At 37.6% G+C, this 144179-nt stretch overlaps 9 protein-coding genes and 1 non-coding gene across 16 annotated transcripts in view; 4 read left to right on the plus strand and 6 right to left on the minus strand.

The window, feature by feature from the left end:
• Positions 1–2701, plus strand: part of LOC131784492 (uncharacterized) — a 5027-nt gene extending 2326 nt beyond the window's left edge. Inside the window, exons 3-6 of the mRNA XM_066167534.1 lie at positions 1–11; positions 382–639; positions 1279–1494; positions 2141–2701. The exon at positions 1–11 is cut by the window's left edge and continues 196 nt beyond it. Of these exons, the coding sequence (XP_066023631.1) occupies positions 1–11; positions 382–639; positions 1279–1494; positions 2141–2388 (733 nt within the window). The 3' untranslated portion in view covers positions 2389–2701. The remainder of the gene's footprint in view (positions 12–381; positions 640–1278; positions 1495–2140) is intronic.
• Positions 2702–15692: 12991 nt separating this feature from the next.
• On the minus strand, positions 15693–32635 carry LOC131784462 (interaptin). The gene is made up of 14 exons (XR_010717502.1): positions 31846–32635; positions 30420–30566; positions 30156–30252; positions 29920–29997; positions 27796–27907; positions 27578–27656; positions 27360–27436; positions 26836–26911; positions 24706–24859; positions 23976–24037; positions 20566–20625; positions 17140–19558; positions 16907–16987; positions 15693–16019 (listed from the first exon to the last, which is right to left on the minus strand). It is a non-coding gene; the product is annotated as an interaptin (transcript).
• A 2659-nt stretch (positions 32636–35294) lies between these two features.
• On the plus strand, positions 35295–43020 carry LOC131784473 (interaptin-like). 2 transcript variants are annotated; one of them, XR_009340203.2, is made up of 8 exons: positions 35295–35815; positions 36940–37308; positions 37661–37828; positions 38278–38415; positions 38570–38749; positions 39057–39137; positions 39406–40189; positions 42622–43020. XR_009340203.2 is itself a non-coding variant. In XM_059101285.2 (7 exons), the coding sequence occupies exons 1-7, from the start codon at positions 35423–35425 to the stop codon at positions 39613–39615; spliced, it is 1539 nt and encodes a 512-aa protein (XP_058957268.2). In that variant the 5' UTR covers positions 35295–35422; the 3' UTR covers positions 39616–40916. The 2 variants fall into 2 exon arrangements, 1 of the variants encoding a protein (XP_058957268.2); XM_059101285.2 differs by lacking the exon at positions 42622–43020 and having other exon boundaries at positions 39406–40916.
• An 85-nt stretch (positions 43021–43105) lies between these two features.
• LOC131784474 (stress-activated protein kinase JNK-like) lies at positions 43106–57722 on the plus strand. Of its 2 annotated transcripts, XM_059101286.2 has the most exons (14): positions 43106–44462; positions 47464–47593; positions 48014–48072; positions 48521–48629; positions 49832–49861; positions 50105–50152; positions 50572–50761; positions 51605–51681; positions 52275–52371; positions 53036–53160; positions 53502–53565; positions 54079–54189; positions 55090–55165; positions 56035–57722. In XM_059101286.2, exons 1-14 carry the CDS (start codon positions 44254–44256, stop codon positions 56066–56068), a joined length of 1359 nt encoding a protein of 452 aa, XP_058957269.2. In that variant the 5' UTR covers positions 43106–44253; the 3' UTR covers positions 56069–57722. The 2 variants fall into 2 exon arrangements, with proteins under 2 accessions (XP_058957269.2, XP_058957270.1); XM_059101287.2 differs by lacking the exon at positions 55090–55165 and having other exon boundaries at positions 43107–44462.
• Positions 57723–58261: 539 nt separating this feature from the next.
• On the minus strand, positions 58262–74758 carry LOC131784475 (anthrax toxin receptor 2-like). Its single transcript, XM_059101288.2, has 19 exons — positions 74381–74758; positions 72883–72960; positions 72681–72758; positions 71407–71488; positions 70697–70724; positions 70015–70091; positions 69611–69679; positions 68812–68895; positions 68514–68574; positions 67993–68097; positions 67342–67411; positions 66971–67133; positions 66150–66254; positions 64848–64946; positions 64506–64586; positions 64158–64214; positions 63131–63226; positions 62406–62486; positions 58262–59633 (listed from the first exon to the last, which is right to left on the minus strand). Exons 1-19 carry the CDS (start codon positions 74509–74511, stop codon positions 59604–59606), a joined length of 1575 nt encoding a protein of 524 aa, XP_058957271.2. The 5' UTR covers positions 74512–74758; the 3' UTR covers positions 58262–59603.
• On the plus strand, positions 60278–61790 carry LOC131784476 (F-box/LRR-repeat protein 20-like). Its single transcript, XM_059101289.2, has one exon. It carries the CDS (start codon positions 60278–60280, stop codon positions 61493–61495), a length of 1218 nt encoding a protein of 405 aa, XP_058957272.2. The 3' UTR covers positions 61496–61790.
• Positions 74759–76876: 2118 nt separating the features above from the next.
• Positions 76877–90106, minus strand: LOC131784463 (thioredoxin reductase 2, mitochondrial). Its single transcript, XM_059101269.2, has 18 exons — positions 89872–90106; positions 88499–88564; positions 88154–88210; positions 87930–88024; positions 86731–86780; positions 86555–86629; positions 85940–86018; positions 85236–85298; positions 84664–84734; positions 84082–84101; positions 83228–83319; positions 82131–82305; positions 81246–81382; positions 80513–80608; positions 79897–79989; positions 79737–79808; positions 79225–79322; positions 76877–77932 (listed from the first exon to the last, which is right to left on the minus strand). Exons 1-18 carry the CDS (start codon positions 89978–89980, stop codon positions 77809–77811), a joined length of 1572 nt encoding a protein of 523 aa, XP_058957252.2. The 5' UTR covers positions 89981–90106; the 3' UTR covers positions 76877–77808.
• Positions 90107–94811: 4705 nt separating this feature from the next.
• Positions 94812–106207, minus strand: LOC131784465 (protein Wnt-8b). Of its 5 annotated transcripts, none has more exons than XM_059101274.2 (7): positions 106072–106201; positions 104944–105016; positions 99125–99284; positions 98386–98422; positions 97847–98003; positions 96641–96909; positions 94812–96042 (listed from the first exon to the last, which is right to left on the minus strand). In XM_059101274.2, the coding sequence occupies exons 3-7, from the start codon at positions 99190–99192 to the stop codon at positions 95566–95568; spliced, it is 1008 nt and encodes a 335-aa protein (XP_058957257.1). In that variant the 5' UTR covers positions 99193–99284; positions 104944–105016; positions 106072–106201; the 3' UTR covers positions 94812–95565. The 5 variants fall into 5 exon arrangements, with proteins under 5 accessions (XP_058957257.1, XP_058957255.1, XP_058957256.1 ...); XM_059101272.2 differs by having other exon boundaries at positions 104876–105016; XM_059101273.2 differs by lacking the exon at positions 104944–105016 and having other exon boundaries at positions 106072–106207.
• A 5720-nt stretch (positions 106208–111927) lies between these two features.
• On the minus strand, positions 111928–116824 carry LOC131784502 (protein Wnt-8b-like). The gene is made up of 6 exons (XM_059101313.2): positions 116719–116824; positions 114871–115002; positions 114613–114649; positions 114292–114448; positions 113680–113924; positions 111928–112986 (listed from the first exon to the last, which is right to left on the minus strand). Exons 2-6 carry the CDS (start codon positions 114957–114959, stop codon positions 112579–112581), a joined length of 936 nt encoding a protein of 311 aa, XP_058957296.2. The 5' UTR covers positions 114960–115002; positions 116719–116824; the 3' UTR covers positions 111928–112578.
• Positions 116825–134767: 17943 nt separating this feature from the next.
• On the minus strand, positions 134768–138597 carry LOC131784504 (protein Wnt-4). The gene is made up of 6 exons (XM_059101314.2): positions 138513–138597; positions 137500–137617; positions 137268–137304; positions 136936–137092; positions 136420–136667; positions 134768–135779 (listed from the first exon to the last, which is right to left on the minus strand). The coding sequence occupies exons 2-6, from the start codon at positions 137586–137588 to the stop codon at positions 135612–135614; spliced, it is 699 nt and encodes a 232-aa protein (XP_058957297.1). The 5' UTR covers positions 137589–137617; positions 138513–138597; the 3' UTR covers positions 134768–135611.
• Between the last annotated feature and the right edge of the window lie 5582 nt (positions 138598–144179).

Below are 144179 nucleotides of genomic sequence, written 5' to 3' on the forward strand. Positions count from 1 at the left end.
GGTGAAGTACGGTAAGCGAAAGGGCGCGGCTTACGTACAACCGCTTAGCATTGATCTGTTATTCACACTTGTTATTTGGCAAAATTTTCAGTAGACTCCAATTATTTGAATTTCATAGCTAACGAGAATCTCCTACCACCTCCTTAATCAGAGTTCTGCTCCTTTTCTTCCATTTCTTCCCATTCTTCCGTTTGACTTTTTCCCTTTTTCTTTTGGTTCAAAAAATGTCATTAGTGGGAAAATAACATTTGATACGGAATGAAATTTCAGGAAAGAGAGATGAGTAATGTCCATACAGCATCGCCCATGGAAGTCGTCAAGACTGAGGGGATATCATATTTAATTCTACTTAACAACGATTTTTTTCTTCCTTGTTTGAAGTGTTTCAGTGCCCAACATGTATCGGCGAGGGAAAAGATGAAGCCACAGCCAAAGCTAATTGTGACATCAATATAAAAAAGAAAACCTGTAGCAGGAAGACGCCAGTGTGTGCGGTATATTACATTCCTGAGTTGAGAAAATTCGCTCGTCATTGCATGAACCAAATTCTTTACGACAAAACCGTGGAAAAATGCCAAAGCAAGGGGTGCAAGGCGGAAAAATGCACTCAGCCGGGATGCATGGGAGGAGAGATGCCAGGTATGAATGTGTTACCCTTTCGTACCAAAGGAATTCTAAAAACAAAATTTACACTTGAGTTAACATGGAATAAGAATGGTAAGCTGCGAGTACTTGTCCATACTCAAATCAACCCTTCGAATATCGGTGCGTGGGATAATTATTCGATGCACTGAGGGGATAACAAAAAAATTAATCACCGATTCATTTTCTCACAAACCATCTTCTTCGGAGTGGGACTGGTAAAGAGTGAATAAGGCCAAATAGAAGACCGATTTTTTTTTAAACAAATGTTATGAGCAGTTCATCCTCTTTGGATTTTATTTCGTAATATTCTTAGTTTGTAATATTACAGCACTTATTATTTGAATTTTAATGCCCATCATTGCTTAATCAGTTTTTCTTTCCTTTTTTCAATCTACGTTCGTTATAAACAGAACTGGATGGGGAATGAATGGACATTTTTAGGTGAAAAAGCGTATTTTGTAGAATAAATTAAATACGCTTGTTCACTAAACGTTCAGCTGAGAATCCACTTTCTCAACCTATAATTCGTCAAGGAAAGAACGGGAAAATCAATCGGTTTTTTTTTTTTATCACGGAGCCGATTACCAAAGTTGAATTCACGATAGGTTTCCCAGCATTTCTTCTTTTCCTCAGTATTTGAAGGAATTCAATGCCCTTCTTGTGAAGGCAAGGACGAAAATGACTGCGATAGCCAAATTAAGATGGAGACTTGTCCATTAGAGGCGCCAACTTGTGCAGTGTACACAAATGATGAGGATCATTTCAATCGTGGTTGCGTCAACCAAGCGGAATATGAAACTTTATTGAACAAGTGCGAGGAACACGGCGATTGTACCATAAGAAAGTACGGTAAGTCGTAGAGCGTGTCTCAAGTAGATAGTGATCAATTATCAACACTTATTGAAGCAAATTATTCCTTTTTACTGCATGGCTTTTAAAAGCTTGTTGCCGTGCGATATAACGAGCGCTCTGATTGACTAAGAACGAGATCAGAGCAGGGAATTATATGGCGGTAATGTCCACGGGTCGATTAAGGATTATGCATATTAGAAAGAGCAAAAAAAGTCAGTCTTAGTAAACGACAGGTTTTCGGTCAACAGTTTTGCCAAAACGAGCTCAAACCGAAAAGCAAATAAAACTAATTACTAACTAAAGTAGACGTGAGTCAAAATTTCCTACAATGTCTCGTTCTTCATTCTCATTATCTCCTGGGAGGCTTCAGTATCCGCTTTCAATCGCAACTTCCTGGGTAAAATTTTAAATCCTACCAAAATTGCTGAACTCAGCGCGCGCCTTATTTGTTAATAATAACGTGGTCTCACTGCGTGATTTTGGCAACCATCGCCAACCTATCATGAACCGTTTGAACGCAAACATGAGAGTCTATGATAGTGACTGAAAGTTTGAACTATCGTCAACTTTCATCAACCATCATGACCATTTTAACGGGGCTCTAGAGGGTGCCAAATGTTGCCTTTTTTTTTGCCTTTTACAGAGTTTCAGTGCCCTTCCTGTAGCGGCAAGGAAGGAAATGGCAAAACTGCTGAAGCCGATTGTAATGAAAGAATAAAGATGGAAACCTGCACCCAAAAGCACCCTATTTGTGAGGCAGTTTCGGATAACTTGGGTACATTCACTCGTAATTGCACCAACGAAATGGATCACAGTATCACGAGGAACGACTGTAACTTTTTCCAAGACTGCAAAGCGTCAAAGTGCACTGAGCCCCGTTGTATGGCTTAGCTGAGTTATTTTCTTGTGTGTCAGGTACCGAGTCGTCATTCTCTTTGGGATGCCACAACAGAAAATAATACTCCTCTGTGTTGTTGTCGTTGATATCTTTAATTTCTTCTGCTACTAATTCAATTTAGAGTCTCTAGTCGGTAGATAATATTTCTTAATTAACTTTCAAATCCTTTTATTTTCATGTATTGTAGACTTGCGTGTTATCCTCCCTTGAGCAATGTCAATGAATGTGTTTCTAATAAAGAAAGTAGAGTCATTACCAGTTTCGACAAATGTGATGTTTAACTGCCAACCGTTTACTTATCATTGTGACTACACTCACACGAGACATTCGATGTGAACATTTTGTTAAGGAATAGTCTGTCAGTCTAGTAGTATTCGCACCCTGATACAATATTTACATGTATACTATGAAATAAAGGGTTCTACGAAAAAAAACCTGTGCTACGCCAGATACAAATAGTCACTACGAGCCAATCTTAAGGTGTGGCCAAACATTGTGCGATGTGGAGACTTATTACTCATCTAATTAATTCGGCTGCGCAATACCCCGAGAAAGGGTAAACTAACCTGGTTACACCACCAATCAAAAAGAAAAAATCAATGATTCTAATGATATTTTACAGGGGTTAGAAGAGAAAATTTCAACAAACACAGAAAAAAATTGTCAATCATAAGACAGACCAACCTAGAATTATTTAATTTTTCCGCGAAACGCCTAAATAAGCCGAAACTTCCACGATGCCACGCAAACTTCTTTAACGTACCATCAGAATTGCTATTGCGAAACTTGTTGTCATACCGTTTCCTGTATGCATTGCGTTTTCGTGTTAATTACCTGTGAGTGTTGGTAAGTTTCGTTAGTTATCTTGTGTACTTGAGGTTGATGTTTGTGCCGTTGCGTAATGTTACGTAATTATGTGGAGTACATTGTAAGGTTTCTGAATAAATTTAGTCCTGCGGTCAGTGTTTGTATCCACTTGTTAAAGGCAGCGTCGTCGTTTTCGATTTTTTTCCTGTAAAGCTATGCACCATTATGGTAAAGAGTTTAGTTATCAGTTTCCTCTCTTTAATATGCATTTCCCGACTCATGTTTACGCGCGACTTCGGTTACCAGAAAATTGATTTTTGACCAATTCGTTCCCTGTCACTCAAACGTCAGAAGTTACATTTTTCTTTATCTTAGTATCTGGATAGTTTCTCTTTACGAGTTAATTCAAATTCAAAGTTAAAGAGAAAATGACAGGAGGAGTGTTGCATAAAAACCCAGCAATGGTGGTACTGTCAAGCGCAATCAGTTCCGAGCAATCATTTCCCATCAAGTATTGCTTCCACTGCAGACAAAGTAAAAAGAAAAGTTGCAGCTTCTATATTTTGTCATAAATAGACCGAAAGTATATTTTCCTCAAATCGCTTGCAATCTCCAAAAACTAAGAATTCTTGCTTTAAAAAAGAAAAAAAACTATTTGGCATGACACCTTTAAAAGATTTAATTCTACAAGTGTTTAACTACTCTCTATCAACAAACAGTTTGGGAAACCTAGTCGATACTTTCTAAAGTTCTTTCACTTTTACCGCGCTGTGAAAAATTAAGGCGTAGAAGAGCGCGAATATTAAGTTATACTGCGTTTTGAATGGAAAATATGATAAATGTTCGAAAAACAAAAAACTTTCTCGTTTTGTTTTCGGCGATCAAAGTGTCCTCTTTGTTTCCACCAAACCAAAGGCCTTCAATAACAATCTGGAAATTCGTTCCGTGGGGTGCCATTTCTCAAACCAGAATATTGTTTCAGTTTTCTATCGATTTACCGGGATAAAAGTCGAAAAAGTTTTAACCAATCAGAGCGCGTGGTTTCCCAGTTGTGTCAAAAAACTTCGTATCACAAAATCTTCAACTTTCCAACCCAACGCCTTAACCAATCCGAATCTAATAACTCATGAAGAGTTGCTTTCTCATCTTTGCACGCATAACTTATAAGGCGCTTCTTTATAATTTCCAGTTTCTTGGTATTTCTCCCCAAATTAACAATAATAAAAATGTGGTCGAATGACAGCGCAATCAGAGGGCTTCTTCCGATCTATAGGGTAAGATATTCTTTAGTCTTCTAAGAGCACAAACTGCCCTCCTTTCAGTGGCCATAGGTGCAATGTGGTAGTCAAACTTATCATCTGATTTATCCTTATCAAACTTATCATTTAAGTCACGCCTGACAATTTTATCGCTCTCAAAAAGGGAATCTGTACACTTAATCTGAGATCATGGTTCTTTCCACCCAAAACTTCACATTTATGAAAATTGATTAAGGCTATTACTCTTTATTAGAAATACACTCATTGACCAAGTTAATCACACAAAAAATAAATATGTATAAAAAAAATGAACTGAAATGGAAAGCATTGAGTTTCACATTTCTCTTCATGAAGTTTCCTCATCTCCAGAGCATTCAAGGGAGAATGACTAGTCTGAAACACATGAGAACAAAAGGATTTCATATCAATTAAGAAATATAAATAACTTTGAAAAGTAAGAGAAAAAAAATAGTATTTATGAGATTTAATCTAATCTAATATGGGTAAATATTAGATTAATCTCTGTGACGACAGGTTTTGGCGCACTCTAAACTGGAGTTTTCGGAAAACGTACAAACGGGGGGGAAATTAGCTCGGTAGAGACCACTTGGCAGCGAGAACGGAAACTCGTCACGATTCCCTGGTACACGGAGATCTACTTCGAGCGAGCTTATACAGACGTCAAGGATAAGAAAATCTTTGGTTCCACAGTAAGCTTTGTTCTAAGTCAGGCCAACAAGCGACATGACCTCTAGCATACACAAATTGCAATCAACTAAACTGTACAAGGTAGCTGCTTTTTCAACTAACTGGTGTGAAGTGCTATTGTTATCCAAATCGACCATATTTAAACGGCAGAATAAAGAAGCGGTTTAGATCTCTTTGAAACATAACGAAAACTACTTAAATATTCCCAACTGTTTCTAACAAGGAAGAATTATAGATTAAAAGGACGGATACGATTAACTCGAGGCCATTAAAATTAGGAAACTTAGGTAAGAATTCACAGCTCTGGTATGGAAAATGTACTTTTCTTAATTGCATTAGCGCAGCTTAGGAAATAAGAGCGGAAAAGTAATTAAAAGTTCCTGCTTATCTATGCAAGGTTGGTGTTAAGTCTGATCGTACGAAAGGAAATTGAAGTTTCGAGTATAAACTCAGCTGCAAACTACCATGAGAACTAATTTTTTGCCAAAAAGACCAATAACACTTATAATTACCTACGAACAACAAGAATACCGACATGCTGGTGCATGGTGGAAGCGAATAAATATATAGTGCAAATATATGAATTTTCATATATCTAAAATCATCATTCACTTGGATGTTTATTTGGACCCAATTCATTGTCCAGATCCCAGTTGGCTTGTTAGCTCAATTGGTAGAGCGCTGCACCGGTATCGCAGAGGTCATGGGTTCAAATCCATTTCAGGTCCTATTTACAACTACTCGTTTCAGTAATGTTCTTAGCTGCGAGAATCTCTTAATTTCATCTCCACCGCAGTGCAAATATATGAATTTTCATATATCTAAAATCATCAAGCAAGATCTATTCTAAAAGCCACTGTGGTTTTTATACATTTTATTTAACTACTAAAAAGAAAAACCCCGAATAACCGAATATTTCAAATGCGAAAGTATATGAATATATATTGAAGATGTTTGCCCAAAAACCCACGATAACCCTAAATATAGTATTTTGTGATATATATCAACAATTCACTTTTTCTGGTTATAACTTTTACAATAATAACAACAATTTGAATAGAACAACTCGTTCATCATTCCTTACCGCTCAAACGGTCGAGTCAAAGAACGAACAGAACACAGAAACTAGGTCGAAACCGGTAAAATAAATTTGAACTGCGCGGCCGTAAAATACCGAAAATTTGTCCAAAACTAAAACACATAATTTTCCCCCTAACATCTCAAATTAATAACGGGCCAGTACCTGACACACAAGAATATAGCTCAGCTAAGCCATACAGCTTGGCTTAGTACACTTCGACGTTTTGCAGTTTCCATAATTTTCACAGTTGTTCTCCAGCATACTATGATACGTCTCGTTAGTGCACTGACGAAGGAATGTACCATGCTCATACGAAACTGCCTCACACATTGGGTTCTCCATCTTGCAGGTTTTCATTTTGATTTTCCCATCACAATCGGCTTGGGCTGTTTTTTCCTTTCCTTTCCGGCCGTGACAGGAAGGGCACTGGAACTCTTAGAACAGGAAAAAGATAATTGACTACATCAGACACCCTTAACAGTTCGAGTTTCGTTGTCCACAAACGGTGGAGTGATTAATGATCATTTGGATAATAAATGATATATCGACCTTTCCAACCAATCAAAGCTTTTTTGGTGCTATTCGGTCCTTAAAAAAAAGTATTTGCAGATCAATTTCTCCGTAAAACTTTGTATTAAGTCAAATATGCCTGATTTATCATGTAAAAAACCACTCCCTCTTAGGAACACGACCGATACTTTACTACCGAGAACTGCAGGAGAAGGAAAGAAATTGGGAATAATAAAAAATAATAAATTGGCACCAAATATGTTGAGTATGTGCTAAGTTTCTCTTCTTTCTTTTCCTCGTTCAATGTCGATTTTTTTCCGCCGTACTTTACTCAGAAAAACGTACTTAAGCAATGATTAATAACCATGAAGAAGGCACAGTGACTCAAGGGCGCCTGCTTTTTCCATGTTACAATTGATACTTTGCCGAGTTTGAAACTGTATTACAGCTGAAAATATCAAAGAAGAGAGCATTACTACTCATTGAATTTTATTTAAAAATTGGCTCCGTGCCAAGGCCAATTTCTCAATTACTTCGCTTGCGTAACAGATGTATAACGTAATGCACTGCATTCTTTGTTTTGTTTATTAGCTGATGTCAGATGAGAAAGCAGAAAATTTTTCATTGCTTTCTGCTGAGATATCTTCTGAAAATAAAAGAAAATTTGGGGGAAATATTTTTACAAAACCAATTCTTTTGTATCATTATCAAGTGAAAAGAACACTACCTACACAAAATCATTTGGTGAAATTCAACTGTTTTCAAGTTAGCCTTACCCACCCTATGCTGGCCCTGCTCCGACCGCAAATTATTAGACGTAGATGAATCGGTAGTTGTTTCCTTTTTGATAGTCGGCCATTTCTGAGGCACCTTTGGGCTCTATTTCAAGATGAGGCCTGGTGCTCAACCATTCGTATGAAAATAAGTTTAATTTGTATGTGAATAAAAACTTGTAATCGTATGAAAGGATGAGGACCGGGACTCGCTTTAAAAATGAAGCCAAAGATAATTCGGAAATAGGCAGTCAACGTCGTGAACAAATCGACTTGTTATCCCACCGAGTTTTTCATGGATCAAGTTGAGCATAGTGAACTTGTCTTTTTACCCACCGAGTTCACGGGTGTGACGGAGGTACAGAAGGGCTGGAAAAAAATTCATACCTGGTCCTTCTCCAGCCACGCACCGCGGATGAGTGCAGTTTTTCAATCTACATCCAACCTGTTGGCACTTGCGCACGAACTCGTTGTAAAGTTTTGGGGTTGTGCATCCACGACGGAAATATCTCTTACTAGGTGAGAAGTAATCCACACATAGTGTTCTACCTACTGGACAGGTTGCTATCCTAGCATTCTTATCACAATTAGCTTTGGCTGTGGCTTCATCTCCTCCCCTGGCTCTACAAAGAGGGCACTGGATTTTTTCTAACAGCCAAAAAAGTCGATTGTAAGTCACGTTAGCAGTACACTATATCCGCTGTTGACGACACGGCAGTAAAACAAACAATTGTGTTTATTATTCATGGATAGCGAAATTAGGAAACTTCATTACTTCCCACCATTGGGAAAATGCTGATAAAGTAACAAAACAAATAAATTGATGGTTATATGCCCTCGGACAGGGAAAGTGGTGTCAAAAAACTGTTTAGCCCCTTGCCTTGCATTTCATTCTCTATTCGGCGTTGTTTTCACACTAATAATACACGTGCACAGCTTTCATGCAGAAAGTTGAAATTAAATTGATTGAGCGTTTGTATTCTGTTTGTATTCTTTCTGCTGCTGTCGACCGATGCCTCACAGAGAAAGAATACAAACGCTCAATTATTCTAGAGAGATTATTATTTTACAGAAAAAAGGCCCCACTTGTCCGGTAACAAGGCAAAGGCAAGCAATTAGCGTCCGAACTGGTGAGCCATGAAACAAAATAAGGACAACTGAAAAGGAAAACATAAACATATTTTGCTTGTAGATAGAAATAAGAGTGATGGTAAATCTTGAGCTCGGTAAAGAAATAAAGAAAGATGTTTTTTCGTCTTGTCACGAGCGTAGGACAAAGAAAAAATCTGAGTCCCCATGAGGAATCGAACCTCAGACCTTTAGATTTATCATCTCTCTTATTTCTATCTAAAAACATGACGCTATCGACATTGCTGATCCTTGCAGTATGCAGGACGTGTATCATCATATGAACTTCGTAATAGACCTCGCTCACCGTGGAGTCTATGTGGCTCAGTGGTAGAGCATCGGAGCGCGGAATCCGGAGGTCTGAGGTTCGATTCTTCATGGGGACTCAGATTTTTTTTTCTTTGTCCCACGCTCGTGACAAGACGAAAAACATCTCTCTTTGTATTTTTGCTTGTACATCGTTAACTGGTAATCACATTTTTTTATCTTGGACTAGACAAGAACACTGTTTAAGGAGGTAGCATGGACTTTTTGCTTTGTTCATGTTAGTTTTGGAATTTAAATGATACACCTTTATCACGTAGCGCCATCTTGGATTGTGTGGCGCACCAAATCGAGGCTGGACGAACATAGGTATAGGTTGCGGAACAATGCAGTGTTTTGAGTGAAGATTACAACCAAGCATGGCCCACGATCATCGCTGCGTTAATAATTTCTGTACCATGTGCCCGTCTAGCCTCGATTTGGTGCGTTACGGAATCCAAGGTGGCGGTGCGTGATAAAGGTGTATAGAAGCTAATGTTTGCCAAATTGTTAATTCCCATAAGGAGAATAAACGATTGATAGATCAGTGCTAGTTTTTACGTAAGCTGCACTCTTTGACGTACCGTACTTCGCCATCTTACAATAATCATCGTTCTTGCACTCGTTCAAGACCGTGTGAAATTCCGCGTGGTCGACACACTTGCAAATGAACTCAGGAGAGATACTTGTGTACACCGCACATATCGGCGCCTCTATGGGACAAGCTACCATCTCAGTTTTGTTATTACAATCATCTTCCGTCTCTCCTTCACATGTGGGGCATTGAATTCCTTCAAACAAAACAAGTTGACAAGTAGCATTAAAACTGATGATATTTACCAGTGTCGATGTAATAGTTGAATGTATGTAGTTAAAATAATGAAGGTAGCAAAACATTTTGCATCATGCGACTTTGTGCTGTACTATCTGGTGATAGTAAAAGAGCAATCACGTTGGTGGATTTGTTGGTGGAACCAGCTGATCAGGCATCTGTATTAGATTAAACCACATGGAAAGGGTTCACAGGACACAGGATCCATAGCTTATGAATTGAATGTTGTTTTTACATATCGGCTCGGTGCCAAAACTGACTTTCGGAAAACCTAGTTTCACCCCCCAATCAAGTTGCAAACAGATAAAGTTTGATTGGAAAGTATTCCCAAAACACAGCAATTAAAAGAAAACCCACAAGAAAAACCATTAAAAAAAACGGATTTATGAAGTTAGGGCGAAAGAGGCTTGAGAAAGAGTTTTTTTTGTTCATAATGTCGTGCATAAGATTGACTTCGAAGGAGTATTATATCTTTCAACTTCGTCAGACGAATTATTTTTTCGTTCTTTGAAGTAATAGACCGCAATTTTTATCGGTTTCCTAAGGCAATAATCCTTGGCACAGGATATTGAGAAAACAAGAGAAAACTTCGCAACACAGGAGCCAGAGGCGAGTTATTTACAAACTTTTCGATTCGGACAAGATGTTGGAAGAAGTACTTATTCGTTTTTAAAAAAACTATACGTGAATCAGTACTTACTCGCAGGAGGTTCTTCACCATCTTTTAGTAGGGAAGAGTGGGCAGCGAGAGCAAAAGTCACCAATTGTAATAACATCATCATCGTCATTATCTTCATCATTTTGCCACAATTCCTTTCAGTAAATGTAGAAAAGAGGTAGCAAGAAACTTGTAAAGGTTGGGATAAACCATAGTTAGTAGAGGAGACTCAAAATCATCGCCGAACAAGAATAAGTCGTCTCCTGCATCCGCCATCTTTGAAAGTGTGCACCGTCGCGATCACGTGACAGGTACGTTCAACATCAGAAGCGGCCCTATTGTTTCGCGCTTTGAAGATTGCCGACTTTCATAACCAGTCTCCTCTACTAACTATGGATAAACCGAAAACTTTACATTTTGTTTGTAACAAAACAAGTACGCATTCTCGGGTTTTCCATTGCTGGCCTCAATAAATGTATTCTACATGGAAAAAAACGACAAGCTGTACACGATCTTGCGCATTTTTGTTGTTCACTTCAGTAAAATTTTCATTAAATTTCCAGTGGGTGATTATTTTAGCTGAACTTTTACGGCATGTATGCTAGGTTAATAAAATCGTAAGAGAGAAAGAGAGAGAGAAGCTGAAATGCCACGCAACTGATGAAAGACCTGAGGTGTTGAGTTCGAGCAGCAGTTTGTTCGTATCAAGTCTACATGCACTTGAACCATGTTGCACGTTATTTAAATACCGATTCGAAAACATTTAGTATTCAGAGAAAATGGATTTTATGAGTAAGCAAACAAATTTATATACATGGCTCACCAAAGCGTCTCAATCTTACCTCAAGATCTCTTGCTGTAGTTACTTCAAGACTGATGTGGGGAATGGAACTTTCTCGGAGACCAATTATATTTAACTTATTCCTGGCACAGCGTCAGAGCAAACAATGAAACTATTTCCTTTATCAGTGAGAACAAAAAAATGCACGACAATAGCCAAGAAATGGATGGCGTCTTGCAATGGCAAAAACAAAAGCTTCAAAGGCAAAAGTTCCCGCTGGAATACTTTGCTCCGCGTCGGTGGGCAAAACGCAAATTGGGAAAGTTAACTATAGTGAATTACCACCTATTACGCAGGAGCGCTGGTGTTCAATGAAAAATAATTCAGCATCTCATCTTGTTAGAAGGAGGACGAAGATAAACATTCAAGAACTGTGATAAGTGCGAGCCGAGACTCCGAGTCGAAAGGAAGCGTGGCTTGTAACTTTTAATTAGCAATGAGAATTGATAGATTTCAAGTTTGATAAAATGGTTTAACAAACTTAAGGCAATGCCCTGGAGACGTTCAGATTTTGAAGTTTCAATAGCTTTTCAACAAGTTTGTTAGAGAAATTGCCTTAAGTCTTAAAGGATTACATGAAAAGATGACAAGAAAAAAGGCGGGCGAGGAATGGCTTGGTAACAGGGGGGTCCGCATTGAATAACTTGACGGGGCTATTCTAGAAGTTGAAATACGTGATTTGCTTTACATTTCTGGTGTATGGCTGTTTCAATCCTAGGGCGTAGCAGACGGCTTTTAAACCCCGACTGCAGAATTTTCAGCTCCTATGCAAAGACTGATGGCATGTTTAAAGCGAAGGAATGCGACTCAACTACGTTGGCTCTTTAAAATTCGCCAAGGTAGAGTATTAACCTTATTAAATTCCACGCGGTTGTCAACTGAACCAAAGCGGCAAAATATGTTTTACCGGAAACTTAGAACATTATTCCCCGGTGTATGTGGCTTAAGTAAACAATAGACCTTGTAATTTTTGTTAAATGTTTTCTTTAAAGGCTGTGTATGAGTTTAACTTTGTTTGTGTTTTGCTTTTGCAATGATATTTTCCCCGAAAGAAAAACCAAAAATCCATGTGTACACCAAAACCGAAAAAAATCGATCGAAAATTAGACAACATTGTTTTAGTCAAGATTTGGTAAAGCATTTGACAATAAAAATCTGCGATAAAATATTATAAAGCATGACACGACGTTTCGACGTTTCCAGAACGTCATTATCAAGTAAACTAAAATAATAAAATCGAGTATATATATAATGAAGCGGTGAATAAATTACAAAGCGTTAAAAGTTAAACAAAGAGTTTGGCCCCAATGGAATCGCTCTGGGTGTTTAAATTGGGCCTTATTGTTCTTATGTACAACATTTCATAAACAAGACAATCCCATTTCGTGCCACATTTTTTAAGCATTCTAAACTGGCTCTCATTGAGTAAGTCAATGTTCCCATGGGCATCTCTCAGGTGGCGACCAATGGCAGAGTATCGATGATCAGCAATGCGTTGAAACAAATGGCGCGTCGTATATCCGACGTAATTTGAATCACACAAATCACATTTAAAACGGTAAACAACGCTATGCTGATTTACGATGCGTAGCTTGATTTCTTTAAGCTTTAGGTCCTGCTCAAGTTTCTTGCTGGTGTAGACTGGTTGTACATCAATGCCAATTTTGAACTGAGATCGCGCATTTGTCTTTTGGCAATGTTCACTGAGACTTGATCTTTGAAAGGAATACTGACTCTTAAAGTTTCATCAGAGACAGAAGAAAGAAAACTGGCGCGAAATAAACACAACGAAATAGAATGAAACGCTTTAAGTTACTCGTTTCTCTTCGTGAAGTCTCCTCATCTCCAGTGCGTTCAAGGGAGGATAACAAGTCTGCAAAACATGAGAACAAAAGGGTATCAACTGATTAATAATGGTAATAGGACCGAGTGGAGTCTAATTCGGCCTGTTATCATACGAGTGATCAACAAAATCGGATGACCGCAAAGCGGGAGTCCGATTCGTCAATCACGAGTATGATTACAGACAGAATTGGACGACACAAAGTCCTGTTACCAATTAATTATAACTATTACAATTTCCGAAAACAACAAACACATTTAGGACAAATATGTGCAGTAAAGACAATTTTTAAGTAAAAAAATTCTTCAACTTTTTTAGAATAAGTGGTCGTTGCTATGGTTATTGTAATCAATTTTGAGATTGATGAATTTGACTGAAAGGATTCAGTATGATTGGCTGCTTCAACTGTCCGATTATAGGTGTCTGATTACAGCCAACTGTCCGATTACAACTCTACATAATGATTTGTGAAAAATAAAGCAGCTACTGCACCAATCACATTTGAGGAAATTGTAATGGTTATGATCAATTGAGAATATAAATAACCGCCAACAAACTTCAAATTGGACCAATATCAAAAGAAGTTAAAAACTACGACGATAACGACACAAAAGCGCTAAAAGAGGAAAACAAAAGCTAAAAAAAAGGGAAAAAACTAGTCATCCTTGATAGCTGCATTTCCTGGCTGATCAGGCACAAATCTTTTTCTCCTTTTACATTGATAAGCAATCAGTAAGAATCTTGAAAATCCAGGCTCCTTGAAAAAAAGAGACAGAGCATTTAAGCACTTTGCTTAATCTCGCTCATGGAGTAAGTTTCACTATATATAATTAAATACGCCTGAATCGGGCAAAGGTGAATTTCCATTGTTATTCTGAGACAATTCACATATCTAAAAAATGATTCCAAAAAAAGGAATGAAGACGGACGTCTATCCCTTTAACATTGTACGAAAACCCAAATAGATAAAAGCAAAAGAATAACGAGAAGGTACCCGAGGGACACGAATACAGCTCAACTAATAAACGCCTACACCTGACTCAGCGCACGTCGATGGTTTGCTGTGTTTGTCACGATCACAGATGCTCTTCAATTTAGGATGTCCCGTTTCGTTGGTGAACCGACGATCGTATGCATCAGAGCAATACGATACTTGCCTCACACACTGGGCTCTCCATCGAGCAGGTTTCCAATTTGATTTTTCATCATGGAATAGGCTTCGGGCTGTTTTTTCCATTTCCCCTCCTCGCCGCTACAGGTAGGGCACGAGACGTTTTTACACACATTTACCCATGATAGAAATGGTATGTAACCTACGGCTAAGTTTTATTAATAACCATGGTCCCTTTTCCCCTCTTATTATGCGCCAATTGATTCGAAACTATAAATTCCCCTCCATCCTCCTGGAAATCCACGGGCATTTAATCATAGGCCGTGCCCGGGGAGTGGGGAATTTGAACCTTGCGCTGGTCTGGAACCAGAAAAGTACAAGTCTTTCCAGCGCAATACAAGTGGTGTCTTTAAATACAAATCTGCTTGAGGTAAATAGTTCACTTTCGTGAGCCAATGGCCCAGAAAAAAAGGTCTACTAGGCCAATGTTTAGAAAGGCGAGGTCGTTGAGTTCGCCTTTTAACCAAAAAAAAAAAAAATGGGTGGGGCATTTGAACACAATTTTGCTCCGTGGGGCAGGTACTTTGAACAAACCAATTCTCAAACGTTAAACTGCCCCGGAAGGAGGTGGGCATGTTGAACGCTCGATAACATTATTGGCCACTTTAAACTGAGAGCACATTTGAACTGTTTTTTTAACCTTTAAAATTGGTTTTAATTACTCATTTTACCATTTGCTATCATTAAAAGAAACAAACTTTATTAAATTGAATCAAATCCAAAGATGCAAATGTAAATTCATCAGTATAACCAAGGTTGTAAAATGGCAACGCTATAATACAAATGATTGTACAAAACTATTTTACAGAATCACTAAGATACCTTTGATTACCAGAAACAAATTTAGAACCAACCTAAACCGCATATACCAAAACAGGGAAGCCTTTCCTTCCCCTACCTCCTCCCCCCAAGGTTCTCTATCGGTGGGCTGTGTTGTTCCAATCTCGAGCTCAAAGTCCATTTCCGGCTGCCTTGGAAATAGGCCTACAAACCTGAACCTTGACAAATGGAATCTTCTCAAATTCATCTATTCTTTTCTTTTGCTTTCTGTACATGGACATGGTTTTCCTATACACATGATGGATGACCAAGACGGCTCTTTCATCGACAGAATAAATATAAGAAAGTATTTAGCTTTTTCTGTGATTTTTTTCTATCCCCCTCCCGCTCTGCCCCCCGGAGACGTGATATCGAAGTTTCATTAACATAATAGATTTAAACATACGCCATTGTAATCTTCGACGATGTTATTAAAACACTTGCCGTAAAACTACGATTCTAATTGGAAGATTATCCATGAAACCTCAGAGAAAACACCGGAAGAACGGGCTTTTATGACTGGAGAAATTGCGCTCGACCTATCAGAGATTTTGTTTTTTATTGTAACAACTGCTAGATCAAATTGATCAGATGGGTAGTACCACACTTATAAGCCAATCATTGAGCGATCGTGTAAAATCCATTAAAAGACTGGATCACTGTCAACACACCAATGCAAATTAAGGAAAGGACTGGTTTCAAAAAAGTATCGGTCACAAGTTCACGAAAACACTGTTGTCCAGAGCTGCAACAGGAATATTTTCTCAGAAGGCAATCTGGTATTCCTCCTTGTGATCTGGTGATTCTGCTGAAACGAAGCGAGCTGAGTTCTTTCACAATAGCAGCCTTCTCGGCCTCTAGGCTTCCCACGTGATGACGAAGTTCTTCGAGCTGAAAAAAAAATTGTTTTTTTCCATTAATTCTGTTTCGTTGGATTTACGTGCCTACTCTACTCGGGGGATGACTTTGTTGCCAGTCACTTTTTCGCTTTATTATTTAGATTCATGAGCCAGCAAGTAAACCATTTTAACCCTCTAAACGCCGAGAGTGACCAGCATATCCTTACAGTAATACTCCCGAATCATTCATTAAGAAGAATAAAGGAAATGATTACCAGTTAAGAAGCTTTGATTGTGTAATGAATTCTCCTTGTCAGTATCAAAAGAAATGTAAAGAGGAGAGGTTTGAGAATGTGGATACTAAAGGTTGGGTGTAAAGGTTAAGAAATCGATCTACACCAAGAATGTTTTTTGTAAATTACTTAATGAACCCTAGCGAGATTCAGAGGACAGATTGACTATGGCACCACTATGATCAAGGGCTAAAATATGTTTTTACACGCTTCTTGGTATGATTACATATTTAAAATGTTCCAAATCTACGAAACAGAGGGATTTCTTGTTTGCTTCTGGTCACCATTCGTTGGCCAGTTTCTATGACTCTGTTAACTTATTTTAGAACGAAATTCGCACGTATGTAAGTAAAATACCGCTTCCCTCCCAACTTAACATTGACGTCAACAAATGTCAGGAACCTTTAATGCAAGGAAAGCTTGTGAAGCTGTTGTAGCAAGGATTGGGGGAGGGGAAGTACGTTTTTGCATAAAAGTCCCGATCGTCCGGCTTTCTCAGGCTTTGCTGGGATTAAAAAAATTACAGTGTTTGGTTTATTCTGTGCGCATCGTGAAAATAATTACTTCTGATCATACCCTGTCTCTTAAAAATATAGCGATAACATAACAAACAATAAAGAAACATAAGAGGTAAATCATTTCTTACCTCATTAACAAGTCCATTTTCCTCTTTCTTCGGGCTCCCAATGTCGCAGCTGATCTGCTCATCGGCCCATTGCTTTGAGATCTGAAAGAAGGGGCAAATTAGGGAACTAAATTATAATAAAACTTTTAAACGTTTTTCTTCTTGTTTTCCCTTTTTTTTCACTTTTCTAAGACAATGTTTGACAAACAGGTGCTCATAGATCAATACAGAAAAGGAATTTACGTTTATCGTACCTGTAGGAGTGAGGTGGTGTCCCTTCTTTTGAATTCAGTATGGGTTGGCCATCATCCTTTGTCCCAGTCTTCGTACTATCAATACCTTCCAACCAGCTTTTGACTTTGCGAGGCGGAGAGGAAAAGCTATCATCATCACCAGAATAATCAGTGACAGCAGCTCTATTTTTTTCCATTTCAGTTCTACTGTGCCACGATTTACTTCTCAGTTTCACCGCAGTTTCATTCACTCGCTCCTTGTCCGGCGTATTTTCGGTCGATGAAAAGCTGTGTAGAGACATTGAGCTCGTGAGTTGATCACTTTCCTGCTTAAAGCTGACGTATTTCTTTTCTAGGGTCCTTTTTTCACGGTGACGTCTTTTAGTATCTTCTCTAACTCACGAATTTCTCTCCATAGCATTCTCTTGTTACTCTTCCACGGCTCGCTTCTCTCTCCTTGCTTCTCGAGATTATACTCTATCTCATTCTGGGCAATCTCCAAAACGGGACTTCAACAGTTTGTTTTCGCGACTTAAGGCATCGGTCTCTTCCTGGTAGCTAGACAGCTTAACTTTATCCGACGAGATTTGTCGTTGTGCTTCGTGGAGCTCTAGCAAAATATTGCTATGGTCGTCCTGTGCTTTAATGAGTGCTTTCTCGAGGTCATTTCTTTTGTCTTCCATGCATCGAATCATCGCTTGGTCGGCCTGTGCCGCTGCTCTCAAGGCTTTATTTTGTCTCTCCGATTCCTCGAGGCGTAACTGTATTATTTCATATTCTTGATCGGCAACGAATCTCTCTGTTTTGTTTCCTCTATCGTTGTTCTTCGCTCGACGTACAATCGATGTCTCGTCGCCAGCAGTTATTTCTTCCTCTAAAATCTTATTCCTGTTTTCCAGCTCCAAACATGTCTTCTGCAACTGAAGATTCTCATTTTGCAAATCCGTGATTTCGTTGTTATATTCCACCCGCAAGTTAACAATGTTTTTCTCGAGCGACTCAACTCTTTCTGCGAGAAATTCACTCTCACCGTTTTTTCTCTCGTACTCATTTCTGATCGAAGACATTCCATCGTCTAGACTATCAAACTTCTCCTTTAGATCAAAATATTTCCTCTCATAGTCTTTCAACAATTCAAGTTGTTGATGAAGCTCAAAGTTTTCGCACGCGACTGAGTCGAGTTCACTTCGCATGCATTCTAAAATCTGATTTTCCTCATCGCTCATTTCTTCATCTTGGGTAACAAGTGCCTCGTATTTCTTCAACACTTCGTCAGAAGCGATCTGAGCAATTGTTTCTTGGAGTTTTTCCCTAAATTTCAGCGGGATATCTTCCAAAGGCGTTCCTTCGTACGCTTTCTCCAGCTTGACTTTTAAAGCTTCCAAAGTATCTACCTCGCCTGTTCAACCTGTAACTTGAACTTGAGAGCTGTCTGCTCTATGGAGTTCAGGTACATCATGAAAGGATCGTCCGAATCTCCCTCTGCCGTATTACCAGTGCCTTTGCCATATAGTGCTCTCTCATACCTGTGGAGGTCCTCCCATGGACTGGACATAGCGTAAGTCTGAGATTTGTCAATTCCAGTTCCATTCGCCGGTGAATCTAATGTTGCCCACGTGACTGTGGTTTTCGGAGAAGAATCAAAAGTATAATCAGAGTCCTTCAACTGGATATCAGGCTGTTTGAGTTGAACGTGAGCTGGGGAAATTGACTTATTCGGGGACTCATCCGCAGAGCTTGAGTTGTGGCCAAAAATGGTGTCGAGTCCGAGAAATTGCACTTTTTTACCCGGTGTGGAGGCTTCTGACTCCCCTGTGTCGGGCACAGAGTGGTTATCTTCAAACTGCATCGTCTCATCGCTTGCCATCGTTGGCCCTTCGCTTGGGTGTGGAGGTCCATCCACAACCTGCATTGGTTCAACGCTTGCCAATGTTGATTCAACAATATCTGATGCTGTTCCGTTCGATAGATGCGATGGTTCAACACTCGTCGCTGTTAGCGACGCTTCATTATCTATTCCATTCATCTCTTCTTCATTCATACTACTGTTTTCATCGATTATCAGATGCTCCTCTTCACTAACCCCATTTGTAGTTCGTGAATCTACGTCTGCTCCATCAGTGTTCAGCCACGTCTTCGCTGCTGCCAATTCAGGAGGCATAAATCCCTTTTGAACAGCATCCAACATCAGCTCAAGAAATTGTTTATCCACACTTGTGTAAAGAGGTTCTGAAGTGGACCCGTCAGACTCCGGCAAAAGAGAGCCAAAAGGCTCCTCGCCATTCACTTCCAGAACATTGTCATTTTGATCCGCTGGAATAACTTGTATAGGGAAACTGTCTTTTTCTTTGGTGGTAACATCCTCTGAGGAGGACGTCAACGATATCCCCTCGATGGGAGTTGGTGACATGCTTTTAATAAACCGGGACTCGGGTAGTTTCTGAAATTAAACCAACATATTTCTGTTAAGAGCTGGTTTTCACAAAGCTTGTTATGTTCTGAAGTGAACTTCACCACAAAAAAAAAGAAAGAAACACGCACACGTTCTGGCTGAAAAAAATCGCTCAATTTTCCAGATAAAAGAGACTAAGCTGTTTACGTAGACTGAGAGCTTAAGAACAATATCACGTTAAAACAGTGGTAATTAATTTCTGATAAGTTAGTTAAAAGAATGTACGAAACAGTGAGCTACAACAATGAAGTTAGCAAGAGTTCTACAGTAGACTTGCGTACGATAAAGGTTTAAAAGCCTCGCATGTAAGCAAAATGCAATTACGCCCTTTCAATTTCAAACGGATAGTGAATTAAGTATATAGGACTACAGCTCTGATTATAATGGACTTTTCAATACGTTTTAATCTCCTCTCGGTAGCCGTAAGAGGTTTACACCCCAAATCTAATAAATCTTCTTCGACGGCTGTGTGGAACATTAAAGACTTTTCCAGCACACACAAAGAAGGAAATTAAGAAATTAAAACAATGATTTTGTCAAAATATTCTTATAATTATAAATGGTTTGAATGGACGACATTAATTTAATAAAGTTAAAAAATAACTTTATCAGTCTTTTAAAAAAGTGTTACAGTCGTCATGCCGTTTTATATTAAGAAAATACACTTCTGGAATCGGGATCCTAAATCAAAATGTCATAAAAATGGCTTCAAGCGAAAACGCCTCAGTTCACGACAATTAACGATTAAAACACGCGACTAGAACAGAAATTTTGCTACGGTGAAGCAAAATTTGGACAAGAAAAGTTACTTTGAAAGACAGAAAGAAAAATTAGGACATTACAATTTAGGTTAAGAAATAGGACCATAAAAGCAGTTGGTGCCTGTCTCAGAAGCACTGAGACAATTTTGGCGAATTATTTTTTTCGTATCCTTAAGCACTCGAAGAATTTTTAAAGAAATTTCTGAAAAAAAAAAGAGTTTAAAAACGCCCTACCTTCTGTAGTTTTGGAGTAGAAGCCAGATGGGTGACTGATTGAATACGCTCCTGTAAAGCCTTAATGAAATGGAAAGAGAAGATAAATCAAGAGTCACATCCGCATCGGATCAACTAAATTGAGCAAAACAATGAACATATACGCATTGAACTCACTGTTATATTGATTTGAAAATTACTTCTGTTGTCAAGTAACATATAGTTCCCGCTGATATAGGGTTACGACTGCTCTGTGTCATGAAATTTTTCACGGTGCGTTCATTGTTGAAGTAACGAGAATTGAGTAGATATTTACTGAAGTCATACAAAGTTTACCGTAAAGCTCCTGGGGGACCAAGAAGCTCATGTTCCAAAGTTTTCTAGAAGAAGCAGGAATTTTACGATCTTCAGCCCGAAATTTTTTTTTTCCAATCGCGTGCTTTTCATAAGCGATGTGAAATGTGAAGGCGAATATCTCGACAAAATTGAAAATCTTAATATAGGTAGTGAACCGAATAAAGCCCCAACACTGTCGGTGAACAAATATGTTCAAAACTGATATCTATGCACGTGAAAGTAATCTCATTTTCTCAATATAGACAATAAGTTTGTCTCTAGTGTAACTCTCACACTGAGATCGTGCTAAATCACGAGAGCTACTAGTATATTCTGGAAAACTAATTCCACGAAGTGATTTTTGCATAAAAATGCAGCTAAATACGTTTCGTATTATGCTTGTTTAAGACAAGAAGGCTTCGTATAGGCCCTATCCATCCATGCAAGTATCCCTCACCTGATTTAAGACAAATTACAAGTTGGTAGATGAATAGAATCGCTTCACTGTGATTGACATTTCTTTCTAGAAAGAACGAAACACTCCAGAAGTGCATCAGAGCAACGACACAAACATCACAGGTAGTGAAGAATGGACGGCTTAAAATTCAATGGAAACGACTTTAATAATCAAGCGTCACGGATGCTGAACAGAGAAACGCATTTGTTTCGAGAGCTCCATTACCATTATGACTACACTGCACACTGACGGCAAAAAACGTGACTTACTAAGCGAAACAATTCTTCTAACAATTTTTAAAGAAATTACTGGACGGATTTTCTTCCAAACATCCTTCAAAAAGCTACGTGCAAACATTTCGTCCACTAATGAATTAAAACAGCTTGAAGTATTCATAAAAAAAGGTACAGAATTGCAACGCTGTTTTGCATATGACTTCTTGAAAGACCTGTGCCCTGAGGGAGTGGTCTATTTTGAGAAGCAATGATAGCGGACACAACGTGACCAAAGAAATACTCACACATGACAATACCTCAAAACCACAGAGTGGGTAAGTACTCTTGTTCATATACTCAAATATCCTTTAGAGCAGAATCTTTTCAAAGCATTTTTACATGGAAACTATTTGAGAACATAACTGGTTTTTAGTCCTAGATCTTCATCACTAAAGATTTTAGTGCAAAAGAGCCCAAATATTTAGCTGGCCTAAAAGTTTGCCGCTCATTTGTGTTAATAATTCGTAGCCTCTGACCACAGTCTAACGACAGAGGCCTACTGGAGCTTAACAAGGCGTAAGTTATTGTTTCGGCGCCTAAAATAAACTGTTATCATCTTCAACAAAAGCTTATACCTAAACTTGTATCTACAGAAGAGATTTAGCAACAACGAAATGTTTCCTTCTTAATCTTAGCGGCCAATTTTAAATAAAACGTCTCTTATCGGAAAGTATTTCAATAACCGAACACTCTTACACAAGTAATTATCTTATTCTACTCAGCCGGCCCACATTTCCGTAATTGTTTCTCTCCTCAAAAATGCCAAGAATTGGCCACAATATATAAGTATCATTACAAAGCATGACCAGAGGCTCTCAGGACAAACGACGAAACTAGCGGTTTCAACAAAAGCCAGTTACTGTCGGTCTGTCGCTGACCGTAAGACCTCTTACCGCCGTATGTTTCGCCAGCAAGCTGGCTCTCGTGTTTAATTTGGGTTTCGCCTTACGGCCCCCTAACCCTTTACACCTTACATCAGCATGCATATTCTCCATACTGTTTCTTATACATTTCCAGAGGTGCTGACAAAGAGAACTTGTGTTACAATCAACAGCTTTTTTCAGTTGATGATCATTTCCTTTATTCTAATGACCTTGATGTGTGATTTAGGGGTGACATTGTGAGGAGAAATTAGATGCTAGTGACTCTTAGGGGTTGAAGGGTTATCCGGGCACAGTTGTCTATTGTACCAAAATTTAACTAAGGCGCTACCTAAAGCAAGAAGACATTTGACACACTTCAACGGTCACTACCAACTGCAATCGTGACCAACTAATTACAAATTAAGCCCACAAACAAAAAAACAGATTAACAGCTTGAAATGTAAATGGTAAAGGATTCAAACATAATACGGGAACCAGCAGGCACTCAGCTTAGCCAAGCCCATTTACTTCAGACTTTGCTCTCTACGCACGTGTATCTAACTGTTATTATATCTTCCAGTTAGTGCGTGCGCTATGATTGGTCAATTTGGCAGGCCTTATTTCATTGTACTCAGTGCTAACTTTAAAACTTTGTTTGAATTGAAATCTCCCCCTTCTATTTGAACCCAGTTCTCTCGGTCTGTACTGCTACGGAACCTTGTTTTTCGACTCAGATTTATAGCTCGCGCAAACTCTGAGCGGAAAAAACTCGGTCCTCAACTTATAGAGGGGAACTCGAACTTCGTTAGTAAGAGTTATTTCATAGAGTGTCTTGGACGCAGACAACAGCGGAAACCAAAAAGCTACACAATGAAATAAATAAAAATTTACTTAACCCGATTAAGTTTGAGAAAACTTGAAAAAAGTCCGTCCACTTTTTTCGACGCAACCTCAGTGAATTCTGTATATCAATCACAAGTAACCCTGAGAAAACATTTTCCCTTAAGTCACATCAAACTATCTTGAACTATATACCCTTAAAATTGTTAATCATTATTCCCTGCAGCACTTAACAATGCACCAACGTTTGGAAGCCTTCGAGGGTTGACTGGCTGAACTTCTCGATTCAGTTTGTTAAAAAGACTGAGACATTAGGAGCACCTTGATTAGTCAAAAACCTATCGTTTGTTGCAGCGCATAACCAATTGAAATACTGAAACAAGCTTATTTTATAACAATAAAACGCACTTTTTATCGATTTACCGGCACATTAACCCACTTGGAATGTTGTGAGGACACGAAAAGTTTGCAAACCACTTACCTCGCTCGTGACTTACAAACTTTCTCTCGAGTTCTCCAAACATCCCGCGTGGGTTATTACGCCAGTACCCTGAGAGAAAGTGCGGTCTACTGCATATTATATATAATAAATATTCTTTCCGGCTTTGAAGACATGCCAAGTTTCCAGATGTAAAATACATTTATTATGAAACAACTCACATGAATTGCTGCATGAGACTTTGTATGCTGATCAACAAGATTCCTCAGTGATGTGGGAGACACTAAACATGAAAGACGCAAAATAAACAATAACTATGTACACCACTTGAAGAGCTACATTATAAAATGGGACTTTCGTCAATGTCCAAATTTCAGTGCGAAATTCTTTCAACGACTGGCTCTGCAAAGCTGGTTTACTGGCTTAGAAGATACTGCACTCAACTACCATCAACTTAGAGCGCTTTTCGATTGAGAGCCGTAAAACCAAAACCAAAGTAACCACAATGTCCAATCAGAAGGAAGCAAAATAAGAAAAACTGCCTAAAGCGCGGGAAAACGCAGGCGACCAGGTCGTGATTGGTTTTAGTTTTGCATCTGATTGGTTGGGAGAGTGGCGCGAGTTTTCTGAACCAATCACAGAGCGAAATACGGAAAAATTTATCTAATCCCGGATTACTTTAACACTCAATCGAAAATTTCTCTAACACAACAAATGACCAAGCTAGAATTAAAGCACTCGACTGACCCACAACTCCTCTAGGATGACCTCCTCAAAGGTTTTCAAAACGACAGTAAGAGTCACCGACTGACAGTCCATCTCAGAATTTCTCTCAACCTCACAATCAGACGATGCAATCAATTTTTACTCTAGTAAGTTAAAAATAGAGTAGTATAATATAGTTATTATATCGTATTATACATATATATAAACAATAAAAGTTACACTTACAAGAAGAGTCCATCGGCGAGGTCTTGTTATGTGGAAATTTGCTCGGGGAATAGTTGAACGAACCGTCTCCATTTAGGTGATTCCTCTGTTTGGATGGAGAAGGTTCTGTTTTTACTCCTCCCTTAATTGGTTCTTCGCCTTTCAGGGCACAAATCTACATAAGAATTTAAGATGATCAAAACATTTCAGTCGGTAACAGGTATGTGAGGACACTCTCTTTCCATGCGAAGAAGAAAAATACAACAGTGATGCAAGACATTTTCGAAAATGACGCCAGATGGTACTCGAGGGGCAAACCTCTCTCAGTAGTTTAGAATAGAAATCTCTTCATCATTTAAAAATTGCAAACGATTTTAGGTTGTTTCATCAAGACTTGAGAATTTTTAAGCCTCTTTTAAGTAGTATTAACGAGATCGGCATAGAGCGCACGTATTGTTACCTTTGTGGGGGAGGGGAAGGTGTGCATGAACAGGAAATAACGTAACTGGAGAGTAATAGCCTGCCGATGCGTGGGACGAATCCGTTAGGGGGGAGCTTACGATTACGCAATCGGTTACTAGAAAAGACAAACAACGATAGCTATTACAGACAGCTCGTCGTTGCTTAACCATTTTCTAAATTGATATGTGATAAGCGTCCTGCGGTCTGCTAGGATCGCTTCAAAACTGTGCTGTGTGGAGATAAAATGAAGTCTACGGAGGGTAAATTTTGAAGCCGTTTGAGCAGTAGCGTGGAACATAGAAACAATACTAAGTATTTCCTTATTGTGTATGGCTGCTTTTTCCTTTCTGCCTCCCATATCCTGTAATTTGCGGTTTTCCCGCGATATGGAAGCAAATTTATGGCATGAATTGTCCCACGCATATTGTCTATTAAAATTGGTCAAATAACTGCATGAACTTGATGTTATCGATAGTGCCAGTACAGTGACAGCCAATGACAGCTCAAAGAAAGCCGCTTTCATTTAAATCGGGTCAGTCATTCGGATTAAGAGAAGTGTCATTCAATATCTAATTTCCTTATAGCACACCTAGAAAGCATAAGTTTCTTTCAGTTTAGTCTCACGTCAGGCCTCAATATCAACTGAGTAGCCCGTTGACTGGTTGATACGCCGTTGATTAAAATAAAGAAGCAGGGTTTTAATTATAGCTTTTTCCATAAGCAGCCGCCGATGGTGTTAAAGGCAGCTGTGCCTTACAAAAGAGGTCGTAAGGCGGAATCCCAACACAAAGCCTGCTCGCAAGCTAAACTGACAGTGGTGAGAGATCTCATAGGCGGCGGTACACGGACGCTTACCAGTTTTTGATGAAACACCTAATTAGAAGTACAGTCAACTCTCTCGTTAGCGAAACCCCTCAGGAATTGGAAAAAGTGTCCTTTAGTAGAGCCGTCTGCGTACGGGTATTATTCCCATTAGCGGACACCAAAGAAAATTAAGGTGGTGTCCGCTTACGGGAGAGTGTTATGTCAGACTCTTGCAAATGCCAAACGGAGAGCTTGCTTCCCCACAGACAAAGAAAGATGCCACAAAACCGATCCCCACTATTCTGTTACCCTGTCAAAGGTAGATCTGTCCGCTTACGTAAGTGTCAGTTAGCGTAGAGATGACTGTAGAAGTCTTCAGGCCTTTTAGCGTTGAATCGCAGTGTTCAGTATTTCCCATTTATAAAAAACGACTTGTGAAAGGATAACCATTGAAAAATAAAGCAAAAACGGCAACAAATATTACGTATATCAAGCGCCCCAAAGTTGGCGTAGAAAAATCGAAATCAAATTCGAATATATAGAACAGTTGCGGTGAATTTACCGTTAAAAGGTGAGTTACATAGGAAAGTAGGATTTAAGTATCTAACACAACAAACCGTACGCTAGTCATTGACCCACTCACATCAGCCAACAAGATGCGTGAATTTCCTACCGTGCGAAAAACTTTAAATGTTCATAAACGATCTATTCAGTTGCCTGTATTTCCACAGCGTACTATTCAACTCCCTCTCAAAATCAACGATATAATGTATTCAGGAGTTTTTTTTTTCTTTTTTTTTTCGGGGGGGAGGGGTGTAAAGGGCTTACTCGCGGTTGTGCGCTTAATCGAATCAATACCTAACAGTGATTTTACTTCTAACTAACCTTTCGTCTTAGTACAGCCATGTAAATGATAACTGCATATTCATCAAACGTGTTTGCATCCAAAATTCCTGATGAGCTATCAAATTGAATGCAAAGAAAAGTACTATTTATTATACTGCTGCCAGCAGTAACTGACTTCCCTAACAAAAGGAACATTAACTACAGACAAAGATAGAAACAGACAAACAAGCAGACAGGTAGAGAGCCACACAAACAGATTGAAAAGCACAGACAGTGTAAATACGGACAGAAAAAAAGACAGACAAACACACAGACAAGCAGACAGGCAAACATAAAGAGAAAAAGACAGACAGAAGGACAGAACATCAAGCAGACAAGTGAGAGAAAGATAGACAAACAGGCAGATAGACAGACAGATAGATAGACAGAAAAACAGGCAGACAGACAGACAGACATACAGATGGACAGAAAGGCAGACACACAGACAGAAAGGTAAAGAAAAAAACAAAAACTATCATAAAATAACAAGTAAATCAACCTTTATGTCTGAAAACTCCTGTTACCTGAGGATTTTGCAAGGAATTCCAAGGCAGTCCTCAGCAGTTTCCAAAACAGTAACAAACGCATCTTTGTTTATCACCTTTAGAATCAAACAATGATTAAATTTTGGTCAAATACAAAAATCAACAAAAAAACAGCGACTAAACAGAAAGTACATTTCATCCATTATGACACCAACCACATGAAATCAATAAATAATTATTCAATACATATTGCTGACCTGTAAATCACTTATATTGATTCCATCAACTGGACAGTACTTGGTAATTAGCTTGGTGAGCAGAAAACCATCCTGAAGACTGTAAACAAGGAAAAAATCAAATTAAATTATAGCCACCATATTTTAAAATGATACAGTGGAACCTCTCTTCAGAGACATCTCCATCACATGAACACAAATTTTGGTCCTCACAACAAAATAGGCAGTTGATTACTTACAAATCTAAAAATGGTCCTCTGGGGTCAATTGCACTGTTTGGTATTTCAGTGCAACACCATTCCAGAAGAAACCTCTTTCCTAGATTCACTGTTCGCTGATAAGCAGCACGATCTATTAAGTAAAGAAACAACAATTCCATATGGAGACAGATATTACATCAGTCTAAAACACTACAAAATACAATAATTACTGGCTATATTTACAACACAATATGTTTTCCTTTTCAATGAGAGTATAAACACAGAAGGATTAAAGTACAGTCACAGTTAGCCTACAAACAAGGCCTCATTTTGATCTACTTGGCACAAGCCTTTGACTGGCTGGGTCAAGCAGTGACCCCTGGCAAACCTCTCTCCTTCTCATCTCAAATCTTAACTCTTTAACTCCTATGAGACAAGACAGAATTTCTCCTCACAATATCAACCAGATAACTGATGAGAATAAAGAAAAATATCAATTTGGGGCTAATTGGTTGATCCAATTCTAAATTCTCTGAACTAACAATATAAGAATTGTAGAGTTGACAGTTAGGAGAATTACAATTTTTATCTCAGAGTTAAAGAGTTAAAGCAGGGGAGGAGGGAAGGAAACACACAGTGAGTATAGACTAATTAGGGGTATCTTGGTACAAACTTATTTTCAAGGACACTCAACAATTTAATTCCGACTAGTGGATAACTATTCAGCTGTGGTTAGCACACCCTTTCACTGCCAAGAGTGACCAGAGAGGAATTCCTCTTCACATCATTTTTCTGGCAGAAAGGCGACAAGAACAAAGAAACAATAATATCAACTGAGGGATATTGTTTGATTTGACACCAAATTCTTGGAGCAACAATCATAATAAGTACAAGAAGACAAAACAGGGAATTTGAATCAATTTCCAAGTATACTCCATGTTGCATCTTTCAGTAGCTGTACATTGTCCTGCTATGCAAACTTTTAATTTTTGACAATCAAACAGAGGTCTTCCCCAAAAGAAGACATAAGTCCAATGTTAATAAATTTCATAATTATGCAGAAGCCTGTGGGCATGCCCTCATTACTAGGGCTTTGGCACAAGCATTACTTTGCCCTAAGGAAAGCATGAGGCCTTTAAAGCAACTTGCAAGGTCTTCCAGGAGTCTAGAAGACTTAAGTTGCAGAACCCTAGCAAACCTCTCCTGACTTGTCTCAAATTCTTACTTCAACAGAGAAATGCATGTCCAAGGGCCATCTCCTAGGCTCATTTTACAGCTCAAATGACCATGCACAGGGTAATTGAACCACCCCTTGATTGAGTGATATCCAGATGAGTTGATTTGTGACGAAGGCACTAGCAGAATGTGCCAAATGTCATGTCAGCGACGACCATTTTGAATTTTGGCAATTGCGTGGAACCTGCTTGGGAACTGGGTTGACGGAATCAACTAAATACTTTGCGTGGGATCTGGGGTTACCAGAAATAACTGTATACACTGAACTTGTGATAAAGAGAACCACACGGTTTATCTAACGAACATGAAATGTGTTGATCATAACAACCAGACTTGAGAAGACAGCATTGCTTAAGTTGTTAGACTTGTACCTTTTTAGCTTTATTTATGAAATTAAGACTGAAGAATTTACTCATCAACTTACAAATCAACTCATCTGGATATCACTCAACCAAGGGGTGGACTCGACTTGATGGGGTCGAACTCAAAAAGTGTGGGGGTGAACATGGTATGAGGTAGGGGCAAACTTGATAGGGGGGGAAAGCGGTGGATACTGCACAGGGCTCCAAGTTCATTTTTTCAAAAAGTTGCCTTTCAGTGACTTTCAATTGAAAAAATATTTGCCATAAAAAATTTTTACTCACCCCAAAAACCCTCCCCCCCCCCCCCCCCCCACTTTTACTCCCAAATATTTTTTTAAATCTCACTTTTTTTAATGGATCTGTTGGTCACCAACTGGCAACTTTTTTCAAAATTTTAGTGGCCAAATATAATTTTCACTTGCCATTGCAACCAAAATGGTCACAGCTTGGAGCCCTGCTGCATGTCTCCATAGAAGGGCTGGGTTAGAAAAATTTAATTAATATTATTATAAGATAATAATTGTTATTTATAATTTTATCTCTGTACACAATGTATGTTACTCACTGGCACTGTGTATTTCAAAATGCAAGATAATAAGCCACAAAATGTCCAAGATAGATTTGAGTTTCCCACTTGCAATATCTGAATTCAAAATGATGGAGGAAAATATGATGAGCTACAACAACCATAATTTAACCTCAGCTGACTACAACAAAACAGCCTATTACAATCAGAAAAAAGGACATTCATCAAAGGTGATACCATTTTGAATTGTTTTAGTGAAAAATTAACTTCATCACCTTCCACTTGACAGCAGATGACAATTCCTTTGACCTTCATGTAATCTATCACAAGCTGCACTGTTTGGTGTGACTGTGGCAATTCCCTGGCCTGTATCTGTGTTTTAGAGAATGTGTGATATCAGTGGTGTAAATATGGTTAAAAAAAGATCTTCAATGAAAGTAATAAACTGCAAATGAAAATTAAGATCTCAAAAAGGTTACTTTGCAAGAGGAGGTTATCACTCTCTTTGATCAAAGATGAGTTGAAAATTATAGTGTAACCTGTTGGCCTTGATTAAGTTCATATCCTGTGGTTGACTTGATCAACTGACTCAGTATGACACCATCCTTTAAGTCATCTGCTAGGTCAGTAACTCTTCTGTTATCACCAACATCAGCTAAACAGCAATTCACCCAGGCCTTATATACCTACAAGAGAGTCATAAATTATGATATTTTAATGTCACTGTTAGTACATATAAATCCACACAGAAGCTCAGCTAAGTGTCTTTAAAGTGAAATTGTTTAACCCTTTGACTTCCTAGACTGACCAGCATCTACCTACAGTAATTTCTCCCTACAATATCATCCCTGAAAAAAACATTTGTGTACTGAGAATAAAGAAAATATGACACAAACTGATGAAGCTCTTGATTGTTAAACAACTTCTCCTTGTGAGCACCCGAGGAAATGCATAGAGGACAGTATAGAGAATATGGATATTGATGTTAAGGGTGTAAAGGATCAAAATGGTTGTATTGAGGGTGGGAGGTCATAATAGAGATTAAGGATGAAAGAACAAGCTCAGAGTCTAAGTTGCTAGACTCTAATAAGGGTTTGAGGTTAATGCTCTCCTAAATTACTAAAAACAATGCAGTCGGTATTTCTACACCTTCCCTCCCCTTCCCTCACCTTAACGAGAGTCTTTACGACACCTGAAAATTTTTGTGAGTTGTTTTAATTAATAGAAATTTGAGTATTTATAGACACGTTGAATGTTTTTACTTAGCTCTGCAAGAAATCAGTGGAAGTGTTTTGACAACACCAGATTGTAAGAAAATAAAATTTATAACTTCAATATTGTTCATTTTACAGAGTTCATAAATAGGCGCCAATAAAAGTAGTGCGGATACTACTTGTAATCCTAAATATAAATAGGGTGTATGTTAATACGTTAATTCTGCATTGCTTCTTCTGTAATTTATTTAATTTTAAGCTTAACGTCCGTATCTGATGAATTGTTTTTATCTGAGGCCGGGGGTGTAATTGTAATAGTTGCCTTGCTATTCATATTTTTCATACATTCAGCAATGTTAATCCTTTCTCGGATCAGAACAGCATGTTTCCTTAAAAGGCAGAACGATTTTGAAAATGTCACTATTTCGCCTGAGTTTCACATGACGCCAGCTTATCAATTTCAACCGGATTAATCGAACCTTCTTGAAGGGGTTATATAGCTATATGATGCCAAATAATTAAATTCTTCTCTTCGTAAGATGTGTTTCACCACGGAAACTAATACTTAATTGTTAACTCTTAATGCTAGATCGCTAGATCGCTCCCGGCAATATGGAAATAATTTTTTCGCATTATGCTGTCTTGTATACAACCATTGCGCGCAAGAAGACAATGTAGCGTTCTTACTTATCTAGAAATAATTCGAATGTTTTTATAGCTCAATAATATCACGATAACCATTTTGACATACCTCAACTGGCGATCCAGATAACTTCCGATGTAATGCCATTACATCTCGTAATTGAAAAGGCGCGATGTTCTCAACGGTTTGATTCTCAAGTCATCAACACCAAAATGCGACCAGCGAAATTTACGATCGGACGCCAAATACAGCCAGTTGTTGTGGTGCAGCTATCACAATTATCAAACGTCAGCCCTTGGACGTAATACGATCTATGCTCAGTCGAGTGGAAGAAATTCTGGCATAACTTTCAAACGAAAGTTTTGAAAAATTCAAATGAGTTTGTTCAAGGTCCGTAAGAGCTCCCGCCTCGCTCGATTGAACAAAGCTGTCAATAAATACCGCATAAAACAAAGGATCATGTAACCGAAGAACAAAAACAGGAAATTAGGAAAATAATCACCAGCTGCTGGTAGTTGAGTAAGAGTTCAAAAGGTGTTCAACCCACACAACTGGCAGCTTTCATGAAGTCTTTAAAGATGTGGAGCGAATAAAATCCTGAATGGCGCGTTGTATTATATTGCGTGACAATTAGTCACGCAATCATACTATGGAAGATTTCTTAGTTGTTTGTTGTTTGAATTCTTTCAACTTTCAAAAACGATAGACATGAAGCAAAGTAGTTGCACAAACTAGGCAAAGATTTTTGAAAAAGAAAAAAATACTCACAACAGCAAAGATATTAAAACAACCACAGGAGTATAACGCATAAAGCGCAGCAGCGGAGCTTACTCATACGTAAGGAAATAAGTTTGAACCAACACCAACTTGTGCGACCGATGGATGGGACGCAAGACAAAAAGCTGGTGAACTATGGCCACTTTTAGAGCGTTATCTGTATGCTCTTGTAATCATGGAAATGGTGGACTAGTCCAGTTTGTCGCATAAACAAACGCTACAGGTTATTCAGCTTAAAATTTGATAAAGTCAAGCGTGGCATTTGAAAAGAGACCGCAAGAATCTGCTTCTGATGCCTAGTTTACAGGAAACTCTTTTCAGAACTGTGGTGCTGCTTGAATTGAAGTAACTACCACGCACGCTGTGAACGAGAAGAAAAGATTGTAAATCACGAGCCGAAGGCGTAGGATTTACAACTGATTTTTCTTGTGTTCTCCAAACACCCAAGCGGGTTTTTATGCTTGTAAACCGATAGAAAATGCTTAATGATCTATCAGAATACAGATTCACAGCTAATATCAGATACTTTTTTTTTTCTTCGGTCTGTCCTTGTTGTTTGTCATGATACAGATGCACAAAATGTTTGCAAGACTACTCCGGACTAAATGAATGAAGGGCTAGACGTCAAACGCAGGTTGTGCCCTGCTGACGAACAAGAGAACTGAGGAAGAAGAAGAAAAAGAGCACATGAGGAAAAAACTAAAACGATATGATAACTAAGAGGGCCTTTGAATGACCTAAACTAAGTTTTTTCTACTGGAACTTTTATACACGTTTTTTCAAACATCCTATGGAAATATCCGTTCCATACCCCAACGCATGAAATCTCTACTGATTAGGATAATCCACTAACCAGTGCCCCTTTCGGCCGAAAGGAACGAAGCTCCTCGGTCATCGTCTCACTTTTTGACATTTTTGGGTATTCTGTTGATTTTTTCAGAGTCTGGTACAATTACAGTGACATCATAGTTATTGTGTGACTGGTGGAGTTGCGCTGAGTCTACTTTTCAAATTTAGAAAAATTGAAGAAGTCCCTTATAAATTATAAAACCTCGAGGACAAAATTACTAAATGCAGATTGGCTGAGACAAAGGACATTTTTCATATGTATATATTTTGGTAAATCCCCTGGAACAATTACTTGGAATGGAAAACTTAAAAAAAGGCTTAAGTTTGCCTAAAAGTATTATAATTTCATCGATGGCGAATGTTTCTTAGCAGTGATGGTGATGGTGATGTCATAGCCTGATCCACGATACTCAAGTGGAGTTCGACCACTCGTTTCACGAGTTTCGACCTTCAGTATCTAGTCTTTTGCATGTGAATAAGATGCAGATGGGTGGAATAACCCGTTTATTGTTTTCCTAGGGGGAACACACGGGTTTTAAACTACAGTGGCAAGTGACAAAATCGTGATCTGATCACGTGCATAAAGCGTGTAACGGACGTGTAGCGCTATTTTGTGCAAACTGCGTCACCAAACGTTTTCGCTTTCGCCATGTGAACTCGCTTGTGCAAGCCTTTCATTGTAAGGAGTTGCGTTTTCAAATGACATATGTGCTTCAAGCATGCCAAAGTCATATTATTATAGTCGAAGCTTTTGAGTTTCGGTTTCCTTTCTTTTGGAAAGCACGCAAACGATCGAACCCGTTTATCTAAATCACCGATTCTATTTGTTGTGAAATAATAACAACTTATTTTAAAATCTTTTTTTACTTCTCCGGATGATGAACGAGCTACCCTTCCTTTTCTCCAACTGGCAATCTCCCACTATAAGTTGATTACATCGACAGCTTCGAAACAGAAGTAATAAGATCTTTTTGCCGGGTCATTTTTGCCAGTCGTAGAAGCGCAGGGCAGGAAACGGATGCAAAGGACGTTTTTCTCAGAAACACTAATGTATAGAGGGACCATTACCTCTGAGACTTCTACATGAATCTGAATCCTTAACATTTATTTTTAGACTACGCGTTACAATAATTTATGAAGGGGGTTTGCCGCAATGGCGCAATAACTTGTGAAATATATCAGATTATTGCCCAGACTACAAATATTTCTGCTATTATTTAGCGATTTCTATTTTCCTCATTTTCTATCTTTTAAGTTCTTTAGTTTTCTTCTCTTTTTGGCTTTCTATTCATTTAATCACTTTCCACTAAAATAAGATCTTACAGATAGCATTTCTTATGCCAGATCACCGTGATTCAATGCCATTTATAATATTATCAGTGTCCCGGTATAAAGGCCAGTATAGGGGTCGTTGTCTCGAATCATAATTCTTTCATGCCTTATGGCTTAGATTGATATGTACGGGTACGTTAGCATCAATTAGTCAGCGGGAGGAACGTGTCGTTTCAAAGGGGCATGTAGCTATAATCTTCATCCTCTGTAATGTTTTTTTCCCGCGTATACACTTTAGCCCGATTATTGATTTGGGGAACTCATCGAAATTTATGGTAAGATGATAGGACTCTTTGAGCGGTGTTTTTTTTCTGTATTGCGTTCACAACGTCCGAGGCGCATATTGTAATCACTTTTTCCCTCCGCTTCCAAAGATAAAATTTCAATATTTTCGATCTTAAGCTGTTGCTACAAAAATTTTGTCTCTGGAACTAAAACGAAAAGAGTGTAGGTGATAGAATGAATGAAATAGGCGCGCGCATGCACTGATGTAACAATGCACTTACATAACAATAATCCCCGGTACGGGTTATTCCAGTTTGATATCGTAAGGGGTTTCTCGGGAAATTTCCCTATATTGCGAAACGCTGACATTTAAGAGGAGTTGTTTCAACGCATGACAGTAATCTTGATAACTTTCGGTTGAACAACCGACCCTTCTAGACTACACTGAAATCTCTGGGAACATCAGGAGCTAAATTTACTATCATTTTGGATTCATTTTGAAATGGCCGGAGAAGTGGATTGCGACGCTCTGAAAGCCGAAAACGGCCGACTACGGCACACGTTGTTTGTGATGGTCACCGATAGACAGAAGATGGCGTCCAAATTAACGGGTGTTCAGAACCTTGGACAACAACTGCAGAAGAAAGAAATGGAGAATAGTAATCTTAGAGAAAAAATTGAACGGATAGAAGGCTCTCTGGCGAGAGCAGAGAACAGAATAACTCAGTTAAGTCTTCAAGCGGGCAACGGCCAACATTTGAGCGGCCAAACCGCCATTGTTACGCCAGGAGTTTCAAAGAAGGTTTTAGAAGCATTAACTCGCGATAATACAAGGCTAAAACAAGCTCTGGACCACTTAACCAACAGAGGACCAGCCGGAGTTGATTTAGCAGTGGTAAGTGAAAGTATTTCTTTCTTTTACAAAGGGAGGAGTCAGTGAATCACAAATTTTAATCGCTAGGTAATAAAATGTTGTTTGTGCCGTGTGTACTTGTGTTTTTCTTATTCGGTTCGACTCTTAAAATTTCACGGAAAATCCCAAGTTAGGAGTACGAGAATGGATAAATATTCCTTCAGCGAATATTCAGCAAAATACTGAGCTTGAAATATCAGTTTCCTTTAAGTGTAAGATCTCTATTACTGGTTGGGAATTTTCCCAAACCTGAAACAAACAACGGGAAGGGCGCCACGCAGTCTCGAAAGAATCTGCTTTGCTAAGCGCCTTTCTATCTGCACGTATTCGTTCGTCTTCGCTGATGACGAGGTTAGATCGTTCTCTTGTAATATTTCAGTAATAATAGCAAATGCTTTAACGAGGGAAGAGTTTTGAAATTTTGCTTTTCGTTGTGGTTTCCTTATGATGTTATATACATTTTTTTTTCCAGTAGAAACCGAAAGTAGGTAATTTGAATAAGGAAGGGTTGTTCTTGAGTAGGGGATTCCCCGTTGGTTTTATCGCGTCCCCCAGTTGGTCGTTTTCAAGTTCCGGCGTGACTAAGGCTAGCTAGATGATCCAATAATTACGTGATATAGTTCTCGAACAGGTTTATGCTTGTTTCAGTTTTGCACGTTCATCATTACTTTTCAAAAAGTTTTATTTATTTTTTTAATTAATGCTTGAGAGGCAAAACTAAATGAAGCAAGTAAATTTTTTAATGAGGCTCTTCAATAACAGTGGGTTAAAAATTGCTTATGCATCAGTTCAATAGTTCTTGATATAACCTTCTCAGAATCTTTCATATTTCCATTTTGTATTTGGAAGAGTTCAACCAATATTTTATTATAGACCAATAATGAAGTTAATTATATCCAAGTCAAATGAAAGTCTCAAGACAAAAATAAATCATGTCTGAGACATAACCCTGTTTTGAAAAGACAAGTGCTTGGTCTTTACACGGTCTAAAGTAAGATCTCTTTTTCATCTTGTTTACACCATTTGTTTACTTTTTTTAGCAAAAAGGCTTTTGAATTGTATATCATTTTGTTAATCAAACTCTCAATAATTTTTTGTTTCTCCAGGAAAATAAGGAACTACATGAAATAATCATGAACCTTAGAGATGAAAAGAACATGAAAAGCAACGAAGTAAAAGAATTAAAAACAGCTCTAAGTGCTGCCCATGAAGGCAACATTGAATTATTGAAAGGTCAAGTGCTGCGCCTCACTGCAATGGTCACAAAGCTTGAGAGAAACCTCAATGCCAAACAAGTGTTTTGTGAAACTGTGGTGACAGAGAATGATTCATTGAAGAATGAATTACAGTCTCTTAGGGATGATAGGGTAACTAGAGTGAGAGATCTAAAGAGAGGACTGGGCCAACTGTCAACACAGCCAGATGTCCGTAGAATTTTGAACCAGGTGTATGATACTCCAGATGGAGACTCAGAGGTAAATAACCAAACCCAAGTAGTCTTTATCATCCTTTCTTTGTTTTGTACTATTTTCTAGTTCCTTTGTGTTTGTCTGAAGATGAAAATTGATTACTTTTTAATTGATTTACTTGTAACAAACAAGTATTTCTTTAGGAGCTCTATATTTTTTTCAAACAAAGATACATTATAGTGGAATAATGAACATGAGAACACATTAGTAAACACAAAAATGTTAGGGACTGGTGGCCATGGTTTCTGTAATTTGTTGCTTGGAGACTCTTATGAATTTAGAATTTAATGACACAAATGATATAAAAGTTAACTAGATCATATTTTTGGTTAACTTTCTTTTCATATCTACATTACAGGAATATGCTTCTTCAGAAGAGCTTACCACGCTCAAAGAGGAGGTTTCAAAATTAACCAGGGAGTTAGAGGCTAAGGCTGCTGAGAGGGAAGAACTTATTCTAGAATTGAACAGAAGGGAGGAAGAACAGACCAAATCAAATGATCTCCACACTGCTCAGCTTAAATCTGTAAGTTAAGTTTATAAAAGTTATCTATGGTGAAGTTAATATGAGTTTGAAGCCTTGAAAAAGTTTTTCAAGCACTGAATTTACTTAGCATCAACTACTTTCATGTGATATGTTATATTCACACTTAAATCAGGTTTGACATCCAAGACACTAACAGAGTTACATAGTGTATTTGTTATGTGCACACAACTTAATGGCAAGCAAAATAACCTGACAAAGTTGTTTGTAAAGGAATGAAATTTGACAAAATAGAAAAAGACTTAAAATTTATGGTTGATCACCATGGTCCTTGTAAATAACATGTATGCACACAATTGAACTATAGAGACAAATTAGATGATTATACAATGTGTTTCTCAGCGACCACTTTGACCTAAAAAATAAATTGTATCTCTACATCTATTGAGACTGTTACTGAAACCTATCTTTCTTTCATCTTTATTTTTAAGTTTGAAGAAGGGCAAGCACAGATGTTACGACAGCTACATGCATTGAGTGATGAACTAACAGAAGTGAAGAGAGATCGTGCAGAAAAAGATATACAACTTAAAGATAATGAGATGGAACAAGAACTCATGCGAAATGCAGTAAGTGAATGGTTGATATACTTTTGGCAAACAATTAGTCCAGGGGTTTATGCTCAGAAGTCAATTCTAAGATGTCTGATATGTTACTCGTACTTGTAAATTTTCAAGAAAGTTATGTGAAAGTGATGTTAATAAAATATTATTTCCTTTACAGCTTGAAGGCTATGAAAATGATTTTAAGATGGAAAGACAAGAGAAGGTCAAGGCCTTGTCAGATCGTGAGCAGGTGTCACGTGAAAGGGATCAATTCAAGCAACGTTTCGAACAACTAAAGCAGGAACACATTGGTTTGAGACAAAACATTGAACGAATGTACTCAGAAGCTCAGAGACAGGTGAGAGCCATAAACTTGTTTAAAGAGAAATGAGCTATTTCAGTATGGCAGTTGTGTTTCAGTAACTGTTCAACAAGGACAATTTGTTTAACAAGCAAGAGCTTCTCTATTTGATGATCCTTTCCTTTATTCTCATGACCTTAATGTTTGATTCAGAAGTGATATGGTAAGGAGAAATTAGATGCTTATCACTCTTAGGGGTTTAAGAGTTGAACAAGATTTTAGGGAATGAAAATGAGCTGGACATAGTTACAGGTATGTTGCCATAACTCTGTACTAATAAAATCATTCTTTGCATTGTTTGCAGCATGCCCAAGGTCAAAACAGACTTCCAACTCCAAGCCGCCCATGTGCAGCTCAAGTTCAGGAACCATGGCAACAAGTACATGTAAGAATAATAAAATTTGTTCTAATCAACTTGATGTAAACAATACAAAGCTCACAGATTTCCTTGAAAAAAGAGTTTTTATTCATGGCATAAGTGTATAGATCTTTTTTTTTTTGGCTGTAATAGAGATTCTAATGAAAATTGAGAGGCCTCCCATGAAACAGCCCCATATGCAGATTGTGTTTTTCGGTTATATCAGTTTGCTTATTTTCTTGTTTTGCTTTGTTTTTAATTATTGATTAACATGACTTTGTTTGTTAATTCATAGCAAAGTCCAATGAGAGCTAGAGCTTTTGGAATGGAAGTGAAGGCTGATGGACCTGGGCCGGATGTGACAGACTGCCCAACTTCTCCGCCGAAGGATGCAATGCGACGTTTTACCAGCCAAGGAAGTCAGTTGCAGTGTCCCAACTGTAGAAAACTTTTCCCTCATGATCTGCTTGAAAATCACATGAGAGACTGTACAGGAGATGATTAGCAATGAGTTTAGCTTACACAAGGAAGATGAGTGTACGATCTGAAATGTCTTTGACAGGAATGGAATGATAGCAAGATTAAAGAATGTGCTATGAGCATGTGGCTGACCTACTGGATGTCTGAAACCACACACTGACTGTTGTGGATTTGGCGAGATACTTGTTTTCATTTTGCTTGTGTGATGTAATTCAAATACGAAAACGGTGCAGCCACACAAGGAAAGGGTGAAGAGAGAGACTGGTGTCCTGTGGTACCCGATGCTTACTGAGGGGATACAAAACAATGCCAAGTGTAAGGAAACAATGCTATGAAAGTCAAGTTATGAAAGGGTTTGCTGTTTGATGCTAGCATTATTGCTATTGCTAGCAAATAGCTCCCCTTGTTTTCAAGCCAGATTGAAGAGAGGAAGACACTTTTGGCTTGAAGGAGTTCTGTGAGGTGCAGTTCTTTGTTCAATGATAGGAACTGTGGAAGCAATTTTTGCATCTGATTCACAATGCATGGAGTTATGATATCTGCACAAATGCTTTTGATCAGTAGAAGATGCAAAATGTTTGGAGAAGAAATGTTCAAAGGTTTGTAAAGACTACATTTAGTTTTACTCAAAAACATCATAAGGGAGTTATGAATGAATCTCTGTTTTTAATCAATAGAGAGGATGAAATTTACTCCTAAGTAAGATGATGTCAACTGTTAAGACTGCCAAAAATAAGAGCGAGCAAGAAAAGCACTAAAACATAATTAGTTAGAAGTTTTCAATTAAAAGAAAAGAATCGGAGACCTGCTCCTTTCAAATATATATATTTCTGCAAAATACCGCTAGAGAAACTAGTTTCTCTACGTTCGCTTCAACGTTGTACATTCACTATAAAGAACAATACATTTGTTAATGACACTAAAACTACCAAATCTAAGCAATTTTTTTGAGAACAATGATCAAGAGAAAGCAAGATCAATAAACATATTTAATCTTGTTCCGGGAAAGGAACTAGTGATTTGGTAGAAGCTAGGAGAAGATACACTTAAGGCGGTGAAAGCTGTTGGGATTTTCCATGTAAATCATTGAGACCTAGACCTTGTTCAATTTATTCAACTTTGTCCTTTGACATTGGAACATTTGACGTTCCCTCTCTAAGAGAGGCATAGTTTGCTTGTTATTTGAATAGTTTGCTGTAGCAGAACTAGCTTTACATTTTTGCAAATGAATTTTTGTGTGTAGATATTAAATTATGATGGTACATGTTTTTGTAAATGCTCTGCTAAAGTTTTTCTCTATCAATAAAAAATATCGTCTAAGGTAAATTTTATTTGAAACAGTGTTTTGTACTTTCTCGTGACACCAAATGACGAACTCGGATGAGATTATAATGTTGCGAGAGGAAACAAGAAATATGTTTAGCAAAGTGATCTGACGCCTTTTTCACGAGATAAAAACACAATTTACAATCAAATGAACATAAGGCTGTTACAAGGGAATTCTCAGCGAATGAGAACCCGCCATATGTGGTTTTGGATGAGAAGTATACAGCTATTTTGATTTTTCAAAATTCCAAACTCCTGTGGCACATAAATAATTTGACAATTCCTCTCTATGTTGCCTCTCGTCTGTTCAGTAATACGTCACAGATGACGTCAAAATGCGGTAAGAACAAGTAAGTGGCACAAGAGGCGCAGCTGAGTGTGTTACTGATTTTCTTACCACATTTTGACGTCCTCTGTGATCTATTGCCGTACAGACCAACCGCAACGTGGAATTTATTTGTTTTTTATGACAAAAAAACAAAAAGTTTTAGGTGATGACGTCATATACGCGTCTGTCCTCTAGTAAATCATTGACAAGAACCAATCAAAATGCGTGTAGGATTCAGCTTATCATAGAAATCTAGATCAAAGATTTTAATTGGTCTATTTCTCGTAGTATGGTCACAGTGAATGTAGATGGACGTTTTGACCGTGCACAAATACACCCCACCAGCTGCTCTTATTGAAGCAATAGACCGCAATTTTTATTGGTTAACCAGCATCATACCCCACTTGGGATGAGAGAACACGAGAAAAGTTTGTGAATCACGGGCCGGAGGCAAGTGATTTTCAAACATTTCTCGTGTTCTCCCAACATTGCGCCGGTAAACGGATAGAAATTGCGGCATATTGCTTTCGTGCAATGAACTTAAAATAAACCCTGAATTGGATCGTTCCCAAGTGTTAGGGTCTTGGCCCTTCATCAGCTAAAGTTAAAAACACAAATTTGTGGATTCCAAAGCAGGATTTGCATGATTGCAAGTTATAAATCAATAGAGAATTGGTCCATGCTTAACGTGCGGATATCGAGTTATGGATGAACGCGGGAGGTTTGGAGAGCACGAGGCTGAGGAGCCTCGCACAACTCTAGCTTCTTGAGTGCTCTCCAAACTTCCCAAGTGCATTCATAACTCGATACACACCCACACAGAGCATGCAGACACTAACTGTGTCAGGTCTGCCAGGTAATCGTTTTCTACTCGAAAACTATGAATAAATGACGAGGCAAAAACGACCAAGAAATATTTCGTGAACAAATTTTCATTATAAGTAATGTAACTTTTCTGCTCAGAAGCGAAAAACGGACGAATTTCTTGCATATGCGAGACCATGTAGTAGATTCAGCATGCTTGAATCGTTGTTTACTAGAATTAACGGCTAGAAAATTGCGTAGGTTTGAGTTGAAAATTTTTAAACTTCTGAAATTGGATGGTTTTAAAATTAAAATCTTCTATTGAACTATATACTTTTAGGAAAAATCAGCAATTTAACTAATATAAAACGCTTGAAAAACAAACCGAAAAACTTACAACAACTGGTCAAGTTGACTATCACAAGATATAATTTCTGCTTTTAAATTTTTTTCTTGACAAAAGTACTTCCCCAGTTGGGCTCCTTTTTGAACTACAATTTCTTTGTCAGCATTTGTCACTTCCTGCTTAGTCTTGCTATCAATCTTCCAACCTATAGAACCTTTTTCTCATAGGGCACTATTCCACATCTCCGGCGGGGAAAAATGAAAAGCTTCTGCAGCGAAAAAGTAACGGAAGATCGATCCAGATTTTAGGAAAATTTGAGACGTCTTGGCAGTGGTTCACATCCAAGATCTGAGAGATATTGATGACTTAGCTGTATACGAAACCCAGCAAAGTAAGTTTATTGTGCGAAAAGACATGTGAATAGCAGCTGTAATAATGAGATGAAAGGCCATGAGAGGATGTCAATACACAGTGGGCCATGGGCTGGATTTGGATGGTCCGGAAATGCCACGACTACATGGACTCTTTACATAAGCACTCGTTCTAATCGTGAGTTCAAAAGTTAACTCAGAGTGATTGCTAATACTTAGTTTTGAATAAAGACCAACCCGAACTTGTCTCGATCTTGAGAAAGTAAGGCGAAATGAATGCCGTGCCGTGCTTTGAATGGAGGGGGAATACAAGGGGGGGGGGGGGGGTTCTCAAAATGGTCCGTTTTTGTGGTCATTAAATACCGACCTTAAGCAAACTACGACGACAACGGTAACGAGGACGTGGCTAAACAAAAAAAGCTATTGAACAGAACAGATAGCGCAAACGCGAAAAAGATTTGTAAGTCACTCACCTCCAGCTCGAGATGTCCAGTAATTTCTAAATTAAGCCGGCTTTGCTATCGACGTGACAGATATCACAATTACATCACATCTCTTTACCGAACTCTCAAGATGTTCCGCTAAGACAATTGAGACGTAAAATGAATATGCTGTTATCGATTTTCAGTATTCTGGTCTATGTAAATACTCGCCGAACCTGGTTGGCCTTGAAAATGGAACTTCAGTTTGCATACAGGATTTCAGACTCAAGACTTATATTCGGGAGTATTTTGAAGCATGAAAGCAAGTGAAACTGAGTCACTCGTGGGAAGTTTCTCTTGATTTACATGTTTCAAGTCTAGCTCCCATTCATCCTTGTTAGACGGTATTAAAATAAACGGATTTATGCCCTCTCGTTGGCCATGCAACTGTTCTGAGTTAAACTTCGCCAAAATTATTTTTATGGTCAAGCAATTTACAATTTATCCCCCCCTGTAGCTGAATGAAAATTTATTGCCACAAAAGTGTTCTGATTGCTTGAAAAACACCCTGGGGGAAATTTTAAATTTTATTCAATTGGTGTTCATGTTCCAGTGGAGGTTGTCCCTTGCCGAGCCTGAAACTTCTGCTGGTAAGAGGTCTTATAGGCGGCGTTAGACCGCTGGTAACCGTTACTCATGGAAACCCCCGTTTTATCATGGAAAAAAAAATTGAGAGACTGCGTACAAGGTGGTCTCAACTATTTTACTTGTTCCTCTTTCGTTGGTGGAAAACCTTCGAAACTCCAACTTCCTTGCGATATTTCTGATCTATGTGTTAAGTAATCCAGAATTTCCTGTTTTAAAGGAAATTCAAAGATTTGAATGGAGCGAATTCCAGTCAAAAACGATAAGTAAGCGCATGTTTGGAAAAATTTCCTCTTTCGAATCATCTTATGAGACCCACCCTAGATCCCAGTTCTCGCAAGAAAACAAACGTTCTCATGCTATTTGGCGCATGCTCAATTTTCACTTCCACATTTCAATTATGGCCGCCAGATGATCGCTAATGTTTAAGTGTTGTGGAGTCGTTCCTTTACTTTGGAAAACTTTAGATAAGGTTGTCGTGGGAGAGAAAAGTGATGGTGGATTGAGAGACATTCTTAATCTATCTGCGGACATGTATTATTCCGTGCAAGTCGGTGATACCGTTTTTACTGTGTTGAAACGGTACCGCAATCTTCAGATTATTGGTTCTGGAGCGCAAGGAATGGTGTGGTAAGTTGTCTAAACATTCCTAATCTGACCCTTATTCTTCCATGAGACGTATCCAGGTTCCAAGAGGCATTTCCTAGATTTTTTCAGTTTTTATTGTACTAAAAATACTTTAGGTCGACAGATGAATTCGTGGTCGCAGGTTTTAACAAGCTTACATGAACAACCCGGCAGATAATTGGATATGTTATTTATTGTGGACACTGTCTTAATAATTTATTCTTGAATGTAAAATATTTCTTCGATCGTGACGATTTCCAATTTCTTTGTAGAAGATTTGGTCCCAAAGTTTCATTTGTGTTATCGAAACCGGTGCTCGAAAGTAGATGTGAAATCGTTGCACTTTCGGGGATTTACCCGGCTCTTACGAAACCTTGACCTACTCGGGTAGATTCCCCCTTATTGTCTATACCGGAAATCCTAAACAATCTCGTTGATTTCGCCAAATCATCGTTTTCATTTGAAGCCTTGAGTTGTGGTTAAGGGCAGAATGGTTATGATTTTGAGCGAAGAAGGAATTTACGTGAAGGACTGTAACGAAGTTTTTAGAATTGCACTCGTTTTATATGAAAAATCTTAGAATACTCTGGTTCTGGTTGTCGTATTGTTTTGGAATTTATCAGGTCATATTAACCAATCTAGTTACTTAACGCTGTTTTTGAAACGCTTAACCTTTTCTTATAAATTTATGGCTTTGTTGTCTTTTGCAAATATTGCAATGCACTCGAAAATATGATGAACGGCTCTGGTGTGTTTCGCGGAGTTTGGATTTTAATGTGAGATCCTAAGTTATCCCTTAAACTTCCATTAGTGATCAAGATAGAATTTCTTTTCACAATATTGTAGAGAATAATACTTGAGAATGCATAGATATGGAATTTCTCTCAGAGTGTGGTGGACAAGTGAGATGTTGAGTTGAATGTGAGAAGAGAAATTCCACATTTACCAGCAACCATGTATTATCTGGTTTATTATATAAACACAGCAGCCCTTTACTGAGAAGAAAAGTCAACTTTCTTAACGAAGGAAAAAATTAAGATCCATAATCCCCACAAAAAAGTCAGAAAGTGCATTGGCAATAGGGTTCAAGATAAAAAAAATTGCATTTAATCTTTTTAAAAACAATTAATGGGCGCAATTTTCAATTTATAAAAATTCTCAGTTGTTGAGTTTTTCCTTACCCACAGAAGAAATATTTTCAGGTACACCCCCAAGCTCGGCCTGTGGCAAAACTTCCAGTTGTCGATTTTACACTCTCAGCCACAAGAAATGCCTATACCAAAGCCACTGAATGCAGAACTCTCATTTTTTCTTTTCGTATTTAGATTTTATTCCCCTTCTAAGAAATTTTGAACATCACTGTTAATAAGCATATAAACTTTTCAGTGTTTTAGCAGCCATAATTGGAGAAAATTTAGACAAACGACCTTGGACTGAGAATGGTGAAGGCTTTGCCATTCATTCATCCACATGATATAGTGGTGCAAAAGCAAGTGACGTGTTTGCAGGTGGAGAAAGATTTTTTTTCCATTATGTCATGAGTGTGGGACAAAGAAAAAATTGCGAGTCCCAATGAGGAATCAAATCTCAGACCTTCGGATTCTGCACTCCAATGTTCTACCACTGAGCCATAGTGACTTGGCAGTGAGCGAGGTCTATTACGAAGTTCATATGACATGTGTCCTGCATACTGTTAGGATCAGCAATGTTGATAGCGTAATGTTTTTAGACAGGAAATAAGAGAGATGGTAAGTTTTGAGCAAATTTTCAGGTGATTGGCAATATAAAACACATTTGAAAAATAATTGAATTTTTTCACTTTTTTGTTACAGTTTTTCTAAGGGCTGGAAATCCTTGCATAGCACCATTATGAGTTTACATGATAAAATACAATATCAAGCAGACAAGTGATGAGAATAAAGAAAAAGATCAATCAGGGGATTATTGTTTGATCCAATAGCAAAGTCTCCAAACTAAAATTAAAGAACTGTATGGCAGACAGGAAAGAGAATTACTGATGAGTTCTTTGGAAATATTTTTTACAAGGGTAACCTACGTATAAATTTGTGGCTTTATTGTCTTTTTCAAATAATGCAATACACATTAAAATGTGACAAAAAAATTATTGGTGTGTTAATATCCTGTGGAGATTCTTAGTTAACCTTAAAACTCACAGAGGTGATTAACATGTAACTTTCCCATATAGTATCCACACATTATCCTGCAAAAGGGTAATGAGAAAACTTAAACTCATCAGGTAGAAAGTTGTTATCTTGATGCCACACCAAATCCTCCTTACTTATATACAAGGAAATGTTTAGCAGCTTGAAAGGAGAATTAACAGTCAGATCATATGAGTTAAAGGATTAAATGAAACATTTTAAGCAGCTGGTATTCATCATGGACATCAAGCAAGAAAATTTTTCTTCACTCTAGTCACATGAAAAATTTCAAGAAAAACCTTTAATATGGTGAACATAGGGACAGTAGAAACTATATCAAGGAAGTGGCCATACTATAAAGGTTTTCATTTCGACAGAGCTGGAAATAATGGCTAGTCAAATATAGGTTTTATCTGGTGAACTCCTCAGATGTCCAATGAATTTGCCTGGTTTTTTATGAGTATGAAGAAAAAATTTAACTCTAAGCTAAGTTCAGGTTTTACATATTTCAAAGATTCAACATTATTCATGTTCTTGAATCATGTACATCAAATTTATCATTATACAAACCTGAGACTGTCTTGCAGAAGAAATGAAATGATTTGTAACATAACATAGTCATGTCTACTTTAATTTAATTCTCTGTGAAACCTGTTTGTTTGGGCTGAAATCTATAGCATTTTATATGACTTGCACACAAACAGCTTGGCCTCTTTATCTCCCTGATGTATTTAAGGGTTTTAAAGAAACCTGTGCCAACTCTTTCGGGGTGCTTAGCTCAACACATCTCATAGCAACATCTTCCTGACGTGCTTCATGTGTTTTTACTCAATATGTTTCAGCTCAGCGTTAGACTCTACCACAGGAGAGAAGGTTGCTATCAAAAAACTGAGCCGACCATTTCAAAATGTCACACATGCCAAGAGAGCTTTCCGAGAACTGGTACTGTTGAAGATGGTCAACCACAAGAATGTAAGTTTGATTAAGAACTTACATTTTGAACTTAAGTCCAGTGCCACACAAAGTTTAGTACATTGGCACCTTATTTGATGGTTCAACATGTAATATTTTGCAAGTTGCATCATACTTCTCTGAGCTCCATATGGCCATGGAAAGTACAAGCAGTGAGTAAAATGTGCAGCTGTATTAGATGTCAAATCAGCGATGAAAGGAGTCATTATTCCACTATTAATAATCATAATTTCATTTTTTAATACATTGGCTTCCAATTTTTGAAATAAATTGTATCACATTTCCTTTGATCTTACAACATAATATGATTTAATAAATCAGTCACCATGCCAACAAGGAAGGAAGGGTTGTTGCCTTTACTGTGACAGGCTCATTTCACTGCTTCAATTCACTGATCAGTTGGTGTGTTTTTGTGGGCAGATAATTGGTCTCCTGAATGTTTTCACCCCAGACAGATCATATGAAGAGTTTCAGGACCTGTGAGTAAACATGTTTTTTCTAAATATTACAAGCACTGTACGACATTGGTCTACTTGAAATTATAATTGTCATTAATAAACATCGTGCATACTGGCAAGAAATAGGTTGCTACTGGCATTACATAATTCTTACATAGCCCCACGCAAAAACGCTAACTTAATTGGGTAGAAACACAACATTAGGATAGAAGTACAATAGAAAGATAAACAACTGATGTAAAATTATTTCACAGTTGTTGACAATAAATAGAAATGCAAATTCTAGTTGCTTCTATAACAGTGATATTTCATAATAGTAATCATGATAATAGAGTAATTGTAACTTGAAGGAAAGAAGATTTTTCATCGAAATTCAGCTCTGGAAGAAATGATAATTAATTTTTAATTTAAATAGAGAATACCTGGCTACTTTTTGTGGAAAAATTGTCTCTTCTAATTTGGTCACCAGATATTTAGTGACAGAATTGATGGATGCCAGTCTTGTCCAAGTCATTCAAATGGATTTGGATCATGAAAGGCTTTCATATCTTATGTACCAGATGCTGTGTGGCGTAAAGGTGAGATTCACATACTACACTACACTACACTACTATCCAGCAATTATTTTTTAAAAATGTTATTGACAAATATCAGCAAAAAGTTGCCATCTATTTCACAGGAACTTGCTAAGCACTAATTTGTCCTTCAAATTACCCCAAATTTTACAAAAACAAAAGAGAAACACTTGCATTTTCATTTGTTCATGAAAAACAAAAGAATCTGGTATGAATCCTGAGTTCTGTGTTTTCCTGTTGTTTGATCCCTTATGCATCTGATCAAAACACATTTGCCAAGCAACCTTGCATTTACTCAAAACCATGAGGTCTTAAAGCGAAAGCAGCACAATATGTGTGCAAATGTCTATGAGCTTTCAACATCATATGATGTAATGGCCCTTGCAAATCCCTTCACAGCTTACTCCTGGAGTTTTGCCACCTACTAAAGTGGCCATTGAAACAATACCTTCCTCTCCTGTTCAGAATGTCACACAAATCATAAAAGAACAAAACAGTACAGCTAGAGATCTTAGGAGATGTAAAGATGTCAATGTCACACTCACCTGTAGCTTGTGTGATACTTTCTTGTTCTTGCTGTATTATTTTGTAAAATGTTTGTCATATTACTGATTAGAAGCCTGGCAGTATGAAATATTTTTGATGAGTATTTATCATGCCCCAATTCCTTGGCACTTTATTGTGGCGGGTGGTTCTGTATCTGATACATACTTGAGTCACTCTTTTTTAAACTCTTTTAGCTTACTCATACATACAAGTCAGAGTCTCAAGTTGTCAATACCTAGGTGCTGCCATTGCAATGGACCCTTTTGCACCCTATGATCAGTATCCATATTCTTTATACTCTTTTCAATACATTTTCCTTGATACAGAAAAGGAGAATTTGTTCAGCAATCAAAGGTTTCCAGCTTGGTGATCATTTCTCTCATTCTCATGTGTCAATGAATTATTCAGCAGTGTTACTGTGAGGAGAAATTAGATACTGGTCACTCCTAGAGTTTCAAGGTGTAATGAGGAATGGGTTAGTTATAATAAAGTGACTAAGAAAATCACTAACTGAGATATTTACTTAGAATTTGCATACTACACCAAAGTTTGTTTAAATGTTTGTGTGGTAAAACCCAAGGAAAAATGTTTTGTGGTGAACAAAGTACATTGAAGTCTCAAGAGTGATCACACAGTGCCTTTTATTTCTTTTCTTTTAGCACCTACATGATGCAGGCATCATTCACAGGGTATGTTCTTTGATAGCATGTTGCTGTTAATAAAAAAAAAAAAAAAAGAAAAAGAAAAGAAGCAAAACCTAGTGACTTAATCAAATGTTCAATGCCCACTGAAAAAATCCCATGACTTTATCAATGATGATATCTAATTAACAGCAAGGAAATTGTTTGTGGTAAATAATAACTGAAATTGAATGATAATAAATAAATGCCTTTTTAAAATCAACATTGAAGTGAGACTTCTCACATTTACAGGACCTCAAGCCAAGTAACATTGTAGTCAAGTCAGATTGTTCACTGAAGGTACAGTTGATGACTAGCAAAAGCATGTTTATAACCTCTGGGTGGAAATGGTTTTAGTTAACTAATCTATTGCACAAAGGTGATGAGTTATTAAAGAAACTGTGGTACTACATCCATGGGAGAGTATAACAGGGTAATTTGGTATTATCAACTGAGTTGATAAGTTATAATGTAATGTGAATTGGCCACTGTAAAGAGTCATTAAAGCTGACATTTCCCAGCATTATACCCTTGTCAGAGCCATCTGCTATGATGAAGGGCTAACAATTGAAGTGTCAGCTTTGAAACTCTTAACAGTGGCCAGATTATTTTATCATTTCAGTAAAAAATACCAAATTACCCTAATTTATTGTACATGTGCATAAATTTGTAATATTATGGAAAAATTCCCAATGTTAAATGTCTTAAATATTAATCAGATACTTGACTTTGGACTGGCACGTACTGCTGGTGCAGCATTCATGATGACGCCATATGTAGTGACACGGTACTACAGGGCTCCAGAAGTTATCTTGGGCATGGGTTACAGTGAGAATGTGGATGTGTGGTCTGTTGGCTGTATATTGGGTGAGATGATCCGTGGAAGTGTTATGTTTCCTGGAACTGATCGTATCTTTTTCATGATAACAATATTTTGTGTAACTAGGGTAGTATTTTATCTTTTCAACACTTTGAAGGATCATCGAATACATTGAGTACTACAGTGTAAATGTAAAATTTTTAAGTGGAAGATGATGCAGTGGTCCGTTAAGATATTTTTTTAATTTGGCTCAAAGCCAAGATATTTTTTTTTGTACACAAACTTAAGCTAAAGTAGGGTGAAATTTTTGCCCTAGAAGAGAGTTTAGTTAATAATTGTGAACTTTTGAACTTTGCACATTAAATTTCTACCCTCAATGGCACAATACCATTTGGGGTTGTGTTTACTTGAAGTGTACAATGAACTGAGTTTTCAGGCCATGGTAAAGATTAGTTTTGAATTTAACTTTGATATTTTTGTAGTTCTTAAGGTAGGGTGTTCTCAGGCAAATTACTTTCCAATCACTCTCACTGTCCCTCTCCACCCAGGAGTAAAAATGGGTACTAGGAAATTGTCAGGGAGGTTACCTTGCAAGGGACAAACATCCCATCCAGGGGGATGAAGCAACACTCCTAGTCACTTTGTGCTATGGAAACTTGTATAAGCTGTGGCTGGGTGCACCTCTTGGCTTGAGCATAGACTTAACCTTCCTATCTACCTCAGGTAGATTAATACTGAATTTCCTCCCATCTCCTCATATCCTGCTTCAAGTCCAAGAGATCTGAGATGCATTTAGATTGCAATGTTTTCTGTCCTCCCAGCACTTTTTAGATTCCATACCATTGGTTTAAGTAGTTGACAACTTACAGTATACATGTGCTATGTAAATTAGCATCATAAATTGTGTTAGACTCCTTTACCAGCTGGTTTAGACATTGATCAGTGGAACAAGGTCACTGAGCTTCTTGGCACACCATCAGAGTCCTTCCTCAGCCAGCTACAACCATCAGTAAGAAATCTGAGTAAACAATGACTTGTTTTGTATATAGAATTAGAAAGATGGTCAGTTTTAAGCTCAGTAAAGATATAAACAAAGATTTTTTTATTTCTTATTTTCTATTTCTTACCAAGCTTAAAACTTACTATCTTTCTAATGCTATATACAAAACATTACGCTATCGACATTGCTGATTCTAGCAGTATACAGGATGTGTGTTATGTATGAACTTTGTAAGGACCTTGCTCACCATAAAGTCTCTGTGGCTCAGTGGTAGAGCTTCTGAGCATGGAATCCATAGGACTGAGGTTCGATTCCTCATGGGGACTCAGAATTTTTCTTTGTCCCACACTTGTGCCAAGACAAAAAACATCTTTTTCCCAATAAAATGTTTTTAAGTTCAATAGTTTGTCATTACATATCATTCATAGTTTCTCATAGCCACAACCTTTTTGATACAAAACCTGGTGAGGGAGGAAAACCAGGACACCTCAAGAAGAATCATATTAGAACTGAATAACATAGCCTATACATTTAATTAGGTTTCAGTAGAAACGGGCTTAGACTGGTGCATTGAGCTCTGACTCCACCTTTTTTTTTGTTAGGTGAGAATGTACTGTTCAAGTCGTCCTAAGCAGCCAGGATTCAGTTTTGATGATCTTTTCCCAGATGATTTGTTTCCACCTGGGAACAAGACTAAAGGTGAATTCTAAACAATATTCCATTGAACATGATATTTCCTTTCTTCTAATTGGCCACAGTTTTTATTTTGGTTTTAAAGCACCATTACCTTTGTCAAGAAGCGTTCAATCAATAGTATTGGATATACCATATAATGTTACTACTTATTTTTCTTTTTTTGTCAGAATTTTATTCAGTTGCTTTTAGTTTGCGTGCATATTAGCATATGTAAATGAATATATGGGCGTTATAAGTATTAAAGTTATTATTATTATTACTATTTGTTATTATTACTATTTACTGATGATATAGTATTTTTTTTTTTGGAGAATATTTTTAGATTTTTTAATATATAAGATGGATGTTTTTTTTATCTTCAAATAAGATTTTCCATGATATTTCCCTAGAGCTAGCTTGAACTTGGGAAGTAGTTAAGGATAGGATTAGGAAGGAACAGATTATAATCGATTGAATGTAATCATTAGAATGAAATAATAATTTTTTTTAAAAATTACTATTACTATTATTATTATTATTATTTATTGAAAAGTGCTCTAACAGGAAAGCCTAACAGAAAAGGCTGTGTTTCGCATTTGGATTGTCGAAAAACTTGATAGAAAAACCAATTGGATTCCTCTCGTTTTCTACTCATTGATTTTGGTTTTCTGGCCTGTTGATATTTCAGCCAATGAATGTCGCGATCTTTTGTCAAAGATGCTTGTAGTTGACAGGTCAAAGCGGATATCAGTCATCGAAGCCTTGCACCATCCTTATATTCATGTTTGGTACGAGAGAAGTGAAGTGGAATCGGTTAGTACTAAACAGTGTAGATATCGTGTTTTATGAGGAAGCAGTTTTTGGGATGACCATCATGTTAGAATGAAGGACATTATCAATAAAATATATTAATCGATTGGGGGATATTGTCTTGATGTGACACTAAATTTTCAAGACTAGTCAACAAAGACATGTTTGGAAGTTAATTGAAGGAATGAAATCCCAACTAATAATATTAAAAGGGTGAGGTGTTGTGGCTTATCTGGGATAACAGACGAAGGGCTCCGACAAAGCGGGGTATGTGGTACTTTCCATCCACGTAGCACCACAGTTTCCTGAGAAACTTACCCTACTGTCATCCTATTTTCCAACAGACAATACCCAATAAATATGATCATTCGGTGGATGAGAAGGAACTAACAGTTGAAGACTGGAAACGTGAGTTAAATACGTAGTCATGGTATGGTAACCTTTAACCTGTCGCTTGAAACTTCGAGAATTGTTAAGATGATTTAATTTAACTCTTTTGATAAAATTCGCCTGTCGAAATCTGTTAGGTTATCTGCCAACTTGTTTGGCTGTCTTTTGGTTTAATGTACTCGAGTCCACGCCAATCAGTGTGTTTGTCATACGGTCTGTCAGTCTGTCGGTCCGTCTGTATATCAGTTGGCTGTCTTGTCTCTCAGTAAATCAGTAAATGTTTTTTTTCTCAGTTTTTTAATAGTACACCATGTAAAACATGTGATATATTTAAGATATTGAACTTGCAACGTTTTTTCAGCTGGTTTTTTGACACAATATAGTGTTTATCTTCATGTTTGTCTGAAAATAATCCGATATCTACAGCTTCATTGTAGTCAAACCTCTCTTGCACAATCTTCATTATTACATTTGCCAGACAACGCGTTCCTATTGTATGGAGAATTAAGCTTTTAATCTGTTTGATTGCAGGAACAATTTACCAGGAAGTAATTTCTTACAATAACACGAACGACACTCCACCAGTTGTGGAGGGAAATGGGGAGATCAACGCTTCATCATCCAGTTCTAGTATTTCATCAGGTAACGTTATCTTCTTTGAGCGCGATAGTAAACAGGGCTTTAGTAGCGGAGGAGTGAAAAAACGGGTCAGGTTTGGGTCGGATCGGGTCGGGTCGGGTCGGATCGGGTCGGGTCGGGTCGGGTCGTAACCGTTCCAAACCTCCCTCGTTTTCGCTATACCGCCATTCGTTTACATTTCGCTAAGTTATACTGTCTTAATGCAAGGAACATGCTAATACTCTGGAAAACAAAGTGTCTAGATGCTGCTGGACAAGTGACGCAAAAGGAACGTTTTGCTCTTTTTTGACAACGGTCAAAAATTGTGTGATAATGTCCATAATTCAGGATAACACAATTTTCATTTGTTGGTCAATTTGACATGAGGCAAATAATAATTTTAGTGCACTTTATTAAAATGCGCTGCATTTGTGATCATAAAAGTCTTAAGTTTAAAAACCAAAATCTCTCCTTGAGACTGGCTCTGCTAAATTTATTTATGTTGAAGCGTAACGCACGATGGATAAGCTTATAAGTAATGAAGCTCATAAAAACGGTAAACTAAGATTAAATTTAACCATTTTTTTCTGTAAGAAGAGGCTAAAGAAGTAAGAAACAAATTTGACAAAGTTCCGTAAAGTCACATAAAGCCAGGCTATTTAATAACTCCTCTATTCCTGTGACACGAAATACATCAAGTCATTCTTACTGGGCAGTTTTGACATCATTACGTTGGGTTTCATATCACGAACCTAATCAAAAGCCAAAGAGATGGAGAAATCGCCTGACATTAAAGCTCTATCATTTGCTAATCACTTTTGGGGGAAAAATACCGTCAAAACTGTCGTGACATTCTGTCAAAATCTTTAAGAGTGGCAACGGTACATTGTGCTTTACTGTAAAATGTATAATCGTAAATTTTAGGAATAGAAAGTTCCAAAAAGAAAGTGAAACGTAAAAAACGAGAGGTACAGACAGGAGGTGGAACTTTAGGCTCAAGGTTAGTGAATTAAAATGAGCGGTAAGAAATGACAAATAAACATAAACTTACTCTCGTACCGTTGGCACTCGGTTTGTAGTGTATGACTTGTGTTAAATGTCAGGAAAACTAAGCAACAGGAGTAAAAAGAAATACCATAATTTTTCTGTAAATCAGCGCAACAGACGCTTATAAATATAACTGCTCTAGGAATAACTCCGACCCAGAAGTAACTAAAGGCTAATTTAAAGATGAAATGTTTAAGTTTATGTAATAGGGTTTAGTTGGAATTGCGTCAACATTATCTGTTTGTGTCCCTTGTTTTCACAACACAAGGCTGTCCTTTGGCGTTTTGGTCACCTCAAATGCTTTGACACGAGAGCTCTGGGACAATCAGCGTACCTAGGGAAATGAACTTTCTTTTTATAACAAACATCCCGCTAACCACCGGAATTTGTATGCACATAGCTTAGTTGGAAAAAATATTCCTATTTAATACAATGACTTGCAGCTGTTTTTAGGGACTTTCTTTCGCTCTGAGCTAACGCTTAAGACATCAGTTTTGGCAAGTTACATCATCAACTCAGTTAATAAAATCAGATTATCTTGTTATACATCCCACTGACGAAGCACCAAAGTTTCTAATCTTTAGTATTAGTTTTGAAGGACTGTTGCTAAAAATGATGCTATAAATTGCCAGATCATTTGAAACGAAGAAGAAACGCGAAACAACTTTGTAGAAACATGGGCCGTGAAGGGTGCAGCCTTCTGAATGATATTGTTTCTATGTGATTTGGTAATAATTCGCACCGTGTACAAGGCCGTCATTTGTTCTCTTATAAACTAAGAAAATTTAATCCTTTTCTCTTTGCCGCCTTTTCTTTTTCTAGAATCAGACAGATGATAAGAGGAGATGAATACTAATCCTGATTGGTGGATGGATTAGATATTTTACTGGTAATACCACAGCCAGAAAACGTCGAATGATGTGGTGCGTTGTTGCCATCGACAACGTGAATTTAGAACATTAATGAACAATTCGTGCAGTTCTATAAAATTTTGATAAAAAGTGTGCATGTTCATGTACTTTAAATATTGTACGTGCGCATTCTAAGTGGATCAATAACAGTTATTTTGACTGGTAGGACCAGTTTGATTGTGAATTCCGATGGGTAGGGTCAGTTAAGGGAGTTGTGTACTTCTTGATATGGGAAATCATTACACCGAAGAGGGAAGGTCCTGCGACCAATGAAATAGAAATACTGAAGATATTATACAAGAGAAAATATGGGTTATATCCTGAGGTAGTACTTGTAATTTAGTATTCAAAAAAGGTTCATAAATACTTAATTTTGAGTTTAATAGATATAGCTTTATTTCGTCCTAGTTAAAGAAAGAAGCTGATTGTGTTAGCATGCATTATGGAAGAAACCTTTAGTGCTTTAGCTGAAATTGTAATTTTCGAAACGCTTCACATTGTTCATTGCAAATCGTCGTTTAAGTTGCTTTCTGTCTGGAGGTTTGTTAATGAAAATCGAGCAATATGATTGCAAGGATGGAAAAGTAGACATTTGTGTAAGATTGCACTAAATACTTTCTTCGTGCCATTTGGATTCGTGTTTGCGTCATCAAACACACTTTGCTTTTAGATTGATGGAAACCTGTTAAGAATAGTCCTCTATGGCGGAGAAATACTTTAGAGTTGCAAGAAAGTAAGATTAACTTACCTCTAGAACGAATGAAAAAAAAAAGCTTGAAAAAGTCTGAGATAATTTTTTTTCCAAGATACACATTGCAGTAGCTGTTTTTTTCAAGTGTTAGCCAAATTAGGTTGTATTTATTATTTTTTTTTTAGTTAGAAAAGAGCATGTTATTATTATTATTTTTGTTTGTTTGTTTGTTTGTTTTTTTTTTGTTCATATTAGAGATGAATTCCGTTTGGAGTAGTTTTAAATAATAAGGTGTTAACACAGTGTAGTCTACAAGTGGCCAGGTCAGCTCAAGGGGAGGGGAGGGACAGGAGGGAAAGTGCAGAAGGACTAACGACCGAGACGTTTAGTTGCCAGAAACAGGCGTGTGATTTAACGGTGGAAAAAGGCATGGTAGGTTTGTTCTCTCATTAGTTAGGACTTGCGTCTTAACCTTTCCATCCAAACATTGGATGATAATATGTGGAGAAACTAGACGATAGTCACTGATAGGTTAAAAGGGGTTATAGTGAAGGCGGTTGTTTGTCAGTTGAAACGAGGAGCGAAACGTATGCGGTTGGGTAAACTTCCTGTCGGTTTGCTTTTATGTCGTGTGCGATGTTAAAACTCTGATGATCATGTGACCTCGCTATCAGAATACAGAGGATAACTCAGTGTAGATGGCCACTTGGAAACTACTCAGTCCACATGCGCTTTATTGCGGGCCTATAGTAGCTTTACACGTTTATATACATAGTCAAGTTACATGTACCTAGCTTACAGAGGATGAACATTGTATGCATAGATTAATTTTGGTTGCGAGATAAGGATATTCTTTCGTTATAATTGGCGTTTAATTTCTGTCAATAAACAGCGCAGATTTCTTAAAATTATGTTTAAATGTTTTATGTTCCCCAGTGCATGCCAATCTTGCTCTTAAAGCGTCCGCATAACTCTTGTCTAGCGCAATGAACGCGCAAGGCTCTGGAATTATCCGAACGAGCCCCCGAAGTTTTTGGATTGCGGTTTGAAATTGCACCAGAGTGAATTTTCTTATTGCTGCGTGAGAAGGGCGACCGACGAAAGAGAATTTACATACACAGAGAATTCACTCATTGACGCAAAAGGAATCAAACAAGGAGTTCATCGAGGAACACTTAGGAAAATGAACGGAATTTTCCCTAGGAGATCTCATGTTGAGAGCACCTGAAACATGCAGAGGCAGGGAAGATAAAGAAAAGGAACGCACGGGCAACACTTTAAAACGCAACGAAGAACGCATTAGGAACGCAAGGGAAATTCACAAGGGAACACTTGGGAAGGAAAAGAGGACGAATGAGAAATTGTACGGGGACCAAAAACTTGAGCACGTGCTACGCAGAATGGGTTTTGCCGAGGAACGTAAGAAGGACCTCACAAAAACAATTCGAACGCTTTCTCTAAATTTTATTACATATATAGAAAACTCTTTATCTTTGTCGAATCGAGCGGGTACCTGGATTTGTCTGAACACGTCCCTTAACCCCTACTCGACAGATGAAAACAAACTCGAGAAGTAAATGTCGACAAAAGCAATAAAATAATGAGCACGCACAATATCCTTTTTCTACTATTGCTAAGGCTGCCTCTGATTAAGTTCAATATCTATCAAAACCGTCGCATGCGTTTATAATTCGGTTCGGAAATGAGTAGAACCTCTATTCGCCTCCAAGAAGAACAAGTTTGTTCAGTTGTGTTACTGTAAATAAATTTAGTGTTTGTTCCCTACGAAACCTAGCTGTACACTAATTAAAATTTTCCTCAACTTTGGTGAGAAAGGGTTTGATACTGAGTCAAACTCCACACTTGGAGAAGTGGAAAATTTAGATGAGAAAAATTAAATTTTCTTTTAATTTAATTTTTAAGTCAATTTTCTCATCCAATGATCTTTCGTTTGTACTTCGCCAACCCCCCTCCCTAAAGGTCTTCTAATCGCAATTGAACAATAAATGTCATGCGCACTAAATAGCACGGGAATACAATAACACATTCTACTTTGAAGTACGCCACACAACAGCTACAAATATTACGAGTTAGATATAGACTTCTCAGCCTTTGAATATAGGAATTAGTGGCCTCACCACTTTATCGATTATCTATTACGGGAAATAAGTGAACTTGACCAGAAAAGGCTTGAAAAATAAATACTCGTAGATTTTTGGCTGAGTGGCGATCAGCCAAAAGTGATCTTGCAGTCTAAAGAAATTTTACGGTTCTTGAAGATTATCAATTATTTTTCAAATTGAATATAAAGCCACGCTAAATTCAAATGTTCTCTCGATATATGCGTTCGTTTAATTTTAAGCTGGTGTGGCAAAATGTAAGATATGATTGTGTTTAGAATGCAAATTGAACTGAATTCATGGGAGTTAAGCGGAATGGTGTTCACACGAGGTACATGATGTTGACACGACAATTAAGGACACTTTAGAGCACAACAATCGATCTCTACGTGCATGTATAGGCAGCTGTCAATGTTTTGTGTCTAAAAGACAACTGAGGCTGTTTGAGACAATTTAGAGCCAGGTATTGTATAGTATTAAAATCAGAATACACCGATGAGAAAGTGTGGGCATATGTGTCGTCTGACTCGGAGCTTTTGTGTGAACCCCACGATGAAAGGTTTAAAAATTGATGTTTAACGACTAACGGTTAACCACATCGAAACTCTCTAGATTGCTAACTGCTTATGTAGTATTACAGCACTACAAACAATTCTTCGTCCATGTCAATCACACAGCTGGGTTGGAGGAGTACAGCCACTGCAGAAGCAAAGAAGACAAAACTGTTATTGTGGATCTAATACTCTCTTGAAACCATAACACACAAACAAGGGTTTTCATAATTGATAAAGAATGCGAATACAAATAGATCAGAATTTATCAAAAAAAAAGTTCCATTTGTGTTAATACTTAATACCGAACGAAACAAAGCGGTCAAACGTTTTCACATGCAAAATGCGCAAACGTTGTAATGACGTGCTTTCAGTCTGTAAGAACCAAGTCGGCGCGCGGCCGACCAAAGTTGATCCCCTTGCGCATGCCCTACGTTTGACCGCTGTGTTACCAAGCGGGCTCATGTTGATGGACAAAAGCATGCAAAAAAAACTGGAGCAAACAAAACAAATTATAATGATAGTAGTGAATGTTAAGCAAAGGTATCGACGACAGGAGCGAACTAAATTTTTCCTATGAATGTGGCTTTCGTAGAAAAATTAACAATCGCTTTTCCCAGACTAATTTTAAATTAAGAATTCTTAATTTGTGACGATGCCTTCCATTTAAAACAGTTCTATTATGACGTGTTAAACTCTGTGAAAATATAGCGGGAAAGTAAACAAACGCTTAAGTCACACTGCAATTCACAATCATGGCCTCTTTTGAATAACCCAAAAAAAAAATGAACAATGCACATTCATGATTTTCCTGATACAACACTGCTTGTAATATTCAGCTTCCTCTACGAGGCAGACTTGTGTCGAGTCGCGCGGACGTGCAGAGGTTGGAGAGCTATTGCTTACGACAGCTCTTTGTGGAGATGTGTAAATCTTAAACGTTTCCACAAGCTTAACGAATTCAGCCTCATCAAGCTCATTCGAAGTCGAATGGTACCGATGCTCTTCAAGATCAACCTTGGAGGTTTCACTCTGTCTCCGAGAGTTTTCCAAGTTCTGGCCATGCACTGCAAACAACTAAGAGTGCTATGTTTAGGATCTGTGTCCTTTGAAGAAGATTTCACGGTCAGCGACGAGTCCTTTCCAGGGAATTTAACAAAGCTGGATATTCGGCACAGCTCGGGACATCCAACTGCATTCAAAGTTATCACCCAGAACGTGCAGCAAGTGCAGTGCCTAGGCCTCAGCGATTCTATTTTTGGAGTTATCGATACTGAAGGCGAGAAACTAAGATTCTTCGCTTCTTTGAAGGAAGTTAGAATATTAGAGTTTAGTTACTGTAATTCACTGACAGATACAATAGTCCAGTTTATCGCGGAAAATTGTCCGAATCTTCGATCACTGTGTCTCCGGAGATGCCACAATATTCGAGGAGAAAGTCTGTCGAAGTTAATCGATTGCTGCTCGTCGCTGACATCGTTAGTACTCGACGGTACGAGCGTCTCCGACAATGAAGTTCAGGCGGTTTCCTGGGAGAATTCGATGATAACCGAAGTAGATCTGTCGTGGTGTCGGCATCTGAGCAAAGTTGGTCTTAAATCGATACTGACTCGTTGCCAACTCCTGCGATTCGTACGGTTGTGCTGCTGTGGTTATGGCCACGCAATCACCGATGAGGTACTTCACGCAATGACTGAGTGTCGCTACCGTTCACTTCAAGTCTTAGATTTGAGCTACAGCAGCGAAGTCACAAACTTTGCCCTTGGAAGGTTTGTAGCTAGCTGTTCTTCGTTGCAATATTTGAGGGTATACCACTGTCAGAAGATTACATCCACACTGGTAAACCTCATTCCCAGCGCGTCAAACGTTTTTGTGGTTGCGAACTTTCAGTTGCAAAGAGGAGGTCTCGCAACAAGCGCTTCCCCGGAGGGGCCCTCGACACTTTTGTCAGCGACGCCAGTAAACTACTCGCGAAGAGAAAGCCTAGACATGAGCCTGCGGCAGGACTGAATGGTTCTCTCAGAGATAATAACCATGGTTGCCTTGTTCCAGTGTGAAGCCCGTTCAGATTTAACAGCTGTGTTGAAGAAGAGGGAGGTGTGGAAGAGACTGATGGCATCTCTTATATCACTGAGCGCTTTACCAGGTAAAGCGCAGTGGGCCAGATTAACATAAAATATCTTGTAATTATTGGACTTTCTTAACAAGAACACTTCCGAAGAAAGTGTTCAGTTTTCATGCGTTTGCTCCGGCAATATTTCTAGTTTTTTAATTGAGCATCTTCCAGCGGAAAGAACAAGGAAAACCCAGTTAGAAATTATTTGAAAAGATCATCTTCACTGGATTGAAAAAAGCATTTCGGTGACCAAAAACGTATTTCAGTAAATGTTTTGAAACTATGACTTCCAGACGGTCTTGCTGTGTGATCTTATGGGTGAGGGAAGTCCTGAAAAGGAATGTGCTGTTAACGACGACAGAACCCGAGAGTCGGACAACCTACAAGCAGGTTCTCATTAGAGCCCAGAATTTGGAAGCATTTTGTGTTTTTTTTTTTTAGTTTTTTGTTTGTTTGTTTGTTTGTTTGTTTTACTCTGTTACCCGAGCTTCTGAAGTTAATGTAACGATGATATCGAACATAGCAGAGAAAACTATGTGTACCTGAGATGTGTACTAAGACTGAGGAAGATTAAATTGCTTTTGTTGATAGTCTTCCATACATTGTATTTATCACGAACTCCAAAAAAAAACCTCAGATTCACCCTTTATATGTACTCTTTAAGATCAGTTTTTGCCTTACCCCAAAATTTTATGGGACCCTGTCTAAAGTTGATCATTTATTTTATAAGTTTTCTCAATTTGGTAAACAACACTCGTGTTAAACAAGATTTACAATGGAAAAAAAAACGTCAACGCAACTTACATTTCCTCCGGGTTGTGGCCTGTGTGAAGCGACTCGACGATAACCAACGGAAACTGCAGCCACACCAGCCATAACCTTAACCTGAAATCAAATGTACAGTGAAAAAAATATGAAGTTCTTGCTTTGCCAAAAGCATCCAATGATGATTTCTTTTTTACATTTTCTTTTTTACATTTTCTTTTTTTAATCTTACAACTGAGTGATAGAGCATCCCGTGTACCAGTCGGAAGGTCGTAGGTTTGACTCCTATTGGGAACACTCGAGTATGCCTGTGTCATTCACTGAATGACATCTTCCACTTCAAGCTATATGATATTTTAGCCAGCACAACTGCTGGAATTACGCGGGCTTGTATTCTTGTATATTGGAGAAGACGATACCACGGAAAAGTGAAGCTGCAAGGGCCAAGAGGAGAATGGAGGTGGACAACAGAAACGGCGTCAGCTTCGCTGAGTTCTCCTTGTCATTTGTATCCAAAACAGAAACATTACACTTTTATTCAGTTGCTTGAAAACAGTTTATCAATTTCTTTTTTTGAAAACTGAAAAATAGACACGTAGGCTCAGACAAACAAACAAGGAGGTAAGTTTCTAAAGAAACTGTGGTGCTGCATCATTGGAGAGTATAACAAGATAATTTGGTTTTATCACTTCAGTTGATAATGTAAACTGGCCACCGCAAAGAGTTTAAAAGCTGACATTTCAAGCGTCGGAGTAATTATTTACCTTAGCTGCCGTCCAACAACCTGGAGTAGAGGAACCCTTTGGCACGTATGTTTGGTTTTCTGTGTCATCGTCGTCAGTATCTTTAATGATTGCTCCCTATCACCAAACAAACAGATCATTGAGTTACGGGGGGTAAGTTTCTAAAGAAACTGTGGTGCTGCGTCGGTTGGGGTAGTACGAGATCATTTGGTTTTTATCAACTGAGTTGATAATGGAAATTGGCCACTGAAAAGAGTTTCTTGAGCTGACGTTTTGAGCGTTAGCCCTTCGTAAGTCCCCTTATAATTAGATCATTGAGCTGATCGATACTTTGATTGCTATGGCAGCTGACCTTATTGCCTTCTACAGCAAAAACGCTGTAGAAGGCAATAACGATGAAGTTTGCATGATGATAGACATTCTTTCAGACTGCGTCACGAGCCAAAGAACTGCGTCAACAGTAAACTATTAGGACATATCTTTTTAAACATAAAAGTAAAAGGGCTGTTGGTAAAAAACTTCATGGTTTTTATTTATTTATTTATTTTTTTTTGAGATAAAAGTGCACCGGTTGACATACTACACAGCATCCTTTTATCTGCGAAACGGAAGGTTTCTTTCCAGTAAGAAATAAACTCTGCAAGTGGTCACTCGCTTCTCTGACAAGCCTTAGTGCCTTGTCTATTGACAGCTGAAGTTATCAGCGGTTTATTAACAAACTCACGGCTGGTATGATTCACCCACAGCCAAGCTTCAAGCTCACTGACAATGAGCAGAGTTCCGATAACGATTGCATGATAAGTATGGACAACGAGGTGTTATGGATTGCGCAAGGCTAAACGAGAGGAAACGGAAAAGTACCCGAGTTGTTTAAAGAAACAAAGATGTGTCCAAAAGAGTAAATTGGAAAACTAAGATTTCAATACAAAACAATGAAAGCAGAGTTATCGAAGCGGAAATGTTTGGTATTGTATCAAAATAAAAATTCTCCAATCTTCAAAAAAATAAACGAAAGAGGTATTAAATATGCAAGAAATATTTATGGTACCTTTGCTTGTGCTAGTTTTGATCCAGCTTCTGTAGAGCCTTTGTCGCCCCAGTCCACCTGTATAAAGTTATAATTTTCCTCTTCAGTGCTGGTTTTTCAGATCCAGAACACCTCATTACACCTGCTACTCAATGGCAAATATGAATAGGCGACGTCCACGAAGTCTGCGGTCTCATTTTTCAGTTCTGACTCTAACGGAGCCCGAACAATAATTTGATTCGTGTCTCACAAACTTACTAATATATACGAAGCTTCTTTATTTTTTCCGGCTGTTAGCAAATGACTGACAAAAAATGATTCACCCTGACGGGAGCCTAACACTCACCCTGACGGGAGCCTAACACTCACCCTGACAGGAACGATTCCTCCCGCAGTTCCTCCGCCGTATAATGACGCGTTAACTGTCGGCCATTTTGTTCTGCCACCCGGCTGATGAGGAAAACAGGCGTAAATTAAGTGTAGTGGAGTGGAGTGTTTTAAAATTAACGTGGGGCGTGAATTTCAAGTGAGCGCATAGCATTCGTAAAATCTTCGAAGATGCAAGAAGCATTCGCCTGCATATGTCTTGTTCTTTACTAGTGCAATGCTCGTATCAAATTCTTATTATCCTCTTCCTTATAACCAATAAGATACACCCATTCGTGTTTTAAATTCTTCCAAAGTGTGTATGGCGCATCCACCTTTACTGACCGTTTTCTCCATTGGTGGTGGGGGTCTCACTGGTGGCGGGGGCCTGGGAGGAGGTTTCTTCAGTTCTAATACGCCAGCTGGTTGATAATCTCGAGGTTGCTGAACACAACAAGGCAAAGATAAATTACATCAAGCGCATAAAACAGACGCACGATCTTCCCCTTAATGTTTACAAATATCAACCAAAAGCGAAGCTGACCACCATTTGAGTGCAACGTGTGAAGCAATGTAATGGACGCTGATGCGAGGCATCAACAGTGGTAAATCCAAGGGTAAGGCATGGGAGTCCAGATTCCCCCATCATACTGGTAAATATTTTTCTTGTCTAAAACGCACATATTTCTAACCACAGTCCTGCATATTCTTCCTCAACTTGGAGTATTTAGAACTTGCTTATATCAAAATATTTCTTAGCTCATTAAGGCTCTGGTGTTAGAAAAAAACAAAGAAATAATAATCATCATCATGATAATAATAATAATAATAATAATAATAATAATAATCGGTGTATTTTAAATCAAATTTTAGATCCCCCCACCCCCCACCCCAACAAACCCTCATCAAAAATCCTTGGATCCGCCCCTGGTCGATGCCATCCGTCAAAATTAACCAATTCCGAGGCAAACCAACAGCCCGTATACTAGAAAGTTCACATGGGGTTCTTCCACAATTTTCTTTCCCAATCCCCGACCGTTTTTAGTCACCCGTGGTTTTCAATTGTCTCTATTGACCGACAGGCTCTGGGTCCGAAGCTATCGGAACTAACCACCATACCACTGCGTCCCGCACAATCACGCTATTAATAATGGTAATTGAACTGAGTGGAATACACTTTGGTCTAAATTAATACGCGTGATTTCAAAATCTAACGGGCGTGTAGCGCGAGTTTGATTTGAAATCACAAGGATGATTTCAGACCAAAATTACATGACACCAACTTCGATTACCAATTAATTACATCTATTTTGAAATCGCAAAATTCAGTCGCTGAAATATAGGATTGTTTAGTCTGTAAAACAATTTTATTGATCTAGTGCTGAGCTGGTTTGTAAAAAGTTACAAAAGTTGTCTTTCATTTCCCTGTAATTTGATTGGTTACTTTAAACAAGCCTTCAAATCTGAGTGGTTGTTGTGTTTTGATAAAGATTTTTATTGGCTAAGAAAAAGATGTGATTTAGTGCAAAAAAAATAGTGCGATTCGTGAATAAATCGCAGCAACGAGAGCCAATTAGATTGCAAGGATCACCAGTGATTTCAAAATGGATCTAATAACGCAATTATTTAACCAGGAAAACCTTTCACCTTTCTCCTGATGCGAGGCCAACACCACCACACAGCCAGTAAAATGAGCAAAGCAAACAGAAACAACAGCACCAACGCTAAAGCAACGTTACTTCTCTTTCCAGTCTGTTAAAATAACGAGACAAGTGATTTGACAGAAGAGGTATATTATGTGAAAGACTCGTTTAGTGACTTACTCAGTTGTAAAAAAGATGAAACCATGTTATAAAAAAACTACGGCAAGCAACGGCCAATTAAAACAAGGGAGAATATCATTATCCCGTATTAACTCCCAGGACTGACCAAGGCAGAATTTCTCCTTCTAATATCCAGGTTTCTTTCCCTTTTTCAGAAACAAATCTCAGGAACTTTTCTAGGACTCAGATTATTTTTCCACGACTCCAAATTTCACCTCAAACCCTTTCATTCCCAAGATTTCAAAATCAATAATTCTCCTTATGGTCTGAATACATTTCTTATAACGTAAATTCTGAAAACTTTATTGCTTAAGTTTAGCAGATTTCCAGGACTTTCTAGGACCTGTACCCTTTTTCAGGAATTTCAAGTCCCAGAAAATGTTAAAAGAAAAATTCCAGGACCTTTCAGGTCTTTCAGGACCCTTACGAACACTGAATATCGCTACAACCTTGGATAACATGCAGAAATAATGAGGGGATTCAATAACAAATTCTCTGAGCTACCCTGATAAGAATTATATGCCAGACAGTAAAGAGAATTACTAGTGAGATCTTTGCTGTGAAAGGGTTACGAGTGAACGTGTCACAAGCACATAGTTTATGAGAATTAAGAAAATCATCATCAAAAATGAATTATTAACTCACCTCTGGTGGAATCCCTTCATTTTCTTTCTCTGGTGGAATCCCTTCATCTCCTTCATTTTCTTTCTCTGGCTTTGTTGTGTTTGTGCAGTTCTTGGCTGAGATATTGACATTACTGGAGACAAATGTGTTTCCATTGTTTAATGAAACTTGAAGCAAAAGAATGCTGAAAACAGAATAAAAATAGATGTATATCACATTACTACTGATTAAATTAGTTCTTAAGCACACAAGCAAATGGAAACTTCACCAAAAACTCATTAATTTATTCAGCATTCTTGTCATACAATCGCTTAAATGTGAAGACTCCATCCTAACAACTGGCCAAATTGTTGTGGACTGCCCAGTTACATTTTTTAAGTTGTCAAATTTACCTTTCAATGTCATTCAATACAGGAACAGGACACACTAAGTGGTTCTCCTCAACTAGGATGGCTTTTGTTACTGTTCATGACAAAAGAAGAAGAAAAAACACAGGTAATTGCATGCCATGAAAAAACAGACAAATTAATAAGCAGTTAAAATCAAGAGTTATCATTACTTTGAACAGGGATGAGAACCAACCCTGCAATAGTTCATTTGGTCAAAGGAGGACTTATCCACCTAGATTTGTAACCTATGATCTGTACAACCGACCTTACACTGGGGGAGGTTCAGTTGTACTCCCTGGAAGAAATATGGGCATTATTCCAAGATACCATAGTAAAAACTTGTCAAAAATTAAGTGACCTTGGGTGAGGCATTTAAACATGTCCAGGTGATCTTTAGTTAAGGCTTTTTTGTCCACAGCCTACTGGTTATACACATTCTTAAAGCAATCAAACACTCATTTACTGACTGGTGACAATCACTGCTTCATACTAATTCAATACTCTTATTTTTGTTCCCAGTCAAGGTCTAAAATAGTGAACAAAAGCACCACGACAAAACCCAAATATCACCTCTTTTTCAAAAGTTTTTGCTCCTCCATATCTATAACCTTTTCATCATTTCACAGTTTCACATCATAACATTGTTCAACATACCTTGACGATAGGTGGCATTAAAATTGAAGCCACACCTCACAGAATGAGACTCTGCAGAATCAAACTTCTCAAAGCCACGCCCATACATTGTAACAGTGTTGCGCTCTGCATAAATTGCACAGAAATTTATGAAACACATTCATAAAAATTTCCATAAAAAAAGAACTTGAAAATAAAAAGACCCTGAAACAAAAAGTTTTCCTGGATAATGGTGAAACAAAATAGTTGTAAACATTTCAGACAATGTTTTTATTTTGATTTGTTTTAAGCTAATCAATGAAACCACAATGATGCCACTTGTTACTACAAGTGATTAGAAAACCAGCCAAAAAGTTTAAGAAAAGCAATGCAATGACTGAGTCAAAATATTTATCTAGCCCACCATTATCTCACTTTATCACAAAAACATATCAAAAATAGAATATGAAATTAACTCATGTGACTTGCCTTAAATAATCAAAGCAGTAGAGTTCTGACAAAACCAATTAAATCTGATGAAAATATGAATCAGGCATATTTACCTCCTAAACAGGCCTGTTTTGGGGAAACAGCAGTAATTTCAACACATGTCCGGTTAGAAATCTTTGAACAAACAATACAAATAAATAAACTTATTGTTATTATTCAGTACAATAAGAAATCACAACAATTTTCTTTCTCCTTACAACCTGCCTTTTTAAATACAACATATCTCCCACTGGAGATTTTTTACTGACAATATACAAAATTTTAAATTTTACAACCAAAAGACACACAAAGATTAATTTATAAACATACTGTTAATTCTCCCCTGTTTAAAAAAACAGAGTTAACACTTACATCACTTGTTAAATTTTGTAGGGCCTGATAGCCTGGTTCTGTGAAAACAAAATCCTCTGGGGGCTTGTTTGCCAAAAGCTTGAGCTGCAATGGGCATTATACCATACATGAAGACTAACCAAATGTAATATCACACACATGTAACTTATGAAGCTCCTGTATTGTCAATGATAAGTAACAAAGAACTGTCAGCTAGAACAATAGAGCTATTATTGTAATTTATTACAATAATCAACTCTTAAAAAAATTATTGCATGTGATCAGTTATACCCAGCCAAATTTTGAGCACTACAAGGGCTGTGTACACATCATGTAACAAGCCAGTACAATAGGACAGTGTCTGCTTATGCCTGTGCAACTGGACAGTATGAAAGTCTATATAGAAAGTGATTGAGGGCCATTTAATACAGATGTCACTCAATAAACATGGGAGTCTTTCTATATTCTCCAGTAATAGAATACCTTTAACTCCCATGAGTGACCAAGACAGAATTTCTCCTTACAATATCAATACAATATCAAGCAGATAAGTGATGAGAATAAAGAAAAATATCAATTAGGGGATTATTAGTTGATCCATTATCAAACACTCCACACTTACATAAGAATTATATTGCAAGCAGTAACAAGAATTAATAACTAAATGAGATCCAAGGAGTGAAAGGGTTGACTAAACCAAGTTCATCCTTGAGAAATAATTAAGTAAATATCCACCTTAGAGTGATTTCAACTATCAACATTTAAATCATTTTAAATATTCCATTATCAGTTACCAGTTAATTGTGAAAATATCTGTTACCTGTGATTCATCAAATAACGCAACTCCAATGACATAGATTATTGTTCCAGCTTTTTTGGCCTTCTTAGCCTATAAATAATAGCAATTACAAAAGATGATCACATTTTAAATCAAAAATGAATAATCCCCTGCAGGGCTTTTTAAAGCCATATTATACAAAGAAAATGCATTAATCCCTTATTGGGATTAAATTTGATTCAAATAGATACTGCATCAATTAAGATAGTATTGGTAATTGAACACTTTTTCACTCAATTCTAAAACTCCTGATGATTTCCTTGGAAAGTTGTTATGATTATTATTAACATTAGTTGATTGTTGAATTTACAAAATTTTTCTAAAAGGTAAGTGTTAACTGAAGTTTTTTCAAGGGTGAGAGAGGCACGATAATAAAATTCACCAACCTCTTTGTTAGCTCTACCAATATCATCTATTTTCCCATCAGTCAGAATGATATAGATACTAAATGCTGACTGCTGTCCTGTAATTATATTAAGGTATTCAGTGAAGAAAACATTTACAACTGCTATTATAAAGAACAAAATATCATATTGTGCACTAATAGCACCAACTGTGCTAAGGAACTGATAGGCAAATCAAGGAAACTACACATGTATATCTCATTAACAGTGAATATGTAAATGTAATTACCTATTTAATGATGGTCACAAACATGCTCTCAGGAATGTTTTGAATTTAAAATACATAACAATCCAATCAATAATAACCCATAAGTCAGTGTATACTCACCACTTTAAAAGCATTTACAGACAATAATTATTACATTTTTTAAGTAATGATTTTTATTAACCAAGTACGCATAAATCTTTTTTTGTTGTTATTGGTTTTTTTTTTGTCTATTTGAGTTTCATTATCTGATTGTAACAGTGAATCATATGCATGTAATATAAATTAATAATATTGTGAAAAATTTCCATTTCATTTTTTTATCATGGAGGAAGGGGGACAGGGGATTACTGCATGGGACTAATTGAAACTAAATTTATTTTCGATCATTTTATAAATTAAGGTGGCCATGAGGCAACTTTGAAAACCTTCTCTTTTCAAGTTCCTTTTTGGACTCACCTAACTGAGTCGCAACTTGACTATTTGCCTGTTAAAAGGAAAAAGAGAAAAATCCAAAAAATATAAACAAGGCTGTTTCATGTGACTCTCATAAAAATCAATTGACTATGTAGATGAACCTGCATTTATTTGTACTACTGATATCAACAATATTCAAAGACAATATTGTACTGAAGCATCTAATCTGATTCATATATGTGATAAGGATCTATTTATTCCCTGCAAGTAAGCTATACATTAGGAAGCTAATAAAAATAAATCTACCCACTGGATTTTATGTGGGAAGCTTATTTTAACAAGATTTGTGATTGAGTTTAACTCTTCAACCATATTTTGCAAATGGCCACAAATTAAAGTAAATGAAACACTTGGTTTTCAATCACAACAAAATATGTTGGGGACAGGCTAGCTAGAGGAAAAATAAATCACAATGACTCATATGGACTATATTGAATAATTGTATTTTTTGGGATAACGACCACAATAATCTACACGTGATAAAAGGTCAGGTGATTTGAAGTTACTGCAATGATATCATATATTAATCAACAGCCATAAAAATTTCACCTCAGTTGTTTACTCATGGATTTTCCATCCAACTAGGCAAAACACAATATGTATTTTAATCAACAGCACTCTTAGCAGTGTAAATAAATGCAACAAATTACACCCACAAAATTAATATTATGACTATAGGTACATGTACATACCATACTGAGAGGTTTCTCCAGGTATGTATCTCCACCTGGCTTCACTTTTCTTAATTCATTTAGGCCTTCCCTGATTTTGGATCTTTGAATAAAAGCATACAAAATATATAACACATGAAAAATAATTTTGTTATAAAATAGTACCGACAGTTATATTTATCTTTAGCAGTTGTTGTGGGTAATTAACTTCATTTTTCAATTTTAATCCATATCCCTTTCACCTTGTAACTCCCATAAGTGACTGACATGTAACTTCTCCCTGTAATAGTCCATAGATTACCCAGCACATAGGAAATAAGAATATTCATACTTATCAGGTAGAATTTGCTGTCCTCTGCTAAATCCCAAATTCTCATAACTTATTTAAAAGAAATGTGTAGCACATACAGTATTGTGCAAAAAAAAACACAAATGAGGTTTGACAAATTTCCTGGCTTTCCATGGCTTTTGGAAGAAATTTTCCTCCAAACGAAATTTCCATGAACTTTCCACAAACTTTTGTGGCACCTATTATTTTAGTACACCAAAATTACAAACGATATTTTGCCATGGACACTAGTGAGTTGCAAACTCAAGAGGGAAAGTTTGCTCTTCTCAAATGTTCAGTGCAAAATTTGGAGAGAAAATTACTCTGACTGGTTATGAGAATGAAATGTAGCCCATGAGTTGTTGTAATGCAATGCAAAAATATTTGAAATCAGTTTCATCCACTCAATTAACTATTCTATCACTCCTTCCTGATGAAACCTCTGTCAATATAAATGTTTGATTGTTGATGTGATCTGAACAGTCAGGTGTTAAGTCTTATAAATAACAAACGACCACACAAACACTCCAGGAAAGTGAAACTTGAACTTGGCACCATTTCCTACTTTAAACTTCTTCATATCATAATAACAAAACATGAAACTCCCCACTTGTGGTCAAGACTCTGCAAAAATTTGACAAAATAGCGCTCTTTGTTCAATGGAACTTTTGCTCAAAAAGCCTCAAATTGTCATTTGAACCTTTGCACAAAATTTCAATGAAAGTTCACAAGTTAGAACAAATAACAAAATTTGCACATTTCACTTGTGTTCTTTTCACTTTTGCACCATTCTATAGAGGGGAGAATTAACAGTCAGATACTAGGAGTTAAAGGCTTCAATCCCACCAGTAATTAGCATGGAAATTACTACTATAAATATCAATGGGCAAGAAAAAACATTCAAAAGACAATATACACTGGTATATTACTAATAACAGTCCCAACAATTAAGGATGATCAGATATACCTGTCACCAGTCAATTTCAAAATTGTTTCTGTTGCTATGTCTGAGGAGAATGTGATGAAGGAGAATCTAACACCCTTTCTGAAAATGAAAAATAAGATTAGATAGCATTGGTCTATTATAGTTTTTGTTATCATTGAAACATTACACATCCTTTTAATTCTTCCCTTCAGAAAATCAAATCAAGTTTTTAGCTGCCACTTACCCGACAAAATTCTCCACTGTCTTTTGAACAAAGTCCACAGTTTGACGCTGAAAATAGGTTGTAATAACACTGCCTGACCTACAATCAAGAAAAAATGAAACACAAGTTAGGCCATGATCTTCACAACTGTGCTGCAGTTTAAATAATTGCAGAGAAGAAACCTGAAAAAATTCAGACTTTAGTGGTACTTGAACCTCTGCCTCCCAGATAATCCAGATAATAGCTGGGCGCTTAACCACCTTCTGAACTACATTAGCCACACCTTGGGAATGAGGCACATTTCAGTCTGTCATTAATTTAATGCAGTTAAATGCAATTTAACAGAGTTAACTTCAAAGAGCATCAGCATTATCTAGTAGTCAGTGGTTTTTGCATATGTACATGTGTTGGATTTCCATGAGCTCTTTATTTGAAGCATTCTTGTATGTGCTTTGTTTGAGCATGAACTTGCAGCATTGTTTAGAGAGGCAGCTCATGAATTCATCCAGGCAGTTTTCCTATCCCCTTTCCTCCCTCTTTCCACTGTTTGTTAAGTGTGACAGGTACCTGTTTCCCTTTCCTGCATGGGGGCTCCCAGCTGTGTTGCCAGGATTTGCCAGCTATGGGAGCAGTCTCCATCTAGGAGCTGGCTGCCAATAATGGAAGCTCCTGGGTGTCTTAAGCACCCAACCTCCACTTAGCAATGCAGTTGTTAACCTAGGTTGTGTTGTTCAAAGCTGGGTTAAGATAACCCAGGGTTAGTGTGAAATCTGATTTCAGATCTGATAGCGTTAAAAGAAAATTCAATCGAATTCTTTTTGTCTAGAATATGATTATTTGATGCTCTAAAAATAAGACAGGAAATTATCCCAAAAAAGCTTTTGAATAAAGGAATAAAGAAACCCAGATTGAAATTTAACCTTGGATTAGCACTAAACGGCCTTCAAACAACTGGGCCCTGCATTTTAATTGTTTCAAATGACTAAAACCCAATCCAACTGCAACAGTTTATAATCTGCTGGTCACACCCGAATGAAGAGATGTCTATTCCTCTTAAGCTGAAAGCACTGTCAATCTCCATCCTGTCCACATTCAGGTTATAAGAATCTTGACTTCGGGCTTTCAGTATGCACAAAGAATATTACTGACATGAAAATAAAGTCTTGGAGTACAAAAGAGGACTCTGGATATAATTTTGAATCCTTCGTATGGGTTGTTACATGTATATGTATACACCTCAATCGATGGTTTAACATATAATATGCGTTGATATTTTGCTTCGTTTGCGTTTCTATAGGCTCTTCGGTGAAACCCAATTAATATAAAAGCACACTTGTGACCACATAAGTCAGAGAAGTACATCTATAATAATCTCTTAACTGTGACCACGACAGAAGGATTTATCTACAAAAGGAACGCTTCATAAATGATGATTTGTTCATATAAAACTAGATATTTTGAATCAAACTTGAAATGCGTGCGCCAGACAATCACATACCAGGCTGTCAACACAACTTACTTGTCTAAAATGAAGTAGATATCAAATCCACCAAGGCATCTTTGCTGGGAAGAAACAAGTGTAGCGCCGATCCATGCTTGAAGCAAAGCAACTAGGAGAAAATTATGTCGAAAAACCGACATGATTTGCATCCACTTCAATTGCTTTCCAGTCTGATGGGCGCTAATTCGAAGACAGTTTTAAGTTCTAGTTCATTCCTTATGACATCTGAGCGCCACAGTCAGAGGATTGTGCAGAAGACTGTACAACACTAGTGACACATACACATCGATGCACAACGAAAAAATCTTCTTAATGTAACGCCAAAATGCTTGATTCCGGTGCACGTAAACAGAGTGTTGATACAAATCTGCTAGAACAACTCTACTTCCGTTCGATGCTTTGCCACCTGGCTTCACTCGTTGGCCGCGCTGAAGCACAAGCTCCTTTTATTAGCGCGCTCTATTCTGGCAAAAAAGGAATAAAGCTAAATATATATATATGGTTTCTAGAAACACTGCGATATCTTTTTAAAGAAAAACATCTTTTAAAAGCTCGCTATTCTTTTGTTTACTTTCCCTTTGACTAGACTAACTCTCGCCCCTACCCTCCCTCAGCCATAAACCTCTACTCGCCGCACCGGAAGTATCGGGGACTGTGCTACAAAGAGTTAGGTGGAGTTTCCGATCAACAAATTATTTCCGATCAGTATAATTAGTAGTTTTTGCCAAGCAATTTTGTGTTCTTCCTTTTTGGGTAAAACATTTTTCTGCCGCTTCCGCACCCTCGCTGCGCACTAAAAATGATTTCTTCAGCGGAAAAACTGAAACTTACCGGGCAGAAAAACGGAAAATCTGGAAATGATGATTGAGAATATTTCGGTATCGCTGCTATATTGTAAGGAAGTGCTATAACCGTAAATCATGGGTTTACTATTCCTTTATTGTTCTTTGTGCCTATTGTCCCAATCAAAAGCGTCGAGAGGTTCGGCATTGAGAGCTTCTTTGCCTTAGAAGATGAAAATGAATGGACGAATACTTTTTCGATCCTGCATATTTCTTAGTTAGTCCGTGAACAGTACTTGGACTGGTCGAAGCTTAAGTCATCTTAAAGCTTTAATCGTCCGGACGATAGTTTCTCAGCTGAGTTATCGACAAAAGAGCTGAGCTGAAACGAAATGAGTGATAATGTAAATTGGTCACCGTGGGGAATTTCTAAAGCTGACGTTTAAGTAAGTAAGCAAGTAAACACTCTATTTATAGAGGATAGCACTTCATAGCCAAAAGGCCAATAAACCTGCGGCCCTCATACAATACGTATGATAATACTGATACAAATAAAGATACCATTAAGTATACTAAGGGCATACTAAGTTATAATTTGCATACCTAGTGCTATGAGAGTGAAGATAATTATTACGTGTTAAAAGGCAAACAATCTACGCAGGCGATTCTCCCTGTAGTACCTTAAATGCAATTAGACATTTAGAAATTTTAGCCTCCTCGTAAAAAGGTAACCAACTTAAATCATCAAAAAATCTGACAGAAGAGGCCTTAGAATCAGCATCCATAATAAGTCTAGTTGCACGTTTCTGTAATTTCAGCACTCTACCTAAAAGGTTATTTTCACAATTGGTCCAAACTGACAGTTACATAATTTCCAGCCTTAGCCCATCTTCCGATCCACTCTGACGAAGCACTAACCCTCGATGCGTCAGCTTTATGAACTCTTCAGTGGAAGGGGGCAGCGGGTTGGGAGCCCGGGAGAAAAGGGGGAAGGAAAGGGTATGAAGCAGGAGCAGAAATTTAAAAGGCACTCGTTTGTTTTTATTATTGCTTTTGATCCATCACATACTTTCGCTCGCGCGTGGTTGGTCTTAACTCATCACATAACCGAATATCCCCAGTTTAACCTAGGCGATATTCGAGGGTACCACACAAATGAAGGAAAAATTTGTTTGTTCAATATCACTACATTCATTGATTTTTCAACCAGGTTAGTTTACCCTTTCCTCGGGGTATTGTGTTGCTGCATTAGATGAGGAATACGTTTCCACATATTTTTTGGCCTCTTCTAAAGAGTGGTTTTTTTTGTGGTTTTTCGTATCTAGCGTAGCACAGGTTCTTTTGTAGAACCCTTAGATCAAATTAGGATGCATATACTACAAGACTGGCCGACTCATCCCAAATAAACTTTTCACATTGAATAACTCGTCTGAGTATAGTCAAAATCAATGCTATTACAAGAAGTAAATAGATTATTGTATCTCTCAGTTGGTATGTGCGTTATGATTGGTCATTTCAGCGGGCCATATTTAACTGTACAGCCCTCTAAATTAAAAACTTTGTTTGAATCGAAATCTTCTCACTCTATTTGAGCCCAGAGATATGAAAAATATCTCAATACACCCGTTTTTCTCGGTCCGTGCGATAAGTTTCGGAACCTAGGTCTTTCCTGACTGAGCTCTGCCTTTATAAATAATAACCAAAGGGAATTAATGATGAAAAAATAACCATAAATAATAAAAAAATGCTTTATTAGTAGTTGCAAATCACCCATGCTAAGCCCTAGTAGGGTCACATAAAGAAATAACTCAACATTGTCTCTTACTATACATCTATAGTAACTAGCTGGTTGTACAGATTTTTCACATTTCTTACTTAAAAAAAGAATTGTACCTACAGCTCGAGAAATATATGCACAGGACAAGATTTTGAATTTCATAAACAGAAACAGGCAAATTACACGACTGTATGCGCTACAGACAAAACAGCAAGGGTACAATTTCATATCATTTTTTTCCTACCTAAAAATTTAGATCAAATGTGATTAAACACTGTAATGTAAAAATTATAATCCAAAGAAATCTAATTTTGCCTGTCGATAACTCAGAAAGGTTTACTTGCAATACACAATTTAAAAACCTTTCGCCATAAACACAGGCATCCCCACTGTCTGGATGTAAATATTGTTAGTCTGCCCTCCCTATGCGCCAAGAAAAACCATGTCTCACATACAGATTTAACTTACAAAGACATTAAAAAGACAAGACGGATTCAGCATTTGTTGATAGAACCTTCTTGGATTGACCGCAAAAATAGATTACGTTCTTACTTTAACCCTTCACACCCGAAAATCAGTATGCATATTCTCCATACTGCTCTATATACATCTCCTAAGATGCTGACAAGGAGATTTTTTCTATCAATCAGGAGCTTCTTAAGTTGGTTATCATTTCCTTTATTCTCATTACCTTAATGTCTGATTCAGGGGTGATATTGTAAGGGGAAATAAGATGCTGGTGACTCTCGTGGGTCGAGAGAACAGGCACGAAAAGCTTGAATTAATTATTAATAACTCCTCCATGTTTTACAAACAACAAAATTAGTTGCTTCAGAGATATGAGACTAGTTTCCAAGGCGCACTCGCTAGTGAGGGCAGATCTAACCTCAGCAACCCGTGACAGTCGGGTCATCCCCAGATCTCTTAGTGATATGCATCTTCACGACCTCTTCTGCACATGTCGGATGAATGCCAACAGTGGATGACAAGCTGTGGTAACTAAGGCCACACCTTAGGAAATAAAAAAGGAAAAACGAGTTTTATTGATAAATTCACACGTAAATGATACTAAAAGAAATTTACGAAAAATTTCGAGATTGGCGTTTAGCGTCGCAATGTTGTCATCAAAAGAACCACAAAAGTCAGTTGTGGCAAATGGAAAGAACACAAGAAGGAGTCTCTACCATACCCAGCCTGAGTCAACCCAGGTCCGAATAGATCTGTAACTAGAATGGCTCTCAAGAGAAGTTTCGAGTTCTAGGACCCAATTAAAACAGAACTGTGACAATCCTATTGTTTAACGTCAAACACTCCATCGCATGCATTGTGTGCATTAGACAGCACAATCAGTTTTTGAGATTCGCGGTCGACCCAACGGAAATATGATACTTTTTGGAGGAAAAAGCCGTTCTGTAAATAAATCTACTCGGGAAAGGATTAACCAAAGGAATCAGTGGAGATAAAGGCTCCTGTTGATGGGCCCCTGACACAAGTTATCCGACAGTCAACAAAAGAGTGAACGAATAAGTAATGAACGATACTGAGTTTGGTCAATATATATATATATATATTGACCAATATATATATATATATATATATATATTGCGTAAAGGGAACCGTAAGCTCAGTTGGTAGAGCGCTGCACCAGTATCGCAGAGCTCATGGGTTCAAATCCCTTAAAAGCCTGAATTTTCCCAGGCTTATTTGAAGTAGTGTTCATTACTGCGAAGATCACTTTTATATTCATTTCTTAATCCGCACTTCACATTTATAATTATCATATATTCATTGTCATTAATTCCTCACTTCACGGGTTTGTTATTGGCTTGTTAGTTCAATCGGTAAAGCACTGCACCGGTATCGCAGAGGTAATGGGTTCAAATCCTGTACAGGCCTGAATTCATTTCACGTGAAATTCTTGTGATTTTGTTACTTCGTGCAGTTAAAGAACTGTTCAGTGAATCGTTATTTTTTGGCTCACCGTACTCAAAATGTTACCTGTATTAACTATGACTTAGAAATGACTTCCTTCGATTTACTCAAATATCACCCTGATTTGCCGCAAATAACGGTGGTTCAGGTTTTGTCTGGGAATGCACACGACGACGCCTTCAAGCTAGAAACACAAATGCAACACTTTCCACTATCATATATAATGAGGTCGTTCTTATCTCTTTCTTCATATTGCAACTCTACACTCTCAAAATAATTCTGGAATGATGAAACTCTTAATCCATCCGTTAACGAAATAAATTCAAGGGAATTTCCTGTCGGGTTTTAGTAGAAGGCAAAGTAAAATTCACCTCATAGCAGCAGAGAATCCCTGGATTACTTCGCCTGCTGAAGGACCCAGGAAATGAAGACCTAAGACTTGCTGATCACCTTCACGCAAACAGACGGCCTACAAAAAAAGACAATGGGAAAAAAAATTAAACGGAAAGAACTTTCAAACTCATACTGAAGCAGCTTGGACTGCTGAGATGTGTGCGGTTGTCTCTCCCATCTCCAGGTGAGCCAAAGTGACGAGGCACAGGCCTGCACTGACACAACATTCTCACTCAGCAGATTTCTCTTGTAATTAAGAACGAAAAGTAGTTAATTCTTAAAAAGCAGAAAATAACTATCATAAATAGAAAGGGAAAAGAAATACAAATAAACGATGAAAAAAAAACTTCAAGTACTGAAAGAGATATCGCAAACACACGAAACGTTCCGACCTCGACACAGAAGAAGAACAAACCATATGAAAGCTAAGAAACTTGAAATATATCGAGCGGGGATAAAAGTGACTACCACATGTAAGGAAACACTTTACCTTAATATAACACTGCTCCACTTTTCTTTCAGGTACTGTAAATTCTAGTGGTTTGTAGAAGGCATGATAAACCTACGAAGCCAAAGGAGAAAACAAACCGATTTTCAAAACTTTTCACGAGTTTAATTGGAGGTATATTAACTAACAAATGAGAAATAACCTCAATGTTGTCTTCCCCGTAACGCTCAATCGCTTTTTCTTCTGACATTCCAACTGTTCCAAACTCCAATGGAGTAAACACTGTCGTCGCCACCTAAAGTTGAAAAAGATCAGAGGAAGGGAATATTGTTATCTATAAGTGTACTGGGATATTTAACAGTTCACAGAAAATTACATGTTTGTGTTGATACACTTAAAAAAGGTACTTTGAGATGTCTGTAAACTAAGGGCGGATAGAAAAAGAGCCAGTTCCAAACGTGGTCAAATGGCGCAAAATAAAAAACGGCGCGAAAATAGCAGCAAGGCGAAAACGAACGAGGTTTGGGTCTGGTCGCATGTAGTTCATTATGCAACCCGACCCAAGCCCCCCTCCTTTTTTTTAACTCCTCTGATACAATAGTGCGGTTCATCATTGCTCTTCGTTTTACCAACTGAACGCCTGGGACAAGCTCAGCAAACAAAGGAGGGTAATTTTGGAGGAGTGTTTCATGCGACATGTCCAGAACCTCCCTTTTTTCTGACTCTGAGAAGCTATCGAGTCCTGTTTACTGACTGAACGCCTGGAACAAGCTAAACAGGCTGAAAGATGGTTCATCCATGGTGGACCTGTGACATACCTTGTCGTAATCCATCGTCGCGTCAGACCTCCCGAACAGCCTATCAGCGAGCAGTTTTCCCGCTCTGATGGCTACAGGTGTCAGCTCTGGACGATCCTGTTCACAAAGAAAATTGCAGTTCTCAAAAAACTTCACGAGTCTAAAAAAACATCAACTGGTTCGAAGGATTTCCTTGTTCTTTCAAACCGTCAACGCAACGGTAGCCCCAAAAGAAGCTTCCTTTAGGGGCGGGTGGGGGGAAAAGTTGAGATGGCTTACATCCCAAAGAACAGAAACCACGGCTATAAAGGGAATTAGGGAAATTGCCAATGAAGCTACGCAGTGCTGCTATAATAGAGAGTTTCAGATTTCATTACGGCGGAGTGTTGGAAAACGTTGCCGAAAAAAGCCAACTTCCTTATCCCCTAAGAATTTCGTCAGTAGCTCGACGCGTTTACCGTTTCTGACGGTGCGACATCTTCCATTCGGCAGAATATATAAATTAAGTGTTGAGTTCAAAGTAAAATCGTGACTAAATTTCTGTCGAAGTTTCTTTACTTTGTTCTGTACGAGACGCCTGAGGAATGACCAAAGTTTTAAACGCACGTGCAGAGCTATTGTTTTGTTCATTACATCTTTTGTTTCGCTACGTTCTCGTCGCCGTCACTGTCGAGGTTTTCTTGAAGTCCCTAATAATTCAACAAAGACATCGTTCGCACGTATTTTCTAACTTCACAACATAAGTGGTTCTCACCTGGACGACGTCCCCAATGGCGAAAATGTGCGGAACTGAAGTTTGCTCCTTGTCATTGGCTATGATCTTTTTGGTCTGTTGGTCTAATTGAACCCCGGCTTTCTCAAGATTCATCTGTGATGTCTCAGGATCTCTACCTAAAATAACAGTAATCCTTCTTAATCTACCGACACTGAGGTGAATAGTTGTTTTAGTATATACTGAAACAGTGAGATAATATAGCACAAAAAGATGATGATGGCCGGAAGTGAATGGCAAGGATATTCAGAGGTTTGAATAGCCAATCAGAGCGCACCTTCAACGATATCCACTGTTGCTATGAACTAATAATTGTTAACTATGGGAACCAAATGGATTCGTATGTCACAGGCAAACCGCCCATACTAATTAAATCATATGGAGAATTACTAAAGCCACAGGCACTTATAGTGAAATACCAAATGTAAAATATGAAGGCGAGGCACAAGGATCATATTTAAGTCTCTAATTACTTAATGAATTCATACTTTAAGTACCAAGATAACAACGTCGCAACCTCGACTTATGAGTTGATTTGTGAAGTATTTAGAACATTTCAACACTGGCCTAAAGGCTTTCGAGTAGTTTTATTTTGCACTCATAAAGAGGGCGATAGAAATGAGATTCTGAAAAAAAATTCGTGGATTATTGAAGATCAATCACTTATCAACAAAACTGCACATAAAGTTCGGTTTCAATTCCAAGAAACTCTTCCCTCTTTCGGCTAAATTTTGGCAAATTTTTTGAACTATTTTTCTTTCCCTATTTAATACTTGAATTTTTTATGGCTGTTTCAACTTTACATACTTACGTAAAGGAAGTACGAGAAAAAATAATCTTGGATATCGGTTTTGATGAAGTTCTTACCAATTGCAAATAGAACAGTCTCAAATGGTTCTTTGCGTGCTTCTCCCGTCACAGAATCCTTCCATGTTACATGAAGAAGTCCATCATCAGCTTTATCTATCTGCACTGGAACACACTTCTTGATGATTCTTGTTCCATGGCTCTCCATGTAATCAGTAGCAAGTTGTGCCATTTGCTGCAGAGAAGAAAGGACTTTTTAACTCTAATAAACTGCGTATGAAGCAACATGAGTTTCGGAAAAAGCATAATTGCAATAATTAGGAAAGGTGGCTACAAAACAGTAGAAATATATCACAAATGGCCCACACGAACCGGACGAAAGTATACAACCTATGGAAAGAGAAAAGTTTTATTTCATTCGGACTTAAACTTCAGAGTTTCTATTCCACTTAAACCAACGCAGATATTTTTTTTTTTTTAAATTGAAAGGAAAACGCGTTCCTTTTGTACAGGGTCGACTTATTTTTGGGAAAACCCTCGTGCCAGAAACCGCGCGCAGTTCATCACGAGGAGTGGTGTCAGTGGGATAAAGCAAGTGGTGCACTGATCTTCTGTTTATAGAAGGGGGGTGGGGTGGGGATGGTAGACGAATCGACTCAATTTGGGTGTATTGGACAACCCTCGGGGGGAGGGGGAGAGAGAGAAGAGGACTTTAAAACATGACGTTCCCCTTGAGGTTATTTCTAGTTTAAAAAGCCTTTTGGTGGGTAAGGGCCGTTCCCTTTCAATGCTGTCTTTAATAATGGGATTCTCTAATCAAATTGGGGTATCAAAGAGGTAAGTACCATATACATCCTGAGCAAAGCGAGACATTACTGTTTTAAGTTCATACTCGCAACCCCTCTCATTGACCATAATCAGGCACCTTTCACGTACAGTGCTATTATAAACCTTTTGACACCCATGGGTGATAGAAGAATTTTTTCTTAACAATATCAATACAGTATCAAGCTAACAAGTGATGAGAATAAAGAAATATATCAATTAGGGGATTATTAGTTGATCAAATATTAAAATTAAGATTGAAATGGTTGATGTATTAAAATATCTTTAGTAACGATCTTATGAAATGTACTTGGTTTAGTGTATGTTCCAACCTGGTCAAACCCTCTGAGTGGAATGGATCGCATCATGATAGATGTGTCACATCCTAAGCCTGTCAGGAAACCAGCACACTCCAAGGCAACATCTTATATAAAAAGTGTTAAGGAAATCACTATGCAGCTGGAAAACATACTAATTTTAGGGGCCAGTTATTTCAAACAATACCTGGCAGCATTCTGACCCATCTCCAATTGGCCATATTAATGTTATGTACTTAGTTGCCAAGCCTTTGATTTGGAGTGAGGCTGAAGGTGACCTTGTTGTGAGAGACCAGTATCTAGTTAGCATGATAACAAAGTTTGTATCATAACAAGGTCAACCTTAGCATCACTCCTGTTCAAAGACTTGACAACCAAGAACATAATTAAAAAATGGACCGTTTAGCCAACTTTTTTATCCAATTGTTTTACATTTTGTGACAGTGTGTATGTTTCTTCCAAACAAGATAATTATAGAGAAAACTCAGAGTCCATTATTGTTCAAAACTGCAGCCATAAAATGTTCAATCAAGTAACTCTATGTATTCAAATTTAATGATGCTGGTTACCATGTTTAAGACAAGTTTCAGTGCTAGCAATGTAAACACACAAGGTAACAAAAGAGGCATTTCTGGTTCCATCAACCCACTAAAAATTGAAATCTGATTGTTTTTGCTTTACTGATCCATTCTCGTTAGCTGGGAATAAAATGTGATTTTGAGCAAAAATTATCAACGATGCATCAGCAAATATTTGCAACATAGAGAACCAATCAGATTCAAATGTTCATCTGGTCCAATGATTTCAAAACAGATGAAATAAAAGTCGAAATCAGAAAAGACAAATCCACAAAAAACTAACAAGGATACAAGATGCACCAATAACTAATCTGAAAAATAATAAAAAAATTGTACATAATGTTTAGGTAAAAGTTGTAAAGAGAAATTACCTTTACAAGGGGAGGGCAATACCTTGATAACTATCCTGAAAAGCAAATTATCTGTAATCTTGCCCACATAGAACAATTGCTTTTCTTGCCAAGTAGTTCCACAAGCTAAAATTTATTGATTTAATAATTTACTAAAGAGTCAGAAACTTTTTTGTCCAAATCAGGTTCTGATCTATTAAGGTTATCCTAGCATTCATAGGGTTTCCTAATGTAATCCACTGGCACTTTGTGGGGAGGGGGGAGGGGAGGTATAGAAATATTTTACTCATCATACAAAAAATTTCAGTGATGTAGCTAAGATCACTAATCATCAAAAATGCCCATTAAAGTAGTAAAAGTAAAGTAGTAAGAGTCAGTAATAAGTGAAAACATAACCTCAGATTCAATCCAACATTTCTTTCATTTATCTTATAATAAACCTATCAATTTCACTAAATTTTAAAGGATATCAGGACATTTTGAAACATAAGCACATCTATGGAATATGATAAGTTGAACTTACGTTTTCCCTGGAGATTTTTTCAGAGAAAAAATATCATCACTGCTGATAGCATACTCTATGGCACCAGGAACCTGGAAAGAAAATATTGCAAAGGATTACAGCAAAGAAAAAGCTCCCTGACAAAAAGGCAAAGAAAAGATTTTGAGCCTATGAGCCTATGAATAAGGTGAAAAAAAAAATTTAGCATCTCCAAAAATCAAGCATGCCAACATAAGCATTTCATTGCCTGCAGGAAAGAATTAAGCTTTAAGAAACCCTTGCCAGGAAGAGGTCTGGAAAAAAAAAAACAAAAAAAAAAACAAACAAAAAAAAACAATCACTATAGCATCCTTGCTGGCCCTCATTATTGATACCAGACCCCTGACAAACCTCACCAAAATCACCTCAATTCTTCCTCATGGGCAGAGGAACACACATCCTGCAGTTCTTATTATGTGGACCTGTTTGGGGGTTACCAAAAATCCCACACCATCCCAATCCACAATAAACCACCCATTCAAAATAATATTAGGAAAAGGTATGCTAAAAGTAACAACTTTGTAAATACTCTGACTGATATTCAGGTAGCTAACCTCCTTAGGAAATTTTGGTCTTCCACCAACAGCTATTACAAAATTATCTGCCTTCATAGTTTTCTAAAAAAAAGTTTTAATATAAAAACAGCGATTAGCTAACCTGAACACACAACTGACAAATAACCAACTGATAAGCAGAGCTAGGTGTCTAATGGGATCTGTATACCCCAGCCTCACAAGTCTAGTTGTTTGTTTTCTTAAGAAAATTGTCCATAACAATGTTAGGTGATGAAGATACAAAGTTCAGACTATCACAAAAAGGTCTGTGTAGTACAATTTGTTATGCTTGCAAGGTTATTCTGATGTTAACTATGTTAGAGAAATCCAATATCTGTGTGGCCACTCAAAGTCAAATTAAAGCTGTATCCCTATTTTTGGTCAAAATTTTGTTATTTACCTCACTCAGTTATTATATCAACACTACTAAATAGATACAAGATACTCACTTGACATACAGTATTCAATAACAATTTAGCAATATGAACATTGCTCATAACCGTACTTAATTTTACTTATTGTATGTAATACTAACATGAACTGTGTGCAAAAGCTCATAACCTATAACCTTTATCCTTTTATAATTTTCTTAGAGTGCTAAGTTATATCAAACATTACCATTCTTATCATTTTTGATTTTTTTCCAAAATATATACTACCCACAGTACACAATCAATTTGATAAACAATTGTTTTATTTTGTACCTCAGTGCCATTTTTCAGTACTGCCTTGATTGTATGAGAGTCCAGAAAGGAACCTTTAGCATTAACATACTCAACCTTCCTGAAAATAAAAAAGGAAATACTGTTGGCTACTGCCAAGATTGGGAAACTAGGATAGATGGTGACACAGACATGCAACTGGCATCATAGTAATGTGGACAATCATATCACTGCTGAACTGCAAATTAAAACAGTTACACTGTTGTTTACATCTTATATACTCAGTTGTTTTGAAGAAGCTGTCCAAAAAATGGACAAAAGTGCATGCGACAATCATGAAAATTAATCTAGAAATCCAGTAATCAATGGATTTAATAATTATGTTTTAATTAAAACAAATAAACAATGAAATGAAATCATCAAACCCCTTATGCCTCGTTCTTACAGTGACCTTTTCTCAGATTTCCCTGATTTCCAGAGGTCAAAGAGATGTGACCTGAAAACTTCCTATAAAACCTTTTGGGGATTGTCGCATGCACTTTTATACTCTTTTTCCCACAAAATTTCACAAAACAGCTGGAAACTGCACATCACCAACTGAAAAAAGTAATTACGCACATTGAAACTAAATATCAGTGTTATGACTTTCAGACTTACTTGTCATGTAACTGAATTCGGTGGCCCCAGTTCAATGATCTGACATGATTCTGAACTGCCGTCACAAGTGTTTCCCTACCAAAAAAAAACAATATAATAGTTTTCAACATGATAATCTGCTTTGAAGAAAAAAAATTACATACTTATCCATCACTGTAATCAAAAGAAATTCCTACCATGAAAAGTTTATGTTATCTGGGACATTCCATCCAAAGTGTTTGGCATCCTAAAGGGGTGGAAGGTTAGCATAACACATTAGGGCTTGGAGATCCAGTTTTGTTTCATTACTGTATTCTCTCAATGTGAGAAAATTAAAAAATTTAAAAAAAAAACAGTTTGTTCTCATTTTATTAGCAAACTTGGACAAACAATGAATACCTAAAATATATTCTGACTAGTAACTTCATCGTGTAATGATCATCACATAGGAGATCAAGATATGAAAGCAAACAACAAAACAACAATAAAGAGGGTAAGTTTCTAAAGAAATTGTGGTGCTGCATTGGAGGGAGAGTATAACAGGTAATTTAGTATATCAACTGAGTTACATATACATTATTTAATACTGACTTTCCCAAAAGGGGCTTTTCAAAGACAATAACTACAACTACAATTAAAATAAATAACTGTCATTAACTACAATTCATTACTATCAAAAGGGAATAACTATTTTTAACAACTAATTAATGACAACAATATAAAATCAATTGAAAGGAGAATCATTGAGAATCTATAAAATCTTCAAGAAGTTCACATTTAAGGCTATACTTAAAAACACTGTTGTTTCTGATAATGTAAATTATCAAAAACAACAGTATTATTGAGTTGAGTAGTGTGAATTGGCCACCATAAAGAGTTTAAAAGCTGATGTTTCAAGTGTTAGCCTTTCATTAGAGAAACTCGTTGAAAAGCTTATACTCAAAACATTAGCTTTTAAACTCTTTGAGGCTGCCAATTTACATTATCAACTCAGTTGATAATACTAAATTACTCTACAAAACAACAACCTAACTGGTTTTACTAGTACTGAAATAGTCAGCTAAGGTTTCACTAGAAACCAATTGGTTTTTTCCTTCCATCACAAATTATAATATCCCAAATGTAATGATGACAGCTTTCTAAGTTTTGCCAGGAACCTGACATCCCTTTACTAGCCTTAATGTGTGATTCAGGGGTGCTATTGTTTGGAGAAATTAGATGCTAGTCACTCTTACGGGTCAAAGTCAGTTAAAAAAAAATTTTTTTTGTCAGTACCAATTTGATAGCAACTGCAAAGAGAAAAGTATGGTGAGTAAGCATACTGATGTTAGGTTGTAGAAGGTTAAAACTGCAATGAATTACTGTAATTATGATAATTGTACCTAATTAATTGTACCTTCAATGACTCTCCTAACAGCGCTGCCTGATGCATCAACTTCTTTGGAATACATCCTACATTAACACAGGTTCCACCCAAGCCCCAGACAGAACCTTGAATGAGAACGAAACACAAAACAACATAAAAGCAACACTAAGACTTATGAACTTTTGTTTCCAACAGATACAATATTACAATTAGAACCAGTTGCTGGTAAGAGTGCAACCATCCACTGACAGTACCTTGAGGAGATGGAGAAACAAAATCCAATACCGCAACTTTTTTTCCATATTTTGCCGCTGCAAGATAACAAAAGTAGCAGTTAATTCACAACTGATGGGCTGAGTTTCCCCTTAGCTCTTAACCTCCCAGAAGTGGTTAAAATGTAACCTTTTCTCTATTTTATCCATACATTATCCATCAAACAGGCAATGAGAATACTCCAACTCATTGGATATGTTGTAACTCATTTACAAGGAAATATGCAGTAGCTCAGTAGAGAGAAGAATTAACAATCAGATCACGGGAGTTTCAAGGTTTAAATAACTTTCATGATTTAGTATTCAGAGTTGATTTCTTGTCCTTACCTTCTTTTGAGCAAGCAAGTCCACCAGACCCACCGCCAATTACAATGAGATCATATTCAGATGAATCTAAATCAACCAAGGAAAGTTAAATAATAATGTTTAACCCTTTACACCTCAGCATAAGCATTCACTTTCTCCAAACTCTCTGCATAACATTTCCTAAAGCACTGACAAGGAGAATTTGTGTGACTGTCAAGAGCTCCTGAAATTGGTGATTGAGTACTTTATTCTCATCACCTTTCCCTTAGATTCAAGGGTGATACTGTTAGGAGAAATTAGAAGCTAGTTACCCTGAGGAGTTAAAGGACTAAGTCTTCCTTTAGATCATCATGGCTATAAGTATTGGTGCCATGAGAAATTAAAGAAGATGCACCATTGTTGGTTTGAAGTTGTCTAAAAGATTTAAAGTATATGAATTGGGAGAATGATCCATTGCAAGAGGTCAGAACCTAAACAGTATTTTCTGTTTCTTTTTTTTTCTTTCTTGATCTTTCTCGTAAAATGTGAGTCTTAGAAATTATTTTCAAGAATTGGGGTTGAAAAAGGTTGTTGTGATTGTTTAATTGGGTTCAAAAGGTAATTACCTGGTGTTAGAGCAATCACACCACATTAGGTATGATTTTTTCAAATGTGTGGTTCAAAAACAGCTTGTCTACTTCAGAAAAAGGAGAGAGGTGAAAATTAAGTCAGCTTCTGACCAAGAAAGTTGAAAGCTTACATTCTGACATATGCAAAAATAACTTTGATTTGTCAGCAAGAAGAGGAAAAACCTAAGGATTTTCTGAGAGCCCCAAAGCTGGCGTAGGTTTATAATCCTTTGATTCCTAGTGTAATTAGCATCTAACTTCTCTGAACAATATCAGTCCAGAATCACACACAATAAGGTCACAAGAATAAAGGAAAATGATCACCAACTAAAGAGACTCTAATGATTATCAAACAAATTCTCCTTGTCCAGATCTTAGTAAATGTACAGAGAACAGTATGGGGAATATGTATAATGGAGTTTGGGTGTAATGTGTTAATAGTCAAAGGCACAGAGCTCAATTACTGATGGGTCTAAGATACTAAATGGCTAACGACATTCAAAGCATTCTGTCAGAGTTAAATATTGAAGTCAGAACTGATAGACTTGTTAATAGACAAGTGTATCACAAACTGTCAAGTTTGTGAGATATTTCATCACCAGCTGCCTCCCCCTCTAACCCAATACCTGCCCCCCTCCCCATCCCCCTCTCTCTTTCTTCTCTTCATGATCAAGCTCAGGAGTGTTACTACCAACTGAAAAGTGTATTCTTTAATATAAAACCTCTTTGTGTAACGAACCAATCTTTACCCCGTGCGCCGAAATGTAACGAGTTATTTCATCTTACCTTGGACACTAGCGCTGCTTAAGCTCCTGTTGACATGTGATAGGGAATTAAAAGCCTTCAAATGTCCTCCGATGTGTCTCAGTCGTGCAGAGTGCCTTATAAAGCTCATGAAGGTTTAATGAACCTTTATCGTGGAGTTAGAGTCGTAAAAATCTACACTTAGTCTCAGCAATCGGTGTTCTAAAAACTTCCACAGTCCCCCGGCCAAGCAAGTAGTACCAATATTTGTGATCTTCCCTGTTACTGCTGTACTACTTGGCAAAAGATCGCGGGCGCGACGATTTTTCAAGACTAGTGCCCAGGGTCTTTGCTATGCACAAAGTGATAGCGGTAGGACAAAGGGGCATACTCACTCATGGAGTGGCTTGCGAGAAGGTTAATAGCTTCAGCACGAGCGGTTCTTCGCTCGCCCTTAGGCAACGGAGTCCAGCACAGATAATTATTAGTTCCAGACATCCGACTCGTCTAAAATTAAGTCGTGTCCTGCGGCACTATAAGATAACGATGGAATGCTCGCCAGCTACGAAAGGAGTCCAAAATCAAATCGTGTTAAAATGTTCCAAAAAGTACGGTTTGAACTATTTAAAAGCTGAATCTCGCCTTCTTCACCCCAAAAATGAAATGGAATGAACGCAGATTAGCATACGTTTGGACTATCCGAAGAACTCGTTGTTCCACAGCGCTCTCAAAAAATGTCTGTCTTCTAAAAATGAGACATAAAAATATTCCGTAAAATTCTTATCTTTTTCTTTAATCAACTTTTAAGCCATTCAGAGTTAAATTAATTTCTTTAATTTTTGCTGAATTGAAACTTTCTCTTTCAACACCCAGAAGGTCTCATAAAACCTACAAAGCAAAGGTCAATTTTCAGGGCTTCAATGTTTTTTCCTTGCATGTTTTTTTTGTGATCCACAATTGCATGACTAGGCCCTGATAAATTTTCCTGGATAATGCGACCTAAAAATAAATTGTTCGTTCCGTGCAAATACGGCGAAACAGGGCCTGGCGTCTCGGAGAAAAATGAACGCCCAGGGTCATGATCAAATTAGCTCCATCTAATTGAATCCCTGATTCTCTGATTGGTGGATCATTATCGTAGAAAAACAGAAAGGATAGACATACAGGTGCTACATTATGATATATTAAGTATTTGTATGTGAAATACGCGCTTTCTACTTTCATGAAAGAGAAAATGTGGAGGAATTATAAAGGTTCTCCTTTTTTCAATGATTGTACGCTATATGCACAGTTTGGAGCATGGCGAGGTACTGTGCTTTCTTTATATATTAGGGACCTTCAGTGGTCACGACGGCAACCCCGTGAAAAGCGTCGATTAAAAAAATAATTCCTATTTAAATTAGGATTTACGAATGGCTAGATGTGTTTACCGTCATTTGGGGCGCCACACTTCAACTTCAGCTTAACCTAATAAAGTATGCGAGCAACGTTCAGTCCCAAACGGAAACTAAAATAATTTGCCGCCGGAGTTCCCGTGCTAGGACAACGCAAATTTAGGTGATTACACATTGTTTTTCGGCAGAGGACAGCTAAGAAATGTGCACAGATTTAGATCCTCTTTGCCGTCGCCGCCTGTTGTGTTCTACTTGAGGTCCCCACCACAACTACGATGATAGCACTGCTGAGGCACGTACATAGTGCTTGCCTTATTACGAAATAAAGATTACTGTATTGTTTCAATTGTTCAATTTTCATTTAGTTTCCGCTCAGCACTTTATGACTTTGTACTTTGCCTCTGATTTAGCATCCTCGTTTGCCATCGACAGCATGACTCGCAGCGTTGTACGGGAAGTTAACCCCTTTCATGAAAAAATCCGTGAGACTCTTAGTGCAGTCACAGCAGGCATTTAATGGTGAGACAAGAACGAAAAGAATGGCGGCTATGAAACCAACTGGCCACGCAATAAGAAGCAAAATGATCAACCAGATTATACTCCATAGTAGGCTGCACAAAGCGTCTATAACCTTCGCCATTTTCTCCTCTACTGACTATGACTAAGTTAAGCGGTGATTCTGCAATTCAAATAATTGAATTAGAACTGAAAAAATCATTATTATAGGGACGCAAGCTCTTAGCTATAGAATGGTTAAGGTATTGTGCGTATTCTTCTCTCCAACGTATGGAGGTAATCACCCTCTGAATCCTCGCTGCTAATCAAGTCGCAGCCCACAGACCGATCACAAAGCTATGTAATTTTTTAACTAACGCCATGAGCGAAAAAGGAGCGGTTCAAATGATTAAGTTCCTCGACTGCCAAGTTTCCTGCATCGGAGAGACTGTTTAGAACCTCGACTCAAGATTGAGGCATAAACACGAATTAGCGAGGATGACAGGTGATAATAACAATCAGTGAACAGCCTCGACTCATGAGGCACATTTAGTGATCGGAACTCTGCTCAATATTTACAACCTAAGTAAAGAGCTACAACTAATAATTGACTTTGGAATACGGACTTTTTGCCTCAAGGCCACCGTGACTGATATTACGTAATACATATTTGAGGTGAATAACGTGACAAGTTTCCCTGTTGTCGTGATTACATGAAATAAATTTACGACTTGTTTTTTTCAAAAGAAATTTAGAAACATGAATTATGTAGTCTATGTAGTTTACTGCTGCCAGCTTCTCGATAATCGACGCGGAAAGAAGAGTAAAAAAGCGTTGAAGTACCACCAGTTTTGGAGCTTGTTACCTGTTCTACGGTACATGGAATTTTCAAACAAATAAATTCGGACTCCTGAAACAAGAAGCTTAAATTCCACACTACTTGACTGCTACCAATTTTAGTCAAAAATAAACATTTTTAAATTTACTTACACTCAGTTTTTCCTTTCTTCGGTTAATCGTTGTCCTTTGGAGAGAAAATAATCTATGCAAGATCACAGGAATAGACCACTTTGAATTTTTAACGAAAGCTGGTTTGTCAATCAAAATAACAAGCACTTAGACATCTACCTGTTGCAGGACTTGTGCCATAGTTTCTATGTTGTAATGGGGTACCTTACAACTTCACATAACGAAACACGAACTGGAAGTGCATGAGCGGCGCAGTCAGAGATGCGTGTTCTTCGATGTATTTTTTCGTGATGTACCAAATGGTTCTATTTAAAGCCAGGTGCTCACTAGAGACGCTAGTGTAAGCATAAACATAACTATAAGGTGTTCTACATGCACTGGTAGGGATCAGCGCGGGACGGGGCCACGAGACTTATATAGGTGCGAGAAAACCAATAAACATCTCACTGAGTATTAGGATCAAAGTAGAGCAACAGCCGAATTATCGGATTTCAATCCATAGTTCGACTCGGAAGGAAGAGGATCTGTGATGTCCGTGTGCTTGGGCGACTGAAACTAATCGCTAAGGAGGAGGGGTTGTGGTTAAGTCTTAGTCTAATGGTGTCAATAATGAAGAAGGGAGCCCGAGCGGTGTTTAACTCTGACAAGGTGTCATCTTCCGTCAGATCAGATTTCAAAGTCGATACTTAGTTGTTTCGCGAACAAAATCCGTTTATGGTGGTTCCCTGGTATTGCACTGTGCGTCTTGTTTTTTCCACAATAGCTTGTGTAAATGGCAAATTAATCGAGCGTGTTCAATTACGTGTAGCAGAGTGGTCTGCTATCGATGAGAAAAAATTAAGTTTTTTTCCCCATTCAGGCCTCTTAAGATTATCTTTATCGCGATGGTTTCAAATAAAACATTGGTTTGATGGGGTTTGGCAATGAAAATGCAGCAACAACACCAATCTGAGTGCGTGCGGTAAGTCAAATTCTTGTTCACCTGCATTCAGCGAAATAGCGATCTAGAAACGTCTTTAATTACTGCATTCAAACGACCATGTCCTCCGGTAAAATGTTTCTCTGAGCACAAACAAAAGGCACAATAATCAAAAGCTTTAGATGCTTTAAATTCTGTTCATAGGCTGCATTGAAACTTCTCTTTCAATCATCGAACTTCGTGTGTTTGTATTCATTCACTTTTTTCTCCGCGAATAATTCGAAAACCAGCAACCTTCTAAAAACCATTATACATAGACTATTGCATTGCATAGGTTATACAAACGCCTAAGGAAAAATGTCGATATACATTGCGGTGATTGAACTGTTCTTAAGTCAGCTCTAACGATTTGGTTCTTTCTATTGTAGTTTGGCGAGATCAGTTTTCTAATAGGTATGACAGTTATTCATCGTCTGTGAGAGGAAATGAAGCGCATCCATAGGCATTCAATGCGTATTGTCATTCGTGATATAACCAAAATTGATTCACCGTAGACAACTGCGTAGCAAAGGTTAGCTTCGACACCCAATCTGGAAGACTGAGCATCTTTAAAATTCTTTTTGCAGTGGTCATTGTAAGTAAACGATACATCGGGGAAAAAGATGAAGCAAAAACAAAGATAAAAAGACAAATAAATGAATAAAAAAAGGAACATCATCTAGCTGAAGTCCTCGTCATAAAACTAAAATTATTTGTAGCCGTCAGTATACTAACAGACTCTGAGATCAAGCACCTAAGGACTCATTGAGATCACGCACCTGAGGACTCACTGAGATCACGCACCTGAGGACTCACTGGGATCACGCACCTGAGGACTCACTGAGATCACGCACCTCGGGACTCATTTTGCGGCCAATATCGTTCCAAGAAGTCTGGCTTAATGTCATACTATCTAAAGATTTGATTTTTATCCCCAACACGCGAATCATTGTCCAGCGGAATTTTCATATGTTACGTGGTAGATGACCAATGTCCTTTATTGAACACACCAGATCTCTAAAGTCAAAGGAGCAATTATGGAAATTTTAAGGAAAATCATATTTCAGTCTTCTCTTTCCTGTCAGTCCTGGTCTAGCTTGCGAATCAACCCTTGTGAGGTGTAATCCTGTAATCATAGAGAAAAATCCAGAGTTTTCTGATCTAACTTCAAAGTTTATTTGTCTGTGTTAAAACACCTTACAGCGCATGTAACATACTGAACTATCTTACATTAATTTAAATGATGTGAAATAACATCGGCGAGAAACACTTTGATCACCGCAGCAACATATACACACTGCCTTAAGCACGAAAAAAGATAAGTTTTGTCTAGAATTCATTTTCGGTAAGTTTGATTGCTAAACTCAACTTTTACAAAGAACTGCCAAAATACTCCTTACTTTTATAAGCCAATTGTGAAATGTGCTATGTTATTTTAGTTAAATCTACATTTTTGCCAAAATTATCCCTTATGAGGAACGAAAACTTCCTACGTGCTGTAATGAGCATACCACAAAATGTTGTGTTTAATATTATCAATGCTTTTATATCGTTCAAACAAGAGCAATTCTTCCGCATCCAAGACTTTCCGAAGTCTACTTTCCTCGCGAAACCGAGGCAATCATTATGAGATCGAGTTGTCCACAGGATTCGAGGGTATAAGTGCAAACCATACCACCAAATACACGGCCAATCACATTATTATTTACACAGTTGTTATATTGGCCAATATTTTGGCAAGAAAGAAAAAAAAACTAGAACTTTTTACATGACGTGAAAACCTGTATCTTTATTTGAAACGAACGGCGATTTTGATGGAAAAATTCACGGGAGTTTTCCTGATGTGCGTCCTTTGTCTGTTAATACGGAAACGTAAAGTATTGCGAACAGCTCGCATTTCAGTCATGTGCATGTGCAGTTTTATCCTCTTGAACAAGTCGTCACAGAATATCTCTCTGAGCACATCTCGCATTTAACAGTGCAGCACCACACAAACTGACACTTGCATTTTACAAGCTTGTAATGTTCTTGTGTCTGATGCCACATTTTGCACGAGTTGCACAGTGATTTGCATTTAGTCGTGGATACCTCGTCGCTTCTGCATGTTCTCCCCAACATTCCCGGGGCACCCACACTGTCGTTCCTTAAGCAGTAATCTGGGGACGAGTCGAGATAGACCAACTTTCTTTCTCTTTTGGAGACAGCTCTTGTCTTCTTATGAATTCGTTCTTGTAGCTTGTTGTTCTCAAATGAAACTTGCGTGGCTCTGAAATAAATTTCCTTTAGTTTTGATCCGATAGCGTTGAAGTTCACCAACCGTCTCCAACACGTTTTCATACTGCAGCTTCCTGTGACTCCATGACATTTGCATTCTTTTTGCACACTCGAGCGAACAATCTGTTGGTTCAAAATAAGCGTGCTTAAGCATCTTTGGACCCAACCTCCCTTCTTACTTCAGATCACGAGTATCTATGGTTGCTGGCCTATATTTTCCCGCGCAAATATCAACCAATCACAGTCTCTATACGAAGTATAATCGGTTGACTCAGATCGGAAAATCTACCAGTAGAACTTTGATCACCTTTGGACTCTTGATTGACACATGTGAGTATCCAACCCTTACAGCCCAGTCGCCACGTCTCCACAATAAAGCGGATGTGAGACAAACGACTACACTTCATATAGAGAGTGCATTTACCAAGGTGACATACTGTGACCACTTTAGCAGTATGAAGTCTGTTTAGATTTTATATTGGAGCCACTTTTAAAGCGAGATTCCGCAATTCTCCGAGGTCTTTATTCAGAGAACAAATGGCATGTCCTCTCTGTACTGTGAAAAAGAATTCTGTAACTTTGATATATTTCGTTCAGCTCCCTTACGGTAGGAGATTTCATCCACCGAAAGTTAGGAATTCAACGCAAGCAAAAAATAAAAGGTGTTACACTGGCTCGATATCCTGATTGAGGCAATACAAAAACAATTAAATTAGCATACCTTCCTTCCTACTTCATTATTATGAAGATTAAAAGCCGTTCGAGCATCATTTCCGTTTTCCAGTCTATCGATGAAGCGCCTTGTCTCCTTTTCGCCATATCTGATGTCATCACTACACCCTCCCCACTGCCAATCATCTGTAACCCGTCGCTGTTTCTTGACTACGGCGCACGAGCATCCGGGGATCTTTCCCTGTCGGCACTGAAGCGTGATTTCGTGAGTAATGGCGGCAGAGCTGATGGCGTGGATAAACGCGGTCTCCCTAGTGGCTATAAGAATATAATAACTGTTAGAATTCGAAAGCAAATTATATCAATCAAACGAGCTAAGCCATAATGCTAAGAATAAATGTTAAATTGTATTTTAAAATATTATGGTTTTGGTAGTGTTTGGTACAGTTTAAAAACTGAGAATGTCCTTTTAAGAATCGTATTTAAAGTATAAACCAATCAATAAACGCTTGGAAATCAAGTCGAATGCCACTCACGAAAGATGAAAAGAGGTGAGAGGATGAAAGGTATGTGTCTTTGTTCAGGGGTCTCCTAAACATTTCTAAGCATCGATGTTAAATTGTGTTTTAAAATATTATGATTTTGGTGGTGTTTGGTACAGTTTAAAAAATGAGAATATCTGGAAAAACAAATCCTTTTAAGAATCGCATTTAAAAGTATAAACTAATCAGTAAACGCTTGGAAATCAAGTCGAATGCCATTCACGAAATATGAAAAGAGGAGGGAGGATGAAAGGTATGTGTCTTTGTTCAGGGGTCTCATAAACATTTCTAAGCATCGATGTTAAATTGTGTTTTAAAAAATTTAAAAAATGAGAACATCTGGAAACACAAATCCTTTTAAGAATCGTATTCAAAGTATAAACTAATCAATAAACGCTCGGAAATCAAGTCGAATGCCATTCACGAAAGATGAAAAGAGGAGAGAGGATGAAAGGTATGTGTCTTTGTTCACGGGTTTCATAAACATTTCGTTACGAAGACTCAATCTAATTTTTTCCTGAAGAAAAGCGGCCAGATTTATACCGAAAGCTCCAGAAATATAATCATAAATTCAAGGTTTACTTTTATTCCCTCTCTGGAGAGATCGTGGGACTGGTGCCAAACCTCAAGCATGGACTTGAAATTCCAAGTCTTCGTTAGGGTCTCCTTTGGGATTAAACAAGGTCGGCTTAACGACACAAAGATCGGCTTACCATACGGTAGAGTTGTTTTAACGAAGATGGGCAGCTCTCTGAAAATTTCTTTATTATTCAATGTACAGTTCCAGATCTCGTTCTTGAATTGATTTTCACATTCCTGCAATCCACGTCGGCCTCCTTCCTTCACGATACTCGACAATAATTTGAAAGCCTAGTAAAGAAAAAACACACCAGTTACATAAAGAACGATCAGGAGAGTTAATTATCAAATTTACTGATGACAGGTTTCACTTTCACCAATGACCAATAGAAAACAAAGTGTGATATGTCTAGTTAATGCCCGACTCTTAGCAAGATGACAAATGAGGCCTGGATACTTTACGAGCAATCGGAGTCATCGAGTACCCCACTCGTGTCATAACAAAACAAAACGCATGATTTGTCAACAACTATCCATTGTTTACTGAACAAGTTTGCGCCTCTGTTGCGTTCTTTAGCAATAAAACTGAGTTTCATGTCAAATGAGCAAAGTAAAGGACTTAACCAAAAATTATTGTAAGTTGTATGTGGATAAAGCAACAGAGTGAAATTACCTCTTCCCCTTTACTGTTGCTCGCGCTTCTTTCAGTTCTGTTAAAAAAGAATGCAGCAATCAAATATTTGTAAAGGGATCATACGTGTTTTGATTCTTTGAATTATTTGTTTAATTGTGTGTCAAAGCAAACAGCACCTTCGACCTTAAACTGATGACATAAGAACATCTCCAACATATTTCGACAAAGGATTTTCTTCCTGTGATGAAAATGCTCGTAGAAGTGTATCAAAGGTGTTAAAAACAATTTCGTTAAGCGTTCCTACTCAAGTTAAAGACAGATTATAATCCCCTAAGACGACTATAAAAATGACCACGCAATTTGACCCGGGGTTATACACAACTTTTCAACTTAAATCGAACGAACATATCCTGGTTATGTAATAGTATTACTATAGCGAGCTAATACAGAGCCGAAAGTCTCAACTTTAAGTAGATGTTTCCTCTTTCAAAAAGCGGACTTTCTGTGTATAGTGTATTCGCTAACTAGTTCGTTTTATCGCCTCTACCTCGCCACAATCATTGAACCGTTTACTTCCCAAATATTTGGACATAAGTTTTTTAATTTAATTTAGTTTTTAGACTCTTAATTTACGAATTTTGCGCAAACAAGGTAGCTTTTAAGAAACGCGATCTCTGAGAGTGATCTTGACCGCATGGGGCGAAGTTTCTCGATGAACAAATCCGCCACGCTTTGGCAATTACCAAAATAAGGGTTAATTCTTCTTGATAAAACTCACCTGGCAATACACAGTCTTTCCGGTACACAAAGAAATAGAACAAGCCATATTGCTGTAGATAGTTTCATGTTGTCTCTTGTAACCTTGACAGGCAAACTTGGTCCGTGTTAGTTTCTAAGATCAATCAATGCCGAACTTATTCTGTCCTCTTTCAGTCGGGCTGCCAAAAACAAATAACCTCATTAATAAAACACGCTCACAATGGTGCACAAGTCACTTATGCTAAATTTCTCTTAGGTGGGTGTTAGGTGTGAATGTCGGCATCGACGTATGAGGTGCGAGCCTTTTATAGCCAAATCAATATTACAATAGTATTGTTATCTCATTATAATTCATTAAATCTCTGATAATCTTCGACAATTCAGACATGATTTGTTCTATGCTTGGCTGGCTTGTGATGTGATGTTAGCCGGTGGCGAAGTGAATTTCAGCTGCTCCGCATGCCTGTCACTTGCACAACCGAGGAGGTCGGTTTTCAGTACTTATCTGAGGTATTCAGTTGGCTAAGCCGTAATTTAAGAAAGCAACTGCGCTGGCAAATTTGCATGAAGCTGATGCATTGGCAAAAAATCTAAAATTCTTTTGAAGGTCTATAAATACCATTTTTTTGTAAATTTGTGCGTTGCAACGAAGCGACGAAAATTGGCGAGCCTCAAAGTCTGCATTCACTGCACACTTGTGAAATAGTAAAAGCCACTTATGGGGAGGTTAAGAATGATGTTTACAGCAAACTGAAAAATTTGAGTGTAATTTGCTCACGGCTGTCTTTTCACTAATATGGAAATATTTGCAATTCTAGCTTTTAGTGCAAAATATATTTTGTAATCGATTCTTGACAGAGTTTGTCCTGAAGTTTATGGGAATTTCAGTAAAATGTGTTAAAGTTAAGTTTTTGCATTTTGCCTTTGTACTGTATTGCCTGGAATATCAAATACATCGTGCTTCAACCGGTTTATTAAATGACGATCCATTTTCCACTCCTGCTATGTGTTTATCGATCTCTATGCTGGCTAAACTGAAATATGTTATCAAAACTGTGCCGACTAAGAACCCATTTACACCAACGCGTAAACATGTCTTAAGCGCGGTTCAAAATTCTTTTCTTCATAATAGCTGCCTACACTGAAGCTTGTCGGCTTCAAATTTAGCACTTTGAAAAATACAAGTTAAAGACCGTTTGGAAATTCAGTTTTTCAGTTCTCTGTCGGTGATTTTCATTCAGTCAAAACCGATAACATATTTTGCTGGTGTGAATGGGGTTTAACCTACTGACTGTCATGAACGAACTGGTGAGCACTACATAAAAATTACATTATTTTACTTCAGAAATACAACAGGAGTTTGAATTAAAAAATTCTATAATCTTACATACCCTGATTTAGTGATAATTGCCCTAACCATCACTATACCAACAGCTTTTTCATTACGTTCCTCTTCACTTTCGCCATTCATAACACGGAAAATAATGATCTGGTGTTGCCCTCGGCCTTCGCAAATTACACTCTTCACGAGCGCCGTAACGGCGTGGAGCTCACAATCAACTGCGCGTCACTGAAAATACTTGAAAATTTTCCAAAACAAAAAACAAAAAAAAGCGAAATTCTTTCCACAGAGTCTTTAAAAGTGATTGTTTCGTTACGATTGTAGATTTGAAGATGCATTCTTTGCGTAGGTAAGCAATTTTGAAATTGGATAAGAATAAGCCTCCAATATGTGGATTTGTTTCAGACATTCTTTAAGCGATATCTCGCTAAACTCTGCTAAAAAGAGACAACAAAGACAGCCGGTGTTCACAGAAAAACAGGTTCCATCTTATGCATACAAAAGTGGGCCGCTAATGACCAGCGGCGCCTTTCATCAAGAGAATAATATCACTATTAAAATTTTTTAAGTCGCCAATACTAAATAGAAATTTATTGAAACACACTTTCAGGAGAAAACCATTAACTATAGGTATAATTTACTTGTCTTCATTTTTAAGTGTTCGGCTCTTAAATCGCAGGAGCTAATTGGAGCTTAAGTAACACCTGTATCCGGCTTTCGTTTATTCGTCCTTTTTCGCCCTAGTTAAAAAGCTTAACAAAGCACTTACGCTGTATTTTATCTCTTTAGAAATGTTAAGTAGATCATCTTTTGGCGTGATATTCAATTATATATTCAAGTCTCATCGAAGTTCGAGTTGAAACGGATGTGATAGAAGTGAGTCAGTATTTGAGGAACGCCATTTACCGAAGGTGTTCCGAATAGGGCCAACGTTTTACAGATATAAACAAAAAAAACTTTAATAATTTACGTGGGCACATAAAACTTTTGCAAAAACTCCGGATACACAAAGTTGACCTTTTACGTGTAAAAACCCTCTTCTAGAAGTAATCAATACAAAATTTTTTCCTTTGATATGTCAACATATTTTCAACAAGATAGGCCATGAGAAAGCAGAAAATATCATGTAGTTGATATAACACCCTTGTGGATAACTGTTGGTGATATTTTCTTATGTGATACAACTAATATAAGAAATATATGGAAAACACTACGGACGACTCGTCGTTTCTAAGGGCCTATGTAGTTGCCAGTCTACTTCTGAGAAAAATAGGTCTCTGGTAACAGGAAAGAATAAAAACTTTCGCTTCTTGCTCCGATGGAGAAGGAAGGGAAGCTTTAAATATCGAAAAACACTTGACACCACAAATTCTTCAAACCTCAGTTACCATATCTACACGATTAAACGCCGTACACGGAGGCAAAATTAACAATACACGCCGTCCTCGAATAACCACCGTATCCAATCAGAGGAACGAAGCACTTTTGCGAGGAATATAAAGAAAAACAACTTCTAGTATGGTACAACTTAGAAAGCAATACTAACCATGGAAACTCTCATCAAAAGAGCGATACACTGAAACTTTTAACGAGTAGCTATGTCACAGAATATTTACAAATAATTTGCCGTTGTTGAGTTAGAAAAAAACGCCGCCCTCGAATAAACGCCACTCTCCTTAAACGCCGCCTCGGAAACTTAAACATTTGATAATTGCCACGGTGTTTAATGGAGTAAATACAATGCTTCTCAGTGAGTTTTCTCCGCCCCTCAAAGAAAATTTTAAACTAACTCCCCAAATCGAAAATTGAAGTCTACCCTTACCAACGTTCCTGTGGAGGAGCACTTCAATATTGCGATGCTTAAATGAAATCTTGCTTAATAGGAACCAAAAATATGGTAGGCTATCGACATTTTTAGATCTACAACCTCGTCGAGCTCGTCAATCGTCGCTATCTTAACTACGATACACAAATATGCGAAGTAATTCGGCATCATCAGAGATTATGAAATTGAAATTGATGAAAATTTGATAAACAGCCATAAAAAATTTCGAGAAGCTGACATATGACTACCATTTATAAAAGTAAATCTTTTAGAATTATTCACTGATAGCATTACCTATTATAGTGGGTCATCAAGGTCGGCAATCTCGAGTTCAAGCTTGCACTTAAATCGCCTTTGGACGCATTCAAATATTTTATACATTATAACACAGTTGAATCTTGTTACTTAATTACGCGCTCCATTGGAGATAAATTGGTTTTAACAACTGAATTGATACATAAATTAGCCTCTGTAAAAGAATTTCTACAGCTGATGTTTCGAGCGTTAGTACTTCGTCAGAGCTAATAAAGGAATTGTGGGTTGTGTGTGGTTTACATACATAAAGATGGAGCTATGGTGTTGGTGGAAACATTGGGAATAAAGAATAGCGATCTAAAAGACAAGTTCATGTTCAAGAGTTTGAGGCTTTCCAAACTGCCTGGATATAGGGGAAGGCCGCAGACTGCTATTTGTTGCTTAGAATGATTTGAGAGATTAAAGTACCTAGCAACTGGTTTGTATGCGTCTTTCTCACTCCTTCGGAGGAAGCCTGGGCTTGAAATTCGATGGTTCTTCTCAGTAACAACTCGCCGTCTAGGCTTAAAACGTATGCGTAAGCCTTTCACATACAGGTTTCAAAATCTAATTGTAAGGCACGTGAAATCAATAGTGCGATTAAGTAATAATGCGACGCAGTTTCTTTGAGGGTTAAATCAAAAGGTCGAACATACATACATATGTCAAACATACATGATTTACTGTAAAAAAAAACAAACAAACAACAAACAAATGTTTGTTTACGACGTTAAATCGATAAAAGACTAAGCATGACTAATAACTTTTGCCCAACAGCAGCACCTAGCACGCATGTCTCTGCAAACAATTTTATGTCCGTAAACTTGTCCGCATTTGCTAATCACTCAATAATTTCATAGCCACGAAACATCCATCACAGACTGAATCATCCGCAGCAAGCAATTTTCGGAGCTAAAAGGCGCGCGCACTCTTACAAAGCATTTAGTAACTTTTCCAGATGACCGATTCTTTAAAATTTGTCAAAGGTTACAAAATATTAATTGGGCCGGACGACAAACTTCTCGCGAAGTGGTATGTTATTATTACTTTTTAAATGAAACTTTTAATCACTTATATTGATTTAGAAGCTTTCTAAAATTTTCCTCCTCGGGCAACGAACATAAAAGGAAGCGGGAAGATGATCGATAGTCAAAGATTGATGGAAGCAGACAATCAAACAGACAGAAAATTACTGAATGAATTAACAATTATCAATTTTGTTTCCACAAGTTTCTTAATCGGATGTAATCCATGGGCTATTTTTAAGTGGTTCTGTCGAAAGAAAGACTTAATGAAAGCCATTTGCCTTTAAAAATTGTTCATACGCTGAGTAAAACGATGCTCGCGAGAGGACTGAAATGAGAGTTTGAGGTTCAGTGGGCAGTGCTACAAGATCTTCAATCAAGAAAATCGTTTTACTAGTTGCTGGATAGTGGCAAACACTCTGACATAAAAAAATCATAACAGTGACATAATGAAAAGTATTTCAACTTTTAATCAACTTGCGAATTCTTTTTGATCCTCCTTCGTATTAGCGGAGCTCGTAGCGTGCATAAAGCATGCGAACAGCGTGGCACCACATCCAAATAATTGATCTAAAAACCCACCAAGCCTCAGTCAGTATGTCCTTCCGTTCTTATCACATACTTCTGTGCGACAAGATGAGCAACGCAGGGTATGAAACTTCAACATTGAAATATTTTTTTCTTTGGGACTTCAAGCCTTCAATGAGCAAACTCTAACTAATATCTCTCCTTATCGTTTCTTCCTTGGAAATCAAGTAGCTGGGCAATTTAAATTGTAGTAAGCTAAAACAATTTTTTGAGAAACGATGAAATGATATTCTATTCCATATTTGAATTCCAAACGTTCTCTGAAACGAGTCAAATCAGATAGTCAGGTACAGATTTACAGGTAGAAAGTAACAGTTTCTATAAATAAAGGTTCTTGTTGAAGTCTTTTAAAAAGCTTAATCCTATAAATCTCATATAAACTAGTCTCCTACTCGAGGATTAAGAAAAACCATTCGAAAATTGTCTTCAAATGCATTAGAAAGTCCACTACGAACTGTACTGCTCAATAACCAGGCTTCTCAAAGAAGACGCACCAAGTCTCACACCTTTTTGGGCATCTCTTGATGATCTGTTTGAACAATTACGAGCTACCCAAATATGTATTTTTGGCTCAAACAATCAGTGTATTTTTTAGTAGTCCAAGTAACCCTTGCCGAGTTAGAAAGGGGTGTTTTTTTTCACTAGACATTGGGAAATATGCGTGAAACCTAAAGAATGAACTTTTTCGCTATTTACCTTTCAGACAAAGTTTCTTTTAATACCACAGTGCGCCAAATTCTGTCTCGCCGCAGGATTTCACTGACCTGGGGTGAAGACCGTTTGAATGTGGTACGTGATAGTCTGTGTGCACTCACGTTCGCAAGAGTACCTCTTGGGCTGAAAATATTACACGTCCAAAACATTTCAGAATTACCAGTCTACGATTAAGGTTTGGCTAAGTCTGAGGAAAATTTTTCAGTTAACTAAAAGCTTGAAACCCCGAGATCTTGTCTGACCGCTCTTTTCTTTGCTTAAATTCATACTTGACCCAGCTGTCGAAACTGTACTTGTTGCAATGGAAATCCCACATACGCTGCTGCAAATTTCCAAGTCATTCATCAGAAAAAAAACTTGAAAAATAGCTTGCTGTTCAGCTTGGTATTCATTTCAGGTAAAATTCACTTTATGAACACAAATCAGGCCGTCATTTCCCATGTAAACGAGAGATACATTTTTCCCTATTGAGGGGTCGTATGAGAAGAGAGAGGTGAACTATTTTTAACCCTTTAATTCCCAGAAGTGATTGACTTCTAACTTCTACCTAAAATATCCATACATCATCATGCAAACGGGTATTGAGAAACCTCCAGCTTATGGGGTAGTTGTTATCTTGATCTAAAACTAAATTCTCCTAACTGATTTACAAGGAAATGTGTGGCAACTAGAGAGAAGAATTAACAATCAGATCTTAGGAGTTAAAGGTTTGACTTTGTGAAGGCAATTTATTTGCATACAACCCTTTATACAAGAGCAAAAAAATAACAATAAACCTACAGGACTATGAAATTTGCAGCAAGGCCAAATCAGTAAAGGAAAGCGAGTGCTCTCGTCAATTTTGTTAACGATTTCCATTTTCGAACTCCGCGTCGTCATTTGGTGCAAAGGGAAATGGTGATAAGTCTTTGAGTTTAGTTGCCTCTCAGTGACTCAGTTAAAATAACAACAAAAGCAACAACAGCAATAATGGCGACAAACTGAATAAAATTAAGGAAAAGTCCTCGACTGTGACTTAAATTCTGCAACTGTTTCTTAAACGCCACTAACAACATTACATTTCATTCGTCTCAACATTCAAAGAGAGTCGGCATCATATGATCCTAAACATAACCATCGTATTCTACTATCAACTTGAGATTGTAAATGAAAATTCAAATTTCTTATTTGCCACTGACCTTTTTTTTCTTAGACAGGTTCTTCAAAACATATAAATAACAGTAACACCGCCTCAAACCTCTAAGCACATCTGTTCATTAGTTATTTATACTCAAGTGCGATCTCAATTCTTCAGCGTCTGCATTTGAGTCGCGCGTGAGAGAGGAATTTAATCTACTTAGTTAATTCAATAAAAATGAGTTCCACGTTGTGGTTTGGCTCGTGTTCTTGATTCATCGCTGAAAGATTGTGGTCCCAATAAAAAGGAGGAAATCGATCAAAACCCCCTTAAACCACTCAATAACGTTCGACAAAAAATATTGTAATGCAAAGATCTTGAATTCATTGTAATATCCCCCAGTATTAGCTCAACAACCACCTTATAAAAATTGCAGTTGTCATCAGGCCCTCTCGGATTAAGTAGCTCCCACCATGATTGACACAAATTAATTAACGCCAGAATAACTAAGAGCACGTGCCATCGAAATTAAATAAAGGAGCCACTTCAAGATTTGTTCAGCTGTCTAAAAAGTTCAAATTTGTGGTTGATAATCCGCGTCTTCACCGTCTTCCTCTTGCTTCTGCAACACAACAATCCATTGTAGGACCAGAGGGTATCTCTGTGCAACTGATTTTCTTCGAGCCCCTCAGTTAAACGTGACTGAATCAGCTTTGAGGTCGATGATATAAGCCGTATAATGCCGGATTTCTGAGTTTAAAGAGACTTTGCATTCCCGAGCGTCTGGATTTAAAAGCAGCCTTTGAGTAATCATTACTACGTGCATTTTCTCATGTTTCCTCCATATGAAACAACGGCAAACTATGATTGCTTGCTCTGACGAAGGGATAACAATCGAAATATCCAGTTCAAGAAACTCCTTACTTTGACCAATTTGTTTTTATTATCAACCCAGTTGATAAAACAAAATTATTTCGTTTGAACTCTGTTTGCAATTACTTTTACAGTATATGTATCCAATTTATCAGGAGGTTTTTAATTCGAGAAATTTCCTTTGACATTAGAATCCAATAGGCTGATCAAGATGGTATAACTTTGAACATTACGTTGTAGCACGTAAGGTATAATTGACAGCTCTAAAATTTGGAGGTGTTTTACCAATTATATAAATTCATTTCTGTGGAATGAACATTTAAAAGGGTTGTAAACTGAACAACGTTATCCATTTGGTGCTTGAGTCTTCCTTTTCTTGAAAGTTTCCACTAAAATACAATAGCAGGAGATCCATGCGACAGCGGACCACTGAAGCAATCTTTCGTCAAAACGTGCCAATCCAGCATTGGAATTCCAGTCAATCACAGTGAGCAGAACAGTTTATAAGGTGACACGTGCAGAGAAATAGGAAGAGAATGTCTGCAGCAAGCTCCTATGGCAGAAGAAAGCACCTAATGCAGGAGCATACCCAGGATAATTACGTTGGAATGCATCGAGTGACATACAGAAAAAATCCTCCTCGTTTTGCCTTCCCTGTTTACCTATATTGTGGAATATAAAGTTGGCATCTACTCATAAAGTGTGTCCTACAAAATAACTCAGAAATTGTACACTTATCCGGCAGCTCATCGCATGACCACATGAGGATCATCAATTTTCCATTCAAGAAGATCTGACTAACGATAACCACGAAGTTACTTGATGAATTCCGACGCAACAACACATATTTCTGCTATGGGAGACACGTGGCAAGCTAGGCAATTTCACTAGGTCTATCGTGACAAACTGCCTGTAAACTACGAACATACTGTCTCCATCTGTCTCTGTCTCTGTCACTGTCACCTTCAGTATCCTTGTCACAAACAGTGTCTCTGTCACTATTACTAGAAGTGTGACTGCCACTGTCTCTCACTCTCTATGTTACGGACACTGTCTCACTTACTTTCACTGTCTCTGTCACTGGCACGATCCTTGTCGAGGTCACTGTCTCCTTCACTGTTATTGCGTCTACCACTGTTACTGTCACTATCTTTGTCACTGACACTATTTCTTTCATCATCAAGGTCAATGTCTCTGTTATTGTCATTTTCAAAACCACCCTTCCTGTCACTCTCTCTGTCACTGTCACTTTCATTCTCATTGTCAAGGTCACTGCCAATGACTCTCCCCGTCACCCTTTCTATCACTGTCAGCGTCACTATCTCTTTAGTGTAACTGCCACTATCACTATGCCTGTCACTGTCATTACCACTACCACTACCACTACCACTGCCACAGCCACTACCACTGCCACGGCCACGGCCACGGCCACGGCCACTGCCACCGCCATAGCCATTGTTACTACCACAACCACTGCAACTGCCACTGTCTCTTTCTCTGCCACTCTCTGTGTCACTTTCACCATCAACGAGACTGTCACTATCACTGCCACTGTCTCTATCTCTGTCACCGTCTGTGTCACTGTCAATGTCACTTTCACCGTCACTTCCACTGCCTTTGTCAATGTCACTGTCACCACCACTCCTCTATCTCTGTCACAGTCAATAGAGTTGTCACTGCACTGCCACTGTCACTGTCACTGGCTCGGTCGCTGTCACTGTCACTGTCTCCTAATCTTTCAGCGTCACTGTGAATGTCACTTTTTTAACAAAAGGTTATTATCACTTCAGTGCAACTGTCTCCGCTGTATCTATCACGGTCAGCCTCACTGGTTATGTCACTGCCGCTGTCACCGTCTCTTTCTCTTTTAGTTCACTTGAACAGGCAAGGGCCAATTCGAAGAAAACAACAACACGATGCCTCAGCAAATGTTTTACTATAATGTCAGAGAAAGTAAATTCCTACAAGAGCGAAATAATAATAATTACAACATAGACAAACTACCTAAAAGCCACTGCAAAACGAAATTAAAGAAAACGATGAAAATGAAGCCGCTTACCAAATGCTGAGGATAATTGGGGTTATTAGCTGGGGAAACCGAGAAAAAGAAAAAATCTTTTGCTACGAACACTGTTTCACCGATAGACACGAAAAAACTCTGGTAAATAGAAAGGGCGAGACAACAAACTATATAACAAAATACCAAAGAGCAAAAAAAAAAAAAAGTAAACAGTGACAAGTAAGTGAGGAAACGAAAACAAAGGGAAAATTTGCCTCAACAACACTCTTCTGTCAAGGTAACTGTCTCTATCACATTTTTTTTTTAATCTTTTTAAAATTTTTTTAAAATTTTTTTTAATTAATTTTTTTAAAACTGAATTAGTGAGCAGCACTCTGCGAACAGTAGTTGTAAAACTTATTTATTCTCCGACGCGTTTCGTCTCGCAAGTTTTAGTTTTACAAGTTAAAACTAAACGCCTGTATTTATAAGCGGCTATACGGGGGCCAATGACCACAGAGGCTTGGCCGGACATACGAACAGGAACAGGCGAAGTTGTTAAAAAAATGAAAAATTTTAGCTAAAACCGTGGCCCCCAGATATTTTCAATTTTTTTTACAACTTCGCCTGTTCCTGTTCGTATGTCCGGCCAAGCCTCTATGGTCTTTGGCCCCCGTACAGCCGCTTACTATGGCTTATAATAAATTCAGGCGTTTAGTTTTAACTTGTAAACTCCCTGAAGAAGTCTACGACAGTTAGACGAAATGCGTCGGAGAATAAAGATTTCACCTTCGATGTAACTGTCACTGTCATCAACACTGACACTGGCAGTGGCACTGGCAATGGCAATGGCAATGGCAATGGCACTGCCTCTGTCTCTGCAACGGTCGTATGGTTCAAAGCTTACCTGACAAACCAATGGTGTTCTCTCTAAACCCCATTCAATATATTTTGGTGTCCCACAGGGCTCAATACTCAGTCCATCACATCTTTTAGTATCTATTAATGAGTCTCCCATCCGCCGTTCATCAACGAGAAATTACACTTTATGCTGATGACTCTTCTATAGTGGTAATCCAATCGAAGTAATCGAGTCTTACTTGTCTGCTGACCTAAGCGATATCATAAACTGGCTGGATAGTAACTCTCTGTCTCTTAGTTACTCTAAAACCAAAGTGATGTCTATAGCAATCCACTGAAGGCTCGAGAGAGAGAAAGCAACTTATTTACATACAACCCTTTATTTAAGAATAAGAGATAACATTTCCTATCATTAAGTCATCATTTGCAACACTAGTACTAGGATATGGGGATTAGTCTTACAGTCTTATTAACTTCTCGGTGACTCAGCTATAGTGAAAAAACATCAACAATAACCATGCTAAAGTAGAGTGAACATCGTAGGATCCTAGACGTCGTTACCATTGCATTTTAACGTCAACTTGAGATTGCAAATAGAACCAAAATTCGTTATTTGCCCCTGACCATTTCGTTACACTGGCTCTTCAAAAATGTAAATAACAGAAACACCACCTCAAACTTCTTAGCACCTCTCTTCCTTCGTTCTTTTACTCAAATATGATCTAGATCACTCTTCAGCCTCTAGATGTTTGTCGCACATGAGAGAGGAATTTAATCGTTTTAGTTAATGCAGTAAAATTTCCGTGTTGGGGTTTGACTCACAATCTCGATTCATTGTATGCTAAAAGATTAACATATAAGATCATGAAGGAATTCGATTGAAGCCCTGTTCTACCACTTTGCGATGTCCCAAAAATCTTGAAATGCAAGGATCTTAAATCTATTTCTTAGATTCCCCAGTGCTAATCTAACGGCCGCCTCATAAATTTACTATTGTGGAATTGGGAATTCTGCCATCCTCTATACGATGGGGGTGGCCTAGCTAATGGAGACAGCGCTGCCCAACATGGACAAGAGACCAGCGCGGGACAGGAATTCCGTGTTGGACACTTTGTCCGTCTACGATATGCCCAGGATGCAGCGAATGCACCGCTAGTGGAAGGACTTCATGCAGTCTCTTTTCCTGCATGGCATGTGTCGTCCACTTTTCACTTCGATATAGCAGTTTGCTGATAATACAGGCGTTGTACATTGCTATCTTCGTCTTGACGGAGAATTTGGAATTCTCCCACACTCGCGTGGTGAGGCAAACGAATGTGGTTGCTGCTTTTCCAATCTCTATGTCCAGGGAGAAGTTGCTGCTGATAGTGGACCCCATGTATGTGATCTACGGCTTCGAACTTCCAGCTATGGGTTAAATAATTCCCTCAATAGCTAACACAAATAAGTTTAGATTGGTACGCTACAGAATCACTAAATGGAGATTTGATCGAAATTGGGTAAAGGGGCCACTTAAAGGTTCGTGAAGTTCATGTTTGTTGTTAACAATCCGTATCTTGGCCATCTTTCTTTTGCCTCTGCAACAAACCAATTACTGTAGGACTAGAGGGTATATCTCTGTAGTTCATTTTCTTCGAGCCTCTCAGTTAAACGTGACTGGATCAGTTTTTAGGCTGATGATATGGGCTGTGTTCAAGGAGTCTTACTATTCGGGCTTCCTGTGGAAAGGCCCAAGTTTAAATTCACCCTGCGGTCATCGTCTGTCTTCTTCAGAGGCATTTATGGCGTCTCTGCGCAGACAGTGATTATCAGGCTTCATAAATCATAAACAAGTAACTGTGATTTTAGTCTCATTCTCTTCAGAATGCCTTGAAAAGTGCAGGCTAAGGGGTCTTACACTGGTCGAAAGCATTCAGACTCATAACGAATTATTGCTAAATTAATGTCACTGAAAGCTGGATCGAGCGAGAAGGTAGTCCTGAAGACTTGGGTAAGGACGTTTCTTCTGGTTACCAAGATGGAATTAAAAGATCATCGTTGATCATCTCGGTAACCGAGCGGAGATTTCCACTGAAATGAAAGGAAGGTGAAATTTGCACCGCTAACAGTGCCAGCTATCGCGCTCATATGAAGAGGCTTACGTGTTAATCACTCATAATGGTAAATTTTTCGAAAGAGACAAGATATTTTTCAAAACCATTTTTGTTCATTTATTATTCAGTTTTTCCCAGAAGAAAAAGTTTTAAACATGGCCAACACATATTTATCAGATGTGCCTCGTCATTAACTGTTCGATTAAACGAAAACTAATCGATTTTGGTTTCGTTTACAAAAGAGCATACAAATACAACTTTTCTAAAAGATTTTTTTCAACAGATCTTTTGCTGCACCTCTCTAATACTGCACATTTTAATACAAAATTACGAGAGGACAGAGGGATTCTTTAAATAGATATAAGGGACAGGGTAAAATATTTCTACTAAAATTCTTAACAACAAGCAGTACAGCTTGTTACAAAGTGTGAACTAGTTGTGATACTCTAACGCCATGCGAACAAATCCCTTCAATTAACAATCTAGTATTGTAACCACATGTACTTCCCTCTTGGAAAGCGGTCGACGTATGCGTTTCTAAGCACTCTAAAGTTCAATAATATTTGGCTATATAGACCTGATAATATAGCGTAAGTCACAAATGTGGGTTCATTGTATCACTAAAATCTACAAGCGATGGATTTAGGAGCCCATCAAGAAGAACCTGACCTAAAAGACTAAACCTCGACGACTTTTTCTCATTAAAATTGCCTTGACCACGTAAGGCCAAACGATTAATTTCTCAATTTAAACTTTTGAATGGGTGGACTGTTTTCTTCTCCATGCAGACTGTTACTGTATATTTTTCTGGACTCATTCGCTGCTCTCTCCGGAGTTTCAGGCCACATTTTTTACAAAGCAATCTGCATTGGCGTGTTTTTGTGCCATCATTTCCGCAGACTCTTCCTTTCAAGCCTGGTGAGCCAGTGGTCACATCGTGTACGCAGTAATCAGGCGACGGATCCCAATAAGTGAGTTCTTGCATATTATTTCGTTGGAAAATCCCTCCAATATCGAGCTGCTGTGCCTTGCTCGTCTTGTTGATGGCAGAATGATATTTATTTTTGAGTTCATTTGCGACGTCTTGAAAATTGTAACAATTTCTAGTCACTCTGCCAAGACAATTACGATTATAATTCGTCTTGAAAACCTGTTTGGGTATGAAAAACACTGGTCAGAATAATCAGTGGTATTTAAGAAACAAACCATAGCTAAGTGTCAGGACTGGATGTATTGGAAGCTGATGAGCAATCAATTTTGTAACGTTTGAAAAGTTTCGCCAATATCTACGAGTGTTACGCGGGTGTCATTGCCAGAGAATATGTCAGTAAAGGCGGTGTTTTCTCTAGAAACAAAGGAATGCGGGATTGTGCAGGATTAAAGGATTAAAACAATTGTTTATGCCACTCATTTTGATAACACATCGCCAAGCTGGAACACTATTCTACGCTTCCGGTCCCACAAGAAAGACCCTAATATGTAATATGTAAAAAAACACCCATATCCTGTTTAACAGCACACAACCCCTTAGGTCAAATGAATTCCTCCTCCCTACTCCGACACAGAAAATTTCAGTTAACTGGCAATGTGGTCATTGAGTAATTTTTCTCAAACAAAAAGGCAGAAAACTGGATGTAACGCACAGTTTGAAGAGGCGTCGCGTTTCTATCGATTCTTCGAAAAGTATTTAGCATGTAACATGTACATCTTTGTCACTGTCCCACGATCGAAAGAGATAAATAGATAGGTATTTCCGACAATAAAAAGTTGCAGAAAATGATATGTAAGTGGGCAAACAACATTAAATACAGTAAACGAATAAATAAAATACGAAAACATTAACCTGTATTCCCACTTTTTTATTGTCTTTGTCGATTGTTCTTCGTTCGTCGTTCCCTTGTCGTTCAGTTGCTAGGAGACTCAGCGTCATCTTCTCGGCAAACAACAGTTTTTCGCTGCATCCACGCGATTGCCGTCTTTTTTTGTTGCAACTACATTCGGTAATTTTGTTTGCATCGCACTTGGAAAGGATTTCTTGAAGGATGCCAGCGGTGGTGATCGCATGTAAAAACGCTGTCTCCTTATTGGCTACAACAGAAAGGGATTGGATGTTTGGGATATAAGTTCAATAGCAAAAGATATTTGAACAAAGGGAATAATACCTATTTTAAATGGGTATTCTCTTGGTGTAAAAAGAATAATAACCAATCGCTGCTTAGATTCACGTTCACGTGACATGTTACTGAGGCAACAATAATGTATTGAACATGGTGTCGGAAGGCCAAACCACACTGTGTTATTGTTATTAATATTTAGGTCCAAATAAGAAAAAAGAGAAGGATCTGGAAATAGAAGCCTGAAGAAGAACCTTGAATATCTCTGATGTATTGAATCAAGCTCAAAAGAGGCAAGTCACTTTGCCTATGATGCATGAAATAATCATCAGAAAACCTACCGTAAGGCAGAGTTGTAAGAATAAAGTCAGGTAATTCTCCAGTCACGCTTTCGTTATAAAAGCTACAGTCCCAGACCTCGTCCTTAAAAAGCCGTCGGCATTCCTTCAGACCCCTGTTGACTCCGGCTCTCATGATGTTCTTTTTGATGGAAGCATCCTGAGTTTTAAAAAAAAAAACTAGATAAGTATAAAACACCTTGGTAATGATATTCGAACAGACGATTAATAATTCAGTCGCCATTCCTTCTGCCGTAAGGAGACTAACCCTTTTATGATCTCAGTTTTAAATAGATCAGAAATAATAACCTGAAAGCAACAAACCTTTATGGAATTAGCGATGGTTGATCCTGAGTCAGCTCTGCCAAAAAAGGGGAAAACATTATTTTGACTGGGAAAATGTAAACAAATAAACTGAGATTAGATATAGCGACTCCATTTAGCTTAGTCATGCCTAAAACTATCGTCGGTCTCAAAGAAACAAGCCTGGGCAGAAAACTGGCATTGCAATTCGGCATAATTTATCTGAATTGATAATTGCTGATTCGTTGAATTCTGATAACATGAGCATGTGTGACCTACCTTTTGCTTTCTGTGCTTGTGACCATAAGTAAGAAAGCCAATGTGAATATGATTGCTGGGAATATCATCGATAAACTCATCTCTGACATCTCGAAGTTCACTCGAGCACAAATTGTTGTAAAATAATTTCAGCTAAAAAAAGAATAAAAAAATATATAATCAATTCAATAAAAGGGGCGAGAATTCTCTTAAATCCAGTGAACTATGTCCGACAAGACTACGCTTTATGTCTGGAATTTTCAGGTGATTTGGAAGCAAACCTGTGAGGGTCTTCGAGTACAGATTGATTCAATAAATTCGACCTCTAGTTCCTCATATTTCCGTCAAACCTGTTACAAACTTCACGACACAGTTATCACGTGAGCAGGAAGGCTTTGAAACTAACGAACCAAAAGGTTCATTGCGAAAAAATCATGATGATAAATGAAAAAGAGCCGAGGTGAGGTTTTTCTCAATCGTGTTAGTGCTCCAGGTCTGGTAAGCGCCTTCAGCTATGTTAATTGCTCAGTATGGTGTTCAGGATGGTTGTTTTTCATTTCTAAAACCCTAAAAGTCAAGCTAAATTAATTTGATCTTTGATAAAGTTTCGTCCAATAGTTTTCTTTCCATGCAGCAAGTCAGAAGACAATATCAATTAAAATTGAAATCAGCTTAACAATAGTATTAACAACATTAAAATGAGTTGTTTTTCAGTTCCATCTGGAATAAAAGCGATCGATAGATCAAATTTCTTGTGTATATTAACTGAAATCTCAAAACTCCATCCTATATTGAGAGTGTCACATATTTTATCCGTCAAACAATGAAACCTTCGTGGAAGTGGGTATGCTTGTCATAAACACTTCAGAAAAAATTGGATTGATGAAAAGTATAAAAGATAAACGAATGTATATAATAACTGACTCTAATGCACTGGATTGTGAAACCACAAATTGCCTTAGTTTTGATTCTTCCCGCAGTTTACGAGGAGAAAAACACATTCAAGTGGACATATCGGTTACACATACTTTGAGGTTAAGTTTAAATTTAGTCAGAACCCGTCACATGCACTCGTTTCGACTGAAGGAGTCTTAGTAAATACTTGACTTTCGATAATAGCGTCAACAAAAATGGTTCAGGTCTATCATTTTCCTCCAAACAATGCCTCGATTCTTGAGCTTACACAAACACTATTGTGCTTTGTCTAGAGCTTGACGGGCTTGTCTCTACCCACGAAGCGGAAAGGTCGGAAGTTCACAAAGTCTGTAGAGCTCTTTATGACTACTGTTGGTTTCACAGTGATCGCTAGCACTGAAGGAAGAGGCATCATACATTTCACAACGAAGTCTACAGACCTCCAGCACGTTCGGTTTAATTGTAGCCACGATTACCTTAACATCCATCTTGAGATACAGATATCACGAGTATTTTTTGGAAAAAAATGACTTAAAGAATCTGTTTGAGGAAAAAAAAATCCATAGGTTCGCTTTCGGCAGGAAACCAGAACAGCCTAATCTTAATAATTTTTTGTTGAGAAGACCAGTTAATTTTTACGTCCTTGTGGTTCCTTTTAAAACCATACCCGTTTCAAGACTGTAATTTTCAAAAACAACAGTCTCTCCAAAACGACTTAAGAGCCACAAGCTCTAAGACGGCGCAGAACTACAGAGCTTATTTTGGATTGCATAGTTTGGATTTCAGCTACAAAGAAATAGGAATTTACCATACATCAGAGTTCCCTGAAGGAGTTACAAAATATTTCGAAAAATTTATGATTGCTTTCCATGCCAACGAATCTAGAATGCTCAAAAAGAGATCGGCAATAATCACGGGGCTGCAATAAGTCAAACTGTAAAACTAAATACCTACCAATATAGGTTGTCAGTGTTTTGATTGGCCTTGCAGTCCGGCTGCAGACACAGTTCCCGAGAGCTCTGCTTCTTCGGACGTCTAGCACACAAAGTTTGTAGAGTCGACAGAGCACTCATTTAAGTAGCAACCCGTGAAAATGACAGGAAGAGATTATTTGGGAATTATTTGTGATTTTTCTTTTGTGGTTAAGCATTATTCATGATTCAAGAGGATATCACAGGATACTTTGGACTTTCCCAAGGACATAACTGACTTTAAGGCACCAAGTTTCTAAATCATAAGCTCCTTTATTCATTTCTGATGCATACGTTAAGCTTTTGCACTGACGTAAAAAAACAACTGTAAATAACAATCGAAGGAGTTAGAAAACACGTCCGAAACTGATACATTCACAACTCTATTATTTTACGTTTGGACAGCGCCAAATGCACACGAATAATTTCATACACACACACCAAACAGTATGACACCCAAGGAAATATTGGTGACCAATTCTTTTCGCTAGTTTTTGATAGCATGTTTGTCACGTTTTCGCATTTTATTCCGTGTGGATAATGACATACAAAGAAATTTCTGCTGAGGCAATTATGGCAAATGCGGATTTCCAAGTCAAAACGTGCGCTCGTCAAGTCAGGAGCAATATATGACGTCTACAAACAGCCAGAAACAGTGGGAAAGAAGGGAGGATCAGACTTATTCAAACGAGATTAATTGAAAAATAAGGACCAAAGCCAATCATAAATCACTATTTTGATCACGCTGCTGAAACGGCGTTTTCAACGATGAGAAAACTGGCAAACTGAGTAACAGCGAAGTGGCAAAGCAAATAATTGCTGTCAAGAGTTAAGCGTAAGGCCAGAATTCGTTTTACAATATCCAAGAAGGAAACGCGCACTCTCGATGATTCATTCTTCGCTTATGTAATCGACGACGCAGAAATAAGATTACAAATGGAGAATAGGAGTACTGTTGTGTATCTTGCAGACGCGACGGACGTGATGATAATGTGGTTTTTAAAACGCTTTATTGTATGGGCACTGATTTCAGGGCATGACCTTTTCATCGCTTACTGTACGTAAGGGTCCATGTCAAAAATAGATTTATTAGCAATTATCATGGATGCCGCCAAGCACGATTTCAATTTGATTGAGGCAGTTTTGCCTATTTACTTGATTTCATCGTTATGATTTTATATCTCACCCATACTTAAGTAACCCCAGGCACCAATTAGTAAACGTATGTTGTTGACAGCTTCGTGGGACTAACATTTCCTCTGGAAACGTGCAGATCGCCATAAACATGTTTGTCAACTTCTAATTACGTCAAGAAATACACGAATTGTTAGAACTTGTTTTATTTTTAACTCATAATTTGAAATAATCCTATTGTTCCAAGCCAATTTGTCCACAATGTTTAAGTGGGAAGACTCTTAGCCACCCTAAGTATTTTCTACCTAAATGCTGCGAGTCCAAGGAAAAACATTTCAGGACAATAAACATGTCTTCACCTTACATATGTAAAATTTCTAATGCTATTCTAGAAGAACTTTTTTAAAACTGAAAGATGCCAATTCTCATCAGTAGAAACTGGCTGAAATAAATATTCTCCCCTAGAGTAAGAAAGATGGGAAATTTTGAGCCAGATCAGAAAGAAATAGAGAGCGGGACACAGAAAAACTCGAGGAATCGAACCTTTACCGCTGAGCCACAGAGACTCTATGTTGAGCGAGGCCCACTACGAAGTTCATATGTGACACGCGTCCTGCCATGATACTGCTAGGATCGGCGATATCGATAACGTCATGCTGCAGCTGGCTACAATGCCACGACCACCGGTTACATTTTTGTGCGAAAAATTATGGATATTCACTCGAACTTCTTTCTTCCAAACTTGGTAAAAATGGTCGATTTTTTACCTCAGACACGACAGCGCTATTATAGAAAGAAGACAAAAAGACGAAAACTGACGGTTCATCTCTGATCAAATTCCAACAGAAGCATAATATTTCACATTATGCTTTCCTTTCAGTATGTCAGCAATTTTGCCAGAGGTTTTTACTGTCAGGTTAATTTGATATTATCAACTGAGTTGATAACATAAATTGGCCATCGTGAAGAGTTTAAAAGCTGACGTTTCGAGCGTTACCCCTTCGACCAATCGCTCTGACGAAAGGCTAAAGCTCGAAACGTCAGCTTTTAAACTCTTCACGTTGGCCAATTTACGATGTTTTATTCTCCCACCGACGCAGAACCACAGTTTCTTTAGAAACTTTCCCCCTTTATTTATTTTCTTTTTAATGTCACACGTTGGTAATAACGGAGCATGCTTACACGCAGTAATCAATCACTGGAGGGTTAGGAAAAGGACAAAAAAAACAAAACAAAACAAAACAAAGAGAAAAAATAAAACAACGGAAAGTTTGGGAAATGCGTTTACACCATATTGATCTGTTTTGAGCTGTACAAGATTTATTAATATATATGAGATAATACTGATATCAAAAAATTTGCCGAATAAAGCACATCAATTTTTCCATCTTTGTCCTTTTTGTAAGAAACAAAAATACAAATCCAATAATTTTTGTTCAGGAATTAGCGCTTATTATGCAAGCAGACCTACTGCATTTATACGCGACTTCGTATATCACAATTAATAAATCCCATCAAAACACATTATGGGTCCCTTTTGATTGAAAACAGAACCAAATAACACCTTGGTTGATCCCAGTCTAAAATTGCAAGCTTCATTAAACTTTCTTCAAATTTTTTCGCTTCTTCGAAATGAAAAGAAAACACAAGTGAACGCTTGCTAATTTTTTCTTTTTAAGTTGACGATATTTGCCTTAACCGCAAAGGGAACAACTTCGTAGCCAAGAAAAGAAGCTCAACTATCTACGACGTAACGTGGAGAAAGATGCAGCTATTTGTTTGCTGAATTTACAGTCTCGAAGGCCAATTTTTAAACATAAGAATCTCTAAATTTAAATTCTATTTGTCAGTCGGACATCCAGTTCCTAAAGGTCTCTCTGGAGACTGGACTGACTTAACCGCTGAGTGAGCGAACGACAGAACGACGTCATACCCAACTGAGGCCAGGAAAATGTTATAGCTTTCCATACTTTTGGTTTTGTTTCTAGTAGAATCACAATAGGCGTTATCTAATTGTTCCTTTCTTGCAAGCTTTTACTTCATAAATTTCCCCTTCAAGCAGTCGAGGAATTTATTTTTGGCAACTCGTCAAGATTGTTTTTGCTCTACTGAGTCAAGCTGTTAACTGATCGACAGCCGCGCTCAATAAAGAAACTTATATTCTTTGAGCTTGTTAGATCTTCGTTTAAAGGAATTACATCATCAAGAGACTGATAATTGAATCAATCTAAATAGGAAGAAGGTGTTTATGCCAAGTTCAGGAGCACGCTTATGCATGACGAAACCTTTTTAGTTATAGAGAAAAGACTACGCGAGTAAGCTACTCATGCAGAAGACCTCTGCAACTTTTTTGAAGGATGTTCCTCCTACATGAGCGGAATTTAATTTTGTTTACGATTATTAGAACATTATAAAATCTTGAAAAGATAGATGATGTCGTGTTTTTTGAGGACACGAGTCAGAGTTTCTGTTACGCCTTTAATGTATGGAATGTATGTATGTTCGCCTCTCTTCCATACATTAAAGGCGTAACAGAACCTCTGACTCGTGTCCTCAAAAAACACGACATCACAGTGGTGAACAAACCACTCATCACCCTTCAACAACAGTTCCCGGCCCCAAAATTTCGACCATCGTTGGAATCGCAAACAAATGTTGTTTATAAAATTCCTTGTGGTGACTGTTCATGGTGTTATATTGGTGAGACTAGCAGGGCCTTCAACACAAGAAAGAAAGAACACCTCAGAAATGTGAAAACCGCGGAAAAAGGCTCAAGAATTGCCAATCACGTCTGGGCCAATAGTCACGCAATAGACTTTGATAATGCATCTATTATTGACAAAGGCGGTTTCAGAACAAGAAAAATGCTAGAAGCGTGGCATTCCAAGTTAACTCCCAATGCGGACAACAATTCCTGTCCTTTGCCCGGACAATACAACATTCTTTTTAACAAACATTCTTAGTTATCAGCATTTTTAATTTTTACTTTGTACTTCACACCTAGTATTTTTTACCCTTTTATCATTTTACCCGTTGAAGGCTGTAGCGCAAACAGCCGAAAGCTCGTATTTCTAAAAGTTTTAGCCAGAGATGGTTTTTTAAATTTCATAAGATTATAAAATCTCTTTACACGGCCAAGCAGAATGGCTCTTGCTTGACTTTTTTCTGATAAACGATGTAAGTTAAAAACATTCCCTATGTAGTGCTTCACCTTCATCAGTGCTTCACACACATCGGTCATTTTGCAGCACTTAGGCACTTTAACTAAGATATAGAGATCTACCACATTCCATGTACTTTACTCGCTGAAGTAAAACGCCAGAGTTGAAAGTTAAAAAGTAAAGTGGAAGTTAGAATCCCAAAATTGTTTCCGGTTCCTATGCAAAATTTTAGTTGGCAGGCCATCGATATAAGCTGGTTAAAAACTGATCCCCAATAGTACAATTAATACCTACAATTCAATTCGACATTAAACGTGCACGTTCCAAGGTTTTGGTCTCAATTTTGGTCCCTTTATCTTATTTTTTTATTTTTTGATCTATGATCCGCTGCGACAGGTCTCTGCGAAAAGACACTAGATCCTCGTCAGCGCTACTAAACTAGATTCGTCGTCCACAGGTTAAAACCCAGGGTTCCTTTCAAAACATAAGCTCTATCGCAGGATAATGAAAAATCCCTAAACACGTTCTTCATGTCACAAGAAGTGTATTGTCGAGACAATTTCCTTTTTTAGTGTTTACCCTCTTCGAATAATATAAAATCACTTGTCCGATACGGTAAAAATATGTGGGGGAAAAAACCCAAAACGTTTGAAATGCAGATATCAAAAATAACTTCAGGTAGGGATTTCAAACATCTCTTTCAGATTATATCACAAGTTGAAGAATTATATAGCAGAAGTCGTATGGAGGCGGCACAAAACGTGATGAGTATTTTATTATGGGTTGATTTTTAAACTTTACAATAGACATGCAACAGAGTATATTTTCTCCCCAATAAAAGTTCATTTTCATGGATAACGAGGGTGACATATTCCGTCGATGTGAACGCGTTGGAAGGCTCTTTGCAGCAATTTTTTTGTCATCTGGTTGGAAACCGATTGTTAACATTTTTGGCAAAAAAAAGTGGCGAATTACCAGGCGTGTGCTATGTTAAGTGTAGCACTTCGTAGTGTTAACCCTATCGCCTTTCTCCGTCAATGCTGAAAAATTCTCGTCAAGTTGTCTGTAATTCTTTTCATTATTATTATTTACAGTGCCTCGTGAACATCCTTCAATAAATTCCTTTTTGGCCTCAACAAAACTGAATGAATGAATGAAGGACTTAATTGAAGTATCAACAGTATTTAGCTCGAAGAAAACTAACTGGGGACACTGTTTACGCATTAAAATATACCAAAACTACATAAAGTTAAAATTACACACACTTCAATTTATAATGCATAGAATAGATAGGTAAATAAATAAGTGAATGAAGTATAAGAACTTAGTAAAATAAGCTTAGAAGATATCAGATATAGATAAAATGTATAGCGGCCTGGCAGCATACATAGCAGTTTTTATAATTATTTATTAAGAGTGATAGGTATTTGGTCTTAATACTGTTTTTAAAACTCATTAAATTTGGATTCTCTCCATCACTTTGTTCTAATTTATTCCAAAGATGTGGCCCAAAGTATTGTAAAGAATGTTTCCCTTAGAGTACTGTGCTAAAACGTGCAATATTGAAATCAGCGTTCCTCAGATTATATCGTTTCGGGGCAGTATCAAATATTTCTGTTATGTGAGTGTGCATAAGTCTGTTTTTTTTTTACTTTTTACTGCCAGATTTGTTCAACGCTATGTTGCTAAGCAGTTTCCAACCGATAAGGATCAATAAATCATGCTTTCTTGTCGACCAAAAGTGCCATCGTGTTGAAAAAAGTTCTCGTCTCAGCCAGTCCACATTTTGCTATTTTGCCACGAATTTGATAATAGTAGTAATATTAATGATAATGGTACTGATTTTGATCACAAGAATGATAATGATGATAGAAGTGATGATAAAGGCTGCAATTACAACAACGATAATAATAATAATAATAATAATAATAATAATAACAATAATAGTAATAGTAGTTGCTGAAATTTATAATAGTGATAGTGAAATCGCTCAAGTTTGAATTATGGAAGCAATGGCTGTTTCAGTAGTAATTGGTGACCTTGGATCAAGAAGGTGGGCACTGAGGAGTTCCCCAGTGAAATTCCTGGAAAGATCAACTTCCAGGAAATCGATAAAATAACTCCTACATAAACAACGTACATTGTCAGAAAGTTATTATCTATAAAGTAATTGGTTGTGTTTTCACTAGGACAATTTTGGCTAGATAAAGTCGGAAAAGTCCGGAAATTCAGTGAAGACAGTTTGTCTTAAGTTTAGCGAGTTCAAAATGCACGCTGTTTTCCCCAGAAAAAAAACAAACGATTATCTAGCCTATATGACCGGAAATTCACGTCAAGTTATTCTAATGTGTCCTGGTGAATACCGCAGCCAATCGCATCGCGCGTAGTGACAGACACTTGCCAAATAACCTGGCAATGCTACCTACCAGATGCTCGTATCGTACCTCAGGTTGCCTCGTGGTTTATCGAAGTTCGAAAAAATGGCTGACGACTTCAATAATGCTTCCCGTTTTCACCGATTTACCATCCCTCCGCCGCAGTTGGATTCGCCAGTTCCTCGGCCAGGACCATACTTATTTCATGGCGCTAGCGTACAGAACCAGTTGAGCCAATAGACCCAATACAGTCAATCGCCACTGCATTCTATGCCACATGTTTCTCCCGTGCCAAGTTCCGAAGCGTGCGGCAGTGCAGCAGCTCAAACGAAGACAGACTGCAGTCAGGATCATCTGGTAACAGAAATCGGTGCCCAAACTGGTCCAAAAACTAGCACAAGAGAGGTCATAAAGAACGCTTCGTCTCCCGCCATTTTTTGAAATGTGCGCGCTTTTGTAATTTGAATCGTCTAAGTCAGCGGGTTACATACTGGGTCAAATTTCCCGGTGAAAACAGATGTCATGTTTAACTAGCAATGTTGGTCTGTAAACAAACACCTAGAAGGTATTTTCAGCTGGTTAATGGACCTGGTAAAAACACAATCAAAGTGAAAGGACACCCTTGGAGTGCCTTGGGACACAGTCGCAGCCGTTGATGTCGGAAGCAGAAACATTAATTGATTATAATACTGACAATCAGTAAATAATCAGTAATAATCAGCGATAACCAGTAATTATAAAAATGATGATAATGATAATGATAACAATATTAGGTGTATCAGTTGTTCACAATTTATATCCAACACCTGGAGGTTTGGAGTAATGCAATGTTTCACTGTGTCCTATCAAGAGGTTTCACGCGAATTCGATTCGTGAATTTTTTAATTAAATTATTGTCATCAGGGAGGTAACTCACCACATCTTAACTGGATTTTGATCTGTGAATTTTAAAAAAGTTCAGTAAAGTTTGATTGAGCTGTAGTTAATATTAATTTGAGTATTAGCTTTAAAAGAAAATAAGGCCCTAATTTGAGGCTTTTTCACATTTTACGTTACTGAGTAGTATATAAATAATACATAGTTAGGTTGCACCATATTATACAGAAATACGAGTTAACTTTGCCCGTTACCTTCCCATAGAATTATTTTTTCAGCAGTAAATTCTAACACGCCTCGAAAAATGTAGCAAAGTGACGCTTCATAAAATGCTGAGATATTACGAGGGCCCTGGTTGGTCAAAAACCTGTTCATTGCACCGTTAAACTTATAGAAATTTTTATCACTTAAATTTTTTATATATAAGAGCAATAGACCGCACTTTTCATCGGTTACCGGCTTAATAACCACTTGAAATGCTGGGAGGACACTCGAAGAGTTTATTAATCACTCGCCTCCGGCTTATGAATCACAAACTTTTTTTGTGCTCGTCCAACATTCCGATACCGATAAAAAACAGTGCGTTTCATTTCTTAAATAAACAATACCAGACTTCCAACTGACACCCCAGATCCATGGTATTGAGATCTGTGAGATGTTGTCCAGTCTCCCCTGGCTTATCTGAAAAGATCTCAGAGTGCAAAGTAAACGTGACCTCAAGCAGCCAATCCATTTATAGCAATGCAGTTTATTGATGCAAAAGTCGCCTTATCCTATCTCGGATAATCAAATATAAACATTTTTTCCTCCGTGATCATCATACATCGTTTGTAACCAAGCTGTTAAGTCTTCTGACTTAATGAATGGGCGATTGCGTCAAATTGGTCAGAAAAGAAAAAATGTTGAGTCCAAGAAACGTTGGGACTGACTCCGGAAGTTTTCGGCGTTTAATTTCGTGACCTTGAGTGACCCAATTTTGCTTTGAGGTAGTTCAGTAACTCAAGCTATCTTCGTTTTCAGCGCAAAAACAACAAATAAAAACGCTAGTTAAAGCAAATGCATGTAAAAATGCATAGAATTCTCTCGAAGGAAAGGGCTTCGTTCGCCAGCTAATGCCCTGTCGGAAGTATCTGATGTTTTTCGAAATGTTAACAGTCATCTAAGTTTCATCAGTCTGGGCCATAGTCACGAATGTCTACGTAATTTTCTTCGAACCTGATTGGTTGATCAAAACATTCTCTAAACCGCGAAAGGAATCTGCGTCAGTCGACAGACGCGCAACGCTTGAACTTACTGCGCGATTATTAAGATAAGCCTGAGAGATTTTACTCTACAAGAATTCATTTTACTGCTTATCAAGACTGAGATGCTGCAATTCGAGGAGATATTTTTTGAAGGGGTTTGCGTGCGACTGATGAGAGCTTAAGGTGAAACTTTGTAATTGTTGTCAATGTATCGAGAGATCGAAGGGAATATGCTCAAAGAAGACCAATATTTCAATTAAAATGGTTCAAGCGCCAGCGCATTATAAATGGATAAGCACGTCCCTGAATGTCTATTATGAATCTACGTTTCTTTGAAGGAAGATATTTCGGTCTGGTGGTTCGATTATATTTCTAATAGGTTCCATATTCTCTTAGTATTTGCAATTCTAATCGAAAGAGACCTGCCAATCTTCATACGAAATTGAACAGGTAACTCTGTGCACCTCTACCATATATCAATCACAGTTAGTTGAGGATATTGGCTGAAAAACCGAAGTATTCCTCTGTTTCATGTTTTTGTCAGGTTTGCCAAACTTGAGAGGGCCTTGTGAATCTATCAAGGGTCTCCAATGATGGCCTGTAATCATTTCTCTTTGAAATTCACAATTGAAATGTGTGATGAAGATTCTAAAAAACCTGTTTACTTTGTTGGTGTTTTCACGCCTCTTTTTTACACTCGAAGTATAAGATATGAGGTGGTGGGGAAGTGAAAATGGAACCAATAATTCTACCTCCTTAAACTAGAAACTTAGTTCCATTTGAGTGCCATAACATGATAATATCAGGAGTATATTCTTACAAAGTAACAGCACTTTAGATAAGATTTCTTGAAGTTTGAACACAAACATTCACGAAGAATCCAGGGAACTGCAACATGAATTTATTTTAAAAATTAGTATTATTTGGATTTAGATGAAATCTATGTCGAGTTTTGATCCTTTAATGCAAAGCTCAATATGCTATCTAGGATCTTTTAGGACCTCACTCTGCAAGGTCTAGTCCAAAAGTAATCAACTAAAGCAATGCAAATGCTTTGAGATAACCTAGTTTATCGCTTGAGCATTTAAAATAACCATTTTCATTTTCTAAAATAAAAATAAAAACTGATTTATGATGATACACAAAAGTAGTGGTTGGGGATCGTTCAATTTAAACTCCTTCAATAACTGAGTTTCAATAAAATTTTAGTGAAGTACTATTTAGCGAAACTCTCATTTGCCACACAGACCTTTACTGAACTTAACGATAGAAGCTCTCACGATTAGAACTTTAATAATCACGTAGCTATACAGACGCCAAAAACGGTGTAAAGATCTTCCACAAGCCGAGGACCGTTATCGAGAAGCACCTCTTTGTTTTCAGATTGAAATGGAGTTCAAAAACTTCATTTCGAAGTACCGTTCTCTTGTATATCTGAAACGTTCCTGTTTTCGTCATCATATTGCCACACAACTAGCGTCTTTATAGTTTGAAGCAATTTGGTTTTCCATCAGACAGCTAGAGAGTATAAAGTGGAACGATGCATCATCAGTTCGAGCGATAAGTCATATGGCGAAAGTCATTGCTGTATCTTCAAGGGCACAACATGGTGCAAAACGAGGAATTCATAACGAAGAAAAATGCCGCCAAATGCAAGCAAATCTTACGGCGGCTTCGATGGCAAGTTATACTGAGACTGAAAAACGTTTTTACGTACCTTATTTTTCAAAATATATGACACGTGGTCGTAAAGATATTCGCGCTGAAACTGAATCACTCCGAACTTCAAAAGTTCCACCTTTGAATCACTCGCGTAAGTTACAAAGACCTCATATTTTTACACTCTCCTTAATTTGCATTGTTATGCAACAAGCTTCTGAAGGTGCTACTGGACAAGGACACTTCCAGGCGCTGAACTTAGCTAAGAAAGGATCATGTATGGCGTCTCTCAGAGTAGGCGCCATTATGGAATCTTGTTGACGTTACCAAATATCCAGTGTTGGCTTATGCGCGTGCGTTGTCATAGCCATGAACCTAAGCTTCTCAAAACGCAAATTACACCTCAAGTTGCATTGGCTGTGGGCCAGAAGTTAATCCCACCCGGAAGTTGGAGAGTATCAATAACGGCCATCAATACCAAAATTGGACCCACCTTCCTTGATATCTGACAGCACCTCCACACCACTGTCACTTTGAATTAATATGTTTGAATTTCTTATTAACAAATTGTGAGGAGGTATTCGTGTGCCCAACTAATCCTGATCAGCTGCTCAAAGCTATGACTAATCACTTGCCTAAATTTGCTGAGATTATTGACATTTGAGATTATTTTGCACTAAACGGCTCTGGATCTGAAACTTCCCCTATGGATAAGCGTCCTCTATAAAGTAAGTATAATAGATTATGTTCAAGAGATGTTTTAAGGGCAAAGCGTTTTCCTTAAGATGAAGATCACCTATCTAAGGCTTACTACGCGTAGTCTGAACAAAAAGTAACCATCGGCTAATTGGTGTTATTGGAAAGAGGCTTAAGATGTTTCTTTCCGCTTCATCTAATTCAATCCCCCGTGTGTTCATCCTGCACAGGAACGTCAAATGGCGTAATAGATAATCAGTCGATTGTAAGTGTGAGAGGAACAAACTGCTCAGGTGGGTGTTTTCTGGGAATATTTTTGACGTCACGCATACATTAGGGGGATCTTCAATATGGCGGGCAAATTTGTCATTTGTTATCTTCTGCAGAACTTCGATATGAAATATGAAATATCAGTATGAAAGAGTACCTTTTCCAAAAAAAGTTTGAGTGAGGATAGGGTGTTCAAGAGCTTTATATTTCGAAAGGAAACATAACGCTAGCTGGGTGATTGGTTGGCTTATACTCTTCGGTTGGTAAAGTTTTCGCGGAGATTTCTGAGTGATTCGGAAATAACCTGATCCCGGAGTAAGACGTCTGGACGTCTGGAAGCATATCATGCTTGCTGTTTGCGATGTTTGAAGCCTTCACTGCTTATGATTCGCCTCATCAATCCCTTCAAGTTCTATCCTTAAGCCGAAGAGGATTGTAAATGTTTCCGCGGAACTTTCTGAGTGATTCGGACATGACCTGATCCCAGAGTAGGACGTCTGACTGGAAGCATATCGTGCTTGCTATTTTCGATGTTTGAAGCCTTTAGTCCTTATGATTCGCCTCATCAATCCCTTCAAGCTCTATCCTGGGGCCAAAGAGGACTGTAAACGTTTTCACGGAGCTTTCTGAGTGATTCGGACATGATCCCGGAGTAGGGCGTCTGACTGGAAGCATATCATGCTTGCTTTTTGCGATGTTTGAAGCCTTCAGTGCTTACGATTCGTCTCATCGATCCCTACAAAGTCCATCCATGGGCCAAAGAGGAATTTCGATAAGAAACATTAATGTTGCTGGTTGGCATCAGTGATGAATAGTGGCTAACCTGAAATGTGCTGAACCAGTATTTTCCAATGAGAGGCAAAAAACAAGCCAGTAACAGGAGGATGCAGATACGTAGGAAGGCAAACATACAACACAATCCATCTAAATACAGAAAAAGACTTTGGCACTCACCAATTTACAAAACAAACAAACAAAAGATATACACAGCCTTGGGAATCACTAATTTATGACCCAAGGTCATATAAAAATACAAACTCCGACCAAATTCCGACACGAGCGTCAATGAGACAAAGTGCACACTTGTTGGTTACCAGCAATTTCTAGAACAATCTATAGCCAATTTATAATACAAGCCCAAAAAAACTAACAAAGGAGCTAAAAGAGTGTCCACAAGCCAAAAACTAAGCAGAGAGTGTTCGACAATCACTATTTTAAAAACACAAAGTGGCAAGCTCTCTTCAAAAGCTTTATAAAACAATCCGAAAAAATAAACACACGCTCGGTACACCACCATTCAATACAATTCCATGAAATTAAAACTTGAAACATAAATAGATTGATGAGCAAATGATTGATGCGATGACCTCAAATAACAACGGGTATAAATTTATGCTGATAGGGGAAAAAATTAAAAACCCTTTCATGAGGTTGATTTGATAAAACCTTGCAAAACAAATCCAGTTTAGTTTTAGTTGGTTTCACACGTTGGTTAACCCACTTTCCCCGAATTGTGATCAATGACATTAAAAAACAAACACGTTCACAAAATAAGAAGCTGTTATAGCACTGAAAATATTAACAACAAAGCTTGACTGTGACAGCAGATTAGTATATAATAGATCAATAGCAGGTTGTCTTAGCCCACTATTTCTTAGCTACCAATTGCCTTCACCCTACTATCGGTCATGGTCTAAATCAGCGATCCTGCTTCAACTTTACTTCAAAATATCATTAGCATCCATAGATGAATTTCATTACCCGTGATCAAAGATTGCATTTAGAGTAAGTTGTTTTCACTAGCAACAAGATTCCACTGGAAAACAATCTATAAATTAGGAAAACGCAGCAGCATCTTAAGATGAAAGGAACTTGTAAATGTAACTATTTCAAAAATGAATTTCTCTTTTCAACATCCAGATATTTTCAAATCAAAGCTAATAAGAAGTAAGGAAAACATCAGATTTATTGAATATCAATCCAAGTTCTCAGAAATCCAACAATGACAAATTCATGACACGCACTCTAGAGAACTGATTTTTGCATCTTGAGAGTAAAATAAATCTATCAATACTCTTGTCCTGGTTCGATCGAAACAAAAAAGGACGTTTAGGTAGTTGTTAAATTTTTGTAATTTCTAGAGTTGCACTTTGCATTTCAGTGACAGGAACACCCTTTGAGAATGAGACATATAAAACAAATTTCTACATAAGAGTAAAGTGTCTTGTACCATTTGCTGTGTGAAAATTACTCAAGACTGTGCAGCCAATAAATGAAATAAACGAAATTTTGGCAGTGTCTGCGCTCAAATCTTGAAAAGCAATTGGCAAAGAGCTACAATGACAACATCATCACAAAAATTGCATGGATTCTGCCAGTAAACGTTGGACTGTACTGTACTGTTAGTGTTGCTAAAAAATTTTGACCTCTGTAATTCTGTTGACAACCCTCTTAATAGTCTTTATAAACCCATGCACGTCTCATTTATTTTATTCATAGTATTCAGCAAATATTTTTGGAAACTCATGATTGCCTACAACAATCATACAGTACAGGATATATATTTGGTTATACGAGCGAAGACCACCGGTGCAAGCATCATTTTGTTTCTCGTTTTTTGAGGTAAATGCGATCAGTACTCGGTCGTGTCCACAGAACTAAACAGTCTTTTTATGTTTAGAGCAGCATGAAATCGACTCCTTGTTACATGCTAAAGATATCTGAACGGATTTGCCAAAAACATCAAATCCCTAACTTAAGTCTCTGCTGTCAAAAGGGGGATGATGTTACAACAGTGATCCCGGTTTCATAGCTACTAAAACCGTACGCTTGCAAGAAAGAAAAGTAACCACGTTCTCCTAAACCGTAACAGAAACTGCCATTTAGTTCAAAATAACATGAAAAAAAAAGAAAGGAAGAAATGCACGACTTATCTCTGTGGTCATTTTGGGTTTTTTCCTTGGGGTTATGTCTTCGCTCCAAGAATTCGATTGTTCGTAAGCTCGTGTTGCCTGCGAGGCGCAATACCGCATCTGTTGTTCGTCGGGATATCTGTTTCTTCTTGTCGTCGAGGAAGTCACCGGCTAAGTTCCTGATTGTGTCAGGCATTAGTACTTGGCTTTTCATCTAAAGATATTTCAGTTGCTTTGAGTTTATTTAAGACTCATTTGACGTCATCTGCACATTTCATTTTTCCTCGCGTTTGTCTGAGTTCGTGGACCAAGCCGCTAAAAAACTGACGCTCCACAGCTTTTTAAGCGTGAGTCTACCGTGAACAGTGTGTGCATTTTAGTGCGTGTATTCTCGGGCGCTCCAGAAGAAAAATTCCCCACACAAGACATAAGACTCAAAAACACTAAACACTGCTCCTTGGCAGGACTTTGAACTCAAAAAAAAAAAAAAAGCACCAGGGGTGCATGGTTACATAAATTATGCAGCGTGATCTCTTGTCTTATTGCAAATGATGTAATGCTTTCATTAAAGACCCATTTGTGCACTGATAGACCTTATCCCTAATAAGAACACAGGGTCTTAAATCAGTAATTGACAGTTTTAATCAAATAACTAACAGCAATAAAAAAGTTTTAAAAACATTTCAGACTTCAGAGGTTTCTTTATGACCCTAAATACTTCAGTCCATAAAACATTGTGATGTATTACCATTGTACCTTACTATAAGCTGAAGAACATAAAATGAAAGTGTTCCACCACTATTTTATCTGTTCAAGATCGTCAACGAGAGCCATCGTCAAAATGTTCTTGGACTCGGCAAATCATTCTCGCAATTTTTATTTACAAAATTCAATTTTCCTAAGACCGTCACTGTATCTCTTTAGTTACTGGAACACTTTCCATTTCTGTCGGACAAGGTTAAAGGCGTAGAATGTAGTGAGAAGTGTAGACAGTCTGCGTCTTCTTAAAAAAAAAGAATAAAGCTGCTCAAATTCAAAAACATTCTTGAAATACCACTTCTATTGAACCTAGTTGAATTCTGAAAAATGTCATGACAAACGAACAGTTTGAACACATTAAACCTGCTTTTTTAGGTAAATATTTTTGGCTTGTTATTCATTGCCAAATAGATTTACATCAGTATTGTATTTCCAATGACATCACGTAGCACATACATTTTCGCACGTGACTGAACAATAATCTCTTTTAGAGACTGATAGAAAGCGATGGGAATTGGTGGAACAAATTGAATTGGAAATCGGTTTTGTGTAGGCGGAAAGATGAAAGATGCCCGAGCATGAACCAGACGCAACAACAGACGTATCCAAAAAAGAATTGGGATTAAATCAGACCAAAGAAACGGATGGATATTTTACCCTATGCCCTGAAGGGCACGTGATTTGTAATCTCTCAATTTTGGTCCCTAATTTTAGGGCACGACCTTTTCATCGCCTTCAGTACCTAAGAGCTTACATCAAAAACAGTGCAATTTGTTAGCAATTATCACGTACGGCATCCAGCACGGTTTTAACTTGGTCAGGGTACCTATATATTTGATTTCAGTCCCATGGTTTTATATCTAATATGTGTTTCCATAACCTCAAGCATCGATAATTAAAGGTATGTCGTTGTTAGAGTTCAGCAACTATTATTTCCTGTGGAGAGATACAGATGTAAAGATCGCTAAACTTGGTTCTCAAGTTCCAAGTACGTCAAGATATGCACAAATTGTCTGAAATGATCTATTATTACCTCATATTTTGGAGTAATCCCATTGTTCCAAACCAATTTGTCGACAATGGTTAAAAGGTAGACTGTCAGTCATCTTTTAATTACATTCTACCTAAATGCCGCACATCCACCGGTAAAAATTTCTAGGATTAAAAATTTGTCGTTATACTACGTCTTTGGAATTTCTGATATTGCTCTTAGTAGACTTTTTTAAAGTAAGAAGTTGCCACATCTTATCAAGAAATACTGGTTAAAAGAAATATTCTCTTAGTTCCACTTAAGTGGAGCTCTTCGTTCAGCTCAGTAAATTACACTCGCAGTAATGGAACAAAGTGCAAAGGGTAGCGATTACAGATCTCATCGCTGATCAAATTGCATCAACGTTCATTGATGCAATTTGATCATCATATTTTTATCTATTTTTGTGCAAAGAGTTATGGATGTTAACTTGCACTTTCTCTTCCGAACTCGAATCCATGAAACTTTTTCTGATATTTTGTGCAATACACACAATACACTTTATTATTACGGCTCCCCTATACGAGGCTATTCTGTCGTAATACAATAATATTTTTATAATAAATTACAATGGGTAAAAGAATATTTACATGTGTTGCGAAGAAAACAGACAAAAAAAATAGTAATAATAATAATAATAATAATGATAATATTAATGATAATAATAATCATCATGATAATTAACATAATTTCGTATAAAGGTATAAAAGGGTAAAAAGGTCCATTTAAGAAAAATTTCTGGTAAATTGGGCAACTTTCCTTTTAAAACTTAAAATATCGTTTGTGCTTCGAATGTTTCCTGGAAGGAGGGTATATTCTTTTGCCCCGCGAAAGGCGAAAGAGCGTTGACCAGTTGATAATCTGCATTTAGGTGGGTTCAACGGTATTTAATTGAAGTTTTTGACGGACGCTTAACCAACCAAGGGATTTGCACGCCTAGGATTATTCTGCATGCGAAGTTCTGAATGAGTTGGAGCTTAGAAATATTTTGCTGGAGGTATTACCCCAAACAGTAGAACAAAAAGTATTCACGGGAGTAAGAGTTGCTAATCGACTTCGAACGAAAAAGAAGGAAAGGAAAAATGACGATTTATCAAATTTTAAAATTCTAAAAGACGCAAAATATTTCACAATTTATTTTCCCTATCGCTATATCAGCAATCTTAGCAAAGGCTTTTTCCAATGTCTGCTCGTTGCTTATTACTAAGCATGTTTACGGTAAATAATCAATTATTCAATATTTTCACATAAACTCTCTTTGTGCTCATTTTTGATTCCATTCTTTCTGGAGGAACGCTGGGTGAGAGAATGATAGAACGACCTTTCGCCCAACTGAGGCCGAATAATGTTCTAGTATTCCACTCTTCCACTTTTACCAATGGACTTTTTCTTATCATTCCTTCCGTTAAGATTTTACTCCATGAATTTCACTTTCAAGAAGTTGAGGAATTTGTTTTTCGCAACTCGTCAAGATTGCTTTTGCTTTACGGGGAGTCAGGCTGTTAGCTTCTGGAGAGCTGTTCTCTTTTAAGCAACTTATATTCTTTGAGCTGCATTGCTTGTCGTTTGAAGGTATTAGATCAATAAGAGACCAGTATTTAAATAAATCTAAATAGGGAAAGAGTTATTATTATCAGTATCATCATTATTAATATGTGAAATCGGTTCAATTCCTTTGCGGGGCGGTATCTCGTAGAAGCAGGAGTTATTGTTCAACCAACAATCTTATCTGGATCAGGGACATTTCTGCCAGTTATCAGGATAAACTTTAAAAATAACATTTCTATCCCAGTAAGTCACATTTCCCACTGAAATCAGAAAGGAAGACCAAATTTGCGCCATTAACCGTGCCAGCCACCCATCTCAAAGGAAGAGGCCCATTAGTTTATCACTCATTGAAAATAACAGGATTTTATTAACAAAATTTTTCTCTATTTATTAGTCATTTTTTTCCAGAGGTAATAGATTTTTACAAGGTCAACATATCTTCATTAGATGTGCCTGGTCATTAACTGCTCTGCCTGCGTAATATTCAGTGTGATATAAGAATATGCGAGTGTACAGGATTCTTTAAATAGCCATAAGGGACGTGGTAAAAAACATCTTCTAAAATAACAAAGTTTCACATGAAGATGTGACACCATTCAAGCAGAAAGATCATATACCTAAAAAAAATCCTCCTTTTGAACTAGATGTACTTCCCTCTTGGAAAGCGGTCGAGGAACGCGTTCATTATTCGCTACCTGGCAATATTATAACAAATATTGCAAGTGTGGATTTACTGATTCACTAAAACCAACGCGAGATACATTTATGAACCTAAACATAAGAGGCCCCTGATTTAAAAGACTAAAGCTCCAAAGGTTTTTCTATTTGCTATTTATTAAGACGGTTCAATATTATAGAAAAAATTGGAAACGTAGATTTACTGCGCCACTAAAACCTACAAGCGATACGTTTAAGGGCCTGAGAATAAGAGGCCCCTGTTTTAAAAGACTAAAGCTTCTAGGGTTTCTCTCAATAAAATGGCTTTGGCAACACGAAGTGTAACAATACTCATTTATGATGACGGGGAAATGCTTGCTCAACTTTAACATTTGCGCCAGGTTTGACCCTGATGGTTGTGGTGGCGTATTTTCTTTTACACGTAGACTGTTACTGAATATATTTTTGAACTATCTTGGTAGTTGCCTGGACTCCTTCGCTTCTCTGTAGTGGGTGTCATTTTATATCGCTTACAGCGCCATTTGTGTGCTTTTTTCATCCAAATTTAGGCTTTCTTTTAAAAGTAGATCTGATATCCTGCTGCGCCCTGTTGGTCTTGCTAACAGACTGATATTTTTTTTTTAGTTCATTTGCAATTTCTTGGAAAGTCTTACAATTTTTAGGCACTTTACCATGACAACTGCGATAGTTCCTCTTGAAAACCTGTTTGGGTATCAAAAACACGATAAGAATAATCAGCGGTTACGAAAACAAAACATAGCTAAGTGCTAGGGTTGATTGTCAAGGGAACCCATGAGCAATCTAGATAACGTTTGCAAAAGTCTCACCAAAGGTGTCATATGTAAGGCAGTTTTTTCTCCCAAAATTTAATATACTCCAAAGAAATGCAGCATTTTGCCACTCATGTTGAAAAGGCACCGTCAAGTTCATACTCTTTTCTGGGATTCAGGTCCAAAAAATCCTTACTTTCCACTACAACTTAACTTAAATATCCTGTATAAGAGCACAAAACCCTTTAGGCAGAAAAAGAGGTTCCTCCTCTCGCTGCCAGCTCTGAGGACTGGATACTAGAGAATGATTTATTCTCTTGCAGGCTATGTGTTCATTTGATAAAATTTCCCCAAGAGAAAAAAGAAAGAGAACCTGATGTGATGCACACCATGACGAGACATTGCGTTTCTATCGATTCCTCGAAAAGTAGGTATATTTAGTATTATTGTCCCTTGGTTGAAAGATATATATAGAATGGTGTTTTAATGAAAAGTGGCAACAAAATTGATAGATATTAAGCGAGAAACTCAAACTAATATACGAATACATAAATTATAAAAAAGTCATTTACCTTTATTCCTTCTTTTTTATGACTTTGGTCAATTTTATTTTGTTCGTCGTTCCCTTGCGTTTTACTTCTTGTGAGAATCTTTGTCTGCTTTACAGCAAAATCCAGGATGGTTTTTTTACAGGCGTGCGATTGCCATGCTGTTTTGTTACAACTGCATTCGGTAATTTTGTTTGCAGCGCACTGAGAAACAATTTCTTGAAGGATGCCAGCGGTGGTGATCGCATGTAAAAACGCCATCTCTCTATTGGCTACAACAGAAAGGGATTGAACGTTTAACAATATAAGCTTATTACCAAAGGACATTTATATTCTATAAATAAATTGGAAAAATCATGATTTTTGTTTGATCAATAATTATTATTATCATTATTGTTATTTCAATTTTGACCATAAAAGGAAAAGGAGAAGGATCTCCGAAATAGAAAAACCTTGATTATCCTTGATGTATTGAGTCATAATTAAACAGAGTCAAATTATTTTGTCAATGATTCCTCGAATGATTACAAGAGCTCCTACCGTAAGGCAAAGTTGTTTGAACAAAGTCAGTTAATTCTCTAGTCACACTTTCGTCATGAAAACTGCAGTTCCAGATGTCGTTCTTAAATAGCCGTTGGCATTCCCTCAGACCCCTGTTAACTCCAGCTCTCGTTATGTTCTTTGTTTTGGAAGCATCCTAAATTTAAAGATGAAAGAAAAAACCAGATAAGAACCACTTTAGCAATGGTATTTCAAGAGAGAATTGAACCATTCCAGTCGCCATTCATTTTGTTGTAAGGAGGCTAACCCTTTTATAACCTGAGTTAGAAATAATAAACTGAGTTAGAAATAATAAACTGAAAGAAACAAACCTTTATGGAAAAAGGAATGGTTGATCCTGGGTCATCTCTGTCGAAAATAAAAAAGAGGAAAACGTCAATTTGACAAGGGCAATTTAAACAAAAAAATGTGAAATTAAATAGTGGGATTTAGTTTTGTCATCGTGGTCATACCTCAATCCTCGGTTTCCATGTAACAAGGAAACAGAAAGCTGGCATAGTAGTACGGCATATCCGAATTAATAAATGGTGATTCCCAACTTACCTTGGGTTTCCTGTGCTTGTAACCATGTGTAAGAAAGTCAAAGTTACTGTGACTGCTGGCAATATCATCAAAAACCTCATCTCTGACATCGAGTACAAATCGTCATAAAAAGTTTCAGCTGAAAAAGAAAAAAAAACATCTAAGCTCTGCAGTGAAAGGGGCGGAAATTCTCTTCGGTCTAGTGGACTTCGTCCAACAATCTTTGATTCCTTACATTAATACGATATTCGATAAAGTTTCGGCCTTTAACTGTTCCTGTCTATGCCTCAGGTCTTAGTAAGGATCTCAGTAATCCATCTTACAGAATGAGTGCCGTCCAGAAAAACACATCAGAAAAATTGGATTGAATGAAAAGCATAAAAGCTAAGAGATTAATGTGATAGTTATATCAAACTTTCACGCATTAGACTGTGAAACCACAAATTGTATTAATTATGATTCTGCCCTTAAGTTACAAGAGGAAAAATTTCATAAAAACAGACATATCGGTTACATTCATCTAGCCTAAGGTTAATTTTAGCATCAGTCAGAAACCAGTTGTATGCACAAGTTTCGGAGGAATGTACTTAGAGTACATCCTTGACTGGCGATAATAGTGTCAAGAACTGTGGTTTATTTGTGTTTTTGTTCTTCCGCAAACATTACTTCGCTTCTTTTAAGCACAAAAACTTTTGTGCTTTGTTCGAAGCTTACGAGCCTGTCTCGACTCACGAAGAGGAAAAGATCTACATATCTCTAGCATGTTCGGTTTCACAACAACGAGTTCCTAAACATCTATCTCGAGACGTTGAAAAGTATTGCTTTGATGTTTGTTTGAAAAAAAGAAAAACGTTTTGCTTTCACTTTCGACAGGAATATAGAACATCCCGCAAAGATTTGGCATTTAGATGGCAAGACAAGTTCACAGAGAGATCTTCAAAAGCTTTAGAAAATTTTGGAATTCGTTTCCAAAGAATTGATCGGCGGTAATCGCTGGATTGCAATAAGTCGAACCGTAAAAGAAAATACATTACCAGTATGATTTTCAGTATTATGACTGGCCTTGCAGTCCGGCTGCAGAAACAGTTCCGAAGAGCTCTGCTTCTTTGGACATCTAGCACACACAGCTTATGGCGTTAACAGAACACCCATTTAAGTAACAGCCCGACAAGCTGACAGGAAGAGATTTCTTGGGATTTATTTCTGATTTTTCTATTGTGGTTTAGCATTACTCATAACTCAAAAGGATATCACAGAATACTTTATTCTTTCCCGTAGATATCACTGACTTTAATGCACTAAGTTTGTAAATCAAAAGCTTCTTTTTCAATTCCTATTCATTTGATATAAGTTAAGCTCTCCCACTGACGTATAAAAAAAACTAATAATAACCAACACAGACTGTCAAAAAACACGTCGGACCCTGATACATTCGAAAACATGATTTTGTTTTGCGTGTGATCAGCGTAAAAAACACACGAATGATTTCACATACATAGACCCAACGAAAATGGCAAGAAAGAAAAGATAGTTGAGCCTTTTTTGTGCTGGTTTTAAAAGCGTGTTCGTCACAGTCTCTCTTTGTATTTCGTGTGGATAATGACATCAAAAAGTATTTCTGCTGAGGTAATTATGGTAAATGCGGATTTCCAATACAAAACGTGCCCCCTGGACGTCTAAAGCAATATGCAAGTTTGACGTCTATAAACAATTACAAACTGCGCCAAATAAAGGAAGGTTGGAGTCATTAAAAGATAGGGACCAAAGCAAATCATAAATCACTATTTTTAGTACGTCACCAAAATGGTGTCAACAAGGAGGAGAAAAAACGGAAAACTGAGTAACAACGAAACTGGAATGCAAATAAATGTTGTTGAGAGCTTGAGTATTTCAGGAACATCTATTCCTGGATGGCAGTTACTCAGTCAGGTTGAAAGGCCTTCAAGCGCAGCTTTAAAAAAAAAATTGCGAGATAAGCTTAAGAGGGAAAAAGGAAGGAAAGCGAACAAAGAAACAGTATCTGTGACGTGAAAGTATTCAGTTTACTTAGGACTCAGAGAAAAGAATAAAGGAAAGTTTAAAGCTAGAAACTACATATTGAAGCTTTCTCCGTTTTTGAAAATTCCATGGTTCCAGATTCTATTCTAGACCAGCTGATCATCCTTTAGAAAAAAGAAAAAAAAATGTCAGCTCACAATTAGTTTATAGAAATTGGATGAATTTGATCGCAGAGTCATTGATCCCATAGGGATCAAAAATCTAATCCGTCAGTTAAAAACCTAAGGCCAGAAGACGTTTCACAGCTTCAAGGAAGAGGAAAAACTCCCTCGCTGATTCTTCATTTATTTAATAAATGACACAGATATAAAATTAGAAAAAAAATTCAGGGAAACACTGATGTGCCTCTTGCAGGCATGACGGACTTGAAGAAAACGTGATTTGCAACATGCTCTATTTTTGGTCACCGATTTTAGGGCACGACCTTATCAACGCCTTCAGCACTTAAGAGTCAATGCGAAAAATAGTTCAATTTATCGGCCATTATCACCTATGCCGTTTAACAAGTTTTCAACTTGGTCGAGGTAGTTGTATTTACTCAGTTTTAGCTTTATGATTTTCAACTTACTTGTCGATAATCTCAAGCATCGATAAGTAAAGGTATGTTGTTTTCACCGTCCAGCGACTATCATTTCCAATGCAAATATACAGATCGCTATAAACTTGTTTATACGTCAAGAAAAACAAGAATTGTCTGAAAAAGTTTTATTTTTAACTCATACTTTGAAATAATCTCACTGTTCCAAGCCAATTTTTCCACAATGGTTAAAGGGGCATACTTTCGGCCATTTTAATTTCATTCTACCCTGATGCCGTGACCCACGAGAAAACATTTCGGGATAAAAAATGTCTCTTTATTACATCTTTTAAATTTCTAATATTACTTTGAGTGGACTTTTTTTTTAAGTTAAAACTTGCGACATTGGGTCAGAAGATACTGGCTAAAATAATATTTTATCTCAGTTCGTCTCAAGTGGAGCTCTATGCTCAGCTTTCACAAATTGCAATAATGGTGCAAAGTGGGAAGGGTGGCGATTGAGAAACTGTATCAAATTTTAATCCAACCGTGCCTATATGATCAAATTCCATAATTTAACGTTTAATTGAAAATTAGAGGGAGTGTTGCAAGTGGTTATTATGAAACTATCACCGGTGACTATATTCATTCTTTTGCGAAGAACTATGATTATTAACTTGCATTTTTTCTTCAAAACTCGAATACACCAAACTTTTTTTCCTTTTTTTGCAAACAGTCACGCGAGTAGGAATTGCTAAACGTAACTGATTTTAACTTCAAAAAAAACACCTCCATTGAAAGAAAACAAAAGAAAAAACGACGTTTCAACATCTCTGGCCAAACTCTGACAGAAGCTGAAAATTGAATTTTTACATCATACTTTGCTTTCAATAAGTCAGCAATCTTGTCAGAGGCTTTATTCAATGTTCTCATGTTGGTAATAATTAAGCACATTTAAAAGTAATTATTCACTGGAAGGTAAATACTAGGACAGAAAAAAACAAACAAAGAAAGAGACAAAAATAAAACAACGGTAATTGTTTACGTCTTATTGATTTGTTTGCAATAGCTGAGCAAAATTTATACTTAAATGAACTGATAATGATATTTGAATAATCTGTCGAATAAAAAACATCAATTTTTCTTCTCTGTCTTTCTTATTAAAACAAATACAAATCCAATAATTTTCGTTCAGGAATTAGCACTTACTTTGCGATCTTATACTTCCTAATTAATAATTTTACATCGAGAGGTCAGGTCAAGAAACATTCTGGCTTCCTTTTGATTTAATCTGGAACCAAGAAACACCTTGAATGATCTCAGTAAAAAAAAAATTAACCATTATTAAACTCTCTTACAATCTAGTCACTCCTTCGCAATAAAAGAAAACACTGAACAAAACGCTAGCTCTTTTTTGTTTGTTTTTTTGTTGCTGATTTAACACCAATTGGGCACATTCACCCTAACCGCAAAGGGGGAACAACTTCACCACCATTGAGTTCTTCAATAGGCTGTCTACGAGAAACGTGGATCCGGAGAAAGATTCAGCCATTTATTTGTGTCATTTGCAGTCTCAAACGCCAATTGTTTAATCTATATATAACTGTAAACACTACTTGTCTATCAGACGTGCGGCTCGCACCAAAGATTTTTGTGCAGATTTGACTGACTTTATCATAAACACTCCTCGTGATCATTTTGATTCCATTCTTTATGGAAAATGTCGGGACCCATAAGATCCATCAAAAACACTAATCACTTTACGTGCAAACTTGCACTTATTGTAAAAAGTTATACATTGGTGAAACAGGAAGACGACTAGGTGACCGATTCCGATAATACCTTCGCAACGTAGAAAGAAATGTCAAGACGCATCCAAACCAGTCGCTAGACACTTAAACCTTTCTAATCATTCCAAACAATACATGGCAGTTTGCGGCCTTTCCCTACATCCAGGCAGTTCGGAAAGCCGCAAAACTCTAGAACAAAAATGTATCCTCCAAATCGGCACTCTTAATCCCCAAGGTATCAACGAGCGCTTTTCACTCTACTGATTTATTCTTGTTTTCTCGTCACCATATTCCCACCAATAGCGTAGCTCCATTTTCTGCATATAAACCCACACATTCCAAAATTCCTTCAATCGCTCTGACGAAGGGCTAATGCTCTAAACGTCAGCCTTTAAACTCTTTACGTTATCAACTCAGTTTATAACATTAAATTACCCCGTTTATATTGGTAGCTCCATAAATCTTAGATTTCAACCATTTTAAAAACAAAAGATAGTAGGACAGAGCTTTTAGAACGAACTGATTGATACTATAAACATTTTCAACGGCTAAAATCTGGCAAATGATACTGACTCGTGACGAAAGTGTTGAACAAAACGCATCAAATATCACACTAATTAGCGTTCGGTCAACGTTTTTAATGAAAAACTTTAAAAAAGAAAAAATTGGTTTCTGTTCTTTTATATTTGAGTTTAGAGAGCTTAGGCTTGTTCAAACCTGTAAGAACATTTCAGAGCCAAACTACAGGATTTTATTTGGCGTAATCGGGGATAACAGCACTAGACTACAAGCAGTCCCTCCTCCGGGTCGGAAAAAATCAATGAAGAAAAAAAAATTAAGGCAAGCGCTTCACCCCAAGAGTTCCCGACCGCGCGCTAAAATCTCTTTTTCCTTTTTTAGCTCCGTTTTTCCTTTTTGACCCGCGCGACGGACCTGGCCCAAAAGGAGGGACTGCACGTAATCTATAACAGCACATACTCAGTGAAATTCACGGCGACCGGTGACCCAGTCACATAATTCTATTGCGTACTTTTTCCCACCTAAATAAGGCAGGGATAACGTGAATTTTTGCTCAGAATTCTATCAACCGTGTTTTCGCTTGATGGGAGCAGAGAAATACAGGACTTCAGATCAGCGTGAGGAAATGACCGAGATCCGAAGCAAGTATTCAATGCGTGCATTGACAGCATCACCGACACTGTACAAAAGCCCTGCCACTATGCGTTCTTTTTTCAGCTGTCTAACGCGTGTTTTTAAATAAATTATGGCGAATCTCTGAATAAACAACACCTACCAAAACTGAGAAGCTTTCCAAACCTCTTCCATATCGTACAATTTAGGAATACAAACGATTTCTTGCTGTATATAATGCGTTACGAGGAGCGAGCTTGTCAACTTTTGAAATTTTCGATGTCGCAGGAGATCAAAAAAAGGGTCTCTTGCAGCTTTGATTATTGAGAGCTCTCAAAAATTTTATTTGATGTACTACCAGAAACCAATCTGGTTTTATATACTTACTACCGAAGATAGTTCAAAGCGCAAAGTTTGAGGCAAAATATTTTTGCGATGAGAAACGCCTTAGACCGTTCTTAGAGAGACCGCCATTTAAAGGCTGCTCTGGTTCCAAGTTCCATTACAGGTACAGTTTGCAACTTTTTTATCTAAATCTTATTCTTTTCATTTGTTTTTTAGCGACCGGAACAATCCAGGCGATTTTATCTCTGGGACAGGTCTTTGTGAGAAAGTTCTAGATCTTTGTCAGTGCTACGAGGCCAAATTCCTCTTTCACAAATTAAAACCTAATATCTCTTCAAAATTTTGGGCAAGTAGCTCTTCGATGATGGCTGCCTCTTATAGAAAGGCCAGGTTTGACCATTAAAACGACTATAAGAAGGCTCCGGAAAAGAGGATCATAAGGAGGTTACAATAGTAAAGATTTCTTAAAATCTTTTTTCAAATGGCTAACCAACCTTTTTCGTTTAAACCAGGTGAAACTTTAACCTTCAACCACTTAAGCAACACGTGATGCCAAATGTAAAACCGCAAGAACGACACTTAGAGTACAAGATAACAAGATTATATCAGTATGAACACGTAATGTACGCCTAAATCAACAGAGTTAATCACAGATAAGAATAAGTTCGATGAGAAACGCATATAGTTTGTCTAGAAATGTTTGTTTACTAAACGTTGTTGAGAGCTCAGTGACACAGTCATGTAAGATGCTGATGATCAATTCTATTTGAAGTACAAAACTGAGTTACATCTATTTAGCCATATTTGACCACCAGGTATTTCAAAACTTGATACTTGTTTGCAAAACCAGTTTTTACTTG

The sequence above is a fragment of the Pocillopora verrucosa genome, chromosome 5 (genome assembly GCF_036669915.1).
Source record: "Pocillopora verrucosa isolate sample1 chromosome 5, ASM3666991v2, whole genome shotgun sequence".
In the NCBI taxonomy this organism is placed as follows: domain Eukaryota; kingdom Metazoa; phylum Cnidaria; class Anthozoa; order Scleractinia; family Pocilloporidae; genus Pocillopora; species Pocillopora verrucosa.

Coding starts and splice junctions, on each gene's coding strand:
- LOC131784473 (XM_059101285.2), top strand. CDS start 35,423: ATGGCCGGAGAAGTGGATTGCGACGCTCTGAAAGCCGAAAACGGCCGA. Junction 35,816..36,939: donor CCGGAGTTGATTTAGCAGTG/GTAAGTGAAAGT, acceptor TTGTTTCTCCAG/GAAAATAAGGAACTACATGA. Junction 37,829..38,277: donor ACACTGCTCAGCTTAAATCT/GTAAGTTAAGTT, acceptor TTTATTTTTAAG/TTTGAAGAAGGGCAAGCACA.
- LOC131784474 (XM_059101286.2), top strand. CDS start 44,254: ATGTTTAAGTGTTGTGGAGTCGTTCCTTTACTTTGGAAAACTTTAGAT. Junction 49,862..50,104: donor ATGCAGGCATCATTCACAGG/GTATGTTCTTTG, acceptor TCACATTTACAG/GACCTCAAGCCAAGTAACAT. Junction 50,762..51,604: donor TATGTTTCCTGGAACTGATC/GTATCTTTTTCA, acceptor CAGCTGGTTTAG/ACATTGATCAGTGGAACAAG.
- LOC131784476 (XM_059101289.2), top strand. CDS start 60,278: ATGCACATTCATGATTTTCCTGATACAACACTGCTTGTAATATTCAGC.
- LOC131784475 (XM_059101288.2), bottom strand. CDS start 74,511: ATGCAAATCATGTCGGTTTTTCGACATAATTTTCTCCTAGTTGCTTTG. Junction 70,725..71,406: donor TGGAGAAACCTCTCAGTATG/GTATGTACATGT, acceptor TCCTTTTAACAG/GCAAATAGTCAAGTTGCGAC. Junction 68,896..69,610: donor CGTTATTTGATGAATCACAG/GTAACAGATATT, acceptor TGCCCATTGCAG/CTCAAGCTTTTGGCAAACAA.
- LOC131784463 (XM_059101269.2), bottom strand. CDS start 89,980: ATGAGCTTTATAAGGCACTCTGCACGACTGAGACACATCGGAGGACAT. Junction 82,306..83,227: donor CACTCAGAGGGTTTGACCAG/GTTGGAACATAC, acceptor TCTTCTCTGCAG/CAAATGGCACAACTTGCTAC. Junction 79,990..80,512: donor CGACGATGGATTACGACAAG/GTATGTCACAGG, acceptor TTTCAACTTTAG/GTGGCGACGACAGTGTTTAC.
- LOC131784465 (XM_059101273.2), bottom strand. CDS start 99,192: ATGAAACTATCTACAGCAATATGGCTTGTTCTATTTCTTTGTGTACCG. Junction 98,423..99,124: donor GAAAGACTGTGTATTGCCAG/GTGAGTTTTATC, acceptor CTTTTTTAACAG/AACTGAAAGAAGCGCGAGCA. Junction 96,043..96,640: donor ATAATGAAGTAGGAAGGAAG/GTATGCTAATTT, acceptor TTGAACCAACAG/ATTGTTCGCTCGAGTGTGCA.
- LOC131784502 (XM_059101313.2), bottom strand. CDS start 114,959: ATGTCAGAGATGAGTTTATCGATGATATTCCCAGCAATCATATTCACA. Junction 114,449..114,612: donor CCATCGCTAATTCCATAAAG/GTTTGTTGCTTT, acceptor TTTAAAACTCAG/GATGCTTCCATCAAAAAGAA. Junction 112,987..113,679: donor ATAAAAAAGTGGGAATACAG/GTTAATGTTTTC, acceptor ATACCCAAACAG/GTTTTCAAGACGAATTATAA.
- LOC131784504 (XM_059101314.2), bottom strand. CDS start 137,588: ATGTCAGAGATGAGGTTTTTGATGATATTGCCAGCAGTCACAGTAACT. Junction 137,093..137,267: donor CCATTCCTTTTTCCATAAAG/GTTTGTTTCTTT, acceptor CTTTAAATTTAG/GATGCTTCCAAAACAAAGAA. Junction 136,668..136,935: donor TCAAACAACTTTGCCTTACG/GTAGGAGCTCTT, acceptor TTTCTGTTGTAG/CCAATAGAGAGATGGCGTTT.